This window comes from Watersipora subatra, chromosome 2 (assembly GCF_963576615.1).
Source record: "Watersipora subatra chromosome 2, tzWatSuba1.1, whole genome shotgun sequence".
Taxonomy (NCBI): domain Eukaryota; kingdom Metazoa; phylum Bryozoa; class Gymnolaemata; order Cheilostomatida; family Watersiporidae; genus Watersipora; species Watersipora subatra.
The window spans coordinates 59,622,702-59,747,795 of record NC_088709.1 but is presented as its reverse complement, the minus strand read 5'-3'; the positions used below and the strand labels follow the sequence as shown (position 1 = coordinate 59,747,795).

Genomic DNA, 125,094 nt, shown 5'->3' with positions numbered 1-125,094 from the left:
AGATATAGTATTTAAAGTGGCTCGCCCTAAAGGTCAAAAATGGCCACTACCGGTCTAACCTTTTGCATTGGTATTGAGGCGAAGTAAAATACTTTTTCATGATGCCTTTTCACCATAATATGGTACAATTAATTCAATGACAAAATTGGCAAAAATAATATAAAACAATTGTGACAAACAAATATACCAATTGTGACATGATTAGTCTGTTCTTCTGTTGCTGCAAAACCCTAAATGGCTAGACGCGTGAAAAAAGCCAAATGTTTAGCGGCTACAATCTCGCTAGAAGGTTGAACTTATGTGATAAGTCTTTAGGTTGTGTAGGAATGAGAGGTTGGCTTGTTTCTTACAATCTATTTAATCAATTGACTAGCATGCAAGAAGATAGCAAGCCATGCCACATTAGGAGAATGAGTCACTTTAAGCACAAACCACAATTGCATAAGTACATAGGTCATTTCTGCTAGTGAGAAGACCTTGGAGAATAAGACCACATTATGCAATTCTGTGAAGATTTTATTACTGCAGTTATACTTGTGCTGCAATATTTCTAATAGAGTGAAAAGCAAATGAGCTGCCCAACCACAACCTCCTTCATTATAAAGTTACAAAGAATAGGAATAACAACAATAGCTTTCATTCGGAGGCTGAGGCTATTGAGAAGTAGAAAGTGAATTAGCTAAGCAGGCAATAGTAGAACACACATAATAAGAGCATAGGCATCATGATTGATGTGTATGCAGGCAATGAATTTATGTACAATTTCACTACCAAATATTTTAGTAAAGCTAGACACCTTTAGCTAAAGAGTGCTAGATATAGGTCAAAACAAGCCAGTGACAAATCTCATGTTATGCATCCTTGTTTGGACACTTTATTTCTAAAGTGTTTAATGCATTGGAAGTTTAACATAAAAGTGTGCCAAGAATGCACAAAGAACATTGACAGCAATAACTGCATAGTACTGACAGCAATAACTGAATAGAACATGATGTTTAATTAAAATGTAACATAAAAATAAACGTTTTATTTTGTTTTGGTAAGCTTGCAGCAAAAATGTTTGCTGTGCACATAAAATATTGTTTTGCTCCAAATACTTTACAAACAAGTAATAATAACTTTATTGATGCAAATTGTACTGAAATTATATTTGCTACGAGCACCAATGGAAGTCAAAATAAGTAATACAATTCTTACAGACCTTTTAAAAACAATGGCCTTTGCTGCTACAGAAAAGTGAGTAGACCCATAGGAAGAGAAGTATATGTTCTTATACTGCTAAAACTACCTTTGGTTCAGAAATCAGATTTGAAAAGAGCAATGAATTATTATAAGCATTGGCAAAATGTTTGGGATGGATAGGAAACAAAGCTGGGTATTGCACATGCTGGTAATTTAGCTAATGTAAATAGATTTCCTACACTACCTAATTGAAAACATCAATGCAAAATCTAAATACATGTAAATACTTACTAGCCATAGTACAGAGTGACCTTTTAATGTTTGTCAACATAACATCCGTACAGCTTTGAGCATCTTGAAATTATATTAAAGTTGCTTTCATTATGAGCTCCCTTTGACATTTTAAAGTATTAAAATGGGCAAATAAAAGTTGCATTTTCAGAGAACTTTTAAATTCAAGTCATATGCCACAAAAAGTTCCTCTGCGTTGTTTGTAGTATATTCTAAAAGTGCTAACACTACATTTGTTTTAAATTTTACAGTTGACACAAATAATTGAGCAAATTATGTAGCTTATTAGTAAAACTTTTGTTAACATCAGCAAACAAACTGCATACATGCTGCCCGATACCGAAGGCCAAAAATAATAATATATATTGCTATTTATATTTTAACCAATAGTTTTGCAGTTTTGTTATTGTACAGCAATTTGTATAAAACCTACTGTATTTCAGGTTTGAGTAACTATGAGTTTTAGTAGTGTTCTGGCCCTTCCTATCGCGTGTTTTCAACATTTTGAGGTAATAATTAAAAGCCATGATTTGAATTGCGCAACTTCAGCAGCATCTTATATATATATATATATCATTCGCCAAACTCATTGTCTTGAATCATCAAAGTTCACTAAATCATTCAAAAGGAAATACATACACTTGTATCTCTAATTCTTTTATAGCTTTACCCTTTTACTGCCACCCATGTACAAACTAAGCTACCGGCCTACCGCCAGCCATTTCACCGAAAATTGCCAATTTAGCTTCATGATATGTACATGAAGCATGTATACTATTTTGTTTCAACTTCAAAGTTTATCTATAAACTTTTTGTAATATATTTTATTTTGCTAAAATGTTAACATATAGTGCTATGCAAAAATCAATGTACCTTCACTTTGTGCATTGCTAAAGCTATGTGAAGCTACAATCGCTACGAAGCTAAAACGATGCTCTACAATGTCCCTTACACTTAAAAAACTATTATTTTCACTATCATCAGAGTCACTGCTGCTAATTTAATTATCTGTGTAATCACAAAAATCTGAATTTGAATTGACTATAGTGTCATCAACATACATGTAAGTAATTATATGTTTTCTGGTTTGCGCGATACTTAACAAAACTTACACAAAAAATGTCAATTTTTATTTTGGAAATTCTCAAAAAAAAATTTGAAACTGCTTGGTTATCTTAGACTAATCTATTAGAGAAATATTCGAACCACACTGACAATACCATCAAAGTTTTAAAATCATCCGTTATGTTTTTAATGGATAATAAAATTAGGTGACCACGCAATTGTTGGAAAATTCGCAAAAATGTGCATACGGCAGTTGCTGATAGATTTAGCATAAATTCGCATACGGTAGGGTAAGAGTAAAAACCAACAAAATATTTGTCAATCTCCTGCCTCTAAACATGATATCTCAAATCTGATAATTACTCTCAGTGTTGACTGAGTAACTAAAAGTGGTAATGAGTAACCATGGAAAACTATTCATTTTATATAATTATGCAATTGCTCAGCAATTGCAACCATGACTCATAAAGACTAAAAAGAGCAATACTAAATCTCTTTGCTATGCTACATTCCTTTGATTGGTTTGCGCTATTTATATTATGTAATCTGCCAATAATAGATGAATAGAACACAAAAGTGGCATAATGGTTTATGTAAGCGTTTAAATAATACAATGCCTGTAAAAATTAACAACTTTTCTTACTGAAGCTATGGCTATATCAAATTATTACACTAATTTTTGGCTCGCATGTATAATGTGCTATTTTACAGCAACTTATTGCAATATCGCATACCTTTAATTTGATGTCTGCAAATCAGTCTTTGGTGTGGGCCATCAATGCTTCTCATCCAGCAGTTATCTATAACTAAAGCGTCATTGATTATTTGCAACTATACAAAGAAAAACTACTTTTGGGCATGCTGTTACATTCTTACGTCAGGTATACATTTGCTAGTTACAGTAAAACTTTGTACAGTATATTTTGTGTTGGTGAATTTAAAGTTTTGCTTATCATAGTGACTTTGCCAAAACGTCAAACTTTACTACATTTCAAAATACAACCTTACTGATATAATGTTTTATAGTTTGTAATCTATAATTATGTATATGTTAAAAAATATTATAAATTTCGGTAGATGAAACCTTGATTATTTTGACATATTTTTTATGCAAACCAACGTGTAATTAGCAACATACCTTTTCTAGAAAAGAACATCCAACTTTGTCTAATACTCTCTGCCATCTGATAAATATGCCATCTTGGCAATAATGCTTACCAAGTTTCTACAAAAATGAAAAGATAATTCAAGTAGCATAAACAGATATACAAACCAAAATGAATGCAAAATACACATTTTAGTTCACTGGTTAGGTTTTTTTTGGCAAACTTGAATGTCTGCCTCCTACTACTGAAGCTCTATAAAACAGCTAAGCTCTTAATTACTACACAATTACTACACAAGATTCAAACTAAATACTAAAAGTTTCAAAATTCAAAGGCTGCATATACCCACTTACTTGCTTATGCCTATGCATGTACTACTATTACTTACAAAATCATAACTGAAATACGCAAACTCTCACTATTCATGATAACCATAATACAATTACTTTATGATCATGTTATTCTAATAACAGTTTTGACTGTTGGTAGAACCACATTAATAACGTTACTTATCATTATAAAAAACATCAAAAATTATAATAATAATAACTGAAAATAGATTGAAGTTGGAGAATTAACTGATTCACTAAAATAACTATTAATTGTCAGCTGGCGTGTCTGTGTTGATGTTACAAAACTGAACATTCGTGTAACAATAATAAAGTCAAAAATTAGGACTTTACAAAAAGTTTTGATTTTTTCCTTTTTGGTAATATAATGCTGACCTTTCTTGACTTTTCTATGCAGAACAATATCAGCAGTTGGATGACATAAACGGATGTAAAAAATATATCAAACGTGTTCTGTGCTACATTCCTTAAAAATTATAATAATTGAAACATACTTTTTTCACGCTAGTCCTATTTCAATATTAAATAAAATTTATACTGCTTTTCTACAACTGTATGTTTCAAGTAAATAAACTGTAAATTGACTAAAATAACATGAACAACTTACCGAATGTGACTTGCTCCCTTACATGTAGTCATTCTGCTGCTACCAAGCTCTAGTAGACTATATGGGTGAAGAACTAATAGTCCTAACAGCCACAGCAACATTATAACAGCCACATCTCTCTAGCTGTTATATACTGTGGTTATACTTTTGCCACTTTACTTCAATAAATTTAAAAAATCAATTCTTCGACTAAAAAACCATCTCTCATGTATTGCGTTTGGATGCAAAGTTTCAAAAAAAGAATTATTTTGTGGCTGGATGCAACGGCATCGAAAATATGAATTGTACTGGTTATAGACTTATTTAAACTTTTACTACAGCCATGCTTAAACATCAGTTGAAACCATAATGTGCAATTATTGTGAATTTTCACAAAAAAGAGCAGATCAATGAGAAACCTTGCAAAAAAAGGGAGTGCTTAAATGGCAGTCTTGAAAACTATAAAGAGGGTCAGCAAATAAATTGTAATGTATTGTAGTTTGTTAATATACAACTTTATTTCTCAAATCTAATAAAGCTATCATGAATATTAGCAAAACTGACTGTATCCGACATAGCTGCTAATTCTTTGTATTTGCTGATGCTTAGTCATAAACTTATTGCAATATGTTTTTAAATAGATTGTGCTATTAACTGAAACGATACCAAAACAGTTAAAAGTAAGAATGTTTTAAAATTGATATATGCCTCCTAGTTCCATATATAAGAGCCTCCTAGAGTTTATAATTTATTGATAGAAAATTACACATTTTTGTTGGAGTTGTCTCCTCTTTTCCATATATATGAATATAGATATATAAGGCGATTATGGGAATCATGTTTAAAATACTTCTATAGGGTTGTTAAGCACTATAAACACTGCTAGAATTAGGAGGCTCCCTGGACGCCTCCTAATTTTTCAGAGCCTCCTAACATGGATTATATATTGATAGAAGCCTCCTAGTTGGGAAATATAGTTCTATATATATATATATATATATATATATATATGTATATATATATATATATATATATATATATATGCATATACTTATATATACAGTATGTCATAATATACCAAATAATAGAGTCGTTTGAAATTGTAACACAAAAAGTCCCACCTGGACAATGTCTTGACTAGTTTTGTTACCTCCCATCTTCAGAGCACCATTGTCTCCATCCAATAGCTCCATAGCTGTACGCAAGACAAAACAATGGACAGTAGTATACAATGTCAAAACAAATAGTTTAATAAACTCTAAGAAGGACTGCGTGAGAAAGATATATATATATATTTCCAAGTTTTTCCGTCTGTCTGCATTCCAGCTTTAGACCTTAAAATCTTGGAATATAGAATCATACCGAAGAAGATTTGAACCTCGGACCTACCGTTCACTAGTCCGATGCCATACCCATTAGGCCAGCAAGATTGAATTGCTAGCATGCTGATATAAGTCATTATATAAGTGCAAATACCCATCAGCTTTGCGTACAACGTGGGTCATAGCATAACGTCACGAGAAGCTGTTGGCTCACATTAGGTATTAAACGTACTCAAATTTTCCAATGGCAATGTGCCAGGCTAATAGCAAGCAACTCTCCCTACTTCTCATTGTTTATAAGACAAAACACTTTTCTCTTGATATGTAGTTTGAAAGTTAGAATGGCAAATGTTGTTATATGTTAAATACAAATCAATTTTCTGTCCAAAAAGGCTTTTCTATCACCCGGGCAACGCCAGGTAGCATAGCTAGTATATATATATTTATCAAAATATGTTTTATGTCTGTCTGTATTTCGGCTATAGCTATTAAAATCTTGAAATAACAAATTCGTACTGAAGAATATTTGATTTCGGACCCTACCATTCCCCTGTCTGTCACCCTACCCAATAGTCCACAGAGATCGAGCTATTCGCCTGCAAATATAAGTCGCTATATGGAAGCACATGCCCAACAACTTTGAATAAACGCTGGGTGATTGCATAAGTAAGTGATTGCCATTAGTCAGCTTACTAAAATTTTCCATTGGCAATCTGCCAGGCTAATAGCAAGTGGCAGACAACTCCCATTGCTTCTCATTGTTTACAAGCTAATTTTTAATACCCTGGCAATGCCGGATAGCGATGCTAGTGTATGTATATATACTAGATGAATATCTGGCCTTGTCCAAGCAACGAAAGTCTTTGTACAGAAAACTTACTTTTATTTAACATATTTAACATTTAACCTATACAACATTTACCTTTCTAGTTTTTAAACTTCATTTTACGAGAACAGTATTTTTGTGCAGTTCTGCTAAATAAGGAGAAAAATATAGAATGAGCGCAGTAGACCCTCACCATATAATTTTAATTTCATTCCAGCGTTGGAATCCTTAGGCAAAAATGTTGTATAAAGGGGTGTAGGAACCCATAGTAAATATATACTACAAACACTCCCTGGTTAAAATCATCGAAGTTTTATATACTTTTGAAAGTTAGTAACAAAATAATATGTTAACCTTAGTAACTATAGTTACCTAAGGTAACTTTAGTGCATTTTGTGGTTATGATCTGCAAGAACATGTAACATTACAATGTACAATATGCAGTTCATGCCATAGGGAGTTCTTACCTTCGATACAGACGTATAACATAAACGTTGAACTTACCTTACATAAATTTAGCTTACTAAACACATTGTTTATGCTCAGTTTTAGTATGTATTTTCAACTATTTTACTGAACTTCAATTTTCTCATCACTAAAATTTTATTCCTGTTTCCGGTTTCTTTTTCACAAAGCAAATTATATTCTCAGCTCTCTGTTGTTTCCAGTTTGTTCCATTGAGGGACTACCTGACATCTGGTAACAGCACCATGGTTCAAGCACGCCTTGCTAAAGATGTCCTGGCAGAGATTCCTAATCAGTTTCTTAGCTACATGAAAGCAAATAAAATACTCCCACCTCAACAGCGTATAGGACCTCAGTCACTAGCTGGGGCCCCAAGCATGGTTCCTGGTCCGGGTGCTCCCCCCATGCCACAGCCTACATAAAATCCTATCATCATATTTTTTGCAACCTTGAATCATCAGGGTGTGGTTATAATGCTCGTGTTGTTTTGCAATGTTTTTTTTGCTGATGTGAGTGCTGGTAGTGTTGTTCTTATGGACATTACGGTGTGTGACTAAATTTACTCATACAAATGAATCATGTCTTTAATCACCAATTTTATTATATTGCTGCTTTATGACTATATATTGCTTTTTAGTACATTTTAGCTGCTAATACTGAGAGTTACTTTTATACAAGTTTGTCTTTTTACTGTGGTGGCGTTTATCTTCTAACTTATTCTAGTCTACTCATTGTATCCATCACCTTCTCAGCTGTTCTATATATTTATATAGCCTGTCTTGCTACACAAGTTTTGAAAATAAAATGATCCCCTTACTTTTCTACTACTATATTTGGTTATATTCAAAATACTACATATAATTACAATTACCCAACTAAGAAGTTTATATGCCAAAAAGAATCAACTCTGCTGCAACATCAAACTAGCAAAACAGTTCTCATATGTGGTATGCATGAAAACATAATATTCGGTAATTTTACTAATGAACAGTAAAGGTTTTAGTTTAAATCTCCTTTTAGGATGCCCTCATCTCAATCATACTGCGCTTGTCATAGGTTCATATAAGATAAAGGTTACAATGCTAACTTGTCCGTAGTGTTTAACGTGCATGGAAAAGGCTTTCCATGCACTATGGGGAATACATTTGGTCATTGACACAATGTCCAAATTATTTGTTAATACAAAATGTGCATACTGTATATGGTTTCTAGTAACCTCAACTCATTTCAGCATCAATTTATGCTAATTTAATTGCTTTTTATTTTGTTTAATTTTTGGATTTAATCAGCTGTGAAGAAGCTGTTCAGTGGTGTGTAATCGTGTTTTGAGGTCTTATGTAGCCTAACGATGTCTAAGGCAATGGTGAGACAAGTCGAGGTAAGTGATGCTTTTGCTATGGTATTAAAGTTATCAGATTAACAGCTTTATTGGCTTCTCGGTGCTATGACATATAAGCTATATGGCAACTCACGAATGAGCTCATTCTACAGTTTCGTATCAAGGTATGTACCTGCACGTTATTTAACATGGCGTCATAGGCAGGATACTGTGTTGTTACATTAACTGATTGAGGGGTGTTATTATACTGTGTTGTTCTAATATATCGTTGAGGGTTGGTAATATTAATTAGTGACGCTATTGCGTGCCGTAGCATTGTTCGGGTAGGTGATTGTTATTTATAGATTTGGGTTGCAACGTTGTATAGGTAGTGAAGTAGCATTATCGTAGCAGTGCTATAGTGATTCCTAGAGGTGTTAATTGTTAGGTGTGTCGAAAGTGGTTGTTGTTATAGTTGTGTGCGATTATGGCTGCTAGACAGCTAGATGTTAGTGTTTTCCCTAAGTTGAGGCTAGATAGTGGAAACGTCTCTAGCTCTTTTAAGTCTTGGCTTAGTGAGTTTGAGGTTGCGTGCGAGCTTATTTTGTTCCGTATGGATAATACTGAAGGTGGGGTCCTACGCTTGCGGGGAGGACTAAGCGGTTAGTTTTACTGGGCGCTATCGGTAGCAGAGGAATAGAGTTACTGAGAAGCTTAGGGTTTGATATTGCGAGCCAAGCAGCTGATGCTTATCAAATGGCTTTAAATCTTTTGAGAGGTCATTATGAGAGGGAGGAGAGTGTGTTTGTAAAAACGATGAAGTTTGTTACTGTCTCACAGGCTTTAGGGGAAGAAAAGAGAGAATACTTGGTGAGAGTGGAAAAGTTGAGTAGAGATATGAATTTCGGTGATGGTAATGATGATTTAAGGCAGCGCTTTTGTGTAGCTTTAGCAGTGAATGGTTTGCATGATTCCAGTGCCAGAAAAGGGCTAATGCAAGAGACTGACTTAACTTGGGAGCAGTTATCTAATAGATTGAAAGCTAGACATTTAGCTAGAGAATCAGAATCTATTATCAGTGGTGCTAAGAGAGATTTCAAGGTGGAATCTAGTGGCAGTAGTTTTCTTGCACTTGTTTGCCGCGTTTCTAGGAAGAGTGAAAAATCTCATGGGGAGCGTTCTAGTTATAGGCTGCCTAGGAGAGATAGTTCAGGTAGTGATAGATCTGACACCTTTTCACCTGGGTGGAGAGGTAGGCAAAGTTCTAAAAGGTCATCACCTAGACGATATAATTCCCCTGCTAGAAGTATTATTTGCTTTGCTTGTAACAGGGAAGGACATCATGTTAGGGATTTCTCGAGTGCTAGGTGCTATGTTTGTTCAACGAGAGGTCACATTTCTAAGGATTGTCCTCGCAACAAGTGTATTGAAAGACGAGAGTCTAGACGTGATTGTAAGAGATATAGCAGCAGTGGTAGTAGTAGAAGCCCATCAGGGGATAGGTACAAGTCTAGTAGACAAAGTAGGAGCTTTAGAAAAAGTCCACATAGAGTGAGATTCACCAAAAGTAATAAAGATGGGCTATGTAGTAGTGACATTAAACAAGTTTTAAAAGTAAATGGGAAAAATGTTGAGTTTACACTCGATACAGGAGCAGAAGTTTCTACAGTAACAGAAGAGACACTAGTAAAATGCATGGTCTGAGTTTGAGTAAACCTGAACGTAGTATATATAGTGCAGATGAATCTTCTCTATCTGTAGCTGGAATTTGTAAAGTTTAAATCAGAAGCACTTTTAGGTCAGTCGACACTTCCGTGTAGGTTGTAACAGGTTCTAGGAAAAATCTTTTAGGATTACATGAGTTACATCAGCTAAAATTGCTTGACATTAATAGTATGTGCAAAGATAATTTTGACCAAAGGGAGTTTCCTGACGTTTTTCAGGGTTTTAAAATGAACTTGAAGGAAAATATGGAACCTAAGTGTTTATTAACACCCAAACCAATGGTGTCTGGTCTTAAGGATCAAGCTGAAAGAGAATTAGACATAATGTCAGCTAGTGAATCAATTTCTCGATCTGGTGCTAGTTATGCCGGTGTAATAAAGAACAGTGGGAAAGTTAAGAAAGTCTCTATATTGAACAAAGGGAATGAGTTTTTAGACGAAATAGAAAGCGACAACTTTTTGGATGAGAATAAATTTGAGGAGAAAAAGAAAAATATTAGGTTAAGGAGAGAGAGGTTACAGCACAGGTTTTAGGAGCAGATTAGAGAGTTAGAAAAGGAGGAAATGGAATTGAGTGAGGAGTATGAGAGCTCTGTCGCCCTCCAAGGCGTCTTAGCTGAAATGACCAAGGTGAAAGCCCGTTTGCCCGCTAGATTTGCGAAGGCTAGGCCCGCGGTGGACAGCGTTTATGCCGGTGCCCATGCCTAAGCAGAGAAGGCTGCTGGACTTGGCTCTTGTAATCCAAGCCTGGAGGGCGATTCCAGGGAGGAAAGCTTGAGTGTGGAGAAGGCCAGGGTGGAAACTGTAGGCGTTGCTAAAAGCTCCCTGGAGGAGTCTTTTGAGACCCCAGGGTTGTATAAAAGCAACAAGCCTGTCAGTACAACAGATGCCTGCACTGGTCAAGAGGAGTCCAAGACCCTTGACCTAGCTGCAGAGGAAGAGTCCTTGGGAAGCGAAGGAGATGATAGAGTATTTGGGATAAAAGGAAAATTGTAGTTTTAATTTTGGAAGTTTGTAACTTGATTGGAAATGACAATATATGAAATTAGAATCTTCTGAGGTGGCCTTTTCCCTAGGAGAGGGGGCATGGTGTGTAATCGTGTTTTGAGGTCTTATGTAGCCTAACGATGTCTAAGGCAATGGCGAGACAAGTCGAGGTAAGTGATGCTTTTGCCATGGTATTAAAGCTATCAGATTAACAGCTTTATTGGCTTCTCAGTGCTATGACATATAAGCTATACGGCAACTCACGAATAAGCTCATTCTACAGTGTCATATCAAGGTATGTACCTGCACGTTATTTAACACTCAGCTCAGAGTATTATATTGTTTTGAGATTGAAAGTTTTTAAGAAAGAGTGGGATTGATGGAATAGATAGATAGAATGGAACTTTTACAACTAAATGGAGAAGTCACAACAGTGTGCATTGAAAGAATTTATTTTCGGACATGTAATGTGTACTAGTTTTTGTCTTGGTCTACCAGTGTACCTAATGGCGACCCAACAGGTCGGCTTACATTAGCTTGCCGTGCCTATCACTGTATGTGATTATAGAAGACCACGTCAACCCTAAGGTCCGTCGTCTGATTAGCTTAGGTCGACCTCTCTGCTACTAATTAGGTCGACCCAGTCAGGGCACCTTTAGCTGCTGACCCCCGTAGTCAGCCAGCTGACCGATGATGCCTATACTGGTCAACTATCCTGCATTAATTCTTGCTGACCGCTCAAGCGAGAAATGAAGAGAGAGTGTGTGTGTGTGTATAATTGTATTGACTAGACTACAAAACAACTGCCCCCACTGCGGGCTATGCCTTCCTTTATATAGGTTGCAGCTCGCCCATATAAGGGCATAATGACTATATATGGTAATAATGACCATATATGGGTTAATGACGCAGGGTTGACTAATAATGTAAGTAAGCATGCACTTGCAATGAGCTGTATAATATGATGAGTAACAAATCTGCCACAAATGGCTTTACGATAGGCTCAAAATTTTGAAGCTGTTTTGTGACTAATTTTTTGCAGTAATTTGCAACTTTTCTTTGCTTGAATCAGTAGTTAAAAAACTTGCTCAGGCTCTTGGACTTATATTTTTGGTTTTTAAGAAATGGTCTTAATTCCATCTTTTTTGTTGTATTTTGAATGAATACAATGAAAGCATATTTTATATTAAGTTTTAACGAAATATTGTGTCTCTACCCTTCCAATTCTGTATCTTGATAAAATAATTGAGTTGTGAAGGCTGCAACTACTTAGGCTTGATATCACACCAATGAGCTGGAGAAAAAAGCTTGAAACTTTTGATTTGATCTCAACTCTATTTCACTAGACAAGCATGATAAAAACAAGCCAGTCTGTGCTGAAAAAATTGTATCACATAAAATGAACACAGTGCGCCCTTGAGTTACTATGCCCTTGTTATACAATTGTTTCGCCTTACGATGTGGAACGCAATATTTTTTCACCCTCGCCATATGAAATTTGTTTTGCCCTGCAATATATGTATATAAATATATATATGTATGTATATATATAAACATGTATATATATACATGTATATATATATATATACATGTATATATATACATGTATATATATATATACAAAGGTATATATATACCTTTGTATATTGTCCTTATTCACATTTTCTCTGGCCATGGTTGCATGACTCTTTTGACTAAAAAAATGTTGATATTATAACGGTTTGGGCATTTTAGTGGGTTTATTTTGATTCAAATCAAAGTCAACAAACAAAAGCATAGATTCTTATTAAAATGAAGCATATACCAAAACTATTCAGTTTCAAGCGTTAATAATGATGACACTTATGCATAGTCTAACATTAAAAACGAAAAGGTTATTTGGCTTGAAGGTTGGCAATCGCAAATACCTCAAAGAATCCTGCCACAAAGACTAAAATATTATAAACCTAAATAAATAATAAAGTAGATCCTATAAATTACATAAAAACAGAGTACAAAAATAGCAACAATAAAATATAAAAAGTAAGAAATTTGCTACTTACAAAATTATATAGTTTAGTAATTATTGAAAATGGAGAGTTACAATCACCGATAAATAAATTAAAACATCAAAAACCATCCTATGAAAATATTTTGAAAACTATAATTTTCAAGAGCCACTTTAGCTTGAAACTCAATGAATATATAATTATATAATCCTGTCAACAAACATATTTTATATGTTTTATATATATATGCTTTATATATTTTACATGAGCAAGCAAGCTAAAGTAGTACAAACATTAGCTAGATATGATTCATGGATTTGGAAGGCTGCTATAAAATTTGGTCACCATATATACATTTAGATCTTGGTAGGACCAGGAGGAAGTCACACAACACTTCATTGTGTAATGGAAAGTTAATTGTTAAGGAGAAGCACCCATAAGCAAGCCATAATTTATATATATGAAACAACTCTTTTTATCGCATACAGTGCTTGATTATTTACAGGACAGGACAGCACAAAAGATTTCCTCACTTCTACATTAACTGATAGTATAGTACTGTTTTCTCATCTCGTCTCGGTATTATCAGGGTGTCTCTCAATACACACAGATCTAAAACTTTTGAAGAACCATTTTCTTTTGAGTCGACAAGCACTCTCAAGAGCCTGCCTATAAAGAAATATATGACCTCAATAATCCACAATTGTAACAAAACAACTTCAGATTTTAATAGTAAGCTTTCGTGAAGTAATTTGCTAATATATTCATCAAAAATGCAAGACTTGAACAATTTAGTTTCCATGCAAACTTTTACAGATCTTTTGCTTGATTTGGTTAAGCGCACAATATTATTTCTCTTGACATCTGACCAATAATATACTTGCCAGATATCTTCAGGTTTTACATCAATTTTATGCCAATCATCTGAATGTTTAGTAGTGTATAACATTAATGTAGTCATTTAAATCTTATTGCTTTAATACCAAACACATTTTCAACACCATAAAAAACACAATTGTACCCATTTGACCCACTTATTTCTACCGATGATATAGGCATGGTTATGATTTAGACGATGAATTTAAAGAATATCAACATCGGAAGCTAAATATGGTCAGCCAACCAAAAATTAAAATTTCTTTCATATTTTTTTAATTGAAATCAAAATAATTAATGACTGTACATAGCAATTACCAGTTTCTGCCTGTAGTATGTGTATCTGTGTCTGCTGTGAGTGCAGAGGTGTCACTAGTATGTAGTCCTCTCCATAGCAGGCTACTCCACTAGGCTCATCCACCTCTGTACAAGTCCACATTGTCTCTCCTGTCTCGATATTCACCCTAAACACCGTTGATGTTGCATAGGAAGATACAACTACAGATTCCTGGTCTGGAGCACAGAGAGCCATTGTTCTCCATTCACCATCTTGTAGACAAGGAATGTGTTTAACAATCTGTCCATCTAGTGAATAGACTGTCAGACATTTGTTAGACCTATCAGAGACTACTACTTTATCTCCAGTTACAACTAGTTTATTATAACATTTACTAGTAGAATCCGGGTGATCCCAGCTAGTGATTAGGTTAGCATTCAGATCAGTTACTAGAACTTTATATGGATCAACTAAAATATACAGTCTCTCATTATACAAACGCAGTCCGTCTATGTACTCTCCTTCTAGTGACGAGAGTGAAGTAACTGAGTTGTCTGATTCATCTATTCTATATAGTGTTGAACATGCTCCACCAGCATATGTGAATTTGTTACTATGAGTTACTGTGTAGTATGCTGATGGCATAGCTACTACTTTTTTGAGTTTGAGAGAAGTTGGAGGAGGGAGAAGTTGGACTGATAAAGTAGAATCATCAACCATCTTTAACTCTGGTTTCTGCTTTTCAGCTAAAAGCAATAAAAAGTCAATAAACCTAAATTATTATTATTTAATTATTGCAATGTCGAAAAAGATTGTACTTGATTTTCTAAAAAGATGGTAATACAAATTGAATCGCACTGTACATGGATACTAGGTATGACAGTTTGGCTGAGATCAGTCAATAGGCTTGATGGCTGCTGTGCATCATAAACATGCGAAATACATTGATATGGTCAAAATACCTTGAATAGAGAATTTCTTCTGATTTGTCAAAGTCAAGGAAGGTAGATCTTCAGCCATAAACCTCTTGATTTCATTATATGTCGGTGAGAAACTGTTCACTATATCAACCTATTCAATACAATACACATTGCAACTATAAAATGTGCAAACTAATCATATACATATATATGCAAAGTAAATATATATAACTATATATACAGTGAAACTCGGATAACTCAAACTTCAAGGGACCGAGCAAAAGTGTTTGAATTATCAGAGCGTCCAAGTTATCAGAGCACTGTCACAAGTCCATGTATTTACTTACTTATTAGTAGATACATGTACATATACAAACTATAATATAAATCAAAAGCACAAATGGCTTGTTTCAAATTAAATGCTTCTAATGTAAAGTTTAAAACGTTTTTATCAAAAAGTATAGAGATTTTTCTATCACTTGAGATTGGTTTGTTGTTTAAGGTGATGTTATTGCCAGGACGTTTTTTAGATTGACATTGGCAAAACTTGATCGTTGCTGAAATGCTCAAAAGAAAAGACATCTTTTTCCCACGATCAATTTTGCCGATTTTTTTTGAAGTTTATGCAAAAATTGCCTTACCTTACCTGGGATTCGTTAAGAGCAACACTCCGAGGCAGTTCAATTAAAAGTTTTACAAGTTTTTACGGTACATTGTATATCACTAACGCTTTTTGAATGGATACTTATTGAATGTACACACGTATTCTGTGTTTAGGTCAAACGATGAATAGTTTTTTTAGCTAACACAACGTATACGTTTAACTACAACAATTTTTAAGACGTTCTAAACATTCAACATTCCGACGTTGATTCAACACGGAATCAACGTCGGAATTATTTTCGCCACGCAAATACAAAACAAAAACAACATGCTGTTTTTGTTTTGTATGTGCGTGGCGAAAATCCTTGCGCGCGTGACCCGGCTAGCCCGTGCTATTCATCGTAAAGCAGTATAAATCAAATTTCACCAAACCTTTAGAAAAGCCGTTGACAAAAATGTTTTGCCGATGGAGGTAATAACGATGCTTATGAATTAAGAAAAGTTGAGGTTTACCTCTATGGCTTGGAATAAAGTGATTTTCTAAAGCGATTGCAACCGTTTCGGTAGCCGTTGGGCAAAAAACAGTTCGAATTAACAGTGTTGAGTTCGAGTTATATAGAGCCATTTATCATTGCGTGGGAACGGACCAAGCAAATCCATTCGAGTTAACCATGTGTTCGCTATATCCGAGGGCGAGTTATCCATGTTTCACTGTATATACATAAGTATACATAGTTATATATATATATAAATATATATAACTATATATATACATAAGTAAAAGCGTAAGATCCGAGCAGAGTGCTCAATGATAAAATCAGAGAAAGTTGAAATCAATGAAACAGACTATAACTTCAGATAAAACACTTTATTACTATTAGTTTCAACTATGAAACTAATAGTAATAAAGTGTTTTATCTGAAGCTATAGTCTGTTTTATTGATTTATATATATATAAATATGTATATATATATATATAAATATATATGAAAATGACGGACAACCAATATTGAGAAATATATATATTTCTCAATGTTGGTTGTCCATCATTGTATATGTCCATCTATAGGTATTAAAATCTTGGAATAAAGAATCCGTACAGCAGAAGGTTTGATCTCGGTACCTCCTGTTCACCAGTCCTACACCTAACTAACTAAACCATACGAGCTTGATACATTTGCTAGGCAATATATGTCACTACCGTAAGTCCTCATGCTCAAGCCGCGTGGCTTGTCGTTGGGCGCGGCTTCTGGTTCAAGGTCATAGACCACGGCTAAAGATCAATTTTTAAAAACTTACGTGGGGCTCAGGGCGGCTTCTCAATAAATGCGGTTTCTGCTCAGCTCACGCGCTATAACCGTAGAATCGCATTCATGATACACTTTTATGTGCGAGGTTTTGACGACCTACTCGTTTATTTTCAAGGTCATGTTTATGAAATACTTTAGACTAAAGAAGAATTTATCGCTCCAAGTCCAGATAAATTCGTGACACACGAGTGAGAGACAAGTTGTTGAGAGCGTGTTAATACCTGCTGATATCGAAGCTGAAACAATGGACCAAACTGAGTGCAAAACTCACCACATCAAACAAATTGCAGCAAGCCACAGGCGTTCAGTTATTTCACATCATTAGCAGCAGCAAGACTGAACTCATCAACTTGATACAACTATGTCCACTAGTGCTAAACCTTCACGAAAAACCTACAGTGTAGCCTATAAGCCCTCTAACAGCATAATAAAAATCTAGCTGAGACATGGCAAGTAAGTTCTTGATTGCAAGGGTTCAGGATTTTAATTCGAACTTGGAAGTAAAAAAAAATTATTTTCACACGCACTGATGTAGCTTGTTTTCTTATTCAAGAGGAAGGGGGTATAGCGAAACCGGTCTCAACACTTTCGCTCCCGAAGCGGTCAAGAACGACAAATCCTCAGTCGTTAGCCGCGGTCTGTGGGCATATGCGGCTTGTTGGTAAGGGCAGCTAGATACCACAGACGGCTCATTGGAGAGTTTTTTTTTTTCGTGAGTCATCTGTTTGTGAGCGCAAGCCGCGCCGCTTGAGCATGAGGACTTATGGTGCGTTTACACTGGCCGATTTTGTCACCGATTTTGTCGTGCACAGACAAATTTGATGAGTCGGTGTCGGTAGGTGTGAACAGAAAGTTCGGTGTCGGCACCGATCTGAAAGTCGGTGTCGGTGAAACCCAGCAGTGCCCGGTTGCACCGACAAATCGGACACTCATCAGCCAATCAGAAGCTAGGAGCCTCTGATCAAATGAGCCTAGGCTTTAATGACAGTGCTAAGTTTATGAAACCAAAGGGCTAGGTTTAATGAGAGGCTAGGAGACTGTCATTAAACTTTCCCTTGTGCTCTTTCTGATAGTGAACCAGCATGGCTAGCAACGATGTGAACACGAGAGTACCAAAAAATCAAGTTAGTTCTTTAATTTAAATTAATTAAAAGTGAATAGCCAGTTGTACGACTACTACTAGTTCTACTACTAGTACTACTGTAAAGGAATTTGCCGGCCCTTACTTGGCCCGATCTAGATTATTTCATACAGAAATAAATTGCGTGTGATTTTATTCAATGTTTTATTAGCGAAGGAAATTCACTAGCCGAGGAGCGTACGGCCATTTTCTCTGTCTACTAAGTGAGCGTTGCTCCCTTATATACAATAAAATTGCCCGTTCCGGCTATCGGGACCGAGTAGGAACACCGGCTAACAATGTCTAAATGGCCAATAATTAGGCCCGCTAGTGTGTTGATAAGACAACATAAACAACGAAAATTGATAGCATAACGAGTAACAAGGCTTTAATAGAAAGGACAGCACATATAATAAAATATTTACAGACATATAAAATATATACAAACATATAATTACAAGAAGTGTAAAGTATTGGCCCGGCTTCCACCACACTACTACTACCACTAATATACATTCACCATTCAATCTTCTTCATTATTCATTTTATTTATTATAATTACTCGGACGAAAGAACTGTACCTACAGTTTTTTGCTCGGACTTTCATTGCCTCATCATTCATTCATTGCTCGGCATTCAGTAGTTGCTTCTAGTAGTAGTAGTAGTAGTAGAAGCAGCAGTAGTAGTGTAGTAATAGTATATAATTTTCCACATCAAGGGCGTTGATTTTTATGTGTACTCGTCTTCGCGGGGTCGGGTGAAGGTCAGAACGGCGAAGCCTGTGATTGGCTGTTGGTACCGACAAAAATAGTTCAAACGTTGCAATGTAAAGGAGGAGTCGGTTTCGGTACCCATACGTGAAATGTCTGAGGTACCTGTCTGAGTCGGGGTATTGGCACCTAATCGGAGTCGGTGTTGGCCAGTGTAAAAGCACCATCACGGTATATGGGAGCAAAAAGGCTACTGCTTTCAATCACGACCAAAAGTGATGGCGTAACGTCATGAGAAGCGGTAGCTTTTATCAGTAAGCTTACTCACATTATCCATTGGCAATGTGCCAGGCTAATAACAAGCAGCAGGCAACTTTCATTACTTGCTCCTATTGTTTATAAGATGATTTTTTTATACTCGGGCAATGCCAGGTAGCACAGCTAGTCTATATATAAATCTCAAAGTTTGTCTGTTATTCATCTGTCCAGCTATGGCGACAAAGTTCTAGCAACAAAAACAGCTTTGTACTGGAATTAAACTCACAAAAATTTACACTGCAAGCTTGCAAACAAGCGCGGTGGTTAACGACAAAGTTGAGCCATTCTTGCCACATCCATCCCTCTTACTGTATACCAAAATATCCCTTTCGCAATTGCACATGCTAAACTATTGATTAATACAGTACGCCCTTGGGTTATGATACCCCTGTTACAAGATTGTTTTGCCTTACAGTACAGAACACTATGTTTTTCCGTCCTGTAATACAGAGACATGCAATTTTTCAGCTATCTACAACAAGTTCTCTCGAAATTAAAGTTTGGCAGTCGATGGACTGATAATGTCGAAATAGTAAAAATACCGATAAGCTATTTACAGAAATTTCTCTTAAACCGCCTGAAAGAGATAAGATGCTCGGTCTCGCTCAGTTCAGCATTATTTGTTATGAATTAGAGTGGAAACAAAACCAGAAACTGGAAGATGATAAAATTTTAGACAGTGATATAATTTTAGACAATGAAAAAATTCAAAGTTAGTTTAGTAAAGTACATACTAAAACTTAGCTTTAAGTATGTGTTTAACAAGCTAAATTCATTTAAGTTCAACGTTTTTGTGGAACAAAAATGATTTTAACGTTCATGTTATACGTCTGTTTTGAGGGCAAGTAGCCCCTACGTACGTACTGCCTGTAGTACAATGTAATGTTACAATTTCTTGCACATCATAACCACTAAATACACTAAAGTCACTATATAGTAACTTTTTATACAAACACTTCTGTACACAAATTGTTAGTATTAGTTCAACAAGTTCATGGTTTTTATCTTGTTTTCTCAGCTTCTATTACTTGCAACATTACCAAATCATGTTTCATTGTAATTGTAGCAAAACATACCATAACTGAGCCATAACTTGCTAATTATTTTACATTTACATTTAAATACCCTTAAAAAGTTGATTAATTTTTTATCTTAATTTATTTCAACGGCACAAAACCCTTTTTCCTGATATGAAGTTTGAAAGTTACAGTTGTTTGAGAAAGTTTAAAAATCTTTACAGTTGTTTTATTTTTCTCCTAATTTATTCGAACTGCACAAAACACTTTTCTCATAATATGAACTTTGAAAGTTAGAACGGCACCTGTTGCTATATGTTATATAAAAATAAATTTTCTGTGCAAATATTTTTTTTATTCTCTGAGCAACGCCGGGCATTCATCTTACAGTAATATGCAGTGGTGTCCATCTGTCCACCTGAAGCCAACCTAAAAGTGCTAGAAAAAAAGGTTGCCTCGCAAAAGAATTGAACCCGAGGCACCAGGTTCAAAGGCAAGCAGACTATTATTACACCACTTGCCAGCCCAAACAACTTACTGGAAAGTCTCCATATACTGATTACTCATGACAATCTGTCATAGTGTACAGGACTGGCAAGCATACTAGTAAATAAAACACAATATTATGCAGGACAAGCTTGACCAATGAAAGTTCTGCATGTCTGATAGGGTAATAAAAACTATAACCAACAGAAAGCAAATTCCTCGTTTAAATTAATGAAGATTCACCACAATATACAAAAAAACTACTAAATATTTTTTTGAGTGTTTAACTTCCCTTGTGATTTTTATGGGTTGTCGTCAAAATTTATGTGAAACTGTAACTTTAGACTAAAAACAGACCTACAGGAATGCATCCTAACTTGTTTAATACTGAGTTAGATTGTGACAAATTTCATAACCATAGCCGTTCACCAAACTTCTTTTTTATTTCACTTGAAAGAAAACTACAATGCATCCATATTAATTTACAAATTTGGTCAAAAATAACTATAAATAATAGTATGAACAAGGAAAACTCTGCTAAGTTTAACTGGTGAGTTGTTACACACAGTGACCATGTAAATGAGATCCTCAGCCAATCACATGACTGCGCTTAAGCACTTATAAAAAATTCACCTCATGAAAGACTGAAATAGAAACATGTACTTACCTGATGTGACTCTTTGAACTCAGCATCTTGTAGCAGAAGTAGAGTGTTCATCTCTGTCATCCTAACTCCTATATCTCTCTCTATGAATTCTACTAACTGTTCCTTGGAGGTCCTCCTGTTGTCTACCAGCTCCGTCTCTAGTTCATCGTACATTCTACGTAGTTCTGATAGCTGAAACAGTGTATTATATTTCATACAATACTGAATAGATGGTTCTAAAAAGTTCAAACTTGTAAACAATTTGGCCCGCTTACTTTACTTGTAAATGTGTATATTATTAATGATGCAGGTATGCTATATGAAATTATAAATGCAAATGTACATACACTTGCGAACTCCATATTTATATCAGTAAAGTCAGTGCAGTAATTAGAAAACTTCCAGGGTTCTCCGTAAAATAATTCATGTCAGTTTTTGTACAGCTTTAGGAATGGGCTTATCTATCTGTTTATCTTCAGTCCTGTCTAACTGTTGAATTAGTCCCTAATTATTTTACATATGAAACTATCTACCTGTTTGTCTCTTGATCTGTGCAACTGACCAACAAGTTCTTTGGTCTTTTTTTCATAGTCTGAGAGTATTTTGATACTGCGTTTGAGAAGAGTGGATAACTCCCCATCTTTAACCCAGGCCTCGGTTTTAATCTCATCTCTTTTATCCTTAAGCAAATTTACCAACTTCTCAAGGTTGACGGTAGCATGTGCAGAACCTGTAACAGCTAAACTGATAAACAACAAAATCTTGAAATTTATCTGAAAAGGGCAGATTAAAAACCTTATCTCAGCAGCAGGTTCTGCACGGTAGCATGTGCAGAACCTGTAACAGCTAAACTGATAAACAACAAAATCTTGAAATTTATCTGAAAAGGGCAGATTAAAAACCTTATCTCAGCAGCCTTTAAGCTTTAATTAAAAAGCAAGTAAAAACCAACATGAGGGACTCACTGGCTACATAAACATAATAAAAAAGACTAGATGAATTGCCGGCATTACACGGGTAATAAAACAGTTTTTGTGCAGCAAATTTGTTTTCCTGCTAAGTTTATTTTTTCAATAAATTTGAATAATTTAAACGGGTAACTTAACTACACTAAGAGGCGAAACTATTTGTGTCATGATCTTTCATGCAATCATTATGTTCAAGCACGCTATCTGAAACTTGAAGCCATTAAATAATTATAAGTGCATAATTATACAGACGCTCCCCAACTTACGAACAAGTTACGTTCCGAACGATCGTTCGTAAGGTGAATTCGTTCGTAAGTTGCTTCAGTGCTATATTTTGTATTATAATTTATGGCCTATATAAGTATATTGAAGGTTTATATAAGTATGTTCAAGGCTTGTATAAGTAACCTGTATCGATTTATACTGAAAAAACATTTAATAAAATGGAGAAAATACATACAGTACTGAACTACGTATTTTATATCATGGGAGGATCTTCATCGTCGCTGGAATTGGCTTCAAAAGTTATTTCGTCCTACGTAACTTCAATGTAGGAAGAAGATGAGGTTTGACGGGTATCTTCCTTGGAGGATTTACTAGAAACTGGCCAAAAGAAGCAATCTAACGACGATTGCAGTTTTCTTCTTTTTTTCATCATAATTGATGCGATAGCACTGTATGAAAGCCTTTCGCTTTTCACCAACCATATTGAATAATGGATGCACAAGATACTGAATGATAAAAAAAAGTTCTTTGCCACAGGAGATACGTTCACGCACTTATGCTCTGCAACGAACTGGGCAGAGGAAGGTGGATGCTGGGTGGTGCTTCCTGTTAAGTAACGTGCAGGTACATACCTTGATACGACACTGTAGAATAAACCGATCCGTGAGTTGCCGTATAGCTTATATGTCATAGCACCGAGAAGCCAATCAAGCTGTTAATCTGATAGCTTTAATACCATGGCAAAAGCATCACTTACCTTGACTTGTCTCACCATTGCCTTAGACATCATTAGGCTACATAATACCTCAAAACACGATTACACACCACTTCCGAGTAGTGCTTCTTTCCGCCGCTAATACCGACACCAAGCATCTTTATTAGCGGCGGACATACGCGCAGACATGTTCGTATGTACCGTTGTTCGTAACTCGAATGTTCGCAAGTAGGGGAGCGTCTGTATTTATAACCATTCATTGCTAGCGCCAGTTGTACTTGTCTGGTGGTTAAGCATGCCTGTCTGCTGACCTGAACCATGTCAAATCGAGTGTAAACTGGTTTGTTCTGTTCGTTCCTACAACTTTATCGCTATAACTGGACGTACGAATGACCAATGACAACAGACAAACGACAAACAGTGATGTTTATACATACATACACATTTCATATATCCATATATACATTTCTCAAAGTATGTGAATCTGTGTGTCATTCCAGTTATAGCTATAGCGCGCGCTGATTATTTTACCAATGTGGCCACTTGCCACGCATGACAATGCCCCTGTTAAGAAATATTTTTCATAAGGTTCAATTACTATATCTGGGGTCAATGCCAATTCTTCTCACGTGGATAATTATGATGTCTCCATGGGAAGAGCCTCGACATTATCTCTCCGTTTGGTCAGACAAAAACAGTACGATATCTCATTTTTTATTTGTACCGGTATCGAGAGGTACCAGTATCGTCGTATTCACAGTTTTTATGGATAGCTTCTGGTGGAACAGTAACCTTTTTTGTACACACACACTTCTATGCAAGAATTGTTATTGTTAATTCTACACATTCAGGATTTATATTTTGTTTTTTCAGTTCACACTAATTGTATCATTACCAAAACATCTTTAATTGTAATCTTAGCGAAACCGACTTAATTTAGCTATTACTTGCTATTTATTTCATATTTACATCTAAACCTTTTATTGGCCATTTTATTTTGTTAATTTATTTGACTTGCAAAAAACATTTTTTTCGTGATATGAAGTTTAAAAGTTGTTTGACAAAGTTTGAAAACCTCTACAGTTGTTTTTATTTTCTCTCCTAATTTATTTCAACTAAACAAAACAATTATCTGTAGTTCGAAAGTTAGAATGGTAAATGTTGTTATATGTTAAATACAAATCAATTTACTGACCAAAGACTTTTATATTACCTGAGCAACGCCGGGTAGAACAGCTATATATATACATATATATATATAAAGTTTATTAAAAACTACAGGTTAAAATCATTACTACTATTAGTTTCATGCAATCGTGTTGCAATCTTCAGGTAGAATGACTAAAATGTATAATGTACAAGCTATAAAATTACTTAATAAAGCTGAGGGCTTAATACTATTGTGTGATATATATCACACAATAGTATTAAGCCCTCAGCTTTATTAAGTAATTTTATAGCTTGTACATTATACATTTTAGTCATTCTACCTGAAGATTGCAACACGATTGCATGAAACTAATAGTAGTAATGATTTTAACCTGTAGTTTTTAATAAACTTCATACACAGCTCTAATTGACTCGATTATTGAGCACTTTACTTTACAGTGTGAACCACATATACTATATATATATATATATATATATATATATATATATATATATATATATATATATATATATATATATATATATATATATATATATATATATATATATATATATATATATATATTTATAACATTTATTAAGAATTGAAAACTTTAAAAACTATTTACCACTTAGTTTCATGGTTGTTACCATTACATGCATGCACATCAAGTTCTGTCATCTATCAGGCTACCGTTATGACTGATGAACCTGGTGCCGCCAATCAAACATATGTTGGCCCAACAGAGGGCCCATTCAAGACAAGATACTACAACCATGGCGGCAGCTTCAAACATCCATCAGAATGAACATCAACTGAGCTAAGTAGTTATATATGGCAGCTTAAAAATCAGTCCATCCAGTATGACATCAGGTGAAGAATATTGAAAGAAGCAAGTAGTTACATTAAGACCAGTAAACGCTGTAATTTATTTAATTATTTAATTAAACAATGTACTTTATTCCATACAAACACGCAAACAAATATTCTAAAAATTATTCTTTAGCAATCATACTAACTCATCGAGTTATTCTTAAAACACATTAATTGTTATAGTGATTCAACAATAACAATTTCAAAGTATTAATCATCGACCCATTAATAATTAAAATTGATTAAATTAATTAATTAATAGACTGATTCAATCTCGATAGCATGATTTCTTAAAATGATCAATTCAATCATAATCTGCACCAATTCATGGAATGATGCGTTTTTAGCAACACAACTGCCACAGCATAAATTGCAAACATTTCAGGTTTTATGAATAAATGTGGAATTGAAGATGCAACAACTGTTAATCCAATGACAATAAGCATATACTCAATCTTTTCGTTACCCGAAATATAAGACTTCTCGCAATAAATACAAAATAAAGATAGCAAACATCTCTTTGCTCAAAAATAAATTTTTGTAACATTAACATGAAAACTCATGCTATAGCACTCACCATCAATACATCCTCTTGTACCATCCATACATTTCACACACAGTACTTGAAGGCAAGCCTGACATCCTACAATGATTGGCTTATCCTGATGGGTAGCGCAAGTGTGTTCTCTCAACACCTTAGCCTTGTTCTTGTATTCCTTAATGTCAAGGACATCTTTATGTAGAGGATAGAACTGACCATGTAACTAAAATAAAAAGAATAAATGAAAAAAGATTAAGAACATAAAGAGTATAATAGGAATATTTACTTGAGCATCAAGAGTTAAATAAGTTGTTCAACTTAAAATAATTAATATTGAAACTCACCTCTAAGTGTTTAGTACACATCTTCCTACTACAGCTGGTACAGTAGCTCACTGCTAGATCTTCTGTCATATTGTCTACACAAGTGTCACAAAGTTGTAAGTTGTCTTCTCCCTTTATTGAGGGCGGCAACCTTGCTTAAGTCATATCAAACACGGCTCTAAAAGCAATAATGCATTATTATTAAAAAGCAACAACAAAATCTTTTTTACGAACAGGAAAAAGCTGAAAAACACTGATTTCCATGACATTACCTCTTTAAAGATGAACTCACACACAATTTCAGTGGATTTTATCAGAAAGTATCGGTATTTTTCCATCATTTGTGATTGTTTTTAATGTTTGAGGTGATCCGACTGCCAAGATGTTTCAAGACTAAAAGCTCTGATAATGACATCTATAGCAACACTTCAGCAAAGTTACTAGAAGAATAGAGACGAGTAACCTAGAGAGGCGTAATAGAGGCGCGTAACACTGCAATCTAAACATAATAGCCACAATCACGAAGGAAAAAGACAAACAGCTGTGCAACTGTTACATCATTTCAGCGTGGATTTTTCTTCTGACATTTTAACCACGATCAAGCTTTCTCAATTTCAGTCTTGAAACATCCTGGCAGTCAGATCACCTCAAATATAAAAAACTGTCACAACTGATAGAAAACTACCGATACTTTCTGATGAAATCTAGTAAATTATTTGTGAGGTTATCTTTTAAAATTGATATTAAAAAAACTATCAAATAGCAAAATGTCAAAAATTTTATTTATTTTTTGTCAATGCAAAAAAAGGTGAGTGTTTAGAGAGGGAGAGGAAAACGATGTATGAGCCAGTTAAAAGGGGAAAAAGAAAAAGCCACATAAGCTAAAAAATGCTTATTTATTTAAATTCATTTGTATTTATTTAATAAGTCATATTTAATAAGTAACTTGTAGGGCAGAAACAGCTGTGTAGTTAATAACTAATCTTTTATTAATGCTTGACAGTTGAGAGATACAAAAGTGCCAACAAAACATTTTTCGACTTTGATACTAAAAAATGGTTTGTTTAATGAAAAGTGACAAAGTTTGATGAAAAGTGAAATACTCCCAACTAAAGAATTTCTCACAACTCACTTGCATGTACCGCATCTAACAAGTCTGTTAGCCTCAAAGTCTCCAACAAGACAAGGGTAACAATGTACATGATGACAAGGCAGTGACCTTGGATCAACCAGCTGTTCATCCTTCTCCATACAGTATCCACAAACTACAGACTCTGGAGCCATTTCTTTTTTAACACTCTGTAGAAACAAGCAAGGTTTCTTATTACATATAGATAAAGTTAACTCATATGTAATCTTTGAAAGAGTCATTAAGGGTGTGTCAAAAGAGAAGCTATAAAGTATACCTTGAAGAATTGATGTTGGCCTGCTTTATAAAGCATGTACAGTCATACCTTGAACTATGAGCTTAATGTGTTCTAGGAGTGAGCTCGTATGTCAATTTATTGGCACTACTCAAGGCCCTATTCCCTATATCAAATAGCAGAGTACAAGTTAATCCATTACCATATAATGAAACTCCACCTTAAGAGGGTATTACAATAAAAAAGGTGTTTTAATTGTTATAATTCAGTACCTACACTAACAAAGTAACAAATAACCATTTAATTGTTATGATCTGCAATAAAATATAACATCACTAGGTAGACTACCGACTGTAGTTTTTACCGCTGAGACAGACGTTGTGGATAATGGCAGTCTGAGAGACTTGAGAGCAGCGTGTTCGGCACAAACAACTTTTGTGACAGAAACATTGAATTTAAGTTAAATAAACTTAGCTTACTAAACACTTGAAACTAAGTTCTTATTAATAAACTTACTTCAATTTTGTCGTCATATTTTATCAATATCTGTTCTCGGGTATCTGCTATCTGCCTCACGCTCACTTTTTGCAAATCCTAACTTTTTGCAAATCTACTAAAAGTTTTTTTAAACTGAATCGATGATGAAGATCAATCGTTGCTGTTCTCAAAAACATTCTCTTGCATACTTGTAAACATACATATTCTCTTGCATACTTGTAAACATACATATTCTCTTGCATACTTGTAAACATACATATTCTCTTGCATACTTGTAAACATACATATTCTCTTGCATACTTGTAAACATACATATTCTCTTGCATACTTGTAAACATACATATTCTCTTGCATACTTGTAAACATACATATTCTCTTGCATACTTGTAAACATACATATTCTCTTGCATACTTGTAAACATACATATTCTCTTGCATACTTGTAAACATACATATTCTCTTGCATACTTGTAAACATACATATTCTCTTGCATACTTGTAAACATACATATTCTCTTGCATACTTGTAAACATACATATTCTCTTGCATACTTGGCCCTAAAGTGTACATTAATGGTCATTGAAAACCGGCCCGTACGCCCATATCTTAAAGACTACTAGTATCTTGAGGAAGAAACTTGCTAGCAGGTCGAGCTCGTATCTCGAGTTTCGTGCATGTCGGGGCGCTCGTGCGTAGAGGTAGGACTGTACATGTACATGATTTTAATGTTCTTGCTGGATTTTTTTTACAAAATATAATTAGTGCAAATCTGTTTAGTTTGCATGTTAAATCAAACATTTCTTTAAGAGGTCCTTTAATTAGATCTGTCATAATAATACCTTCATGCGCATATACTAAACAAAGCTGTACAGTGATAGCCAAAATGCTTTCTGTCTTTTTGGTACAACTCGGTAAGAATGAGCAGTCTTAATCCACTTAATGTGCATACCTGCTGTCCTAAGTGTAGTCTATAGAAACGTGGTAACAGTATATCATGCGCTTGCTGTTCATATCTATAAACTCCCTTACATCTGATGTCACTCAAACTCACTGTATTTAGATACGATATCAAGTAGCTGATCCAACTCACTGTGTACTGAATGGGAAATAGTAGAAGTTTTGAGTACTCTTTGTTTACCATTTACTTCAACACTAAAAGTGAATACGTGGTTGCATGACCCTCCAAATAACAACAATTGTGGAAAAAGTGTAAACCTATTTGTGATGTGAAATACACCTATAATAGTGTGTAGCACATTACCATTAAAAATGCAACATATGCACAATGTCATCAACTTTAGTGGCTATTAAACAAATTTAATATAAACCCCTTATAAATACATGTATGTGGGTGACTAATAAAGTATGTAAAAAAGTTATTTTTACACCGGCAGCAAAAGCATAAAACTGAATTTTGACAGCGTGTTCACAAATATTTGCTTAATCTTCTATGAAGCAAAATAACCTTCACTGCTACAACATTTAAAAGCTTCTAAGATGGATAGACAAGTTTGTATATGAACAGAAAGTTGGTCAATACAACTTTGTTATATAGATTGAAACTTGGACTTATAAGGTTAGGACTTATATGTCTCATTTAACGTACCTGCTACTCAAAGTAACTTAGAAAAATCTATAACTATGTGAAAGAGCTCCTGGACTTAATCACAAATGGAGTTTCTCTTTTTCAAACTGAAAAACACAAAGGACTTGGACTCCTTTATTTGACCCAATGATCTAGTTTTTACAGTCAAGTGCTTAGATTTTCAGATCTGCAATAATATGGGTTGATACAGATGACGGAGCAGCCTTATGAATTGATTAACTGTTCCAACCAACAAAATAAATTAAATTTCTCATTTAGGGTACTTTTCGTCTCCTTAACATTATGATCAATAATACATGAAACTTTTGAGCAAAAAGCTATTACTCTAAAATTACGTAAACAAACCATCTGTATTAAAGTCCTGAATTTTTTCAGTTAAACATTGGAGAGGCGACGAATTAGGTATCATAGTACTCGTGGAAGATTGTTAGGTGAATTAGGATTGCTAGGTGAATTGCTGCAAACTGATAAACACTTGGTGTTAAGGATTCCTGTTCACATGATTAAGCTTTGCAGAGGCGCTGTAAAAATACAACTCTTAAAATTTATAAAGAGTCAAAAAATTAACGATGCGATATTACCCACCAGTTGTTCAGGGGTGGACAGGGAAAACCAAAATCTTCTAACGTTTTCTTGTAGCTGGAGCCTAGTTGCGGGGAATCCCAGACGATGCAGGAGAATACTGGAGATCTTAAACATTTAAATCTTTCTACTATTTATCAATATAAAATAGGAAAATATTAAGGAACCAAAGCTATTGCCTAATCATCCAAAGTAACGTGTTTATTGATTCTGAAAATCATGACTGGTTTACGATGGACGTCAATGGCGACCTTGTTTTTAGCTGAAGGTTTTTGCGGTGAATGTTGCTAACGATACCGACAGGGGCCCTTTTGCGATCTAAAATTTGGCTTCGTTTTATCAGGAACGGCTTTCATATTTCTACCTTACAGTAAAAGCAAGTCTACCTATATGTAAAGTTGATTACTACGCAGATTGTATTGTACTATAAATCCTACTTTGTTACCGACCAGAAACGATGACATCAATACCGAGTAGGGTTGGCTCGGTTTAAACCAGTCGAAAAAACCGGTTTTTTATTATTTTTGTGAAAAACAATATTTTAAACTCCTAGTGGTTCATGTGCAGTAAAAACGCAAATATACGTAATTATCAGCTGTGGAAGTTTATTTAGGACACAGTAGTAAAATGATGGCAGAGCTCAAGTTGAAACTACACGAAATACTATCACAACGAATTAATGAATTTCGTTTTCAATTGCTTTTATCAAGTGATATAATGATCTATTTAATGATGAAATCTAAAAACCATGTGAAATATACTTATCCAATCATCGTCTCTAATAATGAATGAATACTTTTTCAAGTCCGGCCAGTGAGAAAGGATTACTTATAATTAGATATTAAAACAATAAAATCTTTTTGGGCAAAAGCTTTAAGTTTGCAAACTAATATTTCATTTATTGGGCACAAGCCAAAGTAGTTGGATTGTTAAAATTCAGTTTATCAAGTTGTTTGTGTTTTGAAAAGTTAGTTGTGCCTCAAATTTCCAACATGCCTCGCAAACAGGATCCAGTTTGGCAGCTTTTCACTCGAACTGCAAAAGGCAAATTTTTTAAGGCAAAATGTAATAGGTGTGCTGTCGTAACGCAAGGTCACGCAGATAGGCTTAAAACTCACCTAGCAAAAAACGTCAAGCTAAAAACACCAATTTAGACAGTGATCCTAGTATTCAGGTGATAGAAGTTGAGTCATCTGCGACTACTCCAAACACTAGCAATGCATCTGCATTATGCTCTGCTCTACACTACCACACGACCATACCTGCCAACTCTCACGCATTGGGCGTGAGACTCACGCAATCACCCCAAAAAAAATGAAAATGCGTGAGATTTTTGCCCCAATTTCCACAATTTTATATATACTATCATTGATACATCAATTGCCCCAAAACCAAATCTCACGCATTGCCCCACTCTTGGGTTGGCAGGTCTGCACACGACTAATCACTTGAATTAAAATTCCTGCTTATACATAGAGTTGTATGTAAAATATTCACTTCATGTGATCAGATTTCTCCTCTGTATTTCATCGATCATGTTTTATTAAAGACTCATTCCGAAATTGCTATATGTTTTCTCTCTTTTCTCCCCATAACAACTCCCACAGTACCATCTTTAACAGATGATTCCACATATGTATGTTCAGTACTCAATCATGCAGCTATAGTAAGTGATGTTAATTAGACTTAAAATTGCAAAAACTATGGTAAAGTTATAAAAACCAGTTTAAACAAATAAACATGTTTTTTCATAAAAACCATAGTTTTTTCCAACCCTGATACTGAGACAATGTTCCCCAAGTCACAGCTTTTGCTAGAGACTGTACGGACGTAGGTAATGAGCTGTCGCATAACCGAAAAACTTGGTTTTAGATGAATAACATAGATCCCTGGCTTTCGGAATCAGTTGTGCTCATTTAATAGGAATTGATCTTAGCCATGCTTGGCGGATTTACTGGCAAGCTAGCATTTTTACGAAATACGTGCGCAATGGTTGCTAAAAAGTTTTAGATTGCCATAGCATTTAGGCAGATTTTTAGGTACTCCGTTTAAGTTACATTAACTTACAAAGCTTACAGTTTTTGTATATATATTATTAAAAACACAAACACACTTAAATAGTATCTACATTTACAAAAAGACGATTTGTAAACGTTTCTCATAGTTACATTATGTATGACTATATTTTTTATCAGCTAAGTGCTTGCTTGAATCTCCACTATTTTAAAACTTTGGCTCTTTCTCAAAATATCCATCTGTATGCTAATAGTTGGAGATGATAAATTGTTTTTAATATTATAGATGTTGCCACTTCAATAAACGTCATAACTGCGCAGCGATCAGTGCTCACCGATGACCAGATATTAAGTACATAGCATTTGGAGTAAATCTCTGCCTGGTTATACATGTATATATGCAGTTACATTAGCATTGCAATACCAGTGTAAACATGTCACACCCATACAGTATATTTGAATTACGTTACATACATGCGGTATAGCTACTTTCTAATTTGCGGTAAGCAGCATTTTTGCATTGGAATATTGCCTACTGCACAGTGTGCATTGCTAGATGCACTAGGTGTGTTGATAGTGGGTATTTCACAGCGCTAGAGGTTATCAGAATTTTTCATCGCAGTATACATGCATACACATCACATTTTTGTCTGAACTCATCACAGTATCAAGAATTGATTTGACTTGGTTGCAAACACACCATAACTACAAAATGTAAATGTTGTTCAAATTTGCGTATTAGTAGCCCAGCAAATTGAGCACAATTAGCTTGTTGTACATTAATGAAATTGAAAGCTATAATGAGTTAAATATATTGGAGCGGCAGATCGCTGGGCCCAGGGTTGAGAGAGAAGGGACCGCAGAGAAGACTATAGGATACCCCTCCCAGATGACCAACACCGCTGAAGGTACCGAACATCGGTTTGGCCAGAAGTATGTTCTTCGGTAGGGTGGCTGGGTCGGCTCAGGTGACCGTGGGGGAGGGCTTGTCGCCTCAAATGAGTATATGAGGAGTGCCGATGATCCAAGGGAGCAGACCACCTGGCAGTCTCATACTACAGTTGGTCATTTCGGGTTTGTTACTTTAGATACATGTATACCCGTGTTGTAAAATATATATTTGTCATTGTACTCAATTTGTTTGATTAACTATGGAGTCAGAAAAATGTTATTGAAAATACGACACATGCCTCTATTTCATCGATCAGTGATATTGCATGATTTGTTCCGAGATGATATGAGAGTTAGAGCACAAGTTTAATGTTATCAATGTGTCTCTCATGAGCATAGCACAAACTGTAACTCGCTAACAATTGACGGCGCGCCAAAGTCTCTGAGGTTGGAGACTACACCAGTGAGAGCAGTGGCCTATCAGGTTGTGTCCATTAAACCACATGACCCTCTGGGTCTCGATGAGCTGGATGTCACGAGCACTAATACCAAAACAACTTGGTTATCTCTATTTAGTGCTACCATGGTTGAGACTTGTGTTTGATTACATTAGTCTTTATTGAAAATATGTTGTTTTATTCGAAGTTCTTCCACCATAGTATATTAGTTGATTTAATTATTGGTTTAATAATTGGTATTATTAATTGGCTTTTCATTAAGATTTTGCTATTTGCTCCTTTTTTGCAACCGTATGTTTCTGCAAATTTTGTTTCTTTTCATTAGAATTTAAAAAATATGTAGACGTAAAACAAAAGCCAAACGTAAAAATCTGTCAAGTCCCATTTCAGGTGAGTTAGGTATCGCAGTACTCATAAAAGACTATCCCTAGGTTCTTTTAGTTAAATCTAAATTTTATGAATAATTTCTAACCATGTTATGTATGACTGATGTTTATTCTGCTGTCATATTTTCTTACATAGACATGTTTTGGGACATTGTTGGACTTACATGCATTGTCTATAATAGACAATGCATGTAAGTGTAAGACAATTGGTGTTAGACAGTTTTGTCTTATTTTTCTGCCTGGTGTGTCTGTTAATATAAATGATACACAGCTGTTATGCATAAGCATACTACTATGAACATTACCTTACTCTCTTCATTTCAACTCTTTTACATATGCATATATAACATATCTGCATTAGCTAACATAATGTGCTACTACCTGTTTGTACTGTAAGTTGTGGGCAGGCATAACGATGCACCCACAATGTGATGATGTTATTGCTGATGTTCCTTCCTGTCTACATTAGATAATTATGTTCAACATTTGCTTGGTATCACTTTGTAGTGCCAGATCAATGTGGCTAATAATATTACTTAGCGATACTGTACCTGTAGAGAGCATGGGTTTTAGAAGCACCAGTTAAAACGGACAATGTCCAGCTTATTTGATACTCAGGCTAACACAGCTAATTTTAGCAAGGTTTAACTTTAACATATGCAAGGTTTTGCTCAGGTTTTTCACGGGACTTCACTCAGTTTTCGTTCAAATGTTTGGTTGTGTCATCTCTCCTTGAATCTAATGTAGGTTTAGTACTATTGGACGAATGTTAAAAAGGCTTTGGTCAATTAGTAATTGTTGTTATGGTTCTATCTTGATTTCAAACTACCATCACTGTATTATCAAAAAGGTTATTTACCATCAACGACTCCACTTGTTAAATTCTCGAGAGGAGTGGTTAATATCTGAACAAAAGTCTGTTATTTTTGCATACCCATGGATTTATAATTGTGTTGAATAGTGTTTGATGGCTGTACTAAGACAATCTCATAAAACATGATCTCAAATATGGTCACTTCACAAATGGTGAGCATTACCAGTTATAATTTTTGTTTTGTGGGATGTGCTTTGGTCTACAATGCTGATGTATCATCAATCACTTTTTACACATCTCATATCTCACAACTATTTCGTACTAGACCACCTACAAAAGGGATGCAGTCTAACATAACCAGCTAAACACAATGTAATAACTAACATTCCCTTTGTGATTCTCTATAGTGAACCTTTCTGGTCTATTACTTTGTGTTGCTGAACTGCATCTGGTTACTCATTGATTCTGGTCTTTATAAGTTATGTCCAGTTTGAGGAGTGTCTAAGTTCAGTTCTAGCTATTCACATCAAATGTTTGAGATTTTAAATGTGTTCTATTCTCTATAATCTATATCTATGATCAACTTTACAATATTAGCTGAAATTTGGTCTCTTCTTTGCATCGTCTGTTTTTTTAATACATTCATATACTGTTTGTGCAAATAACGTTGGTCACGCAGAAATAGCCTTTTGTTAAACACCTTGGTTTTTTTTTGTAAAGTTTTTTATATTTACTATATTTTGTGGATATTTACATTAAGTATTCTTCCAGTTGTTTTCCCTTTGGCACCATCACACCTGTCTCAATAATCAACTTTTCATTATGTTGCAAATGGAATGTCGTACATAATCTTACTCACTATCTTTTCCTAATTCTATTTTAATATAATTTACAGGGGATGTCTGCAAACACAAGATGGGCTCGTACCATCATTAGTTTTTTGCCCAGAGTAAAAATCGATGGGAGCGCATTGCCACAAGACCTAGCCTCAAATGACAATATATCAATAAGTTATCTTGTGAAGGAACTGACCAAATTGGTCAGTTTGAATATGACTATGGACAGCAAATAAAAACGATACAAGCGATCATGTATCATAATTTATAGCAATGCATTTGTATGTATCATTTGCTTTTAGAGTTTTAGCGAATAATATTGCTGCTGAAATAGTCTGTGAGTCTCATTTTAGTCAAACACGCAATAACAAGCAGCGCTGAACCAACTCAGAATAACACCAGAACATCTAAAAAGCGTTTAATTGGCAACCATTCATATTAGGCTTGAAAACACATATTGTACAGGCAGACGTAACGCATATATGTACTGTTATAATGCAATGATGCATGGTCACTTGTATCATACATATTTAGTAGCAGCTAGTTTAAACAGTGGTGATCAGTTCTGGCAAAAATCAACTAGCTTCATATTGATTCGGGATTAAATTGAAAGCGCATTGAATAGTGAGGAAACCAACTTCAGCTAGAACATTAGGATATAGTTTGCTAAGATGAGGTGCGAGTGAAAGAAACTCCTAATGACACTGATGTTAATTATATTCATTGCTAGTGATGGATATTGTATGTACTTGAAATAATGTAGCTAAATGGTACATGTAACTTTTAGATTACCACTCGTCTTCCTGTTATCTTTAGTTGCTTTTTAAAAACTTGAATTTGTTTTGGGAGATGAAATTTTAAATTCGCTGTTATTCCTACATAAATTGTAAACATCAATGGCCTGATAGGTTAACCTAAGAGTTAATTTCTACATTTAAAAATAAGGTATTTAGGGGCAGTGCGCTTTCATCTGTTTTTTCTTTCATCAATGTCGTTTAATGTTTAATACTCAATAGATAACATTAAAATCATATCACGTTCAGCAACTACCTACATATAGTATTTATACTCTCTTTTATATTAACTCAAATGAACACTATAAGTTTAGGTTTTGTCTCCAGTCATCTAAAATTTCTATTGATGAACATTCTCTGATATACTTAACATCTGTCCTATTGTTGAGCATATCAAACAACACAGTTTATTAAGAACTAGTTGTCTGTTTCTCTGTTTTGTGGCAACACAACATCCATGATTTTTATTAAAACTGGTGTGATCAATGTTTTTGTTTAACCTAGGTTAAATTGCTAAATTGTCTGAACTTATATGTACCTTGGTACCAGCACAACTCTACACAAACTACTACTGATATGGTACAAGTATACTGATTAACAAATAGGTGCACAGTACCAATCAGCAAACTGGCAGTCGGTATTGTACCCTTTTCGAAAAAGTCTAAATAGTGATGTGAAGAGATAGAGGGCGCTATAATAACCAGCTGTACTAGTCAGAAGTGCCTTCATCACTAGTTGCACTAGTTAGGAATGATATAATGACTAGCTGTACTAGTTTAAAGTGCATTCATGATTAGATGTACAGTTTAGAGTACAGATGCAGGTACTAGTTTAGAGTGTTATCATTATTAGATGTGGTAGTTTATAATTGTTTATTTAGAGAATTATTTAATATTTAGAGAATTATGATTTTGGAGAATTATTAAATGTGGTAGATTAGATTAGTAGATTAGCTATCATGGCCAGCTGCATTAGTTTGGAGTATTATTCCGGTTAACTGTATTGGTTCAGAGGGTTACCATGACCAGCTGCACTAATTAAGAGTGCTTTCATGATTAGTTGCACTAGTTTAGAGTGCTATTATAACTAGCTGTACTAGTTTAGAGTGCTATCCTGACTAGCTGTACTAGTTTAGAGTGTTATCATGACTATCTGTATTAGTTTAGAGTGCTATTATGACTAGCTGTACTAGTTTAGAGTGCTATCCTGACTAGCTGTACTAGTTTAGAGTGTTATCATGACCATCTGTATTAGTTTAGAGTGCTATTATGACTAGCTGTACTAGTTTAGAGTGCTATCATGACTAGCTGTACTAGTTTATAGTGCTATCATGACTAGCTGTACTAGTTTAGAGTGTTATCATGACTAGCTGTACTAGTTTAGAGTATTATCATGACTAGCTGTACTAGTTTAGAGTGTTATCATGACTAGCTGTACTAGTTTAGAGTGTTATCTTGACTAGCTGTACTAGTTTAGAGTATTATCATGACTAGCTGTACTAGTTTAGAGTATTATCATGACTAGCTGTACTAGTTTAGAGTGTTATCATGACTAGCTGTACTAGTTTAGAGTGTTATCTTGACTAGCTGTACTAGTTTAGAGTATTATCATGACTAGCTGTACTAGTTTAGAGTGTTATCATGACTAGCTGTACTAGTTTAGAGTGTTATCATGATTAGCTGTAGTAGTTTAGAGCGTTATCATGACTAGCTGTACTAGTTTAGAGTGTTATCATGACTAGCTGTACTAGTTTAGAGTATTATCATGACTAGCTGTACTAGTTTAGAGTGTTATCATGACTAGCTGTACTAGTTTAGAGTGTTATCTTGACTAGCTGTACTAGTTTAGAGTGTTCTTAACAAGTCGTTACTTAGCAGGAGACAAAAGTAGGTACGTCTCCACTTACTGAACTGCAAGCCGTGAGAGAGCGACTAGAAGATCTCTCGCAGTCTTGCATTTTCCCTCCGCTTCCGGTCAGGAGCGGAGCTATAGCGAGCCAATAATATCACAGTGTCTCTACACCATTTAACTTTCATACTATTGGCTGTTCTATCCTTCTAATTTTGTATCTTGATAAAATAGTTCAACCTGTCAAGTCTGCAACTATATTGACTAGAAGTCGCACCAAAGAACTGGGAAGAAAAACTTGAAACTTTTGATTTGATCCTAACTCTATTTCTTTAGACAAGCATGACAAAAACAAGCCAGTCCGAGTGAAAAATTTAATATCACAGAAAATAAATACAGGGCGACCTTGCGTTACGATGCCCTGTTATACAATTATTTTGCCTTACGGCGTGGAACACAATGTTTTTTTATCCTCGCTATATGAATATAGATGCTTGCTACTTTACAGTTTCGTTTCAACATGGTCTAATCATCTAGTTGTAATCTAATCATATGATCCGTACTTCTTGCCATATGGCGCGGACAATCTTACAGCATTTTTTGACCATCAAATGTGACCAACAGGCTCCTCATGTTTATCAGAGGATGATATGCACTCCTTCAAGCTAAGGTTAAAAAACGGAACAGATTTCTACAGTAGGTTATGAGATATCTCAAAACCTACCGTAAAATATCTGCGCTCAAAGTGACAGCATTACAATGATGATGAAATAGACGCGTAAGAACAATAGACATGGTTTTACTGAATGCGTGAAGTATATTCGTGAAAATATTTTGACGAACAAGGCTGCATGAAAGGGTGAACAGAAGCCATCGTGTTCAACTGCATCCCATTTGAGCCGTTTTGGAAAGGGACTCCCACCTACGGCGTTTTTGTGATGGCTGCGATTATCTGGTAGTTTTTTAGCTTTTAAGAACTTGTAATCGCATTTCCACATATTTTGAACCTACAACACAGCAGAGTAAAACATGGTGTACCTTTTGATACTAAATAACTGTATAGTGGATTTTGTTGTAAGTCAACCTTTAAACACTAGGGAAAAGTTAGCATTGTGACCTTGATCTCATATGAAGCTATGAAAAGCGCAGTATGATTGAGATGAGGGCATGCTAAATGGAGATTCAAACTAGATGTTTACTGTTCATTAGTAAAATTACTAAATATCATGTTTTTACACATATCATCTATGAGCATTGTTTTGGTGGTTTGATGTTGCAGCTAACAGGACACTTTTTGGCATATAAACTTCTTAGTTGGACAATGGTGATGATATGTAGTATTTTGAATATAATATAAATATGGTAGTAGAAAAGTAAGCGAATTTTATATTAAAAACATGTGCACCAAGACAGGCTATATAAATATATAGAACAGCTGAGAAGTTTATAGGTACAATGAGTAGACTAGAATAAGGTGAAATACAAACGCCACAACAGTAAAAAGACAAACTTGTGTAAAAGTAACTCTCAGTATTAGCAGCTAAAATGTGCTAAAGAGCAATATATAGTCATAAAGCAGCAATATAATAAAATTGGTGATTAAAGACATGAATCATCTGTATGAGTAAATTTAGTCACACACCGTAATGTCCATAAGAACAACACTACCAGCACTCACATCAGCAAAAAAATATTTTAAAACAACACGAGCATTATAACCACACCCTAATGATTGAGGTTGCAAAAAATATGATGATAGGATTTTATGTAGGCTGTGGCATGGGGGGAGCACCCGGACCAGGAGCCATGCTTGGGGCCCCAGCTAGTGACTGAGGTCCTATACGCTGTTGAGGTGGGAGTATTCTATTTGCTTTCATGTAGCTAAGAAACTGATTAGGAATCTCTGCTAGGACATCTTTAGCGAGTCGTGCTTGAACCATGGTGCTGTTACCAGATGTCAGGTAGTCCTTCAATGGAACAAACTGGAAACAACAGACAACCAAAAATATAATTAGCTCTGTGAAAAACGAACCGGAAACAGTCAGGGGATAAAGTTTTAGCGATGATAAAGTTGAAGTTCAGTAAAATAGTTAAAAATACATATTAAAATTTAGCATCGCGTATGTGTTTAGTGAGCTAAATTTATGTAAGGTAAGTTCACTGCTTATGTTATACGTCCGCCTCGAAAGTAAGAATTCCTTATGGCGTGAACTGCACATGGTACATTGTAACGTTACATTTTATTGTAGATCATAACCACCAAATATACTAAAGTTACTTTAGGTAACTATAGTTACTAAGGTTAACATATTATGTTGTTACGAACTTTTAAACGTATATAAAATTTTGATGAGTTTTACCAGAGGGTGTTTGTATTATATATTCACTATGGGTTTCCATATCCCTCTATACAAAATTTTCGCCTAAGGATTCCAAAACTGGAACGAAATTAAAATTATATGGCGAGGGTCCACTGAACTCATTGTTTATTTTTCTCTTAATTTAGCTGAACTGCAGAAAAACACTTTTTTATTATTTGAAGTCTAAAAATTAGAATGGTAAGTGTTGTATATGTTAAATAAAAGTAAGTTTTCTGTGCAAAGATTTTCACTACCTGAGCAAGGCATTCACCTAGTATAGACACATACGCATACATTATATATATATATATATATATATATCATATTATACAAAATAACAGAGTAGTTTTAAATTATAACAAAAAAAGTCCCACCTGGACAATGTCTCGACTAGTTTTGTTACCTCCCATCTTCAGAGCACCATTGTCTCCATCTAATAGCTCCATAGCTGTACGCAAGACAAAAAATGGACAGTAGGAAACAATGTCTAAACAAATACTTTAATAAATTCTAAGATAGACTGAGTGAGAAAGATAAATGCAAAGACAGAGTTATAACATGATCAGTGTTGTTAACAGATCCCACAATCTCTCTCGTAAACACTTGAAAAGCTTCATACAGTGACACTGGAAAGGGCTTACAAAAGTGGCAATCTGGTACAGTAGACACTCCTAAAACGTATACTTCCTGTAACGTAAATTCCCAATAACGTAAAGAATTTATGTGAAGTTTTTGCTTCGTGCTAAGTAAAAATTCAATATAACGTAGTGTTAAGTCGGGGCGAGTTCGCAAATTTGATTTGAATGGCACCCAACCTCTACGCACTTGCAAAAGAATAACGACGAGCGTATGAGTGTTATATTGACGGTATTATATATACAACTTCCATGACATTCTAGTTTGTTGTGGTAGATCGTCAGATGTGTTGACAAAACAGAAAATAGGTAGCTGCACGATTGTTTACAAATACTTGAAGGCGATCGATTGGTCCAGGTGTTACAGCGTCGGTCTACCAATATGAATGTCCCGAGTTGGAATATTGTCGAAAGCTATCTTGTCCTAACCTTGACCTCTAGATACAGATAGACAACAAACAGGTAGTTCCGCTTTTTTAAAGTACAAATTTTTTTTGGCTCTATTGCAGACGTATATAATATTTGTTATTAATTTTAATTTGCAGAATAGACTTAACTGTCTAGAAAAATGAACAATTTTTGTAACCAAACGTCAAAGATGTGCGCTCCCCATCGACTTACTGTGAAATTGCCGCATTCGTGGTCTATAAAACCAGTGAAATTGTGTTGAAACCAGCGATAAAAGGAGAAAACTTGTCGATGCAACCTAATAATACTGCAGTTATGGTACAGCCCACAAATTAAAAAGTTAAGTCTAGTTTTTCATTTTTGTATGGCCAAAGGGGCGAGTTTGGAAAGATCTAGGAACAGACAATTTACATGTATTTTAGTGATTATATAATGTGAAATCCCTATAACATCAACATTCCTGGAATAGATTATTTACGTTGTAGAAGCACCTACTGTATAACATCTTGCAAGACTTGAAGACAAGAGATTAAAATGCAATGAGGGTTAATCAAACAGTAACTAGTATAGCTAGCGAGGATAACACTCTAAACTACTACAGCTAATGATAGTAACACTCTAAACTAGTACAGCTAGTCATGGTAATACTCTAAACTAGTACAGCTAGTCATGATAAACCTCTAAACTAGTACAGCTAGTCATGATAGCAGTCTAAACTAGTACAGCTAGTTATGATAACACTCTTAACTAGTACAGCTAGTCATGATAACACTCTAAACTAGTACAGCTAGTTATGATAACACTATAAACCAGTACAGCTAGTCATGATAACACTCTAAACTAGTACAGCTAGTCATCATAACACTATAAACTAGTACAGCTAGTCATGATAACACTCTAAACTAGTACAGCTAGTCATGATAACACTCTAAACTAGTACAGCTAGTCATCATAACAATCTAAACTAGTACAGCTAGTCATGATAACACTCTAAACTAGTACAGCTAGTCATGATAACACTCTAAACTAGTACAGCTAGTCATGATAACATTCTAAACTAGTGCAGCTAGTCATGATAACACTCTAAACTAGTACAGCTAGTCATGATAACACTCTAAACTAGTACAGTTAGTCATGATAATATGCTAAACTAGTACAGCTAGTCATGATAACACTCTAAACTAGTACAGCTAATCATGATAGCACTCTAAACTAGTACAGCTAGTCATGATAACACTATAAACTAGTACAGCTAGTCATCATAACACTATAAACTAGTACAGCTAGTCATGATAACACTCTAAACTAGTACAGCTAGTCATGATAATACTCTAAACTAGTACAGCTAGTCATCATAACAATCTAAACTAGTACAGCTAGTCATGATAACTCTCTAAACTAGTACAGCTAGTCATGATAACACTCTAAACTAGTACAGCTAGTCATGATAACATTCTAAACTAGTGCAGCTAGTCATGATAACACTCTAAACTAGTACAGCTAGTCATGATAACACGCTAAACTAGTACAGCTAGTCATGATAATACTCTAAACTAGTACAGCTAGTCATGATAACACTCTAAACTAGTACAGCTAGTTATGATAACACTCTAAACTAGTACAGCTAGTCATGATAATACTCTAAACTAGTACAGCTAGTCATGATAACACTCTAAACTAGTACAGCTAGTCATAATAACACGCTAAACTAGTACAGCTAGTCATGATAATACTCTAAACTAGTACAGCTAGTCATGATAACACTCTAAACTAGTACAGCTAGTTATGATAACACTCTAAACTAGTACAGCTAGTTATGATAGCACTTTCAACTAAAGCTTCCCCTCATTTTAAATATACACCATAAATTTCAAGCATTGTGACATAATCACTCTTAAATATTCATTCTAATATTCGATACAGCATATTTTTTTATTGATCTACCCATAACTCATTCCGAGCAGCCAATTGTAACAGCGGTATGTGGGCAGTGGTATGCAGTACATACCACTGCCCACTTCTGCCCAATGAGCTTTTCAGTAAAAACCGTATTGAAAAATCCTTCACCAAGTAACATAGCCTCAAGTTTTACTGGCCTCAGAAATATGTTTGCCGCTGAGGTAGCACAAAAACATGTGATGGTCTAATAAATCATTAAACCCAGGGTTGCAAATATACTGCTATTTGTAAAAACCCATGATGATGTTGATAAAGGTGATCACATGACAGATGCAGCTAGTAAGAAGTCACATATTTCATTACCTGAGAAGTCAGCCTGCCCGACACCAACTATAATAATAGACATGGGAAGTGAGGAAGCGGCTATGATAGCCTGCAGTGTCTGAGGCATATCCGTGATGACTCCATCAGTGATGATAAGCAACACAAAATAGTTAGTCCCGTCTCTCATTGCAGCAGCAAACCTTGAGTACAGAATCAAAAGAATGATTAGGAGAGTATAAATAATACTATTAGAATAAGGACAGTAGAAGTCTTGACATGTGAGACATACCACAGTACATACCGCAGTGCATACCGCAGTACATACCGCAGTACATACCGCGGTACATACCGCGGTACATACCGCGGTACATATCGCAGTACATATCGCAGTACATACCGCAGTACATACCGCAATACATACCGCAGTACATATAGCAGTACATACCGCAGTGCATACCGCAGTACATATTGCAGTACATACCACAGTACATACCGCAGTACATACCACAGTACATACCGCAGTACATACCGCAGTATATACCGCAGTGCATACCACAGCACATGCTACAGTACATACCGCAGTACATACCACGGTGCCAACACTAGTGCGCAGTTGAGATAATATTGTGGAGCAATTATAATTACACCAAGTTTAAGCCATGTGTTTTAGAGCATTAGTTTATGAACCAACCTTGCCACATGATTGATTACAGGGGAGAAGTTAGTCGGTCCCCAAAGCTGCACGGTTCTAATAGCACTCTGATAGGCTGAGATCACACCTCCAATACCTGCACAGAAGGGACTGCTTGGATTCATATTCTAAAAGTATGAAAAACGGATCACACGCTATATAAAAATCGCATCTGGTGACATTCTTAAAGGTTGACTTGCAACAAATTTCACATTACAGTTATTTGGTATCAAAAGATTTGCCATGTCTTAGATTGCTGTGCTGTAGGTGCAAAATATGTGGAAATGTGATTACAAGCTCTTTAAAGTTCAAAAATGAACAGTTAATCACAGCCATCACGAAAACGCCATAGATTGGAATTCCTTTCCAAAACGGCTCAAATGGGATGTAGCTGAACACAATGACTTCTGTTTACACTTTCATGCAACCTTATTCGTCAAAATATTTTCACAAATATACCTCACGCATTCAATAAAACCATGTCTATTGCCCTTAAGCATCTTTTTCATCATCATTGCAATGCTGTCACTTGAGCAATAATATCTCAAACCTACCGTAAAAATTTTTTTAATTTTTTAACCTTAACTCGAAGGAGCGCATATCATCCTCTGGTAAACATGACGAGTCTGTTGATCACCTGTGATAGTAGGAAAATGCTGCAGAAATTGTTCGCGCTGTTTGACAAGATGTATGGGTCACGTGATCAGATTACGACTAGATGATTAGACCAGGCTAAAACGAAACTGTAAAGTAGCGAGCATCTATATTTGATACGGGCTTTCCGGTAGAACCCGCAGTGTTTGTCATAAACTAGTGCTATGAGATGTTTTATATTGAGCCTTTTATTCCACGTGATCAAAAGCAATAACCGCAATGTTAGAATACGTCGTCGAAATAAAGAGATTCCCACCTACAGAGTTTTCGTGATGGCTACGATTAACTGTTCGTTTTTGAGCTTTTAAGAGCTTGTAATCACATTTCCACATATTTTACACCTACAACACAGCAGAGTAAGACATGGTGAATCTTTTGATACCAAATAACTGTAATGTGAATTTTGTTGCAAGTCAACCTTTAAGGTTATCTATGTGGCTTTTCACAAACAAAGTCATTCCCAGTCTGAATTAACAGCGGCCAGACGAATCTTTAACAGACAAGAAAGGAAGACTTCTAGAATTAGTGAGTCATTGCTAGTAATACAAGTACATCCCTGTCGGTGACTACGATGATTATGCCCTTCACCGAGTTGTTTCTCATTTTACAGGAAAAAATTAAAAATGAGTCGCTCTAACAATGATTCCCTCTAACAATGAGTCACTCCAACTGAGTCCCTCTAGCAAAGAGCCACTCCGGCGATGAGTCACTCTAGTAATGAATCGCTCTAGCAATGAGTCACTTCAAATGAGTCACTCTAGCAAAGAGCCACTACGGCGATGACTCAAGTAATGAATCACTCTAGCAATGAGTCACTTCAAATGAGTCACTCTAGCAAATAGCCACTCCGGCGATGAGTCACTCAAGTAATGAATCACTCTAGCAATGAGCCACTCAAAATGAGTCACTCTAACTAGCAAAGCAGTACATATGGAGTTGATAATCCAATCCAAAAGCTTTTTCCCTGGTATTATCTCGCCCACTTGCACACTTAACAAGTAGTACAATGTATATGGAGAAGGGCAGTTCAGTAAAAATAAATGAAATAAAGACTTACAAGATAGAATTCATGTGATATGGTGCCATCAGGTAGCTTGCCTCCAAACCCCAAAGCGGGAAACATTTTATCGCTACAAAATCATCAAATACAGCTAGAGCTAGAAGTTGCGGCCATAGTTCATGAGAGAGAAAAATTTCCTGCTCAACTTGATAAATGCTCATAAAACAACAATATTTAAAACTAATATGTACTGAAATTTCCACATTTAGCTCCGTGACTATAATACATAACAAGTCTATGAGATGGACTAATTCAGAAACAGAAGCCATTTTGAAAAGCTTTCACAACAGCGTACAGTTCACCCTCGAGATACGATGTTAATCCGTTCCAAGGCTGGCATCGTATGGCGAAAAAAATCGTATGTCGGGGTATAGAAACCATTGTAATTATATAATTAAAGAAATAAGGAAAAAATCGTTCAAAATTTTACAAAAATGCTGTACATATTGAAAATTAGTAACAAAATAGTATGTTAACTTTAGTAACTATAGTTACCTGCAGTAGCTGCATTGTGTTAAGTGCACCTAGTGATTATAATCTGCAATACCGTAAAATTGTAATCTGTGTACCAAATGCAGATTGTACGGTAACAAGTTCTTACCTTCAAAAGGTACACATAACATAAACGTTGAATTCACTTCAAATAAGTTTAGCTTGCCAAACTCATCCTTAAAACCAAGTGTTAGTATGTATTTTGAACTATTTTAATGAATTTCAACTGTTATCACGAAATTTTATCCTTCATAAGTTTCTGTCTTCACTTTCATTATAAAATTTAGCGTGTCTGGTTGAAAACTTTTTCAACCAGACTTCAATGAGGCCGAGCGATGCAGTTATCAAAAGCGGCCTCTCACACACCTGACTATTTAATGGCTACCGAAAAGAAAAATGAAATTTTATTTACTATACAGGACGTACATACCTTTGGAGTAACGTGAATTTAGCTGGTATATTGTAGCGAATAAAGCAGAGAGGAGGCAAATGAGTATCAATGCTAATTATGTTGCTGTACACTTGAAGATTAATTCAATACGTAATAAAATGGAATTTTTAGCAGGCTAAAGAAGGTTGTCTAGTCCTGTCCAATTTTTCTTCTGGTTTAAAAGAAAGAATGCTGGTGCAATGCAGAAAACTGCTAGCTAGCTAAAGCTTGTAGAAGGATCCAGAGAAGGTGCTACAGTAGTTTTTCTTGTATGAAATGTGCACAAAAATCAATGTAACAGTACGTACACAGTTTGTACGTATTTATACCCTAAAGGAAAGGGCTTTAACAAGTTTCAGAAAGAAATGTAAATGCGTCAACTATCTTGAGTAGCTAGTTATATGAGTTACATACATACGATGAATTGTATTCACGTAGGAAATAACAAGCCCACCTGCAAAGACATAGTTAAACAAGAAAATAAAATAAAATCAAAAGGAAACAAATAAAATGAATAAAATATGAAAAACATGCCACACAAGAGATAAATAATATACATGTATATTATACATGCATTGTTTTAATGTACCAGTCCACATCAGCAAATTAAACACTTGAAATATTTCTGCCAATGTGGGGTTTTCTGTATCTTCTACTTCCTCGCCTTTACTAATTGGTTGCTCCTTTTGAATGCTGATCGCGTGCATGACCTAGCTCCTTCAAATCTTCAGTCGGAAGCTCTTTCTTGTGCTTGCTTTAATGGAGTTCTTGTTTTAATAATAATTGCAAATGCTGATTGGTTGCGATCATATTCCTTGACAATGTTAATAATACGGGTGCTTTCTTATTTACAACATCCAACTTTGTTGACATAGAAATCATTTTTCCTTCAGTTTGTAACGTTTTGATCGGTCTCAGATTCTATAGCTAAGGAATTAAATGTAGATACTTGTAGTTATATACGTATGCTGACTTAAAAGTTCATAGTAAAAGATATAATAACGCTACAAATGAATATTTGCTCTCGCTTGTGTATTTTACACAAAATTTTCCACGCGGTATGCTGACATGAGAGAAGTCGATCATCGTGTCTCTTCTAAACGTTCTGAAAATGTTTTCGGCAAACTATATTTCGGTGTCTTTTTTATTTCGACATGCATTATGAGCACACCGACCGCCAAATTTTAACTCGGGCGAAACTTTTCTCAAAATCGTATAGTGAAATAACATTCGTATAGCGAGGTGAAGATATCGCAATGTTTGACTTCGTAAGGTGAAAAAATCGTATATCAGGGTAATCGTATCTCGAGGGTGCACTGTATAAGTAAAATATAGCAACCTGACCTGTCATAGTCTTGAATGATGTTGCCGACAGAGAGCAGTGCCGTGGCGTACTGGTTCAACCCGGTATTATCTATAAAATGGAGAGACCGAGGGTCCATGGGAGCACCATTTGATTGCGTAAAATCTACCGCAACTGTGAAATTGAGCTGCACTCTGGAATATATAAAAGCATGAAAGTAAACAAGCAATATGCTCAGCTTCAAAGGAGCTTTCAGCAACACGGAAATACATTCACTTGTGGCTACAATAAAGAGAACATTATCACCAAATGTAACGAGCCACTGAGAAGTGCTTTCCATCTTAATTGGTTTGTCTGTAAGCCCCAGGAAAGAGTAAATGAGTAGTGAAAAAGTTAAAGAAATTACTTATTGTAGACAAGGAAAAATCTGAAAACAAAACTATATGCACCGAGATATGTCTAATACCAAACTTATTTGTGAATGGGTGCGCTTTAATTTCTTTGTCGAAAACAATTTACCAATATTCTTATATATGACTCCGGTATGTTTTATTTTGAACAAGAGATGAACAAGAGATGAAGGAAGAAATGAACAAGAAATAAGGAATTTTGTGATCTGTCAGTTTAATAAACAAGAAGTCGTAGCACACGACCTATGAAATGTAAAGGAATAAATTTTGCAAGTCACTCGCAGTCTCAATATTTAGTTTGCCTACATTATTATGTAATTGAGTTAGTCTTTTGTAAAACATTATTTTGAAAGTATTTCAGATAATTTTTTTTAAATTTACAATATGAATAAGTGTTTCATTAGCTAGAGAATAGCTTTTAGGTTTTATGCAAATACTTGCCTAAGGGCAAGTATTTGCATAAAACTTTGCATAAATTATTTGCATAAATTTTACTCCATTTCATGGGTAAAACGGTGCAACATGTTTATGATAACAAAAACTGGCTTTTTCAACACGCAATGACTAAACTCTCACTATTTTCATCAGTACTTGGCTCTATGAAATAGTTTTTAGCTAAAAATTATCCGCTCTATTGATTTTCTGAATGACTAAGAACTAAACTCAACCTATGACTGCAGTTTGTTTTGTAGATTCTGTTGTCCTTTATTAACCATTAGAGAGTTATTGCGACCGCGCGTCAAATAATTAGTACAAGTAAATCACATTGCCATTTTGTAACTTTAATGACCAAGGTTTTTAAAACTACCTAGGCATAAGGAAGGGCTGTTTTTCTAGTATTGTGTTGTCATGCTTTCTTAAAGAATAGAGAAAGCATAATATTATTATGCTTTATTAGTTATCTTGAGGTGTTGACTGATGTTCTAAAAAAAGAATCAAGGAGATTGACCCACCAGAAGCTGAGATATAGCCAGCCAAACACAGGTCTACCTAATAAAGAATCAGAGGAAAACCCTTCGAAAATCCCGAAAACTGTGACGTATAAAATTGACTTAATGTTCATGTGCCGGAGTTGTGCACCCTTACCGCCGTTACGTATAATGATTGTATTGGCTACGAGATGTGAAATGCTTCTCGCGATAGTAAATAATTTACAGACTAGCTCTGGTTTCTCAGGAAAATCAAGCAAACATTGTGTGGTAAAGGCATTTGCCCACAACCCCTCGCCGTGATTTTTCAAAACAGAAGAGCAGATTTTGACTATTGTGCTTCAAATTTTAACTCAATCTCCACGGATATGCTCCGAAGATCCTCTGTTCAACGAACGGCGCATGTATAGTCTATATGCGACATCCGCGATTGCAGTTCGTTTAGAATAAGAAATGAGAATGTGAATTTTTGTTCATTCATCATTTTTCTATTGCGTATCTACTGCAGCATTTAGTTGATTTTCATGATTATCGTCACTATTAACAGACTAAGTTCACTACAGCCATAATCTTAAAAAGAATAACTTGACCGTGCTGCTCTTGCTGTAAGAAAAGAAAACGATAACTTTTGATTTGATTTTTCTATTGATCTATTATCTTATCTATGATTATTTTTATGATTAATATAATAATCATAATGCATATTATACAAAATAATAATGTAACTGCGTATAGAATAAATGATGTAACTAATATAATTTGTAGAAGGTAATAGCAGAATGTTGCGAAATAATAGATGCGTGTAATTATTTTATTCTAAAACTAATCTACACGTCAGAGGGACTGGTTCGGAATTCTCAGAGCAATGATTGCTAGGCCCAATTTGATTGTTCTATACTTCCAGGGATTAAACCAATTAAAACGCCGTGATTGTTATAGGAGAGCGCATTAGTTGGCTTAATTGACCAATGGCACACAAGTCGATTTCATACGTCATATATTGATGACTACCAAAACACTTATGTTTTTTGGTAGACCTGTGTTTGGCTGGCTATATCTCAGCTTCTGGTTGGTCAATCTCCTTGATTCTTTTTTTAGAACATCAGTCAACACCTCAAGATAAATAATAAAGCATAAAAATATCATACTTTCTCTATTCTTTAAGATTTGTAAAACCGGCCATTTCGGCATAACATTCTTGTGCTAGACATTACTGTACAAATATTATAAGGAACAAAAACTCAAAAACAATGAGACAAAACTATGTACACACCCGGCTCTGATATAGTCAATGAAAGCATAGTTCTTTTCCATCCTAGTGTGATCCACTGTGATCTAAAAAAATGAAACCATAAGAAGAGAATGAACCTATGTATCAACATTACATCCAGAGCAGATGCGATCCTCATCAGGTTACCAGACACTTGTAATGTCACAATCTGACCCTGCACCAAAAAACTTTGTACAGTTGTATAATCCATTATACAGTGGAACCTCTACTTGCAAAAGACTCAACACACAAAATTTTCAAGTTATGAAAAGTCTTTTGGGAGAAGCTATACTTAGGCTTACGAAAGATGTTTATGTATTTTGGCCCGTTTGTTTCTTATTGCGGCCAATTTGTTTCCTATGGGTACGATTTACAATACGTCTCACTCAATTTCATTTGCTAAAAAAATGACAACTGTTTCGTTTTCATTTGTTGTATAATTTTAAGTTAGCAAATATTAAACACAAGGAAGGACAGTGTTTCTAGCAATTTTAAGTTGTTTTTTTCGATACGATGGCATAGTTTTTTAGTTTGTACTGATGTAATTGATTTTTCTACTTATGTTCTTAAAAACAATTATTTTGAGCAAAACAAAACCAAGACAACGCCCAACTGTTCTGACCGACAACTTCCCACTATGCACGGTCTTCTTTGAGCCTCATCCAGACGGCCAACGCCAAAGGTTAAACATTTCGCTGCTTTTTTGTTACTTCTCTGTTGTTATTTTTTTTCATGCGTAATTTTTCTATTTAATATAGAGTGATATAATACTAACATGCATTTGTTACAGGTTTGCATCACTGCATGTAGTTATAATTTATAAAAACGTCATGTCTAAGTTTTGGTGGGAACGCTTGTAGCGAATTAAGGCATTTATATAGTAACACTAGCTGTGCTACCCGGTGTTGCCCGGGTATTAAAAATCAGCTTATAAACAAAGAGTTAATGAGAGTTGCCTACCACTTGCTATTAGCCTGGGGCATTGCCAATGGATAATTTGAGTAAGCTTACTAATAAGAGCTACCTCTCTTCGTGACGTTAAGCCATTATTTTGTGCCATGACTGAAAGTGGTAGCGTATTTGTTCCCATATAGTGACATATATAGTCTAGCGAATCTATCAAGCTCGTGTGGCTAAATTGGTATGGCATCAGTTTGGTGAATGGGAGGTTCCGAGAACAAATATTCGGCTTTACCGAATCTTTATTCCAAGAATTTAATAACTATAGCTGGGCATATACAACGACGAACGAATACACAAACTTTGATAAATATAGATTGGTTTCTACTTACCAAATGGGCTCTGAAACGAATTAATTTTGTAAGTCAAGGTTTCACTTTACTTATAAAACTTTGATCTGTGATCTCACTTGAAACCGTAACGCTGAAAAAATAATTTAGTAGTCTTTAAAGTGCTTCATAAAAGATTGCTCTGCGTGGGATTAAATCTTGTGACATTCAGTGTGGTAGACTGAAACTCTACCAACTGCATTAATCAACCAACTTTAGTAGTAGAACAATCTTTGCTATAATAGGTGATGCTAAAACATTCTCTCGTTAAGGAAGAGTTATGAGAGCAGACAGTCAGAGCTCCATGTTATCTACTGCTTATCTAAAGTGAAAACCTTAGGAGCAGACATATTTACTGTTGCTATACCGATTGGTCAGGGACACCCTAAGCACCCATGTGATCAGCAAAATTAGTATATTTTACAAGAGAGGGAGGCAAAGTATTTGCTTTATACATGTAGGTTAGGTACCATTGCTATTTTTAGAGCAACCACAAACTCTCTCAAATTCATTAAAATTGTAAACCTATTGAAGTTTTGCATTTGTAGCTCAATAAAACAGCACAATGGAAAATGATCTTTGGCTTTTAAGTCCTCTTGAAGCAATACCAGGCTAAATTGGCAATCTTACAACTTTTTAATTAAACATACCACAATCCATTGATTATAGAATCAAGTTCATAGTTTTAGCGAAAGCAGTATAACCATTCGCATTAAAAATGAAACAGAACCAACAATGTAGCAAAGCAATGCTTGGCTTAGTGTTAGCATTCTATATATAGAAATCTTAGTGTCCGTATGTCCAGTTACAACAATTAAAATTTAGCAATGAAAAATCAGCTTCGCAGAAGATTTGATCTCGGAACTACCAAATCTAAAGGCAGCGAGCTTAACCATTCAGACTAGGCAACCAAGAGATAAGAATTGCTATATCATTCATTACATCGGTTAAAATACTCACAGTTGAAGCGCATAAGATTACTAACTAGCATTATTATGTGTAAAAGTATGCTTTTAAGTATGCTTAAAACACCGCTATTGTTTTAGTAAAGATTTAGAGTACTAGCTTACAAGGTAAGTTACTCAAATTCATTGGGTAATTATTTATTACATCCAGCTAGTTTTCTATAAAAGTTTGATGTACGGATTTATAACATGAGAGTCTCTATGATGTTAGCAGAGCTGCATCATTAGCAGAATTCCATTGAACCCACCAGCGACAGTCGTACTAAAGATCGAGAGTGTCAAACCAGGCTAATAGTATGGCAACCAAATAACTGACAATAAAACATAATGCACTTACTGTTCCAGAGTTGGTGTACTTTTTCTTGTGAGCCTTCTTTGAGTTCTTCAGTTCAAATGTTCGATTGGCAACAGAGAGCTCAGCAACATTGGTCAGGAATTCTCCGATTAGATCGTGACTGCTAAGATGCGTATAGGTGTATAGATAGTGTGCCAGACAGTTAACCAGCTCAAACAAATTCACCATAAACCCATGCTGTTGACCTGCATACGCTATATCCACTTAAATGAATATAATGCTAGTCCATGATAAATCGAGAAGTAACATATAATATCAATGAGGTCAAAAATTGAAATAAGTTGAAAACATCACAGTTATTATTTGACTACAAGAATATAAATTTATATATATAAATCTAAAAGTCTGTCGTTCGGTATTTCCAGCTAGAGCTATTAAAATCTAGGAATAAAAAATTCGCGCCATGCTGGATTTGATCTGGGAACCTCCGGTTCATCAGGTGATAAACTAAGAAATCTAAGCAAACCACGCAAGACACAAGGAATTCATTAGGCAATATGAGCCGCTATCTCGGTTAAAATACGCCTACCACTCTACGTTACACAACGCCACCAAAGCTTGCTCTCACGACTCTTCAGTAAGTTTAGCAATACGGATAGTAGCATACTCAAATTACCGTACAGGATTAATTTATTCGCGGAGTTAAATTTCGCGAAAATTGCCTTTTCATGCATATTTGCGGGTTAATTTACTTGCGGCTGAAAACTGTCACTCTCTATGAAGAGTTAACTTTATTACGTCTACCAATAGAGTTAATCCTACGCATGCGCGCATTGCGTGTTTCGTTTTCTATTTAGCTTACAACTACGGGTCGATCGTGCTAAGCTATAAATTTTTTGCTGCGTTCAGAGGTTTTTACGAATATTCATAGATTTGGAAGCCTTTCATGAACCAACAATTTGTGGTAAGTAATGAGTTTTTTCCAAACCATTTACTAAATTAGTTGAATTTTACTGTGGTTCTTCGGTATAACGCAATATTTATTTTTTCCATCCTTACCGCTTCATTATTTGTTTTAGTATGGGAGAGAGATTTTTCATTATACACGCAAGCACAATGACTGCAAGGGTGGTATATATCATTCTTAAAAGATCACCAATTATTCAAGGAGGTCTGGAAATTGAGGTAGAAGTGACCGCAGCTACTTACGAGGAGAATATATCTGTTTAAAAAAAGGAACAAAAACCCATTTACGAGCACAAATCTTTGGCCAACCCGCAGAACTTTGCAATAGTAAGCCACGATGAGAGTTCTGATGATAACTTCCTTACCAGCCATGTAGTAGTGAGAGAATCGCCTTTAACATCTACCCAAGACAGTGACAGCGATATAGAGCTGCTATTACCAAAATAACTAGTCAGAGAGCACCATTACACGCTAGTATTCACTTATCAAGAGTATCAGTTTAATTTTATTGCTCTAGACAACCGCCATATAGACTAAACTGTTTATATTTACTCCATTCATCGTTTGTAAATTTGTATTTGAAACATTTTATTTGTACACTCAAGTTTGTAATAAATTATAATATATCTATACATGAAATAAAATATATAATTTAATCATGTTTGCTGCAGCGATATCAATGAGTTGTTGTCGATGAAGAGGTCTAGGTTGACTGGTTGCTTCTCTGCCAATATTTCTGCCACGGTGAATATTACTACTTGTCGCTAGTTTTCGTAATGGGAACAGGTTATATTTCATTTTCAATCTGCAGTAAACACAAAAAAAGAAAAATATTAATAAGTGTTAAGGAAGTACAAAAACAATAGCTGAAGTATTTAATGAAAGCGATCAGTTTTTAAACAAAAGAATTAACTAATGCAGTTAATAATGGAAAAACGTATCTGCACTGCAAAGCAAATACATACCATAATGTCCAGATAAGAATCATAATCGTCCTCAACTTCGGTATTAGAGATTGATGGAGTCGATTTCAATGTAAAAAGACTAGGAGATTTTTTGCGATGGCGAAGCCATGCCGAATAACTTGTGAAAACCTTGAATAATTTTGTAAAGTTTGATGCAATGGCAATAAAACTCGAAGCCCGGTGATGATTTTAAAGAAGTTTTGAAACTCGGCTACGTTTAGTACGCCTGCAGAGCGGCTATTTTTGAGATGACGCCATTCTGCATATCTTGTGACAACCTTGAATAATTTTGTAAAGAAATGTGATGCATTGGCAATGGTGTTAGCTCAAAACCCAGGCAATGATTTTAAAAATGTTTTGAAACTCGACTACGTTTAGTATTTATATTAAAAACCAGCCTAGCGGCTAGTTTTTAATTTGATGCAGTAGTTATTCTCCCTTGTGATTAAAAATAGAACTAACTATTCACGGAATTTTATAATTCACGGAGTTGCCTGTTCGCGAAATCGCGAATTTTTATAACAACGAATATTTTCATCCTGTATGGTAGTCATTGGCAGTGTGCAAAGCTAATCGTAAGCTTTATAGGCTGTTTTTAATACCCGTGCAACGCCGGGCATTTGGCTAGTATTTTATAAGACTAGAGAATTCTAAACCTCAATAGTTTGTCCTGTCGATTCTTTACCAAAATAAGAGTCATGTCCATTCGTTTATCCAAAGCCTTGGCTAGAAGTTGAGAAAAAAGATTTTGTCGTACAAGATTTGAACCCACAAGTACTTTCAGATTATTAGACCAGTATCCTAACACCTGCAACGATTAACGAGCATGTACTGTGAGACAATAATTGTGCGGATACTGATCTGCTGCACTTACTCAGCGCACCTGACAATCTCTCACAACTCGGTGGACTGTCAGAGTACGGTTCATGACAATAAGAGAGAATAATACAATTGTCTTTTAAAGGGACACTAATACTGTCAGCTGATGCACCCGGTGGCTATTATCTGCTGTAATACATGAGAAGAGGCTCTATAATAATGAATCTAAGCTCTGTTCACAAACTGACAACCAAATATGAAAACAGTGCCCTCACCTTCCATCGCTGTCCCAATCAAAGCACTGCACTTTCAGAGACCTGTTCACATCACCATTACATAAGGCACTCACTGACACAGAGATTTCTCTCCAAACGGGGTCAAGTGTGTTCTTTATCACTTCCGTTTTGTGTACAGCTGTGTAACTGCAAGCAGTAGTACTTCAAGTAGCTACCTAGAATTCACCATAATTAAAATGTTGTTCAAGTAAATTTCTTTTAGTAAAAATGTTTTACATATACGTACATGCCCGGAAAAAATAAACATTTAAAAAGGAAAGTATAATAAATTTATAACAGTTCCGACAAGTGGAATGTTTAGAGTGCATAATGTTGAATCAAACCATAAGTACAGAGGAAAGTTATAAAATCTAGAAGACACGGTCTTGTTAAATAGGATAAAATTTCATATATGTAACGTATGACTGCCTCTTAGAAAATATAATTATTTACAGGGTTGAATGAGTCTGTAATAAAGTTGTGATGTAGTTTGGAATAAACCCTGTATCCAATAGCAGATGAGAATGCTTTGGTGAAAGAGGAAGAATAAGCAAGTTTGTACAATGATTGCTACAAACTATGTCCGGTTCAGAATACTTCACTATCAATACTGTGAAGTAGTTCAATATCGATGCAGAGATTATCCTTATTAGACGTTATTTAAACCACAGGTGTCAGTTTTCACCATAAATATATTCCCTGACTGGTTGCTATCGCAGTTTAACGATCATCACTAGGCGTGAGCGATCTCTACATAACAACGATCTCCAATTAATTCTAATTGATCCTGTAGTTATATTCCCATGTTGCTGTTAGCAAATGGAGCATTACAAGAAAGCATATTGATACAATATGATGAAGTCTATTTACTGAACTAAATCATCAAAGAAAATTACACTTACAAAGCTTTCAATTCTACAAGAATTTATGCCAAGTCACAGATGGCTTTTAATGACTACACAAAAACTGATGATGTCACAAAGGAAAATCATAGCATTCTTATTTCTAACATTAAAACCACTGCAATAAGGCACCTATCATGGATCCTTGTGGATGTCTTACATACATAGGATACATGTTAAAAACATCTGTAGTTTTACTGAGTGCATTCAACAAACCTGGAAATACCTTTAAACTAGGAGTTATCCTCTAAATGTGAGTAAAAGGTAAGTAATCTACTGGTTGTATGAACATTCCAGAACAAATCAAATAACAAATGTAGTTAGCATTTATAAAATTTTTAGAATGTTTTACTAAAGCTGATGGAATATCTAATTATATGAACACTAAATATTAAGGACGCTATCAAGTTACATTTTTCATGATGCATCAGAGTTACGAGGCAGACGTCAGTCTATAACTTAATACTCATGTATATTACAATCACAACAACTACTGCTACCCTAGTGGTCTAAAACGTCGGACCTAAAAACAACAGGTTGGGTTTCAATTCCAAAAGTGGCCGCTGTTGGTGACAGGAATACCATCCAGCCTTAAACCATAACTGTCACATACAGCTGTTATCATATTATCTAGGTAAATCAGACACGCTGATTCCGATTTTGTACTGGAAATAAAGATTGGGCCACTAACTTTCAAAGTCATGAAGGCTTTTTTAAAGCGTTTCAATATCCGTCTCGAAAACAACACCATCGGCACAACAAGCTCCACCCTATTAATATTTGATGTAGCCTAGCTTTTTAAGAACGAAAGTTAGGGATGTTTATTCCAATTTAGAATGATAGAGATGGGTGTCTTAAAACCTATTATTATCTAAATTCAGCCTGTAAAATAATCTGTCTTTTTTAAAAGGTACATAAACTATTTAAAATTGCTCGTAGCTTGTTACATGATGTTTAATAGGCTGAACGCCGAGAAAAATGAGCTCAAAAAAGGGTGATTTCATCCCAAGTTAGCGTTGTTATCGCGGTTTTTTGAGCTCATTTTAAATATGCAATGTTAAATAGCTTATCTACCTTTCAGAAAAGACTGAGATTATTTTGAAGGCTGAATCAAGATAATAATGGGTTTTAAGACACCCATCTCTATCATTCTAAATCGGACTACACATCCCTAACTCGCGTTCCTAAAAAACTAGGTAATGTCAAACATTTATGGGCGGAACTTGTTGTGCCGATCGTGTTGTTTTCGAGAGCGATATTAAAACGCTGTAAAAAAGCCTTCATTACTCTGAAAGTTAGTGGACCAATCTTTATTTCAAGTAAAAAATCGGAATCAGCGTGTCTGATTTACCTAGTAAATATGAAACAAGTTGTACGTGACAGTTATGGTTTAAATTGCTCAGTGCAACTGGGCATATCTGCAGCAGTTGTCAAGGTTTCCTTGCCACTATGCTCATACAAATCCAGCCAAGATCACAGAACCAGTGTTTGCGGGAGACAAAGCTTGGTTGCTTTCTAGGCTTTTCTATTCTTTGGTTCTTGTATGACATAATTTTGAAAAAATGTCTATTTGAAATGAAATTATTGCAAATAAAATGAATATGAAAAAAAAGAAAATACCAATGCTCAATTAAATTGGTCGAGTAAAATTGTCGTCATGACAACCAATAGCAAAGGGTGCCACTCAGTACTCGAGAGAGTTGTAGTAGTTCATTTAGTCATAATGACCAGTATAGCTCACCTTTGATCCTCATTCACCTTAGAAAACACCAGAAATGGGTCAGATTTCCCAAAAGTATCCTTCTTGTCAAGCTTTGTGCCACGAAGTTTAATGTTAAGGACATCATTGCATGCGATGACCTCCTCACATCGAACTAAAATTTAGGAATAATGTATGAACAAAACACTAATATTGGTGGAAAAAATCCGAATAGTAAGATAGTAAAAAGATAAAGCTTTTGTAGAAGAGGTAGAGGACACAGAAGGGAGTCATCATATACATAGGGATATTGATAATGTGGTCAGCACAACTGATTATTTTAATTTAAATATGCCATTCTATCCGCTGCTATTTTCCTCAAGCTATCGCAGTCTATGGGCACAATGAGCAACTTCAGAAAAGTTAAACACTGAACAATGAAAATGATAAAGTGCCTTGAGAGAAATTGATTTTAGTTCAGTCTAACCTATTCCACAATAATTGTTTTAATTCTATAGTTCATTTTGCTTTCAATTTCCTTTTTTTATGGTGGACACATGTATGTGTATCAGGGTTCTCCCCAGGAAGTGTGACCTAAGGGAGCCAAGTACTAAACCAGGCGAAAATTTGAAGTTATCCTCTCATGCCATCAATGCGAATCCCAAAAGATTTCGAACGCCATAGACCTTACTAAAATCCTTCAACTAGTTTACGAGTTTCTATAATAGCAACCGATTGTCAGCTTGGGTCAACACTATAGTCTGTACTACTATAAAAAGTTTTTTTGTGTGCTAAGAACGCATGCGCAAGCAATGTCCATTTATATTACTTTTATCCATTTTACACTATTATTACATAGTCCAAAAGAAATTGTGCTATTTTAGGTGTTTTTAAAGTTGATGGAAAGTTGTTAATATGGTCTGTGATTTGCTTGTACACTCAATATTAGGCTTCAAAGTGCTAAAGATTAACTTACACAACATTTTAGTATATTATATCAGAAAGTATCAGTATTTTTCTATCATTTGTGATTGCTTATGATGTTTGAGGTGTTCTGACTGCCAATATGATACAAGATTAAATTAGACAAAACTTGATCGCGGTTAAAATGCTCGGATCACGCGGAAGTATGATTATGACGTCTATAATTGCAAAGAGACCACCGATAGTCTAGAGATCCTCAATGCTTCAACATAAACTTGATAGCCGATATCAACTATAGCAATGATAGCAACTACTGGTGTCGTCTCACATGTACCTTTCTTCTGAGCATACTTACCCCTTTGAACTCTAACATCCGATTATCCGGCATTGCGTAGGGTGTGTCAGAATCCCTAATGACTATAATTCCAGCATTCAGATGGCGTTGTTTACAAAATCCGTTTCTAAGTAACAGCGCAATCCAATCAAAGTAATTCTTCTATAGAATGTGAGACCAGAAATTTCACTTCTATTTGTAATAGCTTTCAAATATCTTGATCCACTTCCTTCGTTATAATAACAAATTTTATTACAACAGAGTCGTAAAATGATGATAAACATGACCTCAATGGATATGATACTACTGTAAATGTTTTTACGAGTTTTTAAAATTGTATGTACCTTTATAGATTTAGCCTGAATAATGGTGAAGAACTGTTTTTTCTGTTTAATGGCATTTGCTGTGGGTTGCTTGACTTTTTTACTAGTGCTTTACCAAATATCATTGTATTATGAGCCCATTTAGATATACATGTATTTAATAAAAGTTTAAAAACTTCGGATAGTTGGACAAATTGCCCAGGGTTACTAACAAGCATTGACAAGAATGACCAGTGTTCAAAGGGTTAACTCTTTAAGGGTTAAATTTTAATCTTGAAGCATCCTGGCAGTCAAATCACCTCAAACACCAGAAACAACCGCTAATGATAGAGAATAATGATCCTTGTTGATAAAATCTACTAATATTTTGTGTAAGTTCGCCTTTAAAACTCCATTCTAATAGCTCAGCAGAGAAGTAACTTGTCACATACAGAAACAAACCTTCATGCCTCCATTACACAAACTCACCTAATATTGAACCACAGTCATGAGTGCAACCTTTGGCCTTTAATGAGCGTGTCGTAGCGCCTGAGGCTACAACTTCACCTAGACTACATTCAAGCTGTCCCAGAAACTCCTGTAAACATAGACTAAGTTCTTAGCAGTACTACGAGCAAACGCCTTTATGAAAAGATACGTGGCTAGAATTAATCACAATACCCGCAAACCTGCAATACCCCATGTGACCACAATTTTGTAGAGTTGCCCTACCATAAATATGTACTTAGTATAAGAGTTGCCTTACCATAATATGCAAAAAGTTATAATTTTGCATATGCAAAAAGATAACTCTTCCTGGAGTAAGTGGAAACTTTCACTTATGCCAGAAAGAGTAATATTTTAACTACACATTGATACCAAATTGTATTGGTTTACAACAAGTCGTGACCTTTTGTATATGACCCACTTTTGTGTGGTTCCCTCTGTAGTTAAAGATACTTGTTAGGTATAGTATAGCTATCAAGCTGAAAACATCACTCCAGGCAGCGTAATAATATAATGGAGTAAACTTGTGTAATAACATGAAAATGAAAATTTTGTTTTTAAGTTATAAAATATACCTGCAAATTGATGTGAATTGAAGTGACAAATTCAATATCTTACTTAATTTTCACAGTCTGGATACTGTGGGGCTTCAGAAGAATGAACGGACAGTCACAGTTTTATGATACTAAATCTATATTTTTGTTTGACTTTATTTTACACATCCATTAGTTTCTTTTCCCCAGAAACCTTGCTGCACGAATAAGTGAACAAAATCAATTTAAAATGGCATTGAAGGTGGGGTGAATGCTCCCTTTACTATAAAATTACTGCAATCATGGTCCCTCAACCGAGTGAAAGTGATAGGAAAAAACAGGCTGATACAAACCAGTAATACCACATTTATTGTATAGCCATTAAATTAAACCATTATGTTTACTTTTTTCCTATTTGAAAAGCCAAAGGGGTGAGTTCAGAACAATCTTGGAGCGGATCAGGCAATTTGTATGTATCTTACTGTTCGTATCTTCAAAATCTTCTTAACGTAAATGTTCTAAGAGCAGATTATTATTATTTATGTTGTAGGATCATCTACTGTACTCTAAGCCTTAGAGAAAATTCTTTTTTAATCTTAGAATTAACAAAAAACACAAAGTAGTAATTAAAAGAATAATATTAGACTAAAGAGGATTCAGTCTTTATATCTTGTTTGGTGTTATTATTATTATTTGTGTTATTTTCATGTTTTCCTTATTTAAACAAAATGTATTTTTCTAGACTCCCTGCTTGACTCATAAATCAGTCTCCATGCAATTACTTACAGCAGCGCTGAGATCTCCAGCCTCGTCCGAGTCAACTCTAAAATAAATAAACACGAATGCTCAGCCTCTGGAAGATCCATGAGGTTCTTAAAATAGCATGGGAAGGAAGCCATCATATAAACGATGCACTAATGTACTGTGCTACCAGTGATTCAATGGATTCTGGTATCCACAGGCAACCAGAATGTCTCAGCAAAGGCTATGCACCAGGCCCTGAAATAGCGTCCCATTCGTAACCACGGTTCTGGCAAGCTCTAGTAGTTTTAGCAACAAACATGCATCAGCGCTTATAGCTTGGATAGCAAATATCACTGGTTGTAATATGGCTACCCGAGTCTGAATATCCAGCTACTGAATGTCCAGCCTACACATGTAGGTCACGGGGTGAGTAAATAAATGTTTTAAAGGGCTAAAAAATTGAGGGCAGCGTAGCTAATAGACTCTAATAGTTCAGGGCTACTGGTAGACAGTAGTGGTTCACAGAGAATACTAAACACTAGTAATAAAAGTTGCTAGTATCTCCATGCTATCAGTAGAGACCACTGCTACAAAGTGACTAGTAGACACTGCTGCAAATATTAAAGGTTGACTTGCAACAAAATTCACATTACAGTTATTTGGTATCAAAAGATTCACCATGTCTTACTCTGCTGTGTTGTAGGTGCAAAATATGTGAAAATGTGATTACAAGCTCTTGAAAGCTCAAAAATGAAAAGCCACCGTAGATTGGAATCAGTTTATTTCTCTGACGTAGTCATTACATCTGGTTATTGTTTCGTCACATGATGCTCTCCCATAAATTGAAAGGCCAATAAAAGGCTCAATATAAAACTTCTCGTAGCACTAGTTTATGACAAACACTTCGGATTTTACCATAGACCCCGCATCAAATATAGATGCTTGCTACTTTAAAGTTTTGTTTCGGCTTGGTCTAATCGTCTAGTCGTAATCTGATCATGTGACCCATGCTTTGCGAATGATTTCTGCAGCACTTTTCGATTATCATAGGTGACCAACAGGCTCGTCATGTTTAGCAGACAATAATATATACTCCTTCGAGCTAAGGTTAAAAAATTAAACGAATTTTTACAGTAGGTTTTGAGATATCAGTGCTGAAAGTGACAGCATTACAATGACGATAAAATAAGATGCGTAAGAACAATAGACATGGTTTTATTGAATGCGTGAAGTATATTTGTGAAAATATTAGGACGAATCAGGTTGCGTGAAAGTGTAATCAGAAGCCATATTATACAACTATGTCCCATTTGAGCTGTTTTGAAAAGATATTCTAATCTACGGGGGTTTTGTGATGGCTGCGATTAACTGTCCGTTTTGGAGCTTTTAAGAGTTTGTAATTACATTCTCACATATTTTGCACCTACAACACAGCAGAGTAAGACATGGTGAATCTTTTGACATCAAATAACTGTAATGTGAATTTTGTTGCAAGTCAACCTTTAAGCAATTTAAGGTATACATGTATATACTGATGCATAATTCCCTTTCTTCCTTAACCTGTCAATATATGTCACTGCATGCTTATACATTCACAGGGCTGAATCACCCTGCTTCTTTATCAATGCTCAAGTCCATTCTAGAATATCCTAGTCACTACCCACCCCTATAGTTGCATACCTCCATAGTCTGCATACCTCTATTCCTGCATAGGCTCATGTCTGAATGTCTTAGTGGCTACTCACCCCTATTGTCACATACCATTATAACTGCATACCTCCATAGTCTGCATATCTGTATCTTTGTGTACTTTTATAGCTACATGTCTCCGTCATTACTATTTTTCTATTACCGTATGCTTACAATATATCCCTACCAATCTACACCAATACCACTGCATCCTGAAATTGATGAATACCTGTTTATCAATAGATTGTGATAACGGTTAGTGTATCAACTCACATTAGAAATCTTAACTTCTGTTGCTCCTCAAACCGATACTCTAGAATAAACTTCTTAACAAAGTCGGGATTGAGAGTGTCTTTGATCTTCTCAGTTCTCCCAACCTAAGATAGATATGAAATCATGCATCCATCTTACACCACTTCTTTTAGTGAAGTGTAAAACATGCTGAATTACAGGAGAACAACAGTAATTCTCAGCTTTTCTCAAGCTAGGTAATATTAAAGTAATCTACATTTGATTTATTTCCTTGTCACAGAAGATAACAGTGTGGAGTACGGAATGTCATTGCAAATAATCATAATATAATCAACATGGCCCCATTCGTAGACTTACATGTATTCCATGTAAAGACTATTCCAATATATCATGTAATAATGTATAACATTAATATATATATATATAATATATAACATATATATATAATATATATAGTTTGAAGAATGATGTATACTTAACTTTGACACACATGAAGCTAAATAGGCCTAAGCACTATTCATCAAATTAATTATAGATTTAGCTCCATACTTCGTGTTGAGCGGCACTCTTGATTAGTGTTACATAAATAATTGCTTACTTCGATACATATATATACATGTACATCCAAAATAAATAAATATATGTACATGTACGTATATATATAGTGAGACCTCTACTTATGAAATGAATTGATTCTGGAAGCAATTCATTTCTGGAAGAAAGAAATTCCATAGAAACCGATTTGGCCATAAAAATGACCTAATCCACAAATATTGAACATAACATTTGTATAAACTTGACATACAAGTAATGGTAAAAACCTATAACAAAAACATGTACACATTAGAATTTTACGACTACACAATAAAAAGTACACATAGAAAGATGAAAATACAGAAGTAACGAAGAAAAACTACCCAAGGTATGTTTGTTTGTTTACATTCGACGTTGTCTATCTACACGAGGCTAAGATAGGATCGCAGGGAATAGGAGGATGGTGGTCAGAACAGGAGGGTAACAATACTTAGTTGTATTGTTGTCATGGTTTTGTTTCGCTCAAAATGGTTTTAAGTATACAAGTAGAAAGATTCATTCACATTGGCACAAACTGAAAAACTATGTCATCCTACAGAAAACACAAAACTTGAATTGTTAGACGCAAAAGTTGTCCTACGTTATATGTGGTTTATGACAACTCTAAATCATACAACGAACGTGAAGCGCTTGTGATTAACTGGCTTTCACTGACGAATGAATCTTAGGGAGACATTACATTGTACATTACATCTGACGGTACATTACGTTGTACCCACAGGAAGCAGACAGGCAAAAAAATATGAAACTAATACACAGGACAGAACATGAAAGGCCACTTTGCTTTTTGTATCTTGAAACATTTTTCGGAAGTTGAAGCAAAATTTCTATTAAAGACGTTCCATAAATTTAAATTTTTGTATGCGGAGTCCTTCTGAAGTAGAGGTTCGACTGTATATCTATATTTTATTGAAAACAAAAAGTGTGAGAATAAGCAGATTGATGTCAGTTTCTGCTGATTTATTGTGTGCATTTGCACTTAGCCGATGACAGACAGTCTGACAAAAAATGACAATGTGTTTAGTTTACATCTATGCACTTAGTTTACATCTATGCACTTAGTTTACATCTATGCACTTAGTTTACATCTATGCACTTAGTTTACATCTATGCACTTAGTTCACATCTATGCACTTAGTTTACATCTATGCACTCAGTTTCCAGTCCTTCTTCCTAGTTTACATGATACTATCTTTTCAGGTTAGTTACATATATATGGAGAGACGCATTAGCATGAAACAATAAAAATATTGACTATAAACACATGCAGAGCAACTATAGAGTATAAAGAAAGCATTGGATGTATGATTCAAGGTCATGACAGCTTATATAAATGCGACCAATAAGAAAGCTAAAAATAATTGCCTTTCAAGTTGATACATTGGATGTGGAATGTGAGATCATGCGATGGTTTGTATAAACAGCAGCTGATATGTTTACATCAACTTATCTGCTGGTACATATCTAACCACCCTCTTCTGACAAATGAAACTCTAGCCCAAGACCTATCGAAATTGTAAAAAAAAGCTGAAGGAAAACATGGTTGTATGGGAGAACAACTTATATATTGACTTGCTTCCAACATATAATTTCCCAAAAAATCTGCAGCCATAGTCCAACAATTATTTCACCAGTGAGAGAAAGCACTGACAGTAAAAATTACATTTGATCCCCAATTGAACTAAGCTGTCTCACCTCAAAGTAGTTGTTGTTTCCGAACTCACACATGTAAAGAACACATATTGGATCCGACTTGGATGTTATATCCTTGTTTCGGAGATTTCTGCAAGACACACATCAGGAACCCGTGTAAAAATCAATACTCCTTAACAAACTGCAAATAATAAATAGGTTTGCTTGTATATACCGTATATGTGAGACTAAATTATAAGTAAAATTATGCTACTTAACTGAAGCAAACAAACACACCTAGTTCGACCTTTGTCAGGTTTGATACATGAAAAACAGGAACTTCAGTGGAGCCATAGCGGTATAATAGTGCTATCACTTCACCACTTCAACCATTACTAAGAAATAAGTAGGCCTATAAAGCTGACCAGAATTTTTTTAAAACACAGTACTGAAAAGAAATTTCGCAACGATTTCTACACAAACTACGAAAGCCAGATGTGTCTAATGACTACACAACCTATTTTATATCGGTGGTCATTTCTGATATGAGGTAAGGTGAAACTAAAATTTCAAGTCATGATGCTTACTTTTAAAGCTAACTTGGTTTGTTTCTTAAGTTTTAGACATCAACAAAAAGCTGGAATACTTATACAAAGTTACGGGTAACGTATTTTTGTGATTACATTATGAATGTATAAATACTGAGGTGTTAAACTTTACCCACAACATAAAGCAATAGTAAACTTTTTCAAAACAAGTGATAATTTTCAAGCTTCAATGACCAATTCGCTAGAACTCAATAAGTAAATAGCATTGAGATGCTGTCATGTAATATAGATTGACTGGCTGATCAAAAATCATGAAACACTTAATTCATTAGTAAACTTGCTTTAACCTTCTCTTCGGGTCTCTCCTTTCCACCAACAATGCCAAAAGGAAACTACTTCTTTATAGCATCAAATCTAAAAAGGGTTACTGTAACAAACGCTGTCGGTCTGACTCAAATAATACTAACCTAATCACGCGTGTGTGAGTAGACACACATGTATTAGTAAATTAGTAATCATGCGATGGTCCAACCAGTACATGAATATTCGGCGATATAAGTGATTAGTTCAAAATATAAGTTCTCACTATTTTCATCCAGCATGTTTAGCAATGTTAGTAGCAAAAACAAAGAACCTTTACTATAATAACAGCTGGGTGTTAAGAAGAGTGTTAAAATATATTGTCTCACACGGGAATCGAACCTGGGGCATTAGATTCAAAGGCAAACACACTATCACTACACTACTGGGTAACTTTGCTGCAAGACCAAATAATTATGAATATAGTGGCTACAGATCACATGACCATCTCCCATAGCGTACTACTAGCATACTAGTGTACATAGAGTTAGTTTGTACTTTAATACCACTGTGTGGAGCTAGGTCGGCAGATAACACTCAAGTCATCATTCATTGCTGGTTATGTTTATCATATCAATTCCCCTACTCTATTTAGAGCAGTGTTTTCAGTATTCCACATCCCAGAGAGTTTTATTATGTTATAGATTGATTAGTGATATGCATGCACATTCGCTATCTACTGCAGCAAACTAAAGGACAAGACTGTGTGGCAAAGCAAAAAGAGTGTTGCTTACATATATAAACGGTGTTGTAAGTTGAGGACACTATGTGGCTTGGCAACTACAGTAAATTCAGGACAAACAATTTCATTGCATGCAATTGGCTTGGTGCATTTAAGCATTTAGATCATTTAGGTGCATTAGAGCAATTTTAAAAATAATTAAACAAGAATGGCACTCAAAAGCAAGCAGATTAATTGCAAGAAAATGGCAAACAAATTATTAGACTAGTTGTACAAACCAAGCATATAAAACTTCCTATGATACATTCAAGCATATGATCGGAATCAATGATCTGGTAGATGTTTTTTGATGATGTTTGTCAAAAGCATAGCAGAAAAAAAGAAAGCTAACAAACAGCAAACACCTTTTTACTTCACAGTCACCTTGTTATTTTCAAGATAATTTCAGAACTTCTCTCATTTGGTTCTAATGATAATGGTGCAATTGGATCATCCTAAAAACCTTATATCTGCATTACCGTTTACTAGGGCGATGTAAAACATGATGACTGGATAGCGATGAACAAACAGTGACCATAATGTAGCTACATTTGTAGTATAAAGTATATACGCAAGTCCAGTTGGTAACAAATAAGATATTATGCAGTCTCAAATAAGTTGCTTGCGCTTCTTGGAAAACTTTGAGAATCGAGCGATGCTGGTATGTTATCTATCTACCTGCAAGCAACGCTGACTTCCACTTGAGCTAGTGGTCCACGATTCGGAGGAGCGTAAGCGGCCATGCCTTCCAATCTTCCTGATCTTAGTACAACCTGTAGCGAAGGTTTTCCAACTTCGTCACCAACCACAGCAGTGCTTCCTCTTCGTTTAACAAACTCTTGAAAGTTTCCTAAGCCAAAATGAATAACCAATTTTTTACAGCACTAATCAACTGATTTTCGTAAAAATTGATTTATTGGAGCAGCAAAATAATTACATCACAACTTCAACCACTGGAGCAGTACTTAATACTGTTCGAATTATTCTAGTTATTGCAATGAACCAATGCAACTAAATGTTATGTTTCTTTTAAAATCTTTTCAAACAAAGTGATGACGAAAAATTGGAATCACCAAACAGTACCTTTAAATGAATGGTGATGAATTTAAAGAAAAATTGATGGTCTCACCTAAATTATTAACTAGGAAGGCGACTTTTTTCAGTTAAGATACGTACGTACATACAAAAACATAAGCGTAAAAGCATAATATAGCCTGAGTTTAAAAAAACGCTGGAGCTGAAAAGGTGTGGACTTGACGGGGACAAGATGTTTTCCTGTACGGTATATGTGTTATGAAGCTTAGGTTAATATTCAAAACTAAGTCGATCATCAAAATATAACACCGTTAGTAAGTCCGAAAAATCTCTGTAATTGACGATTAACCACTGTTTACAAAAGCCTACTACTTCTACCGATTCCGTTTATATTATTATTGCTTTTATTTGCTGCGAATCGGCGGTGTGAAATCAAATTATTTCGCGAAACCACTCGTGTTGCAAGATAAGTCATTGTTAAAAAATAATAACGGTTGTAGAATAAACATAATACCATGGAGCCAACACGAAAACAAACACCAAGCGAGTTTTTGAAGAATATAATTGGACGCCCTGTCGTTGTAAAACTAAATTCCGGTGTTGACTACAGAGGTAAAAATGTTGAAAGCATTGGTTTTTAGACTTGATTGTATTCACCTAATGAGTAAGAACGTAGTGTTGACGATTTTGCATTGCATGTTTGGTCATGTGAATGTTGAGAAATTTTCTGTTTAGCATTCAATCAAGGCACTTTATCACCCAATGCTGAATGTGTAGTAAATGACGCAATGCTTCAGATTGTTTAGGAAACTTAACATCTAAGCGTTACTTAAAACAAACCTGAAGTTTGGAAAAGACATTCAAATAAAATTGAAAAACTATTAATAAACTCGGCATGATCAAGTTTTCTCTAATCTCCTATCAGCTGTCACTGAGGGTCGTCTGCTTGCATACACGTTTATGTGTAAACCTTGTGGAGAATGTGCTGCTTGTTGGGATATTTTATAAGATAACTTAATATAGACGTTGAGGTGGTGCAGAATAATATAATATCTATTTGAAATCTTAAGGCAGGACAGAAAAACAGCAGATCATGACAAACTCCATTTAAACCCCTTAGTCGATTGACATACAAAAAGTTGACACTTTCTTCTCTTGCATTTGACACACTTGAAAAAGCGCCATCCTTAGTATCATCATAGGATGAACCTGGACTGAAAATTGTATTATCATTAGAGCAACATGACGCGCTGAGCCCCCTACTATCTATGCTAAGAGGTATGTTTGTCACAACCGTTTTCTGTTCAAGGCACTTGCGAACTCTAATCATACATCATGAAAATCAACCACAAACTAATATTCAAATGCACACAAGTTAACCTTAATGATTCAAATTAGCAAGACATCAGTATTCCGTTTTAGTGCTTCCTAAAAAAGATTTAAAGTGAATGCACCAAGTTGTTTGCAATTCAGTTATAAATTTAGACAAACAATGGAGTATTTATATATATGTATACTAGGTAAATGCCTGGCGTTTCTTAGGTAATAAAACAGTATTTACACAAAAAATTTATTTTTATTTAACATTATATATGCAACATTTACTATTCTAACTTTTAAACATCATATGAGAAAAGTGTTTTTGTGCATTTCAATTAAATTAAGAGAAAAATAAAACAACTAGAAAAGGTTTTCAAACTTTTTTCAAACAACTAACTTCTTTTAAATTTCATATCAAGAAAAGTTTTTGTCGAAATAAATTAGCAGGAAAGATAAAATCGTAAAAGTGTTTAAATGTAAATGTGAAATCATTAGCAAGTAATAGCTAAATAAAGGCTGTTTTGTTACAATTACAGTGAAAAATTATTTGTTATACAATTTTATGATTTTAAATCATTTCAGTGTTGGCATCGTAAGGCGAAAATATCATATTGAGTGGTATAGAAACCCATAGTGATTATCTAATGCATACTCTTCCTGGTTAAAATCATCAAATTTTTATATACATACTGTACATATTAAACATTGTTAACAAAACAACATATTAACTTTAGTAACTATAGCTAGCTACAGTAAATTTAGTGGTTATGATCTGCAAGAAAATGTAGCATGACAATGTACTTACTATGTGCAGTAAGTACTGTAGAAAGTTCTTACCTTCGAGACAGACGTATAACATAAATTTTCATGTTGAATTTAACTTAAATGAATTTAGCTCACTAAACACCTACTTAAAGCTAAGTTTTAGCATGTATTTTACTAAACTTCAACATTATCATAGGCTCAAATTTTATCACTTATCTGTTTTTGAATTCGTTTTACTTATAACGAATAACTCTGAACTAAGATAGCAAGCATCATATATCTTTCTCAGGCGTTGTGGAAGAGATTTCGGCAAACAGCATGTTGGCGTTTTCGTTATTTCGTCGTAATCAGTACACCGACTGCCAAATTTTAATTTTAAGAGAAATTCTTGTTGATTTTGTTTGGCGGAAAAAAGTCAAAAAATATTCGCTTTTGTATGGTGAAGACAAAAATGCATCATGTACCATAAAGTGATGCGAGAAAAATATGTAATGATTAATTAATCAAAACACTGTATTGATTAATAAAAAAATGTACACACTTAACGTGTGCAAAAATGGTATACCGTATATGATAAGAGTGATGAGGTTGATGAGAACAGCTTAGCCTCGCGATTACAATATGTTAGCAATATGTTACACTTGTAGCAGACTTGTTAGCAAATTCGCGATTTGGATGTCGTGAATTCTAATCCAGTACGAAGGTGATTTTTCATTGCTAAAACTTTATTGCTATAGCTGGATAAACAGACGACAGACAGACAAACTTTGAGATTTATATGTAAAGATATATATAGATATATATTCTATTTATATCAAGTGCACACTGTTTTTTTAACTATGGGTACTAGCCAGTAACATATTTGCATTGCCATATTTTGTGTATTTTAGTTTTAGTGACCATGAAAGTACATAGCTTGAGGCATTCTAGCCAAAGTAGTTTTTTTGTATTCTATGGACAAAGATAGATTTCTATTTTATAGAGATTATGATGCCTCATAAAACACATGCTTTGCATTAAAAAGCTTTGACAAGGCCATATAGACTTGAGAAATTATATACATGCTAAATTGGCAATGAAGCCAGTTAGTTAACGTACTCTGTTACGCTAATTGTTCTTGGAATAGTGTTACATTCGAGCACGGCTAATCAATGTTGGTCGGTCAACTTGAGTGGTTTGTCGTCAAAAGTAAGATCACAAATGATCCTAGCATATTAAGAAAGTATGGGAATGAGTGGAAACTAGAATGGACCTTGACATGATTTTAAAAAATGCTAAAATTTGATCATTACGACGAATTCCTAGAATCATCAGTGGTTAATCTTACTTACTTCAGCATAACCTTCTCTTGCACTCATTTTATGAACTTTCGCTTGCACTTTAAAGTTGTATACTCTTTTTATTATTATTAGTGGCCTATCTAGGAATTTCTAGCAATTCTCACGTTCATATATAATATAAAACTGATAATTTGTGCCATGAGATATTAGCAAGATAAATTTTTCAAAAATGTTGAACTACTTTGAAAGTTAACAGTTACCAACATAGGGTTTGATAATGCTGTGGTTGATCATCCAAAAAGTATCTTTGTTATAGTTTGAATTTATATAAATCTTATATTCAAGTTGATTAGTCAAAGTTGTGTTATTTTGTTAATATTGTTATCACCTTTGTAATATGAGCCATGATTTTAGAATGGAGAATTGAAGGAAGTTTATTTTAGCATTGTTAATTTGTGAAGCAACAAAATTAATTCTAGATCAATTTGCTGTTGGTTCTTATCGTATCTGGTCCCGTAGGATTTGCAGATTAATGGTTCTCATCTTGCTGTATGCCTCTTGATTATTAATGCTAATCATTGACTTTGGCTAGGGTGTTGAAAGTTTAAGTTTGATTTGGTTATATGCTGAAACTTGCAGAGATTTACTCAACATTGCGTAAAGTTAATTTAAAATTAACCATTTTCACTTCCCATTACCCTGATGTTTCATTTGTAAATTTACTGGAGTAGTTTTTGAAAACTTTAAGAATTTTTTAGATGGTTTTATAGGACAGTCTATGTTTGAAATAGAGACTAAACCAATTATAATTTCAAGTAGCCCCACCGCTGCCTTCATGAACTTGAGTTAAACATAGGCTCTACAGAGCCCAAAAAACCTATTCATGTACGTAACTGACCACACATGTGCTTAATAAATAAAATAGTTTATTATTGATCCAGTACCATTCGCGGAGCCTTGATCACTATCACTTGATTGAATAACTTCAACAAGTATTGTTACGGGTGACTTAGTTAAGTGTATCACGGTAAAATGTCTATGGTAAAGAGCAATTGTGTATTGGGACGAGTGCTTGTAGGCCCTATCGTGAATATGCTGAAAATATACAGCATAGGATATGGTATTTCATACAACTTGTGAACATTTCTAAAACCAAATTTTTGGCAGTCAGAATAAACCTCAACACAATTAACCCCAATTTAAGTAATCCAATAGATTTTATTTGTATTACAATGCGACCAATATCAGCTCAAATTCTCCAAATTGTTGTAATAGTTGAAAATAGTTGTTACTCGTGCTGCTTGTACTCTAATCATTTTTTCACTTAGAGAAACCTGGTTTTGAATAAGCAATCATCAACCTCAGAATGTCCTGCTTAGACCTGAAAACCTGCTTAGAAGTCTGACATCTGAAATAAAAGTGGGAAACAGTCTTGTTGTCTTTTCTCTGTTTGTTAGGTAGGATTAAAATAAATTTGTATGCGCTTGCATAGTTCATTGATGAAAACCTGCCACCTAAGCTGCACCTCATAAGCAATTACGCGACGCATATTGCATACATACCTTACATATTTAGCTTAAGTGTTGAAATAAATGTCAAGCCTTAAAATATTACACATGATGGCAAATAAAGGATAATCCTTCTGCAGTTTCAGCATCTTGTTGAACGATTTCAAGCTCTTTGTGAGATCATGCAATTGCTTTGTTTGTAGTATATCGTCAGCTAATTCTATTTTATTATCTAGAGTAAGTTCAGTAAACAAGAATGAATATTTTTCAAGTAGTTTGCAAACTTTATAGGTCAGCTGCTATGAACTGTAATGCACTGTTTTTTAAACATCATCAAATGTCTGGTTAAAACTGTTGCTGCTTTCGAGCCAGGGCCAAATATGCAATTACATTTTTTCCTGTTGGAGGAAGCTGACGCTTCGAATGACCTAAAGTTTGTTGACTCTACATAAAGTATTCTGCCTAAAGTATTATTAACAGATTGTTTCACCGTAACATGGCCCAACATGGACTCTAAATAACGAGTAGTGTTTATTACGGCCAGGAGGTATTAGCAGGTGCTCTTTCTCTTCAAGTCTGTCATTTTGATATGGTTTATGGTTTAGACTTTATCACTGACTTCCATGCCGCTCTGTTTTCTACATTCTCTTTCTGTCTGTGTGGGTCTCGTTCACTCAACTTTTTGTTACATTTTGCTACATCTTTGTATCTCAGTTTGGGTCAGCCCTGATTTCTCTTTTCTTCGTAGAGTTATGAATATATAATAGTTGCCTTAGTAATCGCTTATGAGCAATTACTATATTAATTTTGCCTTGTTTCGCAAGTATGTAGCTCAATATATTCATGTTCGCTACATTAAAAAAAAAGATGAATTATTGTATCACAATGCTTTAAATTTTGCATTAATTTAGTCATATCAAACTTCAATCTCTAACAAAAGGAAACTTTATACCCTGAGCATGATCGGCATGACTTGGCCAAATGAGGGAAATTTATGTTTTCTTTTCACCCATCTAGCTAGCAATATCATCCAGGCAAGTATTGCCAACATGTTTTGATGTGACCTATAGCTTGCTAAAAGTCTTGCATCTCTGTAGGTGTACTCATGTGTTTAGATGGCTATATGAACATAGCACTCGAGCAAACGGAGGAATATCTCAATGGACAGCTAAAGAATAAATATGGAGAGACCTTCATTAGAGGCAACAATGGTAAGAATTGGTCTGCTCGAAGTCATGATACCAACTATTTAGCTTGCTAGATCACGGTTTGATGCCACAACATTTAATTTTAGTTGCTCCATGTACGAGCTTACATGTCAGGCCTTGAAATATTTATAAACAGGTTATGTATGGGTAGGCCAATTTGTCTTTTCAAGCTTGTCAGATATGGCCTTTTAGTGAGAGTTGTACTTCCTCAAGACTTTGTGGGTTTCAAATAAATGTGACAACACCATCGGAAGTACCGTTCTATGTACTTTTGTGTATTTCCATGTATCGAGAAATGCTTTTAAGGACCATGGAAGCTTGATTGCGTACTTGATTGCGTAGTGATTACGCTAAGGATTGCTAGTTATGACATTTCTGGCAATCACCCTGAATTATCTTCTAGTAGCACCAAATAAAATATTAAAAAATATATACATGTATATAATATATATATTATTTTATACATATACATGTATATACAGTATATAATGTATACCTTCTATAACATAAATTCCAAGTAATGTCAAAATTGATGTGAAGTGCTTGCTTTGTACTACATAAAAAGTTCCATACAACGTAGTGTCAAGTTGGGCAAGTTCTCAAATTTGATTTGAATGCTAATCTATATCGCCACATTTTCAAAATAAAAAATGACATGCGTATAATGTTATATTTATTACTATATATATAACGCTTACAAGTTCTGTGACATTCTAGTTCATCGTAGTAGCTCGTCAGATGTGTCGACAAAACAGAGAATAGGGTTGATGCGAAATTGTTCATGAACACTCAGAGGCGATCGATTCGTGCAAGTCCATCAATTTAAAGGTCATGGAGTTAAAGTATTGTCAAAAGTTATATTTTATCTTAATCTTTACTCCTGGATACAGATAGTCGATGAAAAGGTTGTACTGCTCTTTTTGTAGTAAAAATATTTTTTGTTTTGCTTTATTGGAGACGTATAAAATATTTGTTATTAGTTTTGCTTTGCAGAATAGACTTTTTGTTTAGAAATAATAAGCAAATCGTTATGAGCGTCGAAGATGTGTGCTCTCCATCAACTTATTGCAAGATTATGGTCATGGGTTAAAATCATGGTCTATCAAACCAGTGGAGTTGATTAGAAAAAGGAAAAAAGTTTTCGATGGAAACCAATAGTACTGTGTTACAGTACAGCCCACAAATTAAAAAGTTAAGTTTAGTTTTTCATTTTTGTATGGCCAAAAGGGTGATTTTGAAAACTATTGGAACGGATTAGGCAATTTACATGTATTTTACTGTCCGAATTTATGTAAATTCTCTATAACGTAAACATTCCTGGAACGGATCATATACGTTGTAGGCCTACTGTATATATATAAACCTGCATATATACAGGTTTATATAAACATATATACAGTTTATATACATGTTTGTATAAACATGCATGTTAGTCATCTGTATAAACATGTGTAAGTCAATATGAACGTCATGTTTGTATAAACATGTATATATATAAATATATATTTATTATTTATATCTTTTATTTATATAATATAATGTGTTATGATATACAGTGATTCCTCGTTTATCACGGGAGTTGAGTTCCAAAAACAAAATCGTGAATCGTGATAAGTGAAATCCGTGAAGTACATGTAAGTTTCATTTCTTTATTATTTTACAATGCGATACTGTACTATAGAATAAAACTAAAAATCTAAACGTTTTTAATGCCCAAAATTTGTTTAGAAAACATTAATTTTAATATAGTAATACCAAGTTATAAACATTGTCACTCACGAGTATTTCGCAGTCCCAGCTGGGCCTTTTCATCGTGACTCCACTCCACTGTTGCGTCTGTTTCTACTAAAGGTGCAGGAGTCTTTCACTGAGAAAGAACATTGTTGTGGGTAATTGTTGCCGCTCTTTCTTTTTCTGAGCAAGAAAATTTTTATAAACGAACGTGCCACCTTCGATTATATTTGAGTACTGCAACAAATGACACATCAAAGGGTCCCATTCTTGTGTCGAACGCTGAAGTTCAGTGGTTATTCTCACCAGGGTTGCTAAGCAACCTCGTGATGGTCCCTCGTCCTCTTCTTTATTAACATACATGTGTCTTCTTCCATTTTTTCTCATCCTGGCTCGGTGGCTTTGTCATCTCTACCAGGCCTTCATCAGTCAGTTGATGTGCGTGTGCATCAATCAGGGCATTAATTTCATGTATATCAGCAGTAATTAAAGCCGTCTCCTTTGAGCTGTTTCGCTAGATTCTCAAAGCAAAATCAGACTCCATCCTTATGATTGAATTATTTTGGACTGCCACAACTCTTTTAGCGTCCTGGTAAAGCTTATTGCTGTTGTCATCTTTATATTATTTTTCTCCCTCGTTATGGAAAGCAACCGAGTATTCATTTATTCTGTAATGGCGCTTGACAGCCGCGTAGCTTTCACCTTCTTTTAGCATGTCTAAAAGTGTAACCCTTTCTGCAATAGTTAGAATTTTCATCGGCCTTTTTGGCGCGTCCAGAGGCCTCTTTGTGGATGCAGAACGTTTCTTCGACATTTTGGGTTTTGTCTCGGAGAAAATTTGCAAAAGTAGATTCAGTAGAATATACAGAAACGAAAACTGTTGACAAGGGAAAAAACTACTGTATAACATCAATATTTTTCATCAATATTTTACTATGTATTTTATTATAATTATATATATTATCATAGATAGTATAAGCAATAATGTATGTATTATACAAAGTAAACTGAATTCTTATAAATATTCTATTTATCGAGAAGTCATGGTATTATATTGCTGTATCTGCAGCTGCTCATGCCATCGTTTCCCTTCTTCATATTGATTGCGCAAAATGAACAAGTATAGAAATACAGTGAAACATGGATAACTTAAACTTCACGGGACCGAGCGAAAGTGTTTGAGTTATCAGAGCATTCAAGTTATCTGAGCACAGTCACAAGTGAATGTATTTATCAGTAGATACATATTCAAACTACATGTATATATAAAACTAAAGTATAATGTAGGTTGTTTGTTGTAAGTTAAAGGGCATCTGATGTAGAGTTTTAAAGTATTTATCAAAAAGTATAGATATTTTTATACACTTGAGATTTATGTGTTGTTTTAGGTGATGTGACTGCCAGAACTTTTTCAGATTATAATTGGCAAAACCTAATCGCGGTTAAAACGCTCAGAAGACATTTTTTCTTCTGAGTGTTTTACTCGAGATCAATTTTGTCAATTTTAATCTTAAAACGTCTTGTCAGTCACATCACCTAAAACTGCAAACAAATCTCAGCCCAATAGAAAAATATCTATTCTTTCTGATAATTTTTAAAACTGGACATAAGTAAACATTTATGACCAATGCAAAAAAGCATGCTTTACATCTGATCAGTTGTTTCATTTAAAAAACTTATCGAGTGTAGTCGGTGACAAGGTATTTTTTTTGACAAAGATCAACAGTGTGACTTATTGTAGAAATAAATTTTAAACAGTCATTATAGTCCTTAAAAACTTGTTAGCCTTTTCTAACAAAATTGGCCCATCGGTAGGTACGCCTTCACTACGCACTTGTCTAAACCAAGTCAATAATACACCATCCAAATCATCGTGCGACGTTGAACGATCTCTTAGCCTTGATGAATTTTGGTCACATAACGATCTTATTCTTTCTTTTTGTTTAATCCATGTTGACACTGTACTTTTTGGAAGATTTTCTCTTTTTGATAATGCTGATAGCTTTTGTCCTGCTTCGATTTCCTCGAGTACTTCAAGTTTGTCAGAAGGTTTCCACGCTTTTCTTTGCTTGCGTGATGCCATCGTAAAGCGGATGTCTGTTGTAGCGGACGCCAAGCCACAAGCCTATTTGTGACATTTTATCTTTATGTATCCGCATATAATCACGGTTACAATATGTATTTTGCATGCTGTGTCCATCTTTATTAAATTTTTATCGCTAATACCATCTAACGTTTATAGCTTGGCCGTAACTAAGCGAACGTCTTAGCGACCCTATTAATCATTTTTATATGATTTCCTTTTTCGGTTCCATTATACGGTACGGGGGAAATTATACGTACGCTATACGCGTACTAAAAGCGCTTTTGTTAAGAAAGCAGAGTAGTCTCAGCTCCGCGACTAGTGGAAACTCTTTCGAAATAAATTGAACGGAAACCGCTTGTGAATTCGGCAAAAAACTGTTCGAGTTAACGGTGCCGAGGTCGAGTTATATAAAGCCATTTATCATTGCGTGGGAACGGACCAAGCAAATCCATTCGAGTTAACCATGTGTTCGCTATATCCGAGGGCGAGTTATCTATGTTTCACTGTAGTTTGTTCATTTTATAGTAATAGAGTATCAAAATAGAATATTATGGTAATTCAAATCACTAATCGCAAAGTACACCCAGTATGTTATAACCTGCAAGGAATATTTCCGCATCTAATGTTGAATGGATAATGATGGTAAATGTCTGTTGACAACCAATCTATTCTGTCTGGTTTTTTTCGCATTATCTTTAGGTCATTCAAATTTTTGATTTGTTTTTGGCATCCGAAGCAAAAAGTATTAAAATGTTAGTTTGATCTCTATTTTACGATTTGAGACATTCGAAGATCATGGTTGGACTGTCGGATTCATGAAACTGAATTGCTCATTACTCAATTAAAACAATACCTAAAATTGTTTTGTATGTTGTAGTGTTCTACATAAGCACCCAGAAGAGAAGAGGATAGACCCTTCAATCCGAGCACTTCCTGTATATATTTAACACACCTATGTTTTTATCTTTATACAATAAAGGTATTAAAAGTAACAACCAGTAATTCTTTGTTCATAGATGATGGGCAAGATGGCCTGGTACAAATACATAAGCATTACAATAAAATCATTTGTTATCATCAAAAATGAGACAATAGATGCATTTGTAATTATCAGCTGAGAAAGGCTATTCAATTTGCTATGTCGCTTTTAATGCCTGTGAGCTGTTCGCCAAGATGAAATTCCTAGAAGGTAAGGTTAGGCATTGTAGACATTGGTTTTATTTTTGAAGACTTTGGCTTGGTAATCTTAATCTAATCAGAGATTTTGCATTGTACAGCTTTTTTATTATTGTCATCTCCTGAGTTTCTTTTGATGAGACAAACAGTTTCGGACCATTAAATGAGTTACCTGTCAGCATTTGTTTCAAAAGAGATGCAACATTGGGAGCTGCAGCCGTTGCTTTATTTCGGCATAGTTTACAAAATCCGAGTGATATAGGAAGCTGGTTTTATCAAGACCGTTTAAATAAAGCGGAATATAACGGACAAGAACGTTCTCTCGGAAGGTGCAGTAAAATCATATAAGGATAGAGTTGTCTTCTCTTGTCTACGTGAAAGAGTTCAAATCAACAGACATTGCCCGCGAGCTACACTAAGGGCCAGAGCCATCGAGTGTACACTCGATGATTACACTCGATGGCTCTGCCCTCGATGGCTCTGCTAAGGGCTTTTCGTTGTATCCTGCGGGAAGTTGAAGGTCAAAGAAGTTTTCCGTTGAATGAACAAACTTTCCCAGAAGGCGTTTTTTGGGCGTCTGAGTTTTACTTGTCTACAACATGGATTTGTCCTCGTTTACAGATGATGAGATTCGTCAGAAATTAACAGCCTTCGGTGTACCAGTTGGGCCGATAGTTGGTAATACTCTTTGCTCTATCATGGGTTATCAGCCTGTAGAGAGCAGATAGCTCTAAACGTATTGCTTAGGTATAGTCATCAATAGTATGTTGGGTTACATTTGGTTTAATTTTTGCTCGTACCAGTTTATTGAAGCAAAATCAACAGCCATTGCAGAATTACACTTTGAGTGGTACAGTTTTATACAAAAAATTAATCACTTTAACGTTGATACGTGCGTTTAAAAGTGTACCTTTCACGATGTCTCGATTATCATTCACGAAAGGAATTAAAAGTGAATTTGTTTTGCAAAGCTACAGCCAGTGGGGTGATTAAAGATACATATAAGCAAGAGCCCGAACAAATCTATAATACTCGTCAAGAGGGAGGGTTGTATGTACCATCAATAAAAACCAAAGCTTATTTTAATTCTTTCTGGCCTAGAACCACTCGAGAAATCAGAGATGGAATTTGATAATTTCGGCACACCCTTTTTGGCAACTTTTGGCCCGGGGACATTGTAATCAATGTTGTATTTATATCATTGTAAATATTTTGTATATGGCATTTGATTCATTAATTCATTTTCTTTTTTTTTTGTTTTTTTTTGATTCACATAGCAGTATTAGAAATAGATATTATATGATGTAAATATGAAATATCGAAGGAATATTGTTGCAATACTCTTTAGATACAAATACAAGCCGAAAGCAAAATTAAAAACACTGAAAAAAGGGAAGAAGGGAAGAAGGGGAAGAGAGAGGAAAGAAAGGAGGAAGGGAAGGGAAAATTTTTGCTGGTATACTGTTTAAAATAAAGAGTTCCCACGTATTTTGCCTCCTGCGTGAGGCTTTCAGTGGGAAAAACCCGATCCGATCCGATATCAAACGCAACATCAAAATGAGTTCTTAAACACTGTTGGCCAACTGATTACAGTGTAATGTCGGTTCCTACGCATTTAATATGTAGATTTACATATCAAAACTAACACGTGTTTCACACAAAGTACACTGTGATTTTATTAGTAGCATAGTTGCTATTGTTAATCCTAGATCAGCTAATAGTCAATTTTGTAACTATTTTAAAAATGAAACTTGTCATTTTTTCAATGTATTTTAGACATTGTAAAAGTGGCTGTTAGTTAGACCGACAGTTTTGGTCATAAAATAAACTAGAAAGGTAAATGACCAGCTAAATACATATGTAGCATAGTCACCCCGTCAAATTGTTGCTGCCACATTTCAAACTAAATTTTTATTCATCATTGTTTCAAATGTTGTATCATTTATACAATATATTTGCCTAATTGTCTTAGCTTATTTTTGCTATCTATTGCATTTTGTTAACATTTTGTCAGGTATTTAGGTGCATTTTAAGTCTATTTCGATATACATACTAGATGAGTATCTTGTAACGCCAATACCTCCAATTCAAATAAACACACATGTTTTTAATTATGGTATCTCATCAAAGTGGAAATAGTCTTGTTTTGTTGTTGAGTAATTTTGTGGTACATTGAAGAGCTGCACTTCTCAAAATAATGAGTTCAGAGCTTCAGACAGTTGAGCTTTTCATGGTAGTAGACATACTCAAGTTACACCAACATTTCTGTCTCTAGCATCTTAGGCTACAAATTTATATGATGCGAAATTGTTTAAAAAATGGTAGGCCCCATCTTTAGTGTGCAAAAATAAAGTGAGGAGCCAATTTTTTCATTAAGTATAAGGTTGAACTAGCTGTGAAGCCTATTTACTTACTTACCTACTTACACAAATGGGTTATGTAAGGCATGTCTTGCTAATAAAAATGGGGAGATGAGACTCATCATGGTTTGAAGTTCCGGTTTGGGATAGAATTAAAGAAGCTCATTAACATCATTAAATTTTATCTAACTTTATCGGATAAAGCCTCCTTAAAACAATAGCTCAATATCTTTAATTTTGAAAGCATAACAAACAAAAATCATGGCCCTTAAATGAAAAATGTACAATCGTTTAAAGTTATGCTTGTTACTTACCTATTAATTGGTTTTGAAATTTTAGTTAAATTCTGTATTTCTTAAGGTCACGTTGTTAATTACTTTTAGAAATATTTTTAGCGCACAAGTTGTATTACGCTGAATAATATCTTTGCTATAATTACTATTATGTAAACTAATACCTACAGATTGATTGCTGTCGCTGTTCTTGCTTTGTGATTGAACCCTCCAATTTGGTTGTATTTTTCAAACGCGTGACTTGAAAATTATTCTTTCGTATCATCATCTTCTCTTTTTAGTTAGTTATAGTCAAAGTTGATAATCATCAGAAATTTTCTTTTTCACTGGTGATTTCGACTATAATAACTCTGCAGACAATTTGCTATTTGGAACCTGCAAATCAAGAAAGCCTGTCCAACGAAATGTAGACAATCAACATTTGTTCTCCTGAGAAATATTGACCCTTAGTCAAAAGTTTTTTTACCCCCAATCATAAGGTAGTTAGGCAAGGTTGCTTAAAATTGGACTTGCAACAAAATTCACATTACAGTTATTTGGCATCCAAAGGGTCACCATGTTTACTCTGCTGTGTTGTAGGTGCCAAATATGTGTAAATGTAATTAAAAGCTCCAAAAAAAACAGTTAGAAAAACGGTCGTAGGTTAAAATCCCTTTACTTTGATGACGTTATCGAACATTTTAGTTATCGTTTTGACACAAGATGTTATCACGTAAATTGAAATACCAATAAAAGGCTCAATTTAAAACCTTTCGTAGCACTAGTTTATACAAACACTTCGGGCTCTGCCGGAAAACCTTTATCAAATATAGATGCTCGCTACTTTACAGTTTCATTTTAGCTTGGTCTAATCATTTAGTCATAATCTGATCATGTGACCCATACTTCCTGTCAAATAGCGCAAACAATTTCTGCAGCATTTTTTGACCCTCACAGGTGATCAACAAGTTCCTCATGGTTGTCAGGGGATGATATACACTCCTTCGAGCTAAGGTTAAAAAATTAAACTATTTTTTAGGCCAGGTTTTGAGATATCAGTGCTCAAAGTGCATTACAATTATAATGGAATATACGCGTAAGGACAATAGACATGATTTTATTGAATGCGTGAAGTTTATTTTTGAAAATATTTTGACGTATAAGGTTGCGTGAAAGTGTAAACATGAGCACATCGTGTTCAACTATCTCATATTTAAGCCATTTTGAGATGGATTCCAACCTGCGATGAACTGTTTGTTTTTGAGCTTTCACGAGCTTGTAATTACATGTTCACATATTTTGCACCTACAACACAACAGAGTAAGACGTGGTGAATATTTTGATATCAAATAACTATAATGTGAATTTTGTTGCAAGTCAACCTTTAAAGATGAACATACACAACATTTTAAGAGATTTTATATAAAAGAGTCATTATTTTTCTATCATTTGCAATTGTTTTTGATGCTTGAGGTCATCTGACTGCCAGGATATTTTAAGGATAAAATTGACACAACTTGATTGTGGTTAAAGTGCTCAAACGAAGAAATACTTGCGAAATAACATTACTAGTTACTATGGTTGATATGGGCTATTGCATGCTAGTTGCAGCGTTACACGTTTCTATTCCCTCAGTCTCTTTTCAACGATAAATATCTTGATACAACCGTTTTAACCGCGATCTTGTTTTGTCGATTTTAATTTTGAAATATTCTGTTAGTCATATCAAAAACATGAAAAACAATTGCAAATGGTAGAAAAATACCGTTCTGAGATTCCAACACCAATTCTGATAAAATCTACAAAACATTAGTGCAATTTCATCTTGATAAGTGAAGGGTTTTCAATGGCGCTCCTTACAATTTAGTTCAAAATAGTGTAATGATAAGGTGCTAGATTATTTCAAGAGGTTACAGAGAAGTTGGCAGCGGGCAAACCTTTTTGGCTTTTAATGGTTTTATGTATTCATCATAATTATAGACTCCTTATTACAGAAATTATACAGACTCATATTTGTTAATAAAATGTAGAAATATTGTATAACAAGGGACTTGTCCTTTCATCAGATTCAACCAGACACGTATATCTTCGTAAACTGCAAAAGTTGACTGGAGAACTCTCTGAGGAACCATCCTTTGAGTTTGAACAAAATGAAGATGAGAGTGAGGAAGAACAGCCGGTGCAGACCACGCCTCCACCTCGGCAGCGGCCAATGACAGCCAAAGTACGCGCTTCACCTCCATCTGCTGGGTAAGTGTTTTACTCTTTTCACTGATCGTTATTCTTTGAAGGAAGTCAGAATAAGCCTTTCAGAATCTACAAATTTGGCTGAGCCTTAACAATGGCTGGCTATTAAGCCCTTGAAACTGAATTTTAAACTACACGGGCAATCGACTGGCTTATCAAAATAAAAGAGCATTTTAAAAATTAGAGGATAGTTGACCAATAAAGATGAGGCTACTTCTAGAAAATTGAACTAGTAATAATTGAAGTTCATGTAAGTCCAACATAATCAGCTCCTGTTACCTTTTTGCAGAGATGATGGGTCAAATGAATTGCGACAGAGAAAACAACAGAAGAAACTTGACGTGCCGATAACAGCTGAGATGACGCAATCATCTAGCGGAGGCGTGCTTTCTTTTGTCGTGAAACTCATTCTATTTCTTATCATCTTAGTCGGGGTGTTTTATGCATTTAGCATTTTCAACGAGGAGACTGCTACTGGCTTGTTAGACTGAGTTCAACACTTTATTATATATTTATATTTCGAGTATCCCATCTCAGGGACTTTGCCTGGGTTTATCTATATCGCCTTAGCTTAGCCGTGTAGAGTTTTAATTTAATTACGTTAACAATATATGCCATCTCTGTTCCTTTTTATATGCCGCCGTTTTGTCCTTTCTCATTTCTATAATCCTTTATATTATCTAACTAGTAAATACTATCAGGTTTAACTTTCCCATAATTGACTCGCAAAAGTGGGGAAACCACAAGTAATTAGAATTTGTATGCGTGGAATTGTTATCACTTTGCAAATACATTTGCCAATGTTTTCAGCATAGCTTGTCAGGAAAAACTACATAGAGATAAGATTCAGCCAGTGCTGCATCTACATTGAAGTGTTGCATCTACATTGTGTATTGAATATTTCAATACTTGAATGTTTGAAACAAATCCTAATTCTAGAGTTCAGTTAATTTTTATTTGATTTGGAAAAAGTATGAGAATGATTTAAACTTTTGTAAAACCATTTAAGTAGTTTAAGATTTGGACAAACAGTGTTATTAACGAATTTACTCTCCTGTAACAGCGTTAATTAAGCGTTAATTAAGCGTTATTAATTCTAAGCAAAAGGTAACCTAATTGTTTAGCCGGTCATTATGAAGTTACACTCACAGTCAGTTCATGTGAAACGCCGCTTGTCATAATAATAGTCCAATGTGCCGCTATATTATAGCGAAGAAGCTCAGTGTGATAATAAATTAGTTTGTCAACGATACTCTTAGCAGATGTTTAGCTGAGGAACATCAGCTATGAAATGGCAGACAGTATTGGTGGATTAATTTAAAATGTAAATTAACTCTGCTGTTCTTAAATTTACTAATTAGGCTGGTTTCATCTTTCATAAAGGATTTTTTTTCATTTGTGTTTCAATTTTAATACCAATTTTTACTATAATGGGGTCTGAAGTCTGTCAGGAGTCTTTCTGGAGTCTGAGTTGAAAAATAAGCATCGACAGACGCCTTCATAAACAATGAACGGAGGAAAGGTGGTAAAGGCATTTGAAGTGTCTTAAGTCAATGACCAACTAACCAGAGATCATTTGGGACAAAGTCGGGTTTTGGACCAGAATAAGTGATGGAGTTGTCTAACCTTAACGATGATTGTCTCATAATCCTGTTAAACTGCTAGCAGAGGGTTATTCTTCAAAAAGATGCGATATTACCAATGCATTTAAAAAGCATACCTGCATTCTTAGCTAAGCATTCTGCATATTTAGCTAGATTATAGAAACAATATATCTAAACCAAAGACTGCCACTTTTAAGCTCCCGATGGAATAAAAAGGGAGTTCATACACAGCAAGCTAATAGTATATATCTCTAGACATGGTTACATGTCTAGAGATATATATACTGCCATCAATAGACAGCCGACTTGCTGAATTTTGAAATCCCGAGAATTTTGTGTCTCGCAATGACAAACATTGGCAAAAATTAAGCTAGCAAGATGAATGTATTTGCTGAAAGAATAAAATAACACAGTAGGACTACTTTGCGTAGAGACCCAGATGTACCTTTGATTTTTAGGATAAGATTGAAGGACTCATTGGTGTTAATACGTGTAATATTGACAGGTTGATACAATTCAACTAAATGAATTGAGGAAATATGGAAATGCATTGACGATGATCAAGTTTATATTGTGGAACATCCACGTTGCGGTTAAAATGTTTTTGTTCTCATTTGTATGTTGAATATTTCTAAACTATTTAACATTTTGCACATCAAGCATGCAGTTTTTATTATTAGGTTTCGCTACATAGACATAAGTGATTTGATGCTATCCAACTCAGCTTTTAGTTGGTTAGATTTCAAACTGTGACATAGAAAAGCCAGTGTTTGTGGGCTAAAGCCATAAGACTGGTGTCTGTCAAAAAATTATCTTGAAATCATGCCAACAGCAGAAATAGAGCCAATCAAGATGTAAATTATAATGCTAAACCATTACATAAACTAACACAGACTACCAAGCAAGGTGAATCTGAGTTCATAAAATATACATGTAAATATACACAGCAACGACAAAGCGTAAATATTAGAATTATGTTAGGAGTTGCCTTCTTTATTGCTTCAAAGTTACACGTGACCGAGTTCTACTACAAATTACCAGTATGGGTCCATAAGCGCAAGCCCTCATTTTCAAAATCGTAGTTTTGCGCGTGCGCAACTCTTATCGTCCTTTCTATATTGCTCGCAGACAGGAAAGGTTGGAATAAATTTTTATCCAGCTGCATCTTCCTTTCTGTCTATCCATCTGTGGAGTAAAGTTGGTGCGTTTGTGGGCAAAGTACTAATACATTCGGAGATATGCGAGGAAAGGTATGTGCGTTTGGTTTGCATCTGTTAAATAAATGTGGACACCTTTCAAGATGTTAGAAACTCTCGATGTAGTGTGTTGCCTTTTTGCAATGTTATACGCATATCACAATCGATTAACCTGACAAAATTCTTTCTTTTAGTGGAAGAAAAAGAGGGTACGCCGATTGAAAAGAAAAAGGAGGAAGATGAGAGCAAGGTATTAATCTTACATAAATACATGTTTTGTCGGCTAAACGTTTTGGCAGGCTAGCAGTTAGAGGAGTTATACTTGGAAAGTAGCATATGTTTGTCCGAAAATTTTTTGTCCTGGAATGTTCAGTAGTTTTTTACAAGTGTTCAGTTAATTGGCTGTTATTCGAGTGTAGTATTAGGTTAGTCCACATGCATTGGCATAGATTGTCCAATTTTGTCACTAAACTTCTCACACCAAATGAAACTGAATTGCTTTAAAACATTTCTTGCAAACATGTAGACGATTTACACACGTAAATTGAGACATTTATACGAATTGATAGTCCAACATGAATGATGTAGAACTAATGTTCTTTGTCATGAAATGATCCTGGGCAGCGGGCTCATCGAAACTTTTTTTGCGTTAATTCTGTTGAAAGATATTGTGTAGGCTGTTTTATTGGTGAACTGTTGAATTATGTCATAGTATTGAATAATGTGATGCTATAGACTGGGATTGTCTAGCATTCAGATTTCATTGTCGACGTTTTTTTGACATAATCCTGATCATTCAGTGTCGGTCATCGATGACCCGACAGGTGTTTTTAACTGTGTTCTCCATATCATTCGCAATGCAAATTATGAATGAAATGCTACTATTAATTTTGATTTCATTTTTGTAGATCCAAGTAAAATGCCACATGAAGATGTTCATTGATCTGGACTGTCACGAAACTCTTTCATCAGCAATTCTTATTTGATTCAGACACATGGTGCTGTATCAGTGATAGTTCATGATAAGCAATTTTATGTACAAGCCATGAATATGAATAATAATCTTCTACCCCAACATACATTTCATACATATTCACTAATGTGCTTAACTCTGGCTGTTCAATATAGTTGCTTGGTGTTTAGCGCTATCCACATCGATCCGATGTGATTTAAACAACTGTCAAATGTTTCAATATTTTTGCCACCCAACAATCATCAAATGTTTCTTTCATGAATAATTTAGGTGAAGCTATGAGTTTATAAACCATCTATAATCTGCTCTTTTGGGCGACTACTTTAGAAACTAGGTTTGCTCATGAATCTACAATAATTGTCATCTTAGAAATTACAAATTGAAGCAATCTTTCACTGTTTAACTATCTGGATACATACTTTCCATAGCCGCAGCAAGATAATGTATTAGCATAAATCAATGCTCAATTATAACTAACAGCATTCTGCTTGAATAATGCATTATTCATGCAATTGCAGTAAAAATGCACAAATTTGCGTCTTACAATGCATAAGATGAGTAGCATTTTGAGGAAATGTCTTGGACAAATTGCAAGGTTGGTATAAAAATACCAATACCATTGTCATACAGAAATGACAAGCACTGAACAATAAATATAAAAACCTTGGTACAACTGATGAGAAAGGCAGGGCGCTAATAAGAAAACCTCTAACTACATCTGAATATTATAGAGGAAGGTTCCTAAGAAGGTTTGCAACCTCTAAGACCAGCCGCGCTGAAAATTGTAAAATCATGATACCTAACGCGAAACATAGTGTCAAACTCATTGTATTTCCTAGGACAGCGGGCAACTTTTTCCACTGGAGACTGCTTTTCCTAATAGCAAAAAGCTATTTAGCTGCACATAGAGATAAATCAGGGGTGTAAGGTGCTTCATCGAGTGACATATGTGTAAGTTCTTTTTGGACCTGCCCCACTACTTCCTTCTTCCGCTGTTAACGTTTTGTCAGCATCAAGAAAATCCCAAATGAGAATTGTGTCATCATGCGAACTTGATACAATCTGGAACTGGTCAAACTGCAGTCGGAAAACTCTTCCAGAGTGTTCCTGAATGAATAAATGGATTATTATGTTGTTATTTATGTGGGCAACACTACTGCTAACCCTTGAATAACTAATGAAGCTTAGCGATGCTGCATAATCTTACCAATATAGAGTTTGTACAAAAAACATTTACCGATAATAAAAAATGCATTCAGTCTAGTGTGAACTATTACACCGAGTGGCACTAGAGCTGGTTAGCATTTGAGAGCTAATTACAGTGAACCTCTACTTAATTAATTAGTTCGTTCTGAGGCTGTTTTGTAAGTAGAAGCACATTTTACCATATAAATGTCCTAATTCATTTTAAGCCCCCAAAAGCTCAGACATAATATTAGTATAAATTATAAATATATGTTGTGGTTAAAACCTATTATAACAAATGCATGTTAGAATTATATTACTACATAAATAATAAGTTCACCTAAAGAGACGAGGGAACAGAAATAAAAACCGTGGGGAGTAGGAAGACAGGGGTAAGAAGAGGTGGGTGTTGTTGTCTTGGTTTTGTTCAGAATAAATGTTTCAAAAAAGGAAGTAGAAAGATTAATTTACACCAGCACTGAATGACTCATCATACAGAAAACAGAACTTGAATGGCGAGAAACAAAAGTTGTCCTACTTTATATGTGATAATTCCCAATTATGTATGAGTGGAAAGAGGTGCCCATCAGCTAACGGATGAGAGAAAACATGATGTACGAAAATGTATGCACACACGCATAGGATGAATTCAAAACATACACAGTCAATTCAAAATGAACACAGTAAAATTGAAACTTCTTAGTTTTTCTGCTTTTTATGTTTCTTCAACTTATCAAACAAACCAAAAAGGCTAAAATACAAAGCTCCTTTCGAGTCTAGAAACTTTGTATGTAGAGCGTTTTGTAAGGAGAGGTTCCACTGTGTTACAATTAGCCAGAAACAGCATGGCTGTACCGATGTTGCTGTACAACTAATAGCAGCAATATCCTGATAACATCATTTTAAAAGTAAGAGTTATCTTCTCATCCACCCATCTTTAACAAAACTACAGTAATCTCTCACTACTTCGCAGTTCACCTTTCGTGGCTTTAATACTTTACGAGGTAAAGAAATCATAAAACATTAAATAAATTACAACAATACAGTAAATATATCTGGCCCAGTGAGGTCCCTCCGGGAGCGTCACTGTGCTAGCAACCGTCGCATTTTGTTGCTTCCCGGTTACGTGAAGCGTGAAAGTGCATTATGCTTGTGGCGCGGTTCATCATACCTATTAAACACTCACTCACTCTGAAAATTATCTAACAACCCTAAAAATAATATTAAAGAAAAGTTACTTAGAAAATTAGTTTCTATTTCGTGGATTGATAATATTCACAGGAGTTTTCCGTCCCGATTGAATGGCGAAAGTGAAGGGTTGCTGCAATCTAAAGTTGCAAGGACAGAGAGCAACTCACCACTAGTGTCCGTAGACAAAGGGTTCCATTTGGAGACCGTGGATCTAATGCTGCTTGCAAATCCCACACCTTGATTTTCCTGCAATATATAAAATGATCTCTACAGAGTCTCATCATTTCTAGCAACAGATATCAGATACATCGCTAGATTCACTTATTGCAAGTATTGCACCCTAAGCACACCCTTTCCACAACAAGTTACCATTATGACATGAGAATCAATTGAGAGTGATAGAGAAGACAACACTAATATACATACAAGTTTAATGTTAGTGTTTTGCAGTGAAATATGGCGGATACTTTCATAAAATTAATGAAAAAACAGGCTTGGAACCTGTAGAAATACAACAGTGTACAACAACGATACAACCAGAGGAACTCTGGGTAGGAACTAACGGATCAACTTACCCGTCATAAGCACCACTGACAATCCTCTTCTTATCAAATCTGATGCATCTGACAAGCTCCTCGTGACCTTCGAGAACCCGCAAACACGCCCCGCACTCAATGTCCCAGAGTCTAAGGCACAAAATAAACTATGGTAATGCTGCATTTAATGTTTACCAGTGAACATTAATAAACATGAACATATGAACATAATTATGAACATGATGAATTCTTTAGGAACATAATAATCCCAATAGATGATTGAGTTTATAATACTGAATGGACATTTGCCATTGTCATGGCAGAATTGCAACTTCTCTTCGCGCGCCATGAACAACCCGTGTTATACAATCGTTTTCCGTAGAGGCACCAACAAAATGTCAGGCCCTTCTTTTTCAAGAATAAGCCTCTACCAATACAAAACCATGTAACAAAACTGATTAAGTGAAGAAAACTTCGATTAGTGCAATTTTTTGGAAAAAATAGCATAGTGGGCTAGTTTAGCGTAACTGTTTGTCTCGTTTCTTCATAGAACTTTGACAATGACACATTAATGTGACACGAAGAATACGAATAAAAGTGCATGTGATTTTTAATAGCCAAATGTCCTTACCTACATGTTCTTTACCTACATGTTACTAACCACTGAAAGCCTAGCTTGCCTAACCCATCGAAGCGATTACAGAGTCCAACATGCGCGGATGCAGTACTAGCCAAAAGAGAGTCAAGGGAGACAACTTCGAGTTAAATAATGTCTAAATGGTTTCGCATTGTGTTATGCCCTCTTACATTCATTCCGCAAGATTAAATACTATTTACTTGTGATCATCGTGTTGTCAACACTTCTCACATGGGATGGTGGAGATTGACAAGAGAAGTAAATTTTGACAGGGAATGCCGACTCACCTGATTGTGTTATCACTGCTTCCACTGACCACCAGGTTGCCATGGTACTGGAGGCAGGCAATGCCTCTTTTGTGTCCGTTCAAGGTCCTTTTGAACTCACATGATGAGGTATCCCACACCTGCAGATACAATGATACCAGACACATCGTTATCTCAAATTAACTGCTAGCACATATACCATCTTTACTGAGCCAATAAGTCATTGGATTCGGTATTATTAATATAGAAATTCAAGTGTAGAAAGATTTAGAGCTGAAAAATGATAAGATATGCTTTACAGACGACCTTTGAACCTGAGCTTAACTCAATGTTCAAAAAAGGAGGCACAACTCCATGGACAACACCAAATAATCCAAAAAATGAATTTTTTAAAATTTCCTGTTAGACAATGTTCTACTTACTGAAAACTTGTGTGAAAAAAACTTGCATATTGTTACATTTCAAACCTTCCTTTAGTCAAATCTCCTTATGGCAAGTTCCATACATGGTCATCCATGCAAGCCGTTGTGTTGGACCATTTCCATGGCCTTTAGTCTAGCGCACTGTTCTACAGCTGGTGCACTTTAGAAGGTTCTTGACCTTTTGGCTAGGGTTTGTCCCCCCCCCTGCCACTTTCTACTCCACTGATGAGCCATAAGGTAAAAACGACTGGCTCTCATGAGACAAGTATATAAAAACATATACATATAGACAACCCTACAACGACGATAATCCATTCCGAGAACGTTTACATATTAGAAGATGAATGTTAAACCTTTAAACTGGTTTGAAGATGAATGCCTAGCGTTACAGGGTAATAAAAATAGTAAATATATGTTTTAAACTTTCAATAAGAATTTAAAGTTTAAATACTTAGAACTTGAAATCTATGTTGGTATGTGTGTCATGCTAGCTATAGCTATTAAAATCTTAGAATTAAACTTCTGCATTTTGATGGAATTGAACTCACGACAAATGCATCCGTGAGTCTCTTACCCAGGCTTTCTACCACTGAGCTACAACGGCATATTGATCAAGGACATTATCGTAGACCATACACCGTATGCGCACGATATTTAGTTCAGCATTGGCCCCACGCATTACGATGCCCATTAAGAAATATTTTTTGTAAGGTTCAATTACTACATCTGGAATCAAGGCCAATTTTCCGCACGCGGACAATTATATTATTTCCGTAGAAAGAGCCTCGACATTCTCTCTCCGTTCAGCCAGACAAAGACAGTTCGATATCTCATTTTTACATTTGTACCAGTATCGAGAGGTACCAGTATCGTCGTATTCAAAGCTTGAATGGATAGCTTCTGGTGGAACAGTAACCTTTTTATACACACATTTTTATGCAAGAATCTTTATTATTAATTCAACATATTCAGGATTGTTATTTTGTTTTCTCAGTTCGTATTAATTATATCCTTACCGAATAATCTTTTATTGTAATCGTAGCAAAAACGACTTAATTTAGCTATTACTTGCTAATTATTTCACATTTGCATCTAAACCCCTTTATAGTTGTTTTATTTTTCTTAATTTATTTGACCTGCACAAAACATTTTCCTCATGAGATAAAGTTTGAAATATACAGTTGTTTGACAAAGTTCGAAAACCTTTACAGTTGTTTTTATTTTCTCTGAAATTATTTCAACTACACAAAACACTTTTCTCATGATATGTAGTTTGAAAGCTATAATGGCAAATGTTGTTATATGTTAAATACAAATCAATTTTCTGTGCAAATACTTTTTATTACTCGGGCAACACCGGGCAGTACAGCTAATAATGTATATAAATTATTTATATACAATTAGTCTATAATAAGAACCTTATTCAATCTACACTAGGTATAATCTATAAACCTTATATCAACTGTAGACTCACCTTGATAGTTCTGTCTCCGGAAGCTGATACGATGTATTTATCATCAAAGTCAACAACATTTACTGCAGCCCTATGACCGACAAGAACTCGTCTAAGGTTAATATCTGTAGGTGAAACCATGTCCCAAACGGCTATAGAGCGATCCTGCCATAAAACAAACATGAAATGATTGTGTCAGCAGTGTCTGACACAATGTTGTAGCACAACACTCTGTTGTAGCATTATTCAAATGGAAGCCAAGGGAGGTGATGCCAAATTTAGTTTTAAAGATGTGATTGTATCGACTTTTTTGTAGATTTTTAACAGAAAGTTCAGATATTTTGCTATAATTTGCAATTTTGCTCTTTTTGATGATCTGACTGCTAAGATGTTTCAAGATTAAAGTCAACAAAACTTCATCGTACTCAAAATAGTTAGAATAAAAATATGTACCCAGACTGGCCCAAAAATGTCAATAGTTGTGCTTCCTGTTTGTACCTCTCGTTATGACATCAGCTATTCAGAGTTTTAGTGTTACGTGTCTCTATAGACATATGTTGTTTTTATCCATCATTTTTTTTTACTTCATCAAGCCATTTGCACATGCGCTCATTCATGAAAAAGTCGCTATAATTGTAGAAAATGATCGTCATTCTCTTATTTTATAGTATCTTTTGGTGTTGTTTTGATACTATAATAAAAACATTGAAAACAAAAAGCATCGTTTTCAAAAATTCATTGCAGAAGCTTCGCGTTTTTCATGATAAAAGTTGTCTACAATGATGGCCGACAACGATAGAATGACGTCACAAAAAAACAAACAATTTAGAATTTTCTCCTGATCGATGGGATGAAACTTCAAATATAGCCTTAGATACATTGCTACAAATGTTTCAAATTTTAAATATTTTATTCTTTAAATAAATGTTAAAAGATTAAGTTAAAATTTGTCAAAGTTTGTTTCTCCAAATGCTGTGTCAACATATGAGTACCCTATGCAAATGAGACCGCATATTTATTATTTATAAATGGAAAGTACAACTATTGACATCATTTTGGGCCAGTCTGGGCATCTCTTTTTCCTCTGAGCATTTTAACTCCTATCAAGTTTGTTGATTTTAATCTTGAAACATCCTGGCAGGCAGATCAACTCAAACGATAAACAAAATCTCATATAATAGAAAAATTTCTACACCATCTTATAAAATTTACTAGAATTTGATCTGATCACATCCTTTTAAATTAAATCACTATTTGAACCAAACAGACTTTTTTAGACTGTGTAGAATAGCTTTTCAAATATTTTTATGCTTACTCCGAGCAAGAGGAGTCCTTTGAAGACATATCTGTTCTAAGGTTAAACAAATTTAGAGGTTGGATCATTATTCTCAGGGCAGCCATTCATTCAATTAAAATTATGAACCAAAGTTGGCATGTGTCAACATGACTCATGCCAATTTTGGCATCAACAAAACTGCAGGGGTCAAATAAACTGCCATATAACCCAAAGGGCAACGTGATTTCCCACATTCCATAGTAACTGCCGTAACAAATATTTAGAAATCACCACTTGGATGTGTTTACACAATGCGTTCCTACTTTGTCATATGATTGAATAGCTGCAGTCATGGACATGTTATACTGGAGTTTGCATGAAAGCAAAAGCCAAAGGAAATTTGTTAAAATAAGATAATCTATCAATCAACAGGCAAGGTTAGAACCTTCTCCAACAATCCAATAAAGCCTGTATACTAACCTTGGAACATGTGACCATAGTCCCATTTTCAAATCGCAGGTGCAGCACTGCCTCGCAGTGATGAATAATGGTGTTGAGTAGAGTGCCGTCATGCACGCTCCACACCCTGTAACAGATACTTATTACAAACCAACTGCGCCCAGTAACCATCTCCAAACGGTGTGGAAACTAATAACTCGATATATACAAGAGAGGACAATCGCTCAGGACTTGTTTGTAGAAGAGCTGAGCAAACCTTCAGCTTGTCGCAAGATATCAACATTCAAGTGTGTTATTAACTAGTTGATTAAAATTCCTATTGTTCGTGCCACGCGATATCCAGTGTCTGCCTACGATAGCGATAGATCAGCACACAATCATTCAATTACCTCTACCTAGTACGACTAGACGGCACATAAAGTGACATTGACGCCCTTAAATCTCAATCTCGTTGCACTAGGAAATACGTATGCCGATGATCAGCAGAGCTTTGACACACAATGGCAGGTGCCAATGAATGGATAAGTAGGATGACACTAGGAAATCGTACAACTAAAGTGAACACTCAGTGATAGTTTACCGAGTGTTCAACTGTCTATTGAGAATTCTTTAATAGCCACTATGTTTCCAGTGTGATGATGATGGTGATTAGAAATTGTGGTCATGTTGAATTACCGGATTAATGGATCATGGATTAGCGGACATGGATTAACGCCGCTGCTTTGTTAAAAAAGATACAAAATTCCCCACCAGAGGTTATGCAGCGCACTTCGGAATACATTTTCGAGATAGGAACGACTGAAGTGTGGAAAATGTTTAAAATGGAATAGCTTGCTCGACATTTGCTTATGCACTATAATTTGCAAGAGTCATTTCCATCTTCCGCAAACATGAAACATTTGATAAAAATTTGTGAGTAACAAAACTCGCTGGTTTTTGCCAGTTTCCATCTTGCTGATGATGCAAACTTGCAAATTAACCACAACATGGTTAATCTGTGGATTAACCACAACATGGTTAATCTGCGGGATTAACCACAACATGGTTAAAAGACTTCATAGACACTGTCTACTTGTTTCACCAAATACTCAGTAACCTAGATTTTTCCCCATTGAATGAATTGACTGGACCGCTGTGTTGAACATATCAATTGGATGAGACACCTGACAAATCATTCCGATGGATTCCAGAACTCCAGCAAAGCTTCAAATCTTACCGGACGGTTGAATCACTGGATCCTGATATGATGAAATTATCATCATACTGGAGACATAGGACAGAGCCAGTGTGACCTGTCAGAGTGTGCAAACATTCCAGATTGTTCTTTCTGTCCCACATCTACAACAGTTCATGTTTAGTTAGCAGAGAAAGCTGCCAAACTCTGCCCATAGTCAATATTTCTCGAACTGCTAGCGGGACACTGCCTGCAGTTTGTATAAAGACTATTATCTAGTCTGCATCTCTGTCATCATTCAGCTCTAGTTATTTGTTTCAAGACCTAGTGGTTAGCGAGTCTAGACAAGTCTGTTCATAACCAGTTGCAATGTCAGACATCGTGCCTTGTAAGGTATTAGTTCATCATTTTAAGGCATGGTTACGCATGCCGATGAGAGGAATGGAGTCGTTTGTATATTCCAAGCACCACCGATGTTGGCCTATGATGGTAGCGAGGGAACTGACCTGTCTCTTATTGGTCTAAAAATTTGACATACAATTGAGCTAATCGCGGTTCCATTTTATACATTTACAGAAGTTGATTTCATTGGTGATTCTCTGATGACAGTAGCAATCACAATAGCACTTCACACAAATAATTATATATGAATCAAAACATTCTGACACATAGCTGAAGTCCATCGCGTCAATTTGGACTGAAGCGTTTACAAATAATTCTTTGGCCGATTAAATCTATTGAAGACAGGAGTTTTTCTCTCCTGTTTGACTCGTTTCATGAACTTTAATTTTTTTTGCATTTATTAATTGTCAGCGCTAGCACATAATAGTTTTTCACTTAAAAAAATTATAAAAGCGTAACTAGCAGTACAATTACTAATTCCATCACAAATTGCTGACTATCCATAATAAATAATGATGCTAATAATAATATCATGAAGCTGAAAAATCCAGCAAGAATGACAAGGCCAACTCTAACTGGCCAATCAATTTTCTAACACAACACGTTGCCTAGTAGTGTCAGTGTGCGAAGCTGCGGGAGTTGCCTAGACCTAGTAGTGTCAGTGTGAGAAGCTGCGGGAGTTGCCTACACCGCATGTCATTTATGTATTTCTGTCAGTCTGCCTGTAATGGCCGAAGTAGTTAACAGTCAGCAAGAGTCCCTACACATAATATTTACTGCGGTAAATTCTTCAACGATTAGCATACCGTAGCAACATTACAAAAATATACGGAAGATTTGAATTTCAGCCAACCCGAAAATGGTAAGCAAGGTGCAATAGCAAAGCAATACTTTTTCCTGAATGGGTGTGCAAAAAGTGCTTATTTAGTTCTACATATATCCATAAACCCGGAGTTATCTTCTACTTGCCGCCTTCAACAAATGGGAGCAACTTGGTAATTGCTCTATTGATACCCAGTGAGCGAGTCCAATAAAACATGTTTAGCTCACACTTAACACATTTGTTGTCAGACAGGAGTTATATTACTGTAGGCTCAATAGATAAACCTATTTATAAAGATCTAGAGCAGGGTTGTTGACAACGCATGTGCCCAACTACTGTCAACCAATCCTACCAGACAAAGGGTAGGATTGAATGGATTCCTAGGATGCCTCTCCTATGCCATTTATAAATTGTATAGTAGAATACAAACAACTTTGACAAATGGAAAAGGAATATTGAAGAAAAATAGCTCAAGATGGCTGATAACAGGTAAATCCCAAACAACATGTATTGCGAAATCCCCATACATGATTGTTGCCAATTTGCAAAAAGGTTTGTAAAGCGAGAGTCAACAGAGATTCGTGTACGTGACTCGTTGCCAGCTATTCAAATCACCAAATGATTGACGTTTCTGTGTTTCACTCAGAATCAACCATCCCTCGCAATGCCATTACTAGCATGAACCTCCTACTAGTTAGCATCTAATGCATCACTTCAGAAAAGTTTTTTCGTCTGCAAAGTTGCATTCACAACAAGTTTAAATCCTGAGCGATGCAATATTTTTTCCCCGCATTCACCTGTAGCTCTAGTCAGAGACAGACACTGCTTTTACTACAGTAAAAGTTTGTATGGTTAACTCGGGCTGCCGCTACATGCGGTTTCAATATGCTTATGACACAAATTGTGAGTTCAAAAACTAAACTGTGCCCTATTAAAAATGTAGCCGCGATAATCACTGGCTGTATTTTCTTTCGGTTGGTTGCTGTTATAGCTCGATTATTCTCGTTTGTTCAGTTCGGTCGGCTAATAGAGTTTTTAAAAAACACAATTTTAACCATTCATATTGTTCCATAATCGATTGGCGGACAGTCAAAGGACACATGGGCACTACAAACCAATGGTATGACCATAAATCTTTTACAGAAATTTGACTCTAAAAAACTAAATTTTGAAATAGCTTGAATAGCAAGAACTAATGCACACTGAAATACCTTAACAGAATGCCAACAAAAAATGAAGAACTGAACTATCCGCCGTGGAATAAATAAAGCCATTCTCTTAACCCAAAGTTGACTAATTCGCAGTTAGTTCAATCGAGAGCGATTGAACTAAAGGGACCCTACAGTGACGACTGGGAGTATATGAGTAAGATGACTGACTAGTTATGCATCTTGTTTACTTGAGTCTAAACTTAATAGCATAATATCACAGCCTAAAAACTATTGACAGGTAACTAATTTAATAGAATTATCATAGCCTAAAAACCATTGACAGGTCACTACTTTAATAGAATTATCAGTCTAAAAACCATAGACAGGTCACTACTTTAATAGAACTATCACAGTCTAAAAACCATTGACAGGTCACTACTTTAATAAAATTATCATAGCCTAAAAACCATCGGCAGGTCGCTACCTTAATAGAATGATCATAGCCTAAAAACCATCGGCAGATCACTACTTTAATAGAATTATCACAGCCTAAACACCATCAATAGGTTAACTACCTTAATAGAATTATCCCTGAGGCCACTGATAATCTTTTTGTCATCGTATTGGAGGCAGTAAACGCCCTTGCTCGTTTCGCTATTGCATATGATCTTCTGGAGGTTGTGTTTGCCTGTCCTCCAGTTTGTGTCTATTCTCTACAAGATATGACAGACGATAAGACACCCTCATACCTTCCAACAAAATGTCAAAATATACCTAGGTCAGTTGAAGAAAATGGTTGAACAAGACTAGATGATTGTCTCCCCCACATGAAAGCAACTACATATGCTAAAAGCGCTTATTTTGCGTGTGATGTTTTTGCTGCCCTTATCATTTGCTGCCCTTACATACTTCATGGAATTGTTATTCCCTTGAGAAGTAATGATTCTATGGGCAGTGTTATGTCAAAGCACTGGTGATCTATCATTGGTACACATCTTTCATTCATACACCTGGCACTAGCACAGGGAGCAACAAAAGCGGATGTTCTTAAGATTTCAAGATGCTTGAGGTGTTTAACCCTTTCCATACCAAAATTGAGTATATCATAATAAGGGACTTGTCACTGTGTAATTCAGTCTTCCATAGACCTTTTTAAAATCCTATGATTTGTTTGTAAATTTGCATTGTAACAATTATTTTCGGTTGAGTGTTTACGATAGAACTTGTACTACTAGTTTGAGGCTAAAGTTTGTGCTTTGCATGCACGAGAAAGCTGGACACATGATTAGATGATTCACTTTACAGTCATACCTCAGCTTACAAGCTTAACATGTTCTGGGACGCAATTTATTTCTATATAGAACAATTAAATATACATTGATTGGTTTCCATACTCTGAAAAACACAAAAAACACTTAAAATGAGATATTGTAACATAAAAACGTGTTGGTAATTGTCTTAACTTAGCAAATGCTTTCAAAAAGCAACAAATAAAAAACAATGCAAGAAAATGTGATTAATTAAAATGTAAAATTAAATACATACAATAGCAGCTAACGCTAGCATTTGCCAAGGAGGGAGAGAAACTTTATCCTTAATTACAACATTTGACTTCGATAATTTTGTATTCCGATGCACTGACTTGAAAGCAAACTTTTGTTTTAAACTTAACGTAATTAAAATTTCTTTGGCGTTCATAGTTTTAAATTTCTTCTCATGGCTTAGCTAATTTTTTCTTCGTTTCGCTCTCACTATTAGCCGGTCAATTCAAGATATACCTATCTAAAGACGTTTGCCTTTGTCACCCTTTCAATATGTTGCGAAAAGGGCGAATACAGGTGTCGTGACAAAGGGCTTATGCACGACCACTAGCCAACTTGTCCGAATGACTAATTTTTACAAATTCTGTAAACTCGTGCAATCTTTCTAACATATTTTTATTTCTTAGTAAAAATGCTGTCCTCTTTTACATTTTCATTTTCCTCTTAGCTACTGAGCTCGTGTAATTCCACAGAATATTTCATCTCCTGAAGCTCTATTAACTCCTGTGTCGTGAGTTATTCTTGCTGCTTCTTGACAAGGTCGGTCACGTCTGTCTCATCAACCTATAGCTTCATGGACTTTTCAAGCAAAACAATTTCATCTGTTAAGACTTGTTCAGTGTCATCAGGGTATGCTGCTTCGGCCCCCTCTGCAATGTCCTTCAGCGACGGAAGCTGGTCACAATTTCTTCCACGTCGAGTTTAGGACTCGTTGTGTAACACCCTGCCACGCATCGCCAACGATTTTTAAACAATGGACAATGTTAACATAGTCTTTCGATAATTTTGTAAGTGTGCGAATCAAAGCATTTTTGAATAAATATTTAGTGTACAGTTTTTTAAAATTTGAAATCACTTATTGATCCATGGGCTGAAAGAGTGGGGTGGTATCGAGAGGAAGATAAAGGACTTTGATGAAGTTGTATTCGTCAAAAATATTTCCTTCAAGGCCATGAGGATGACCAGGAGTATTGTCGAGGACCACGAGGCATTTCATCGACAGCTTCCTTTCAGTCAAATACTTTTTGACTGAAAGGATTAACAGATTAACCCATACCAGCACAGATTAACCCATTCCATGAAAACTGTCGCGTAACCCAAGCCTTCGAATTAGCTCGCCACATAACTTGGAGTTGTTCTTTCAACATCATCTGTCTGTTGAAAGTACGTGGGTTCTCCGAGTGATACACCAACAATGGTTTGACCTTACAGTCACCGCTGGCATTGCCACATAAGGCTTAAGTATGATAGCCTTTCATGGGTTTACGTCCCGGTAAACTCTTCTCTTCGGTCGTGATGAATGTACGCCTGGGTATCTTTTTCAAATAAGACCACTTTCATCGCAGTTGAACACTTGCGAGGTGTAACCTTGCTGCATTATTATCAAGGCAAATGTGTTGATATATTCCGCAGAGGCTTTTGAGTCCAAAACTGCCGCTTTCCCATGCCTCACAACCGAGCGTATCGCAGCGCATTTTTTAAAATTGACGAACCAGCCAGGACTCGTTTTGAATGTTTTCTCTGACGTCGGAGTCTCGCCTTTCTGCTTTACTTTTAAGTCTTGATAGATAGCACTGACCCTTCTACATAGTATCGTTTCAGTTATGCTGTCGCCGGCCAATTGCTTGTCTTTTATCCAAAACATAGGCAGTCTCACCATCTCATCATGAAAATCGCTCCGCCGTTTGGAAACTATGGTTAGTCCTTTTGCAGACTTAATGCCCTTAATATTGTCCTTCTGTTTGATAATTTTGCTTATTGTGGATGTATTTCTGTCCTAATGGCGAGCCAGCTCAATTACGCATACACTTTTCTCATAACTTTCAATAATTTCATGTTTAATATCAAGTGTTATCATTCACTTTTTCTTTGCATCATCCTTCATTGTACCAGTTGGCTTTCGGTTTACGCACAGTACTTTTAATTCCCTTAATTCTACACTGACAAACACACACAAAAAACACGATGCAAAAGTATAAGCTGGCAGTTAAAAAATGCAGTGATGCAGTTCTCTTGAGACACCTCTGACGTACCTGGCGACTGACTCGCGTGCTCGTATCTCAAACATGGCTCGTATGTTTGTGCTAAAACTTGCTTAAAAGCTGGCTCGTATCTCAAGTTTGTCGTATTTTGGGGCACTCGTAAGTCGAAGTATGACTGTATTTATAAAAAAAACTTGTATTGTACATGACAACGCGTAAGTTTTGCTCTGCTAAGAAAATGTTTGGATGCTAATATGGACTAGTTGAGTTATGCAGAAGAGTTGAGGTCAGAAGATACTGCAGAAGGCATTGACGGGCAGAAAAAAACGAAATGAGTCCAAGCCAATGCAACAATCAAAACGCAACTGGCCGAGCAAACGATGCAGATTTTTGTTTAAAAAATATTCACCTTTGTTTTTGTATACATTATGAATATTGTTTATGTGACTTGTTTTTAAATATATATAATTGTAGTATTTGATAGATTATTATTGTGTAACTTAGTAATTTGCAGATTTATAGCATACTTTAAATCATTTTTGAAAGCACCATTGCAGTTATCTGAACTCAGCTTTCAGTGAATTGATGCTAATAACTCATCTTTTACTGCACATAACCCAGTTTCTACTGCAAACTCTAGCAAACATATCATTAAGTGCAATGGGTTTACTGCAAAATTGTTAAATATTATTATAAAATAAAAAATACGCCGTCAAATTTAGAATGATGAAATAAAAATTGAAAGATCAACTTTTTGCAGTGCAGTCTATGAGATTTTCAGGAGTTAATTGCAAGCAATATTTATCAGCTTGTAGAAATATTTCTCAGCTTTTAAATGCATATTTATTTAAAGATCTACGACCATTTGGAGGTAAGCTAGGTCAGCCTTCTCGTAGCCATGTCAAACTATAAAATTGCTAGCTGACAGGTCCAGTATGCTGGGCCATTCCCAGCCGTATGAGCTTGGTATCGAAAGGGTTAATAAAACAGCCAATCAGCAGTCTCTATGGAATCTTGATACTAATAAATGACCCAAAAGTGTGTTTGTTATAAACAATACCATTACTGTATCTAGACTTCGAGCTACAATATGAAACCCCAACAGAAGGCAAGATACATGAATAGTAAAGTGCATAAGGATTGTGGGTGATCTAAACAAACCGAAGACATCACCTCATCATTTTGGACCTTGAAGATGAACTCACACAAAATTTTAGTAGAGTTTATCAAAAAGTAGGCCTATCCGTATTTTTCTATTATTAGCAAATTTTTTTGCATTTGAAGCAACTGGACTGCCAGAATGTTTCAAGATTAAAATCGACAAAACCTGATTACGGTTGAAACGCCCAGAAGAAAAAGACATGCAAAACAACATCACTAGTTGTTATCGCTGTGATAGTTGATATCAGCTAATCGTTCATGTTGTAGCGTTACGCGTTTCAATTCCGTCAGTCTCTTCTCGATACTGTCAGTATCTTCGCAACTATAGATATATAGTATGCTAGATATGATATAAGTGGGCAGGCGTTTGCTGTACGTGATGTAAATCTAACAAGAATAGTGGTGTAAAGATGTTTGTCTAAAAGGATGGGTACGTAGTCAAATGCAGTAGTGAATACACGGGCTAAGCATGTTAAGGGGTGGTCACACAAGCGCCGAACCGAACTAAATGACGCAAAACGACGTCGTTTTCAGCTCTAAAAAGTTCGGCTGAGACATTCCTGGCCGAAACGAACTATTTCGGTACTGCTCGAAATTTCGTGCCGAACCCTTGCTCTTATTGGCTGGTTAAAATTCTAGAATTCTAGCGAGCACGCGTCACATTTCTTCTTACGTGCGTGTGAGTGAAGTTAAAAAAGAAATGGGACGATACTTTTATTTCGTTAAATAAACAACATGAAGCGATTTACGACAAGGTTCACCCGGACTTGTGATTGGGTTGCATAAATGTAAGATGTTGCACTTAAGTTTTGCATAAATGTAAGGGAATGGTTGTGATTTTCTTTCGTGTAAAATATAAGTAATGTGTCATATTCATCCTGATGAACTATCGTTGACTGATTTATTTATGTAAAACCACAGTACTATGATGAAGACTGTTTTTGTTTGTTAATTACTCAGCATAGAAAAACATTCATATGTTAATAAAAAAAATATAATTATGTTGATGGGAGGGGTTAGCAAAATATTTGTATCGAGTGATTTATTTTGAGCAGCCGAACGATCTTCTGATAAATCTGCTGTGTAATTATAATTTATAATTGTTCCTCAAAGTTTTTTTTGTTTACAATAGAAATATTTAACTCAAATACATAACAACTACTAATGAAACCGTGTCCTGTCTCTATACGCATGGTATCTAGGAAGCGAAGTTACTTCGGTGGCCGTGTGATATGTGCCACGAACCGAACCAGCCTCCGAACCAATCCTACGTCGGTTCGGTGCTCGTGTGACCACGCCTTTAGCCCGCTCTTTTTAGCGCATCATATGACATCTTTATTCTCAGCCATTCTTCTGTCGGTTTTATAATGTTCAACATTTAAAGTCACGTAGAACAATAAAATACATTAGAATTTATTCTCTTTATAAACAATGCCAACTCTAGATGCACATATATGATAACAATAAAAAAGATCACAGAAGCTCAGGAAGAGCCCCAGCCTTATCATTTGGCAAGTAGGTATGCTAGGCTGTGAACTGCCATATGCTGATAAGGAGGTATTCTCACACGATGCTGGGAAAGCCCAACAGCTAAAGAGCCACATTTAGGTTCCACTTCCATATTGAGACATCGGTGACAAGTGTCCCGCTATGATTGTCAAGGGCGACTAGCAGCCTAGTAATTAGGAGAGGAAGTGAGCGCTAGCCAGTGTAAACAGACCATGCTGCGATGGACTCATTTGACATTCGGCTTTAAAATATATGTTATGCTATGTAAACATAATAGTCTATTGAAGTAAGGTCATAGATGCGATATCGCTGTGTAACAGGGAGTGGTTGCGCAAGCTCACTATCAGATAATTGACTGGTTGAAGGCTTACGCAAATAAACAATTTTATTGTGTCAAGTAATCAATGAAACTTAATGGGTGGCAGCGGTATAGCAGAGGGTTAATATTCCAGAGTTAGTTTAAAACGATCTATAGATAGATCAATTCATGAAATCCAACTCCACAATGTCATTCTCGCCTCCTTCAGTGTGAAATTGACATGAATACAAATGGTAACCTAGGGCGAGAGTAACGGTAACACCTGTTGCGTGGTAACTCCAGACAAGAAGGCGTGAAAAGATAGTGAGGTGAAAAGGTGAGAGATAAAGAATGGAAGGAGGGGTGTGCTGAAAAAGGAGAGATAAAATAGTGGGAATGAAAGCGGTAATACAACCGCAAAGAAGCTGATAGAGTGATGTGATAAAGAAATTAAGGGGGTTATGACAAGAGAGGACTAGTTAGGTGAAAGTTAGTTATGCACTCACTTCAATGTCGTCTATAATCGTGGGGTAGAGTTTCCTGTAATAACAGTCATCATGACAGGCAGCAGCCATCATGCAACTAGGCTTGAACAACTGCTCAATCCTGGAAAAGACATTATATCTGATCTGTCAAGACATTAGTAAATCAGGAAGATTAATCATGCAATGGCCTTAATGAGTATGTGACCTGCTATTAACTAAGTGTTATCTATTAAAGTACAAATTCCCATGGAGCTTTGGCTCTTCCTAGAATGGTGTAAGTAATATTCCATCTTGCTTATTTACACCACAAAGAATGGTGATCATCTCAGCTCCAAAGGCACTTCCATGTATGGAATTTTGATTTTCACAAATACTTTCAAGTAACTAAGTCCACCGGTTTTAAAAAACATCTTCATGCCTGTAGCAGAACCTATAAAAACATGCATCACGAGATTTAAAAGGACTCATGAGCCTTCAGAAACCCCTATAGCAGACTGTGAAAAACTGATCAACCTTTTCTACGATCAAATATGATTATTTGCATGTGTGCAAAACACAACAAGTATTACTCTAATGGTACTTTTATTGAAAGATTAGGGCACTTCCAGCGTCACACGTACCCTACATGGGTGTAGGCCTATATATGACAGAATATCAAAGAATATCCATAGTGGAAGAAATTATGTGGTCCTATGTAGATCCATAAACTTGAATCATTTACCATATGCTGCTTTCAACTTTATGTGACTCATAAATTACTCTATTGATTACCCACGGAAGGATCTAATGAAACATTTTTAGCGTCCAAGGAGATGCTATACGACATCATTCAGTTATCATAAGCCTAAGTTGACTGATTCTGATCAGTTCACTATGTACCATCAGGTACCCCAATAAAAGCGTCAACTACCGCACTTCTGAAGGCGTGAAGGGTGCACGACTTGAACTCAAGGGCCTCAATGCTCAGAGAACTCCAGAGCCCTTTGAAGGATGATAAGAAATAATTGCTATATTACAACACAGTTGTAGAGACAGTCATCAACTACAGCTGGTTAACAGCATTCTTAAGAAGCATCCATTACATTGGATAGGAGCCAAAACAGCTTTGATACACATCAAGCAGCACACCCAGAGTCCAAAACCATAAATTGCATAACGGTTGGAAGCATAGGGCTGTATCGATTACTATGACAGGCCACAATGTTTGCTTAGCATAAAACAATAACAGGAACAAAGACTATCCACAGGCACTGCCTTGAGGAATGTTTAACTGGATAAAAGCTAATGCTGTCACAGACAAACGGTCCTTGGATAATAGATTAGGCCTAGTCACGCCTGCTACTAGTCTATACAAACGTTTGATTAAGAAGAGTAGGCCAACTTCCTAGCTAGCCAAGAAGGGTAAAGCCTAGGTACAGTCTCAAGAAGTTTAAACCAGAAGTGCCCGATGAAATAAACCGTGATAATCGTAGATGGACAGCAGAGGCTCTGGGAAGAAGTATCCCAAAATTGCGCAGGAACTTAGACTCCATATTTTGTAAAACAGAAATAACCAAAAGAACCTATTACAGAAAAGAGAACTCTCCAGATAGTTCCGTTACACTCGAGGAAGACAGAAACCTGTCTCTGCATACAACTCCGCCAGTGAGGTAGCTAGATAATAGGACATCATTCATCAGTCTCCACAAAGCTAATCCCTTCCAGTTGTTGAATAGGTGTCAGTTTCTGTCATGTTTGATACAAAATATATCTTCCTATACTTCATCAAAATAAAGAGAATTTACAAGCAGACGTGCTACTCCCGGTTTCACAGCCTGATTAATTCTGCCAAATTTCCTGATAATCCCCATTCCTATAACTACTCGCATTTGATTGGGTAATTGAGACCAAATTTGCTTATACAACAATGATTCCAAAGGTAATTTTAACATCAACAACAACTACTTCCTATACAGGAAGTATGCGCTGGTGACTGAGCCACTGTCTAGCATGTAATGACAAATTAACTGAGTGTTTCCTATAAGATATGTAAGTTCGGTCTATTCGTAGCTAGAAGACATGGAATAGTAAATGACCCTTGGCTTGCTACAGGAAATGATGAAGACCCCCAATGTTTGCCTTTAAAGATTTCCCACTGAATAGTAGGTATTGTATGAGAGGTGGAAGCTTTCGAACTTGCAGAGGAAAGTACTAAATTGATATGACCGTTGCAGATATTGTTTCAGCCTGACCCATCTGAATGAAAGCCATATTTGCTCGGATAAACTGAAAACGAAATTAGACTAGCTATTGGATCAGAGCAGTCAGCAATGGAGTTACTCAACAATTCAGATGTACAATGTATTTTGTTCTTAAAGGTTGACTTGCAACCAAATTCACATTACAGTTATTTGATATCAAAAGATTCACCATGTTTTACTCTGTTGTGTTGTAGGTGCAAAATACGTGGAAATGTGATTACAAGTTCTTAAAAGCTAAAAAACGAACAGTTAATCGCAGCCACACGAGACCCGCCGTAGTTTGGATTCTCTTTCCAAAACGGCTCCAATGGGACGTAGTTGTACAATATGGCTTCTGTTTACACTTTTAAGCAACCTCATTCGTTGAAATACTTTCCCGAATATACTTCACACATTCAATAAAACCATGTCTATTGTTCTTACGCGTCAATTTTACCGTCATTGTAATGCTGTCACTTTCAGCACTGATATCCTATTAACCCTCTCACCCCTGATGCCAACTATTTCGGGAGAAGTTGTTCACACTTGGGCCTGAAGCCAACACTTTCGGGACACTTTCTGAGTAACTTTATTGATACTCCTTTTGTGTTTATCGTTTTTTTATAGCTTTATTTCGAAAGATAACAGTCTGAGGATAGTTTTGATACCAGAAATGTGGTTGGATAAAAGCATTTTACTAGGCAAATCCCGTGATAGATTTCAAACTTCAACTCTGGAGGTCGCCATATTGAATGCGTTCGCCGAAAGACGCCGGCTATATCTTACAATCTAACGTAATAATTAGTTCAGGTGAAGAATTTAGCAGTGACAGCGATCTACAACAACAATATGACCGTTTATTAGCAGCACAAGGCGGGTTTCAATTGTACTACGTCAAAATTACTAAATTGTTATAACTTTTAAATTTTTCGAAGAAAAAAAATTTATTTGACGAATCTTTTCACAATTTTAGTTGATAAAAACGATAAATTATATTAGTTTTGTACTCCAGTTGTTTGCATCTCGTGTTTATTATCATAACTGCAATAAATGTTGTCCTTATAGAATGTAAATATGATATAAAGACCTTATATACCAATTGATTGAACAATGGAACGGAAACTACATTATGCCATAATATTGCGTATAGGCTCATAATTTCAGTTCTATTGGTTAGAACTCTAAATTTTTTTTTGCAACTTGATGATAACACATTTTCTTGTCATCCTAATATGTTACTGAAGTGTTATCAACCAAAAAGCTGACTGGTAGTAGCAACCAAACTTAGACTTTTCGATTTCCAAAAAAAGTATCGATTTGAATCTTATCAATAACATCCTATATAGATTAACCTAATGTGTATATATTAGTATCAAAATGTAGCTAAGAATGTTACCAACAAGTTACAAAAAACTATTTCCATTTATCTTGAACGCAGCTTTATTTATGCTCAATCTAACACACCTCACTTTATTAAATATTGAGTGTGAAAAATTAATTAGGCCAGGGGGGCACTCAACTAGAAAATAATTAGGGCTGAAAGGGTTAACCTACCGTAAAAATTCGTTTAATTTTTTTAACTTAGCTCGAAGGAGTACATATCATTGTCTGATAAACATGACGAGCCTGTTGGTCATCTGTGATAATCGAAAAATGCTGCAGAAATTAATCCCGAAGTATGGGTCACATGATCAGATTATGACTAGACGATTAGACCAAGCCGAAACAAAACTGTACGGTAGGGTTTATCTATATTTGATACGGGGTCTTTGGTAAAACCCGAAATGTTTGTCATAAACTAGTGTTACGATAAGTTTTATATTGAGCCTTTTATTGGCCTTTCAATTCACGTGAGAACATAAGATGACTGAACAATAACCAACTGTAACGACTACGTCAGAGAAATAAACAGATTCCAATCTATGGCGGCTTTTCGTTTTTTTAGCTTTTAAGAGCTTGTAATCACATTTCCACATATTTTGCACCTACAACACAACAGAGTAAGACATGGCGAATCTTTTGATACCAAATAACTGTAATGTGAATTTTGTTGCAAGTCAAACTTTAAGTTGGTGTTTCCTAAGAGTAGAAGATAAACTCTGTAGACCCCAGGTGACAGACCAGTTCCTCTTCACACGTATAATGGACACCCGACCTCAATATTGACGAGCAATGGTACAATAGCAGCATCGTGCACTACCATAGATTTTAGGCATTTAAAAAAGTATATTCAGTTTGTCTATTGGCAGCCATCTTTGAAAAAAGTTTACCAATGAGACTAGGAGCCAGACTAAAAGCTGGTTGAACGCAACGAACTGTAATGATCTTCATGTGAAAGTTTTAAACAAAAACATGGACTTCGGCACAATACATTTCATGGTGTTTTTAAAACAGCGTTATATGCAATGTGGGATTTGACATGACTTTTATGCTAATGAAGCAATTTCCACATAGGCTGTGATCCCAAAAACCAAAAACTTGCAGAAGAAACACACTCTTCAGAGCATCCTTTGAATAAAGTTGAAAGAGTTTCAAAGAATATATCTTCTGCCCAAATGTGGAAGTTGGAAGCATAACTAATAGATAACCTTTACTAACAAGTCAAGTGTTGCTTAAGAGACAGTGGGTTAAGTAGACCATTTGAAAATACAAACACCCCTTTATTGTATTAAACCTTTCACTGCCAACCATGTACAAATTCGGCTATCTGCCAAGTGCCAGCCATTTTACCGAAATTTGCCGATATTACTTCATGATATGTAAACAGTATTTTTCTCAATTTCAATCTCTATCTAGAACATTTTTGTTACATATTTTATTTTGCCAACATTTTAACCAACACTGCTATGCAAAAATTCAATGGATCTATACTTTGTGCGATGATAAAGCTATGTGAAGCTACGATCGATGCGAAGCTAAAACGATCCTCCACAATGTTCCTTACTCTTACAAAACCATTACTTTCACCACTATCAGAAACAGTGCTGCTACTATAATTTAATCACCTGTATAATCACGAAAATCTGAATTGGCTATAACGTCATCAACATAACTAATTACCTGTTTTCTGACTCGCGGTACTTAATGAACTTACACAAAAATTGTTCAGTTTTAGATTAGAAACTCTCAAACAAAGGTTTCGAATTGCTTCGTTGTTTTAGGTAATTATATAGAGAAATCTTCGGACAACACCGTCAATTTCACAAAAGTCTTGAAGACCATGGGTTATGTTGTCAACGAATAATCAAATTAAGTTACTACGCAATTGCTGGGAAAGTCGCAAAAATGCGTCTATGGCAGTCGACCCTAGAAAACGCATAAATGCGTCTTTGGCAGCGAAAGGGTTAATTGGTCCAAGCTCTTTGTGAATTAGGTTAGATCAGCATACATGCTCATACAAAAGATAACTTTTCAAATATTTTCCCATCTCAATAAACTCGGCTGATATACGCAATGCAAGTCGTATATACGACTACTCACCATCCTTTCCTCTCTGCTAGGCCTCGCCATAACGAATCAGTCCGCACCATGTGCTCTATCAACTTTTTCCAGAGCATTCCATCGCTGATTACTCGACGCCACTCTTTACAAACCCGCTCAGCAGCACACAATGATTTGGCATCTAGATATCCCAGAATCTTCTCGGCAACATGATCCATCCCTTTGGCTACAAATAGGACAGCTTAATATAATTTGTGGCTTGATGACTCATCTACCATGACAGACTAAGCTGGAACTCCCTGCTGCTTGTAATTACATGTCCTACTAGCAATGGGACAATGACCTATCAACAGCGGAAATTTGGATGATACCAAATGATGAGAGGGCCAAAGGAAACCATGTTAATAACCTGGCCCTCCATTGTTCTGACCACTCACTAGGGAGTGTTAACATCAGTGTCTATGTCGTCTCATCCTATCGTTTATGCCTAGACAAAGGAAGTTCCGCTCGACTAAACAACATCCACTATATGAAACGGTTTTTCAAGAAATACATGTATAGCACATCGGCTGATACTACCAGCCTGGAACAAACAGTCTTATGTGTAGTGGAGAGTGAAGCCAAGCGCAGGGAGTAACTGTATGGCTGCAATCAATGTATCGTGTAACTTTGTAATCTCAAAGAAGCATAACAATAAAGTTCTCATTAGAAAAATTAAGCCTGTATCACAGACATGCAGAAAACTAGGGAACTTCTGAAATGAAAAACAGCTATCGGGGTCACCTATATCCCAAGGCCATAGTTCATCATTAAATGCCTCGTAGGCACATACAATAGATACATGTATATCCAATCATGCTAATACCTCTACTAAATACAGTGAAACTCGGATAACTCAAACTTCAAGGGACCGAGCAAAAGTGTTCGAATTATCAGAGCGTTCAAGTTATCAGAGCACTGTCACAAGTCCATGTATTTACTTATTTATTAGTAGATACATGTACATATACAAACTATAATATAAATCAAAAGCACAAATGACTTGTTTCAAATTTAATGCTTCTAATGTAAAGCTTAAAACGTTTTTATCAAAAAGTATAGAGATTTTTCTATCACTTGAGATTGGTTTGTTGTTTGAGGTGATGTTATTGCCAGGACGTTTTTTAGATTGACATTGGCAAAACTTGATCGTTGCTGAAATGCTCAAAAGAAAAGACATCTTTTTCTTTTGAGCGTTTTACCCGCGATCAATTTTGCTGATTTTTCTTGAAGTTTATGCAAAGATTACCTTACTTTAGCTGGGATTCGTTAAGAGCAACACTCCGAGGCAGTTCAATTAAAAGTTCTACGAGGTTTTACGGTACATTGCATATCACTCACGCTTTTTGAATGTATACTTATTGAATGTACACACGTATTCTGTGTTTAGGTCAAACAATGAATAGTTTTTTTAGTTAAGACAACGTATACGTTTAATTACAACAATTTTTAAGACGTTTTAAACATTCAACATTCCGACGTTGATTCAACACGGAATCAACGTCGGACAACTATTCATCACGGGCTAGCCGGGTCACGCACTCAAAGATTTTCGCCACGCAAATACAAAACAAAAACATGCTGTTTTTGTTTTGTATGTGCGTGGCGAAAATCCTTGCGAGCGTGACCCGGCTAGCCCGTGCTATTCATCGTATATCAGGATAAATCAAATTTCACCAAACCTTTAGAAAAGTCGTTGACAAAAATATTTTGCCGATGGAGGTAATAACGACGCTTATGAATTACGAAAAGTTGAGGTTTACCTCTATGGCTTGGAATAAAGTGATTTTCTAAAGCGATAGCAACCGTTTCGGTAGCCGTTGGGCAAAAAACAGTTCGTTATAACAGTGTTGAGTTCGAGTTATATAGAGCCATTTATCATTGCGCGGAAACGGACCAAGCAAATCCATTCGAGTTAACCATGTGTTCGCTATATCCGAGGGCGAGTTATCCATGTTTCACTGTATATCCAAATTGCAATAACTGCGGGTATATTGAACATGGATAGCTCTATCACAATGACATGCTACAGCAATTGCAGAAAATAATGAAAATGGCGACTGCAGACGGGTGCATTTGCACGGGTGACAAAAACTAGTACACAATTTTCTATAGCAAAACTAAGCTAAATGGTGAGCGAGAAATAATTATAACCACTACATTTGTTCCGCTGAGTAAAGAGGTACGAAGGAGCGGTTGCCAATTGATCATGACGACAATGATGTTGGCCAGTTTATCCGCTATTAGCCCTAGAACCTATAAAGAAAGTTCTTCATCAAGAACACTTGTATAGCAAAGTGTTCTTGATGAAGCAAAGATAAAACAGATACAGACCGAACATTCCCACAAGTTCAACAGTGGTGCACTCAATAGTGATTGGTTTCAACTTCAATCTGGAAGCAAATCTCCATCTCTAGCAATTGTGAATCAGCGAGTCAGAAATTTATGTCTAGAATAATATCCTCATCTGAACACTGTCAGCGAAAATAGCACGAGATGGAAAATGACTTGGAAGAAGGAAAACCCAGAGGAAGTTTTGCTTAGTATTTTATAATGAATGGCATCGGTTTAATTGATTTGACTAACAAAAAATCCCTCATTTTGTCACGTCTGTTGCAATAGTATTTCATCATTTACTTGAAGCAGGCTAAATGAAGGAGGAAAGGTGAAGGAGTATTGCTACATTGTGCTTCTGATCGGTTTTTCCTAAGGCTGCTGTAACAACCCTCTATTAACAATTTACCATTACAGCTCATAACTACAAACAAAAGTCTGCTATCAGTAAATTGTCAAATATGAACGTGTCATCGGTCCTAAAACTGCTAAGGTTATCACCTCTGCCAGTTGCGACAACGAAATGCGCCGCTTATCTCTACTCCGACATTTTAACACACAACCTTTCTAGCAATCCAGTAAACAAATATATGCATATGTATATAATGTATTCTTTAATCTAATTTTATATATAATTGGTTCAAAGAATAATGCATAATTAGCTTTCAGCTACAGTCATATTCAAGGATGTAGTCTCTCCTCATATAAACTGTTATTATATATAAAATAAAATTGAACACAGAAATGTAAAATATTACTGTATTTATTTCTTTTTTTAAACTTTTTATTATTGTGCATTAACAAATTATATTAATTACAAGCAATCAATATATCGAAGTTTTTTACTATCTTTTGAATAGCTCGTAGCAGACTATTCTACAGTAGACACTCCTACAACGTAAATAATCCTTTCCAGTAACGTTTACTTTATAGGGATTTTTTATTATATGAACAGTAATATACATGTTAATTGCCTAAACCATTCAAAGATCTTTCTAAACTCACTCCTTTGGCCATAAAAAAAAAAAAAAAAACTAGGCATAACTTTTTAATTTGTGGACTGAGAGCCACAAAAAGAGCGGTACTACCTGTTCATTGTCTATCTGTACTCAGGGGTCAAGGTTAAGATAAAATATATAATTCGACGATAGGCCTACTCCAATTTGTGACATTAAGACTGGTAGACCGACGATGTAACACCTGTGCCAATCAATTGCCTAATGATTGTATATATATAATAGATATAATATAGTTTTTTCTCTCTCAAGTGCGGCGTGATAGGTTACCGTTCAAATAGAATGAGAACTCGCCCGACTTGATACTTTACGTTATATAGAGATTTATGCGTAGAACGAAGCAAAAACTTCACATAAATTCTTTACGTTATCGGGAATTTACATTGTAGGAGCGTTTACTATACCAGCACTAGCTCTGCATGAGGTTACCATACATGGGTGAAGCAAGGCTGTGATGGTGCATCAAACAGACAAAACAATATATCTAGATTCTAGTCAACATATGGTCTAAAAAACTTGGGCATATGTGTCAAGGACACCTTGTAGAGTTCCTCATCATCAGAACATAAGAATAGATATGACCAATATAAACCACACTCGCATGCTCCGATGCCATCTTGTCTACACTGGTATGAGTAAAGACACAAACTAGAGCATCAACCAATACAGTATTCAATGAACCTAATTAACATGGCCAATCAATAAGATATCGATGAACTTTTCCTTGAAGAATGACTCATTTCAAAATGTTCACGAATCAAATCTGTGGCCTAACATCACCTCATGAAATCATAATGTAAGTTATAATTCTGTGAGCTGATGGAATAAAAATTAGAAAGTTATTCAAGTGCCAATCATTTCAGTGAATTTTTAACTTCCTTGCATTCTGTGTTTTATTTAGCTATATACAAGGGGGGTGGGGGAAGTACAAGCTTGGCACACACCACTAAACTTGTCACATGTAAAAACATTACTTTGCACTCTCTTATTTGGCTCTCGGTATGTGTCGGCCATCCAGATTTGGGCCAGCTGTGATTGGCTCACACAAGGGATAATATAAGTAAAGCAAACATTTCTTCATAGAAGTATGTAAGGAAGTTTTATTCTCTGCGGTAAGCCGCATTCCATCTTAATCCTTACTGAAAAAACATACTTCAGTCACCAATAGTTTCAGTAAATCCACTATTTTTAGCTAAAGACAAAAGATTGGACTATTTAAGATAGATGTCCCAGTTAGCAAACTTTGAACAAACTATGGGCAGTCAGCTTCTGATCAAAATTTAACAAGATAAAAACAATGAGGCAACAGTCAGAAACATGACAATCGGGACGCACCTGGCAGGGCTGTGATGAAGTCTCGCTGCAGCATAGGCTTGAGGTAATGGTTGACCTGGCCATGCTGGTGGTGGCACATTCGACCGAGGAGCTCGGTGACAAAAAGAACCTGCTCATCCTCGTCCCACTGCTCAAATCGTTGCACGCAGTCTGTCTGCTCAGAACCAAGCTCCACACCTTGAATTGCGGACCTGCTGCGTTCTGTTTGGCTCTTTATCGAGGCCACATTAGCTGCCAGATCAGCCTAGAGCAAACGTTGGTCAAATCTTGTCAGGAAGTGATTTATTACTAATGTTAGGAACAGTTACAAGTGCGAACATGACTAATCATTGAACCTCTTCGGTCAGATGCAAGTTAGTAATAACCCACTTAGATCAACGGTCAACCAGATGCAAAAATCTGCCACTTGATTGAACTAAATACCAGCCTATAAAAATTAGTTGTCCTCTGTTGGCTATAAACATTTTATGTGTGTATTTTAGTATTTATGCAGCCTTTATATTGGCTAATGAATCTATTATCAACAAGTTATACCAAGAGAAGTTTCCATGAGAGTTTCCAAGAGTTGTCTCCATTGAAGCAATATATTTTCCTAGTACTCTGAATTGCTTCATCAAAAGAAAATGTATACATAACAAGAAAATATACGTCGTGTTAATCAAATACCGAACAGCTACCGCCTCAACAATCTACCTCATGACATACTAAGGCATTTCCCACACAAGAAACAATTCAATAGTTTTTGTTAAACCCTCTGTGTTATGTTATTTTGTTCATTAAAGAGATGGTTGTAAAAAGGAAACACATTTCCGAGGTCAACTTCCAAATCATCTTCTATCCATGATTGCAGCAGATAAGCGACATCGGAAGCTTATACAACATGAAGTTGTAAGCTGTGCATATAATAATGACCCACAAAGAGTGTTGAGTCATCGACATCCAGGATCTATCGCTAGTGACACTCTTCGGGTATTACAATGTATGGAGGCCAAACTAAAAAAGTTCCTAGTAGGGCATTGTAAGGTAGTGAAAAGGTAAGCCCATTTATACTGTTGTCAAGGGAACGCTGGAGATGAAATGAAGTGGGTTAGAGATTTGACATTGCGTAAAGATGGATAAGGATAGATAAACTGGTCAGACGAACACAAAGACTAACTAAATATCTCCTCATTAATTCTATACTAACCTATGGATCTTTAGCAATGACCTTGGCTCCAAGCTATCAGTAGCGCGACTTACAACGAGTTGCTGGTGTAAACTTGGATAAAAAAGTAGTTGATCGATTAAAAACGGAACCAACAAAAGCATACATGACATCAGAGACTGTCAGATGGACCGATTCCGCTTAAAATTTCAAGTTTCTACGAACGAATTTATCGATAGTCAATAAACAATCTCAATGTTCTGATTGGTCTCGAGATCACTTTGGGCAGTGGGGATAATACAATTATTCATTTATGGCCTTAAAGGTTGATCGACCGTATTAAAAAATAAAAAATACATTGATTACTGACCTGCAGGTAATCCGACATCTATTTACCAATAAGTACACTTTCAAAGGTGTATAAAATATCTATGAGAAATGAGCAAACAACCATTGCAGCTGGTGTTCCCATTAACTTCTGGCTATCCTCTACACATCTCTTTTAATTATGTACACATACAGTAAACACTGCCTTTTCTTAGTCGATTAGAGAATATCTGGCAAATGAATAAAAACTTCTATATATAGATAGAAACATTGGTTGGTGGACAACAGGTTACAAGCATTGAATACGAGTGAATAATTTGAACATAATTTAAATATTTCACGAAAATGCATAACGCGTATCAGCGACATCCCTACCACTCGGTCCCCGCGTACCATTGTGTACATCAATCATCATAAACTCTACCATAAGTCTTCAACGATTGTGAGTATGTGATTGGAGCCAAAATATCAAAAAACACTCTCTACCATACACATACCAACTACCACATCGTGCTACCAAAAATCCAAAAAGTGTCAGCTCACCGTTTGGTTCTTAAACACGCAATAACAAGGTGTACAATTGAAATATGTCTCAGAAAATACACAACATAATAATGACAACACAATCATATCTACAAAATGGACAAAGAAAAGTGCGGCTAAATTAATGTACCACAGCAGCAGTGTTTCCTAGATGAAAATGGAAAGTGATCAGAAAACAACAGAAGTGGCAAATACAAGCTCAAAACTACAACGAATAGCTTGGCTTACTCGATATCGTTCTTCAGCTATACTTTTGAGATTGTGGGCTGGTGTTGATGAATCTAAGACATGTTCCTCAAGCATCGTTGAATCCAATTCCTACATGCAAATGCGAGGAAGTAACTTTAACTATAGTTTAGACAGAAGTGGTCGTAAATTAGTCTAAACCATCAGCGTAGCATACTAACTAGCAACTAATACATAGTACATGCAACTGACTCAGTTTATCTTAAATCTCAGGTTTATCTTTTGCCAACGTCTATATAAAAACATCCTCCCTCACAACTGTTGACTAATAAATACTAGTAAAATGTGACGGCAGATGCAACTCTTTCAGGCGGTTAAATTTTATATCGCTTCCAATAAAAAAAGGTACTCTTATGTAAATATAGTCCTATTTTGATTATAGCTTTTACAGGTATATTGAAGGTGATAGGTTAGGTCTGGTTCCCGTTCTATATACTGACACTCAATTTCATCTAGAACAAAAGATCATCAAACAAAAAACTCAAATTTAGCAATTTTATCGAAAGTTTGCTTCAGCATAACATACAAACACAATGTCTTATCAGGTTTTATTACACTTGGTGGTTCTTATTCGTGGCGCTAAATGATACACAAGGTATAAAACCTGCTGCAATGAACATCCGCATTCTCTTGAAGCTAACCCAGAACTGTTCGTGCCTCATGCTCCTGATAGATTATTGCAATATACTCAAAAGCTGACTTGCAACAAAATTCACATTAGAGTTATTTGGTACCAAAAGATTCATCATGTCTTACTCTGTTTTGTTGTAAGTGCAAAATATGTGGGAATGTGATTAATAGCTCTTAAAAGCTCCAAAACGAACAAAATCGGAATCCCTTTCCGAAACAGCTCAAATGGGACATAGATGAACACGATGGCTTCTGCTTACACTTTCATGCAACCTCATTGTCGAAATACTTTCACAAATATACTTCACACATTCAATAAAACCATGTCTATTGTCCTTAAGCGTCTGTTTCATCATCATTGTAATGCTGTCACTTTGAGCACTAATATCTCAAAACCTATCTTAAAAATTTGTCTAATTTTTTAACCTTATCTTGAAGAATTGCATATCATCCTCTGATAAACATGAGGAGCCTGTTGGTCACCTGGGATAGTAGAAAAAGGCTGCAGAAATTATTCGTGCTGTTCGGTAAGAAGTATGGGTCGCATGATCAGATTACGACTAGATGATTAGACCAAGCCGAAACAAAACTGTAAAGTAGCGACCATCTATATAAATTTTGATACAGGCTTCTTTGTAGAACCCGTAGTGTTTGTCATAAACTAGTGCTACGAGACGTTTTATATTATTGGCCTTTCAATTCAGGTGATAACACCACGTGTTAAAACAATAACCGAAGTGTTTGAGAGCGTCGTCAAAATAAAGAGATTCCAATTTACGGCATTTTCGTGATAGCTGCGATTAACTGTTCGTTTTTTTAGCTTTTAAGAGCTTGTAATCACACTTCCGCATATTTTGCACCTACAACACAGCAGAGTAAGACATAGTGAACCTTTCCATACCAAATAACTGTAATGAGAATTTTGTTGCAAGTCAACCTTTAACAGTGACAACCATTCCATCAATATTGATGAATAAGGTAATATCAGAGTGTCAACGAATTCACTCAGTAATAGTCAGAGCTTTTACCCAGCCAACACATTTGGCACAACAGAAAGGTGTTTAAGCACTTCCAAAAAGGACATTACCAGTCTGATAGGTTTCTACTGACAGGCACCATTTGTCTTTATATTCTCTGAGGCTCGATGGTTTGTCATGCATTTAAACCGTTCTGACACAATGAATTTTTAAGTCTGCTCAATTTAAACTTGGAAATAATCTACAGCAAAATTGGTTCCAATGATTGGAATAACGAACTGCATGAGTACAGCAATAACATATTTACATCCATGTAAGGAGTAGGAGATTGTCATGTTTCAACCTTTTCCATTTTAAAATTATAGAAAGCCTTTAAAAGCTGATTCTTGCATTAATCTAAATGTTGCCACTCTTGAGAGTAATGTGTTCTCTGTAGCTTTGTGTTCCATAGTTTCTATAAACCGCATTACGTTGAAGGTTGATGATGTTGGCTCTCATTACAACTATAAACGACATTATGTTGAAGGATGATGTTTGTTAAAATTTTGTTGACTCTCATTGCTACATCTGAAACATTTGGCTATAATAATGCATCAAAGCAGGTAAATACATGGCTATGAAAATAGCAATCTGAATCTTGACAGTAGCTTTTCGTTGCACAATTGAAGCTGTTCGAATTTTTATTTGAAAAGGGCAAGAGTGTGCTACTTGTCAATAAATATTCACTACATAGTAAAGAAATTAAACTAATGCAGTTTTCACTGACATTAAATCTTCACTGTATAGGAGGTGATGTGGCATATGAGATATGGTATGTTACAAAAGACGTTAGTCTACACCAAACAGAATAGTTTTTTTATATTTCGCACATCGCTTTGAGTAATTCTATTTTTATTGCCCTGCCACTATCAGACTAGATCACTTATGCCAATTCAAATTTTCCTGCCGTTCCTCACTCGTTTTCAAACTACAAAGAGCTTTTGATAACATTCGACTTAGGTTATTGTAGTAGAACACTAGCCACATTTTCGATGAAAGGCAGAATTGGATGTTTGGTCTACGCCTATCTAAAATGACATATCGAGTCGGTTATAATTTAGCATTTCATATTTCACTATTATTTAAGTAGTTTGAAAATAGCAACTCTGACTAAATTAAAGTACAATCTGTATATTTGAGCCGTCCCTAATTGGCTTAGTGATATAATCCAAGGTTTTGGAAGTGTTCGAAAAACATTGTGTTACAAAACAACCAACTATTTCTTACATACTCTTCTGCATGATTTTTAAGAAGTCTAGCCAACAAAAAGCTAATTAATTTAGCTTTAATTTCTATCTCGATCTAGAACATCTTACGTGTAACAAACCCAAAATGTGAAAAAATGGCAAAACAGCGCCATGATGGCAGATGACTAAACTGCCAGTGATAGTTGAGCCTTAAGATAAAGGCTTGGAAAAACAAAAATGTGAATACTTACACCAATTCCACCCTCTCCATCTGAAGAATGCATCGAAAGATCTAGAGCATCATCGTCGTTATTTGCAATCATACTTCGCGACTTTATTTACAAATAACGGTTAGACCAACTATTAATAAAACTAATAACGAAAATGGAAAAAATACTTCAATCCTACCAACGTTAAAATAAATTATGTAGTTCCAGTGTTTGCGCTAAGCGGACGACTATTTCGCCTGACTACTAGCGACTACGGTTGCCAGTTTAGTCATGAGATATGATTCATCGAGGAATTCTACCTAATTTATATGATAGTCGATATTGCGCATTAACGCAGTCCGATTAATCATGGTCCAGATATCGGATGTCTATGACAGAAACTACATTGTTAGACGTAAGACAACTCCAATCTTAGTGTTTTATGCCTTCCGTTATTGTATGGGAGCTTATATTATCATCACGTGAACGGCTCTGAACTGGCCTTCTTTCAACTTAATTCATGTGCTGCTGTTTTTTCTAATAACACTGATACTGCTCGGTATATTTACATAATTAAATTAATTTTTGAAAAATCTACAAGTCTGAAGATGTCGACGTACATATACAGCCCCACCATATAGGGGGCTGTATATCATTGCTTTGACCTTTAATTTTATTGAACACTTGATAGCTAAAAATGTTTCCGATGTAATTTCTGATAGATACTTTAACACATCGTACTACAAGATCCTAAACTAAAAGTATCCCAAGTGCTGTTTGTAATCCCAATAAAACTATTTTAAGAAGTTTAATCTCAGCTTAGGAATAACATTAAATTGAAACACGCAACAAGAGTTTAAGCTTGCAAATACATGTCATAACAAACCAGCGTACATAAGTTAATTAGTATTTAGTGCCTACAAGTGCTCAGATTTTGCTCACAGTTTGCTCAACACCCTCAAATTTAAATTTCAAATCGAAACAAACTCTAGCAATGCTAAAAAAAATGGTGTAAATGCAGATATTGCAGCGGGAAGCAAGGATGTCTTTTTTGGTGTTCTATACCACTATAGCACTTGACTTTTTTTAATAATATTCATTAATAGACATTTTTAAAGACAAAAGACAGAGCGCTAGTATCATTGTGAGAGCTAAAAGGTTAAAAGGTCATGCGATGTAATATTGTCTATAACAAGTATATTTGAGTGTCAAACTTTACCGTCTCGGTCTCAAGGAAGATTTGATATATGGAACAAATTTTAGAACCAGTTTGCGTATTACTTAAGGTTTGCAACCATGCTAAAGATATATGATTTATATACTTCTTGGGTTAACTTTTAACAAAACGAATTAGTTACCTTAAAATCCTTAACTCATTTTTTTCCCTGCCTGGACTTTATTACTTCTGATCAAACACCATCTTTTTCAGTGAGATCTTTAGCAGTTTTAGGACTGATGACATGTTCATATATGATAACTTACTGATAGCAGACTTTTGTTTGTAGTTATGAGCCATAATGGTAAATTGTTAATAATAGGTTGTTACAGCCGCCTTAGAAAAAACCGATCAGAAGCACAATGCAGCAATACTCTTTCACCTCTTCTCCTTCATTTAGCCTGCTTCAAGTAAATGATGAAATGCTATTGCAACAGGCATGACAAAATGAGGGCTGTCTGTTAGTCAGGTCAATTAAAATGATGCCATTAGCCATGAAATGCTAAGCAAAACTTCCTCTGGGTTTTCCTTTTTCCAATTCATTTTCCATCGTGTGCGGTTTTCTTTGACATTGTACAGATTCTAGACATAAATTTCTGACTCGCTGATGCACTGATTGCAAGAGAGAGATTTGCTTCAAGGCTGAAGTTGCAACCAATCACTATTGAGCAGACCAGTCACTATTGACTATTGACCTACATCCCTGTTGACCCATTCTTCTAATCCCAGTTAGCACTGCTAAATGTCTCTTTTTATCTTGGTATGTAGCAAAATTTATATCTTTCTCTGTATTAAGTTTGCCCAAAAATAACTTACTTCCATACTTGCACAGTGAATGGCATCTAAACATTTCATTTATGTTTATGTTCGGCTGGCTGGTAGTGCTTATAACTCGTATAGCAAAGCCAACATGATATCAT

The 125,094-nt window shown here is 35.4% G+C and overlaps 4 protein-coding genes and 1 long non-coding RNA gene across 6 annotated transcripts; 3 read left to right on the top strand and 2 right to left on the bottom strand.

Annotated features, from left to right (window-relative positions):
• Positions 1-39,748: 39,748 nt before the first annotated feature.
• On the bottom strand, positions 39,749-69,713 carry LOC137386963 (copine-8-like). 2 transcript variants are annotated; one of them, XM_068073213.1, is made up of 16 exons: positions 69,690-69,713; positions 69,239-69,410; positions 66,995-67,082; positions 64,727-64,830; positions 62,807-62,843; positions 61,470-61,578; positions 59,463-59,595; positions 56,820-56,966; positions 53,837-53,957; positions 51,249-51,310; positions 48,678-48,830; positions 46,409-46,481; positions 44,698-44,825; positions 44,046-44,206; positions 41,115-41,188; positions 39,749-40,362 (listed from the first exon to the last, which is right to left on the bottom strand). In XM_068073213.1, exons 2-16 carry the CDS (start codon positions 69,301-69,303, stop codon positions 40,144-40,146), a joined length of 1,674 nt encoding a protein of 557 aa, XP_067929314.1. In that variant the 5' UTR covers positions 69,304-69,410; positions 69,690-69,713; the 3' UTR covers positions 39,749-40,143. The 2 variants fall into 2 exon arrangements, with proteins under 2 accessions (XP_067929314.1, XP_067929315.1); XM_068073214.1 differs by having other exon boundaries at positions 53,837-53,954.
• A 289-nt stretch (positions 69,714-70,002) lies between these two features.
• Positions 70,003-80,545, top strand: LOC137387606 (U6 snRNA-associated Sm-like protein LSm6). The gene is made up of 3 exons (XM_068074073.1): positions 70,003-70,207; positions 75,566-75,679; positions 80,371-80,545. Exons 1-3 carry the CDS (start codon positions 70,111-70,113, stop codon positions 80,403-80,405), a joined length of 246 nt encoding a protein of 81 aa, XP_067930174.1. The 5' UTR covers positions 70,003-70,110; the 3' UTR covers positions 80,406-80,545.
• Positions 80,546-81,201: 656 nt separating this feature from the next.
• Positions 81,202-86,362, top strand: LOC137388605 (emerin homolog 1-like). Its single transcript, XM_068075084.1, has 3 exons — positions 81,202-81,347; positions 85,368-85,551; positions 85,838-86,362. The coding sequence occupies exons 1-3, from the start codon at positions 81,269-81,271 to the stop codon at positions 86,037-86,039; spliced, it is 465 nt and encodes a 154-aa protein (XP_067931185.1). The 5' UTR covers positions 81,202-81,268; the 3' UTR covers positions 86,040-86,362.
• Positions 86,363-88,242: 1,880 nt separating this feature from the next.
• Positions 88,243-89,427, top strand: LOC137388844 (uncharacterized). The gene is made up of 3 exons (XR_010978037.1): positions 88,243-88,402; positions 88,543-88,598; positions 89,257-89,427. It is a non-coding gene; the product is annotated as an uncharacterized lncRNA (long non-coding RNA).
• Positions 89,428-89,746: 319 nt separating this feature from the next.
• LOC137388842 (beta-TrCP-like) lies at positions 89,747-123,229 on the bottom strand. Its single transcript, XM_068075304.1, has 13 exons — positions 123,001-123,229; positions 119,899-119,988; positions 117,657-117,900; positions 112,972-113,158; positions 107,294-107,393; positions 100,872-101,009; positions 97,963-98,084; positions 96,768-96,873; positions 95,033-95,176; positions 93,158-93,276; positions 92,273-92,383; positions 91,865-91,943; positions 89,747-90,428 (listed from the first exon to the last, which is right to left on the bottom strand). The coding sequence occupies exons 1-13, from the start codon at positions 123,070-123,072 to the stop codon at positions 90,255-90,257; spliced, it is 1,686 nt and encodes a 561-aa protein (XP_067931405.1). The 5' UTR covers positions 123,073-123,229; the 3' UTR covers positions 89,747-90,254.
• Positions 123,230-125,094: the final 1,865 nt, after the last annotated feature.

Excerpts from the sequence above, each read along its gene's own strand:
- LOC137386963 (XM_068073213.1), bottom strand. The coding sequence starts at position 69,303 with ATGGCCGCTTACGCTCCTCCGAATCGTGGACCACTAGCTCAAGTGGAA. Across the intron at positions 62,844-64,726 it reads CAGAAGTTAAGATTTCTAAT|AGTTGACTCGGACGAGGCTG; the intron begins GTGAGTTGATAC and ends TATTTATTTTAG. Across the intron at positions 40,363-41,114 it reads CTAGTCGAGACATTGTCCAG|TTTGTTCCATTGAAGGACTA; the intron begins GTGGGACTTTTT and ends TGTTGTTTCCAG.
- LOC137387606 (XM_068074073.1), top strand. The coding sequence starts at position 70,111 with ATGGAGCCAACACGAAAACAAACACCAAGCGAGTTTTTGAAGAATATA. Across the intron at positions 70,208-75,565 it reads TTCCGGTGTTGACTACAGAG|GTGTACTCATGTGTTTAGAT; the intron begins GTAAAAATGTTG and ends GCATCTCTGTAG. Across the intron at positions 75,680-80,370 it reads CTTCATTAGAGGCAACAATG|TGTTCTACATAAGCACCCAG; the intron begins GTAAGAATTGGT and ends TGTATGTTGTAG.
- LOC137388605 (XM_068075084.1), top strand. The coding sequence starts at position 81,269 with ATGGATTTGTCCTCGTTTACAGATGATGAGATTCGTCAGAAATTAACA. Across the intron at positions 81,348-85,367 it reads ACCAGTTGGGCCGATAGTTG|ATTCAACCAGACACGTATAT; the intron begins GTAATACTCTTT and ends TCCTTTCATCAG. Across the intron at positions 85,552-85,837 it reads GCTTCACCTCCATCTGCTGG|AGATGATGGGTCAAATGAAT; the intron begins GTAAGTGTTTTA and ends ACCTTTTTGCAG.
- LOC137388842 (XM_068075304.1), bottom strand. The coding sequence starts at position 123,072 with ATGATTGCAAATAACGACGATGATGCTCTAGATCTTTCGATGCATTCT. Across the intron at positions 119,989-123,000 it reads ATGGAGAGGGTGGAATTGGT|GAATTGGATTCAACGATGCT; the intron begins GTAAGTATTCAC and ends ATTTGCATGTAG. Across the intron at positions 95,177-96,767 it reads CTATGGTCACATGTTCCAAG|GATCGCTCTATAGCCGTTTG; the intron begins GTTAGTATACAG and ends GTTTTATGGCAG.